At 34.4% G+C, this 144,179-nt stretch overlaps 3 protein-coding genes across 9 annotated transcripts; 2 read left to right on the top strand and 1 right to left on the bottom strand.

The window, feature by feature from the left end:
• Positions 1-5,580: 5,580 nt before the first annotated feature.
• On the bottom strand, positions 5,581-14,150 carry LOC123541248 (heat shock 70 kDa protein 12B-like). The gene is made up of 5 exons (XM_053544884.1): positions 14,027-14,150; positions 10,910-11,231; positions 10,166-10,384; positions 8,867-9,002; positions 5,581-7,000 (listed from the first exon to the last, which is right to left on the bottom strand). The coding sequence occupies exons 1-5, from the start codon at positions 14,074-14,076 to the stop codon at positions 5,925-5,927; spliced, it is 1,803 nt and encodes a 600-aa protein (XP_053400859.1). The 5' UTR covers positions 14,077-14,150; the 3' UTR covers positions 5,581-5,924.
• Positions 14,151-53,975: 39,825 nt separating this feature from the next.
• Positions 53,976-98,367, top strand: LOC123541017 (N-acetylated-alpha-linked acidic dipeptidase 2-like). Of its 7 annotated transcripts, none has more exons than XM_053544854.1 (19): positions 70,931-71,083; positions 71,409-71,490; positions 73,322-73,615; positions 74,721-75,009; positions 75,404-75,529; positions 75,843-76,026; positions 77,953-78,037; positions 78,752-78,841; positions 83,491-83,576; positions 86,440-86,559; positions 87,272-87,357; positions 88,194-88,257; positions 88,610-88,775; positions 89,365-89,452; positions 91,270-91,359; positions 93,013-93,178; positions 93,557-93,638; positions 93,771-93,863; positions 97,310-98,367. In XM_053544854.1, exons 3-19 carry the CDS (start codon positions 73,341-73,343, stop codon positions 97,515-97,517), a joined length of 2,298 nt encoding a protein of 765 aa, XP_053400829.1. In that variant the 5' UTR covers positions 70,931-71,083; positions 71,409-71,490; positions 73,322-73,340; the 3' UTR covers positions 97,518-98,367. The 7 variants fall into 7 exon arrangements, with proteins under 7 accessions (XP_053400848.1, XP_053400841.1, XP_053400843.1 ...); XM_053544879.1 differs by lacking the exon at positions 97,310-98,367 and adding an exon at positions 95,594-96,566 and having other exon boundaries at positions 70,933-71,083; XM_053544873.1 differs by lacking the exons at positions 70,931-71,083; positions 71,409-71,490; positions 73,322-73,615; ... (4 more) ...; positions 78,752-78,841; positions 83,491-83,576 and adding exons at positions 53,976-54,055; positions 54,530-54,820; positions 56,262-56,550; ... (3 more) ...; positions 59,556-59,645; positions 61,140-61,225.
• A 21,458-nt stretch (positions 98,368-119,825) lies between these two features.
• Positions 119,826-126,565, top strand: LOC123541420 (heat shock 70 kDa protein 12A-like). Its single transcript, XM_045326884.2, has 5 exons — positions 119,826-119,980; positions 122,714-123,022; positions 123,209-123,430; positions 124,581-124,737; positions 125,090-126,565. Exons 1-5 carry the CDS (start codon positions 119,978-119,980, stop codon positions 126,142-126,144), a joined length of 1,746 nt encoding a protein of 581 aa, XP_045182819.2. The 5' UTR covers positions 119,826-119,977; the 3' UTR covers positions 126,145-126,565.
• The last annotated feature ends 17,614 nt before the right edge of the window (positions 126,566-144,179 follow it).

The following is a 144,179-nucleotide window of genomic DNA, read 5'->3' as shown; positions in this document are numbered from 1 at the left end:
TGACGTACGGGCCTCAAACGTATCTGTAGTATAAAGACAGGTATTGCATCATCTTTTTATTGAGGTAAATGTCAGATTTTACGCATAAAATAACTCTCATATTTTTCTGTATTTGATAACTTAGATTTCCATGTAAATATAAATTCGGTTCAGTAATAAAAGGTTAATATTTTTAAAACTTCAGTAATTTAATGTTTTTATCCCCAAAACCACTACAACGGGCCTTAAATTGTCCATTTTACTTTCCCGCGAAGAGAGTCTGAGTTCACGGCTACACGGCTATGTCGTGACTCCCAATCCAATAGTTGGGGGGACATAACCATACAAATAGACCAGATATGCTTAAAGCGCACACAACATTATACCGTCAGATGACACTATGTCACTATTTTCTATACTTTGTAGAAATTAAATTTTGCTCGATCGAGATTATTTGTTATATTAGATATATTATATTTTGTATGAATTTTGAATTATGATTTTATTTAGTAAATTTTTGCTCATTCTACAGAATTTTGTAAAATGTTTACTTTTCGGCAAGATATTAACTAGTTTCGATCTGTCAGGCTAATTTATTAAACTTTTCTGACTTTTGTAAATTATTTATTTCGAAAAGAAATTTAAGGTGTTTCATTTGTATTAGTTGTAAAATTTATATTGAAAGCTGTGTAACGTGACAATTAGTAATTAATTTTTGTCATAAATCGTATTTGTCAATTTTTTCGTTGTAAATTATGGAACGCCGGTACTGCATTGTATTGTATGTTACATCATAAAGGTATGGTTTGACAAGTATAGTACCGTATATTTAATTCTTAATTGCAATTTAAAGATATTGTGTGCCTGTATATAGCTAGCATAACTATAAAAATGGCCGCTTTGTTACATGGAAGTTGATAATACAGAGTTATTGTTCATACCAGCTATTGTGTTATGTTTAATTGCATTGCATTTTTGTTAATTTGCGATTGTAAATAATAGCTGCAGTTAATCATCCTCTTATCTATAATTTTTCATTGTAATCTTTTCATATCTTTATCATATTTTAACTTTAGTCTAGTTATTAATTAACTTGAGAGTTGAATGAAGTAATAAGTGACGTATTGTATTCAAGTGACGTATGAACTTAGTAGCACGTATAATTTGTAGCACGTATTATTTATGGGAGCCTGCGGAGGCATGGTGTATCCAACGGAGCAGTTTTGTGCTTTAATTTGTATTTGCTATGATGCTTACCACATGTTATATACATTTGTATTTCAGCTTCTTCCACCAGACGACATTTTCCTGGTGATGTCACGACCCGGAAGTGAAATACCCGTGGTTTGCTTAACTCGCCTGGATGTGAATTCCAAGCGCTGAGATTCTACGTCCCATGGTTGTGCCTTAACAGCCAAGCTGCTGACTTTCGTAGTCGACTGAGATAGCTCAGGGATACAAACACCGGATATGGGGAGCCAGAATGGGGTCAGCTTCTTCGCGATTTGATGGGACAGTACTTTAAATAGTGTTCAATATCTATTGTGCTACTCTAAAGTTTAAAGTGAAATTGAAACATCTGTAAAAACGTTACTATGACATTCTATAAGTAATCCGAACATCTTTTCTTTAAACTACCATAGACTTTGAGCACAGCCTTTTCTTTCCTTCTTTTTAGTATTTTTTTCTATTCGTTGTAAATATTCATTTTCTGTAATTAAACTTGTAAATATTGTAATGTGTTAAATTGTTCGGATAGTTTCTGTCCCCGGTTCGACCATCCTGTCACAGAACCTACTTCCGGATGTAGAGATTAACACAGCTAGACCATTTACCAAGTAATAATAACCTCTGGAGGGTAACCGAACCTTCGGAAGCCAGATCTGTAGCTCTGCCTTTCTGAAGCTGTGTGTTGTATAATTTGCACTTGCCAGGCTAGACTTACGAATTGCTTGCGACAACACTGCTGACAATTGCTGTGCCATCACAATGACATAATAGAGGAGACTGAGTTTTAGGCCTTACTTTAATAAACTCTTTAACCATAGATACAGGACATGTGTTATCTCCCTGTCGAGGTATTTTTAAGGAAATAGGTTTTCTATTCTGATTGGTTTTGATATGCTTAGTCGGAGAACTATTCGTCACTGGCGAATGTCAGATCAGTCAGGCGTAATACGTTCTCCGATACATGCATATTGGCAGTAACTAACTCGCTGACCCGAAATAAACCGTAATAAACCGTAATAAGCAAAAGTAAATTGTGTTTTAAATAATTTTACTTCTAGTAGCTGTTATAGCAAACTTGCAACAGAAAATTGCAAACAGCTAACAATACGGGCTTAATAAGCGAGGCCCGATTATCACGTGTAACGCGGCTTCTGTGACAGCCTTCAAGTATCTTTTTAATTACAAATATACGACCTAAGTCATAGAATCCGTTAGGTTTGTGATAAAAAATAATACCAACAACATAGGTTGAAATTGATGTCTCCAAGCAATAAGATACAAATAAAACAATATGTTGTACCGGAATTGGAATTTTTTTAACAGCCCGTATGAGGAAAGAAAACTCTCGAATGTTGTAAGTTAGATGTATACGCTATTCCTGAACGAAGAAGTTGCCTAACTCTACGTTGAAGATGTTTCATAGAAAAATCGGAACCGGACATGGGTCCGGATCTGCCCCTGGAGCCAGCTCCCTGAACCTGTTCAGTTGAAAACGAGATAAGGTGTCACAGGTTTCATGTTGATGACCAGGTAGATGCGAAGCTTTTAATAGAATATTCAGCTGAAGACATCGTAGGGTTAATACCCTGACAAGGCACATAACTGCGTCTGACTTTGTGTTCTTGTTTGTTAGATAGTCGCCCCATATAAACAATGCAGCTAATATAGGAAATAACGCTAGTACTGTTACATCTGAAGTTATACCAGCAACATGCCCGGAATCGGGTCATTTTGCATGACACCAATTCCTTTGAAAGAAAATACCAAAACCCAGGTTATCTCCCCCTGCACTATCAGAAAATAGTTGAACGTTCGCTTTAGACACCCAGAACTGGTCATGGAAAACTGAAACTCCATTGAAATTTTCTAGAAACAATAGCCACATGCGTAAGTCTAGCCGAATTTCCTTCTTAACCCTGATATGATGAAAAAGTTTGGATAAGTCACAAGTAGCGTTTATCAAACGGCGAACAAACGGTCTACCCATAGGAATAGCTCTACAGCAAAAATTCAAACTGCCAACTAGGGACTGAATTTACTTTAATGTTGACTTGTAATGTTCCAAAATTTCTTTAATTTTTTGAATGACTTAAAACAATTTGTGTTTTAAGATTCGAACTACCATTTCCTTAGAATCCAACTCTAACCCTAGGAAAACTAAAATTTCTGCCGGACCTTCCGTTTTTTCTTCCGCCATCGGCACATCTAATTCGGACATAACATCTCTAAATGTTTGAAGCGCTTGTGCACATGACACGGCTGTTTTGTCTCCACCCAAAACATCGTCTAAATAAGGTTCAGGCTCCCGCACTTCAGTTTAGATTGAACACAACATTCTAAAAATCTTGAAAATCGTTCAAAGGTTATGCAACTGATAGACGCACCGAATGGTAGAGCTTTATCAGAATAAAAATAATTGTCAAAATAGAAGCCTAAAAGTTCAAAGTCGGGCGGTTTGATTGGTATTAGCCTATATCGAGGGCTCAGAGCGAAACTAGTCTATCTGTTTCTATTTCTATATATACTTAGACTAGTTTCGCTCTGAGCCCTCGATATGCACTTTTAATGTCGGCCTTGAACAATTTGCAATTTCGTCCTAATTGTTGAACCAGTCTAACGGCCTCGTCAAAGCTAGCTTGTGTATTGAACCGAGCAGACGACAGGACCAATGTAATCGTTCACTGAAGCACCGGCGGGATAAGTTATACGACTATACCCCCAGCAGAGCTATTGAAAAAGTGTCTTCTTACGGTTGTTGGTATGCGTTGGTATCTCAGTAGGAGCTGCTCATACTATTCTCAGACGTGATTTTAAAATGAGATGGATAGTGCCAGATGGATAGCCCATCTCCTTACAAAAGAGTAAAAACTTGCTAGGGTAAGAATCGCTAAACAATAATTATTGTTGAAACAGTTCCCTAAATACAACAATCGATCTTTCGCAAATATCATCACTGGCGATGAGACGTGGGTTCACTTTTATGAGCCCAAGCGAAAGATACAGAAAATATGGGCAAGCAAAGGAAGCCAAAGACCTTGCATAGCAAAACGCACCATGAACATCAAAACGGTAATGTATGTAACTTTCTTTACAGATCAAAGTCCTGCTATTCAAATTGCCGTACGAAAGGGTAAATCTGTAAATGCAAAGTTTTACAAAGGCAAGGTCCTTCATAAATTAAAGAAATATTTCGCAAACCGTCGACCAGCAACTGGTCTCCATGGTGTCAGGTTGTTGCATGACAATGCATCGCCACACAAAGCGACCATATACGCGACTATCTGAAACAGGAAAAAGTTGTCGAGCTTCCTCACCCTCCTTATTCGCCAGATCTTGCCCCTTGTAACTTTTTCCTATTTCCGAGGCTCAAAAACACCTTGCTGGAAGAAAATATCAAACGCGCAAAAATCTCGGTTCGGCTGTTTTCCAGTGTCTGAACAGTATACCGCGAAAAGATTATGAAAACGCCTTTAAAATTGGATTAAAAGACTGAAACTTTGTATATCACATGGTGGTGAGTATTTTGAAGGATTGATATAATTATTTTGGCATTGTTTGTTAAACACTTCTGAAAATAGGCCTAGTTGCATTCATATTTGAACACCCCTCGTATTATCAAGACGATGTTTCACGTTTAAGCCCAATTACACTAGAATAAATGTCAAGATAAAAATGAACTTTAAAAAATATATAGATTTTTCCCATTATTCCAGCCACACAAATTGCAGTAAATATTCAATATTTTTCATAGATTTATAACAAAGAATAAATGCTAATAACGATTATGATTGGAATACTCTAATAACTTTGAATTATGCCACTCTTTCTAATTGACAGCAAAGATTCTCGCTTTGTTCACCACATGAAAGCGCTTAAAAACTAATGCACTAGAACTGCATAGATCTGATTTCCGCCTTCATATGAAAGTTTTAAAACTTTTTTTACCAAAACGTGTCTAGCCTGTGGCCAGAAAATCTAGATAAAATATGATATTCTATCAAAAGTAAGCATTTAGCATAGTATGTAAACATATATTAGACTATCCTAAAATGGGAAATCAAATTTCATTATTTTTGATAAATGGATTCCAAAGTCTCCGAATAAAAATCAAAATGGGGTATGGTTTATGTGGGGACATGAATACTTCTAAGTGGGGAATGTGTTTAGACCAATATTTGGAAAGTTGAAAAACAACATTTATTATCGGTTTGACTAAAACCCAACTATTTTCCACATAAGTTACCTACCATTTTTCTGGCCAAAAGGCAATCGAAGTATTTCTGTACACTGGTTATAAACTAATATGCTAGTATCTTTCATACTTTTCATTGGTTTAGTCAAATACTGTGATACATATTATCTACACAAACCCACTTTTCAATGAGTTTACTTTTAACACGAACGTCTATTTGACAATCTTCAATCAATATAAAAAAGTATAAAATGCCTTAACCTGACAAAAACATAAAATATATGTACCATCATATTAAAACATACATCAAACGTCTATGAATTTAATGTAACTTTGTTGTTTTTTTTCATCATAACTATTGTAACGTCATAACTTATTAATGACGTAACGCGTTAAAATAGTTATCTTTAAGAATTACTAAACTTTCTTTCAAAAAAGAACATCAAAGTTTACATGTTCGTTCGTGGCTAAGCATATGGTTGTCACTCGATGTTTCGAACACAGATATCCTTAAAGTTTATATTCAGTCGTCTTTTCCCAATAGCTGAGTGGTGAAACAGTCTATCCATGTTTCATGTTCCTCGTTTGTCTTCAAAATTCGCACATGTATGTGTATTTCCGTTTCACCAAAGAAATATGAAATTGCGAATTTTTTGTCGGCTCTATCTGAAGATTTTGGCAAAGTAAATTCCAGCGATCCTAATGTTTGACATTCTGCTTCTGTGGTATACACGACATCACGTTTTGTTGAACTTACAAGTGTGAGAACACATTTTTCTTGACTCGGAAAAGCTGGTTTAGAAAAATTTCGTATGAATTTATACCTGGGGACTTCTTCGTCGATTTCAATAAGTTTACTGAACAAATCTTTACATCTTTCATGGCCGTCACGGACAATTTTCTTGCTAGGATCGTGGTGATCTTTGAATGTTTTCAATACTCTCCTTCCGATTGTAAATCGTGCGATTCTTGTCGATACTAGGTCTGGGAGATGACCAAAGCGTACTGCACCCTTTAAAACAGCTAAACCCGCTTCTGATGGGATCATCAATCGTTTGTTACTAAAGCTCTCTTCAAAAGCTGCTTTTAGTAGTGCACATTCTCCAAACCCACCGACAAGAAGAATTGCCTCAACGTCTTTGATATTTGGCTCTGCAAACAACTTAATGATATGTCTTATCAACATCTTCAAAGGAATATCGAACAATGTTTTTGCTGCTGCTTTGTCGATTCTCAGTTTGTCTCCAGCCCAGGTCATTGTTTTCTTATAAGGTGACATTTCTATTTTTTCTTGAATTTTCACTCCTCCGGATTCAGCCAGTTCACGAAGAACAGCCGGGATTTTGAATGTCATTTTTCCTTCCGTATCTGTAGTTATCGTTCTTTTCTTGGTCTCAAAATCCCTCAGAAGATCAAAATAATCGGTCATATTCTCATTCCTGAATTTTTCCATAGCTTCTGGACCAACTATGTCTGCAAACATTTTCGTATAAGCTTTATCAACCTCATTTCCACCCCAGGCACCTCCGCTCGCTTTTTGGAGTTCCTTTAGAGTTCCGTCATCCAACTTCTCGTGCACGGTGATGTCAGCTGTGCCACCTACAAATAGATACAGAAGGATTCTATACTTTCTAATGTTTGATTCACGAACTCCATAACAAGTATTTTGGTACGTTTCTAGAAGAAATGATAATAGATAATAGGACGCCATTATGCATTAAATTTTCGCAATACATATGCAACTTGTCGATTAATTTTGAATCTGTCAACTAACACCTAAAATGATGTATTTCAGCAATGCTGGGCCAAAACATTGTCACAGTGGTAATTATGTAAATTCTCTTGACACTTAAAACCTTTAGAATTCAGTAGCAATGCATTATTCAAAAACAATATTTGATAACATTGAAATTGTGAGAGGCCAAATATTTTCACAGGACTTTTTACTATATAATGTATCACTGTTTGTAAAGGAACACCATGCACATATGCAGTGCATAAACATTGAAATGTCAAATTTAAATTATGCTATTTTAATACTATTCATGTAGATTTGTATTGAAGAAATAATTTATAGCAAAACAGTGTTTTAACACTATTTATACACGATGGGCGGTTATACGTTGATCGTAATAATTTCACGAGGGCCTAGCCCAAGTAAATTATTTTGTACGACGTATAACCGCCGGAGTGTTAAAACACGGCTTTGCTATAAAATATTTCGATTCTAATACGTCTTTTATTGTTAAAAATTAGTTCAAATGTGATATGAACTGTTTCTTCGCGGATGTTTAGCGCCAAATGGTAGGCCGTCAAGCTCCTTTGTTTGTGCAGGCCTAGACCTGAAATGGCAAAACGTCTTGCACAGCGAATTACCAACTAGACATTTCGTTTTAAACGGGTTTTTAAGTAAATAGGTTAAACACCAATAAATCCGGCTGTTCTTTAATTCTTATAAAATCTACTTACTTTATAACGGTTTTTTGACATTTTCTAGCATATCAGATTTTCAGAGACTTATATTTCCATATATCGAACTATATCGTTACTTTAGAAAAACAAAAAGAAAAGGGGGTGTTAAATTTTATACAAGAAAACTACAGTTCGTTAAATACAACCCGCTTAATTTACTCCTTTTCGCTTCTTTCAATTGCTCTTTTCGAGATATTAAATTCTTACTCCGCCATTTTTACCTAGCATGCGATAGGAACATGCCGATTTTGATAGAATACTAAGTAACGGAAGAGTAAAAGAAAACACGATGCTATTGAGAAAGGGCACAAGGAAAGGGAGAAAGATTAGCACTTTTTATATTTGGACTACGTGTGACTAGACCAACGGAGGCTTACATTTGATTTGGTAGTGATCTGCCTAAAATATTTGATCAAATTTGAAAGCGCTATTTCTCGATGCGTACATTGCGCTAAATATCACGTCAACGTGACGTCAACATAATATCGTTAAGGGTTTTTTTAAAGTTCGGATGACAACCGTAAATTGTACTTTTATACCAATTTATACATCAGATTCTGGAATGTGATATGCTTTTGCATGCACTTTTAAAACTTTTAACATGGGCTCAGCTTTTCTTCATGCCGATTAGCAGCTTTAATGTGAAATAATTGCTTCCATAATGAAACAGTTTGTATAAATGTTTAAAGCTGAAGTCAATGAGTTAATCTCATCCGTCTCTTATATTTCTATTAAGAGAGTCACTTGTACTTTTATCTGTATTATGATAATTTTCAATATGGTGTGCATGTGATGAGACGTTAATAAAATATTTGACTTGACTTGACTCTTTCGTGTTTGCAAGTAAGTCTAAATTGTTCTAAAATCTTTAGAACTATTCATGTTTTGTTTAATTTCGTGTGTAAACAATGCATACCTTACATGATGTATACATATGCTAGTGATCGGTATATTTTTTAATGATTTTTTAAGTTTATTAAAGTGATATCTTACCTCCTAAATCTACCACCATATATTTAGCCAGTGGTTCTGAAATACCAGTAAGTGTATCATCTGTTACTACTTGACACCATATGGATGCTGCCTCTGGTTCAAGTGCAACTGTAAGTTGTCTGTTCGATATGTCTGCCTTTTGAAAAAAAAGTTACATATTCTTGTTACAACATAATGTCAGATATGGTTGTTTTGTTTTTTTTCTTAAAAAAGGCAATCGCATATTAAATATGTTACCTATTTTAGTCTAAATACAAGCACAAAACGCTATGTAGTTCGCCCATCCCAGCAGAAAGACCTTAACACTATCGAGGAATTTTTTCAATCAATCAATTAATTAATTAATTATTATTAATGAATATATGAATTTGCAGCAATTTCCATTTTGAACAAGGTTTCCATCAGTTAAAATGAAATTTGTAATGTTACTTGTGCGACAGAATAAACAAGGTTGCCATAGTCGTCGAGACCTTGTCAGAAGAAGGGTTTTTGTTACAGAACTGCACTTATGATTCAAATATCATGACAGTAGCATCAAAAATACGGAACCAAGGGCTATCGTTTAAACGATGGATGCTGCCCGAATAGCATATTTGTCAGTGAATGTATAGCTAAGAAGCTTTAATCTTAGTAGGTCTCTAGTCCAGGTGCCCACACAACAAGTCTTGAGATCGTAGGAAAAAGCGTAGGCGAGTTTTGAGGAAAAGTTGAAAAATCGTTTTTAAATAATTATGACCTTGACCTTCGCCCAAGTGACCCCAAACCCAAGCAACTGGTAGGTCTCTATGCCAGTTCTATACACATCAAATATTAAGATCTTAGGTCAACGAGTGAGTTTTCAAAGTTGTAATTCTTGTATCTGACCTTTGATCTCTAAGGGTGGCCTTGACCTTACGCCTAGGGAACTGATTCTTGCGCATGACACTCCGTCTCATAATAGTAAACAATTGTGCTAAGTTACATCAAAATCCCTCCATGCAAGAAGAGGAAAATGCTCCGGACAGTCATTCTTGTATCTGACCTTTGGCCTCGAAGTGTGACCTTGACCTTAGACCTTGGGACATGGTTCTTGCGCACGACACTCCGTCTTATAATGGTGAACAATTATGCCAAGTTACATCAAAATCCCTCCAAGAATGAAGAAGAAATGCTCCGGACAATGTTTGTGGACGACGCCCGCACGCTCGCCAAGGGCATTCCCATTGAACGTCCCGTATAAAAGGCACGAATGAAAACAATCAAATGAAGGGAAACGGTAAATAAAAGGTATTTGTGTATATGGCGTAAAAGGTGATATACCTTATTTGCAGCTCTCCTCATAAACTGTTTTGCCCTTTCATCCCAGATTGCTGGAACAGTTAAAACATAGAGTATGTCGGTCTCCAGAATTCCTGTTGTTCTCGTTTGTATAGTTTTCCAGAGGTGATTCTTCAGAAAACGAATAGAATGCGAGATTATGTCCAAAGCCGGCATCTTTTTGCCCATTATGTCTTCGACTGGTGTGTCCAATTGCAATTTCTTGAAACAAATTTAGAAATAGTAATTAGTAGCACTTACTCTGGCAAAGCTGCCTAATAAGTCCAATGGATTACTTGTTTACTTGTATTAAGGAGACGTTCTTCAAATGACAACTTTTCCTATGTATTACTTTTCAGTTTCGGAGGCTCTGAAGTACTAGCCTCTTTTACTGACCTATGCTGTTATGTCAATGGCACCAGATGCTTGCTAACTTTAATTGCCAGCTTCAACATTTTATACAAATTCATATAACAACTCTTCACGGGAACCAGTATCATCATAGAAAGTGGCGAATGTCTACTGGCCAGACATGAATGGAGTCAATAGTCATTGAAAATACTTTGTACGAAACGCATAACAACAAAGTTGACAAAGTAGTATAACGTAAATGCTATATAGTGTTTGTATTAACATATGTGACTGGCATATTTATACTTTTAGTTTGCTTTTGATAGAAGTTATTTCAGGAAACATACAAAAGAGTAATAGCAAACGTACTGAAGATAAGATTTGTCTTAACTGTACCTTTGTTTCATAAAGAGCCATTTTGAATTGTCTAAACAAGTACCACCCGTGATGTTCCTTATCCTCAGTCAACTCAGCATACTTGTTTTCAGCTTCATATCCGAAAGAATGAAACTCCTTGTTAGGTTTCAGCAGTACAGATGTTGGGCATTTCATTGACATAAGTTGTGCAGAACCTGCTACCCAGCTCGGATTAGTTTGTATATCGTTCGGTCTGTCGCGGAACGAGAATGCATACCCGCTGTAAGTAGTTCCAAAATCCATGGCCGCCACGAGAAGCTTTGTACATTTTGGACTGCCTTCAGCCATTGTTTTCTTTTTCCTTTTAAATACCAACAATATTAGGAGCAAAAGTGAGGACTTGTTTTTGTTCATGACTGGTCTCAAAAATTAAAGTGAAGTGCCGTACAAAAGGTCAGAAATTGCATTTTATGTAAAAGAGATTCTTTCAACACGATCATTAACGAAACACTCAGTTTAAAGACAGGAAATATGTTTATTTGTTACTTAAATGATAAGGATTTGAAATATGTTATAAGTTTTTTTTCTGAGATTTTTTCTATGAAGATAGATTTTTAGTATTCTAGCTTGGATTTGGATAACAAAACTGTCTACGGTTACTAGTAATTTGCTAAAAAAAAAGAAGTGCTATTATTTCATAATAACAGCAGCAGTGTTATGCACAAATGAGTCCGTCACTTGCGAGAATAAAGAAAAACTGGCATAAAAACCCTTATTAAAATCGGTTAACAATTCGTGTATTTTTCCACTTCTATTTACCTCCATAATTGCTCACCTGATAGTGCGCATTAAATGTGATGAAATCTTATCTTGATATTGTCATAAATGAGAAGAATACCTACCAGTCATTAAAAAACATGATATCGCAAAAAGGAGCTTGCTGATGTGGGACATTTTTTTAAGTTAGTGCATTAAAAATTGTCGTAAGTATGATTCTACAGCTGCGTTAAACTATTAATTTATCCCGTACTATTTCGAAATTAATTGCAAACTACGGAAATTTTGTAAGACCGATGACATAAGATCGACAAAATATAACTGCTTAATATGATATCTTCTTACAATAGCCATAAAGTACATATATATTTATCATTTTTTTATACAAATCTAACGTAAACTAACATGACATTAAGACCAACCAAAATGTCTATTTTTTGATGACCTCAGATAAAACGAATATTCAACTTCACACTTTTGGTTGGGTTAGCAAATTTGTAAATATATAACAAAGGATATCTATATCTATTCTTTATTATTTAACCAATTGAAACTTAACGGTATTTGATTCTATTTACAAATAATTATGACTGATTTTACAATCCGTGTACCTAATCATTTTTGCCCTTTAAAATGGCATTTAGTACTGTCAAATTCAATGCATTTTGCAACGGTACAACCCTATTATATTTGCCTAAGAGACGCATCATAGACAAAGTATAACGTTATGAGACATTGTTATGTTTAAATCAATCAGTTCAGCGTCCTGGGGATTCCATCTACAGACAGTCTCCAAGAAGCAAGTTCCATTATTTTTGCTATTTCGTACTAAAATTGCATCATGAAAGTGCCGATGGATTTCCAGTTTCAATCATTTAAATGTTTAGGACATACGAGCCATAATGTGAAACTGTGTTCAAAGAGAAATAATTTTATATCAATTCGCACTGCCTCGAATGCACGTAACTCTAAATTTTAAAATAAAATGATGAAGGTAGACTGAATGTGAAATCTGCGATAATCATAATTGTTTGATAATAAACAATATAATGAAACATCGTTAGTGTTTCAACAATTTAGATATTATTGAATATAGATATGCATCTTCTTTTGCCATACAATATATCTTTTAAACTATGTATATAATGTACCTTCATCTTTTTCTCTCTTTGATATATAAAAGTTTTTTATGATAATCCTAGAATGTTATTGCTAATCAGTTCCTTTATGATCTGATCATAGGGGGTAATTGATTTTTTTACACCATCTTTTGGACAGTGCGCATTTTTTCTATTCTCAGTGTCTTTTCTAAGCATTTTAATGCAGTATTTAAACCATAGATCAGCAATAACAATCTACTTTTTTTGGATATGTATGATAACAATTGTTAGTAGAGGTCAATAAATAGTTATCAAAAGTCTCTCTTGTAATTCATTTATGAATGGTAATGTACTTCAGTTATATGTAAATTCAATGTTTAACATGTTTTAACATAAGAACATGTTTTTAATCCATGTATATTGTACATAGATGAGACTAAAATAAAATATGAAACCTACAGTTATAACTTGACTCATCCTACCAAGGGCGTAAAGTTAATTGTCCAATCGTTTCTTTTAATATCAATTTCTCGTCTTTCGTAAGCGAAAGTCATTTAAGGTAATTAAAACAAAACATTTTTGACTGACCTCAGTGCCTTATCAAAATTCAGTATATTATGCTTAAATATGATTCTTTGTATCTTTTTTATAAAAACATAGAATTGTAACATTTAATATTATTCGTTGAGAAGCTCCAAGAAAATGACTGCTTATTTCGAAGTAGTACAAGGTTGTATTTACAAGATAACGCATTTGTACACATGTACATGTCTTCGCTAACGTTTTCGTGTCAGTCGTGTATAAAATCATAAATCTGGACTTGGATATTTTTAGGTGCGAAATGTACAAACACTTTCTATGAGTGTCCGATATATATCGTGTTTTGTCTAAAACATGCTTACAATGTGACGTAATCTTCAAGGGCAACCATTAAATGCCTGTTCAATATTTACATTATTGGAGTTATCCCGCTTCTTCGTAACAGGGATTGATGTAGGATAGGGTTTTTTTTGATTTCAGTATGATGTGAACTTATAAAGGTTTACCAATTTGATTTCTTTAAAGTATAGTTTATTGCATTTTATCTAAGTCTTAGCATGTGACGGTCACCTTTGTTTATGAAAACAACTTCCTCATTCGTGACCTAAAACCTACTATTTACACTATTATAAGGTCAATGATACAGTTTTGTTTAATATATCCAGATTTCTATTTGAAAACATAAAGTGATATATTAATAACTTATACTAATTTGATGTACTACTAAAATTTTACTTACCAATATGCAGAAAAATATCCGTAACGTAAGGAGTCGAAAATTTTCTTCATGGAAGTATTACTTTCTGTTCTATAAATATCTATCAATTTTGCGAAGTAGTTTCGATTTAATATCGGACTGAAATTCCATGATAAAGTTTAAACCTTGATGTCTATTTAAGTGTTTACTCTCTTTATATGAGGGGGGTTGGGAAAATCCGGACGTTTTGTCCTTTCTCAAAAACCGTTCAACATTTTTCAAAAATTCTTTTTATCCTTTTCAGTATTCCCAGCCTACGTCTATACACGTGAGTTTTTTTATTCTCTCTGCAAACCATGAAGTAGACCTACTGCTGAGGTGCCGATTTAAAGCTGAAATAAAAGTCGCCCATGTCTCATATTTTGTTTCCAGCGAGCCTATTTCCAGTTATGGAAAAAATAAAATAGACAAGAACTGCAGTGTATGGAGGGTGGAACAACACTTGCCACTTGGATGAGTTGATAAGTTCTACTGTTGTTTAGGCAGTGTGAGAGTGGGCATTGTCATGCAAAAGTAGGACATTTTCTGGGCAAGCCTTGGATGCAACTATTTAGTTTTTGTGTAGTATCTAGCAGTCACTGTTTGACCTTTTGGCATTACATAAGCCAAGAATATTCCAAGTGAATCCCAAAAAGTAACCAGCATAACCTTGCCAGCAGAGGGAGACAGCTTTAACTCCTTGGGAGGTGGGGAACCAGCTCGTTCCCACTGCTTTGGCCGAGCTTTTGTTTCAGGTTCAGCATAATGAACCCATATTTAATTCCCGTGTGCAATACAGTTCAAAAACTAGTTTTCATTACGGTTAAAATACCCCAATGTTCTTTTGCTATGGTCACCCTGGATGCACTTTTGTCTTCTGTCAGCAGTTTCGACACCCGCCCAGTACTTACCTTCATCCTACCTAAACCTTTGTGTGTAAAATCTGATTTGCCGACGCTTTTCCAATCCTAAACTGATTAGCTACCTCCTGCAATGCCTCTCTGCTATATTATTCGCCATCGTTGTAGGGGGCCTCCCTGGCGTAGTATAAAAGGTTGAACGGGATATGCAGTTTAGAAAAAAAAACTTTTCTGCAACCTTTGAAACATGTGGCAAGGTTTTTCATCCTCTAAAAGCATGACTTTTATCACAGATCTCTGTTCCTCCAGCTTAGAGTCCATGGTAGCCCTAACAACTTACCTTGTTCAAATACTCAAAACTTTAAGTATACAAACTTCCCATTGAAAATAAACTAACCGATGTATAGGCGATAACATGTAGTTTTTGCTCATGTATAATATATGTTTATATGACTGAATAATTGATGAAAAAGATGCTAAACTTGATCACACACACACGCACGCACGCACACTGGTCTTAAAAAACCCGCCTTTTTCCTTGATTGTGGACATTATAAAGACATAATCAATGGTAGAGACATACTCAAACTCAGATAGAATAAGCATGGACAGTTCTGTAAGTACTTTAGTTTAACAAATCCATACTAATACTTATGTTTGTACCTTCCATACAAAGTAAACACTAAATAGCTTTGAAGTTGTAGTAAACATATTGCCAGTGTAAAAGTTTGATTTGAAGGTCAACATCTGTACAAACTTAAACCAGACATAAGCTTGGTTACTGATTTTTCAGCTTATCAGCAATAACAGTTATTTTTAAATATTGTAGATAAGAAATTCTGATAAGATACATTTATAAAATATATATAATGTCTCTCTCATTAGTGGGTTCAACACAGGTAAGAGTATATACGGCAGTATAAAACACAAAGCAGAGCACTTCGCCAAGTCCAAACCAGATTAGCGATAAACAACTCGACGGCAAATAATCTTTGAACACTGTGTAAATAAAGGTGATCAAAATACGAGACATTTTTCAGTGACTGTATATTTATTAATCCCCCGCCGTGGCGGAGGGATTATAGGAATGGTCTGCGTCCTTCCGTCCGTCCGTCCGTCCTTCCGTCCGTAACAAAATCGTGTCCGGTCCATATCTCCTAAACCCCTAGAAGGATTTTCATGAAACTTGGGTCAAATGATCACCTCATCAAGACGATGTGCAGAACCCATGAGTCAGCCTTGTCGGTTCAAGGTCAAGGTCACAACTCAAGGTCAAAGGTTTGAGCCTGCTATTTTGTGTCCGCTCTATATCTCCTAAACCCCTTGAAGGAATGTTATAAAACTTGGGTCAGATGATCACCTCATCAAGACGATGTGCAGAACCCATAAGTCAGCCATGCCGGCTCAAGGTCAAGGTCACAACTCAAGGTCAAAGTTTGAGCCTTCCATTTTGTGTCCGCTCTATATCTCCTAAACCCCTTGAAGGAATTTTATAAAACTTGGGTCAAATGATCACCTCATCAAGACGATGTGCAGAACCCATGAGTCAGTCATGCCGGCTCAAGGTCAAGGTCACAACTTAGGGTCAAAGGTTTGAACCTTCCATTTTGTGTCCGCTCTATATCTCCTAAACCCCTTGAAGGATTTTCATCAAACTTGGATCAAACGATCACCTCATCAAGGCGATGTGCAGAAGTTATGAGTCAGCCATGTCGGCTCAAGGTCAAGGTTACAACTGAAGGTCAAAGGTTTGAGCCTTCCATTTCGTGTCCGCTCTATATCTCCTAAACCCCTTGAAGGAATTTTATAAAACTTGGGTCAAATGATTACCTCATCAGAACGATTTGCAGAAATTATGAGTCAACCATGCCAGCTCAAGGTCAAGGTCACAACTAAGGGTCGAAGGTTTGAGCCTTCCATTTGGTGTCCACTCTGTATCTCCTTAACCCCTTGAAGGATTTTCATCAAACTTGGGTTAAATGATCACCTCATCAAGAACTCATGAGTCAGCCATGTCAACTCAAGGTCAAGGTCACAACTGAAGGTCAAAGGTTTCAGCTCTGTATCTCCTAAACCCCTTGAAGGATTTTCATGAAACTTTGGTCAAATGATCACCTACTCAAGACGTTGTGCAGAATTCATGAGTCAGCCATGTCAGCTCAAGGTCAAGGTCACAGCTAAAATCAAAGGTTTTACCCTTTCACTATCCATAGCAGTGGCGGGGGATTTAGCTGTCTTTCAGACTGCCTTGTTTAAAGGAGTATGCCTGTCCATAAAATTCAAGTTTATTATTGAGTCGAAGCGGACATTTCGCGTTTTACAACTACGATCAATAATTTGTTTTGCTCAAACATAGTCATAAAATATCTAGGAATGAGCAGAAAGTAAGTTTCTTCGATTATCAACGTCGGTATTTACGAAGCTTTAGTCGTACAAATATTAAACGTACTTTCTCAGTGACATAGGTTCTGTCCTGTTATACTGCTCTATATTCCAACATTAGTTTAGTATTATACATGTATAGTGACATGTTACTCTTATAAAAAGCGTGAACTGTTATTTAAACTCACGTAAGCAACTACATTTGATTCTGAGACACCGTACGGCAACAATGTTTATTTGGTTCAGTAATTAAAAGATATCAGCTGTAAAATTAAAATGCCTCATTCGAAATGGAGTCAGTCAGTTTAACTTCGCCCTTAATTACTGATTGAACCAGCTGTTATCAACAATATCAGCAAAAAATCTTTAAACATATTTCGTTTAAACACATAAGTTCTAACGAATTGATACAGCTATAAGTCTATTATAATTTACTCAACATGTCTTCCACATCGTACCATATTTAGAACAATTTCAGACATTCGTTTCAACAACCAACGGTGTTTCACATACTCTTGTTCTTGGCCGTCTTATATATACATGTAAGTATTAATTATTTGGTGGAGAAATTATGTGGCTCATCCCCTAAAGCCTTCCGAAGAAATGACAAGAAAAATAAAGAACGCAGACAAATTGTTAGAAAGTGTGAAAACAGCGTTCTTTAGCCATAATGTAATAGGCGCACAACTAGATATATTTAACATGAGTACGCAGATTGATCTGATAGCAAGCACAGACATTTTGGTCAGTATGCACGGAGCTGCATTGTCTCATATCCTATTTGTACCCTAGCATGCAGGCGTTGTAGAATTTTTTCAAAGTTATTGGTCAGTTTCGAACACACATTTCGTAGCATTTGCAAAATAAAGAATATTCATCATTTATTATGGGAAAATATAGACCCAAAAAGAGACATTCAACAATAGTAGATGTTAAAACCCTTACCGATTTAACCATACAGACGAAGCAAACAATTTTCGATTGCTATTTAAAAACCTATGTTATCTCCAAAACGATATAGTCTTCAAAATCTTCAAATGATTAACATTTATATTTGTTTTGCGCTTATTGAAACATTCAATAATTTATTTACAGTGTGATATAAAACTGAATCAAGAGGCTGATTTTCAAGGAAATATGTCGTTAAAAAAGCATAAAAGATCTGATATTTAGGAAACATGTTCATGTTTTTTTGTAATTATCGTGTATATAGCAAAATATAGGTAATAGTAGATTTCCTGGAAGCAAAGAATACTGCAAACATAGCCAGAGCCATACATCTCCAAATAAGCCTGCAACTCACACAGACACACGCACACGCACACACACACACACACATGTCTTGCCTCTCCTCCCATTTCACTTTCCGGCGAAAAATGGCTCATTTCATATTTTGCAACAATTGTCAAGTTTAGCATGACACCTGTAATGTCTCTATATATTGGTATGACATAGGTATGAAGTGTCAGAACCAAGCGAAGGGAAAGCGAGTTTATTGTTGTAAATATTACTTTACAAAAAAATCACCATTAAAGAATATGATGCTTATAAAAATGATGTTAAGTAAAGGCCTGTTTCAATTTTGTGGGCAGCGAAGCGTGACCACAGATTTACCATACCTCAAATTTACGGTCAAAATGCTTATCCGAAACCGAAGAACAAGTAGTTCCATGTCCTCCATACATTTTACGTAATTCAAGTCTGTTTAACTTTCAGAAAGCTTCTGAGATTCAACTTTATCAAAAAATGCACTGCTTAAGTACAAATTTGTCGTAATCTATATTTTATAACAAAAACAACGCGTCTGAAAATGAGCATGCTTGCTTTGATCACATGACCAAAAAAAATCTTCATCACGTGACCAAAATAAACTATAAATAACCTACAAAAATGAAATAAAAAGTACTTCAGTACCATCCGCGTAAATCTACAATCGCTATTAAAACCAAGTTGCGTCTTTTGTAAACATTTTAAATTAAAACTCAGTTCCTGCTGGAAAAGTTAATCGAATTTTATTATAATAAAACACCAAAGAGCTTGTTTTGGTCACATGATCAGAAAATATCTAACTAGCACGGCGTGCGTTCTATTTTCGGATAAAATTGCACCCGTGTATCCGTTGAACTTTGTAACATAAAAATGGGTTTATGAAAAGATATATTGCATGAAATCAACAGAAGAGGTGTTATCCTATTTATTTTTCATAGAGAAAGATACGATCCTTTCATAATAGTTATGTAAATAATTTTTATTTGCACGACTTAGGAAAATAATTGCAGCCGTAACGGAGGGGGCGAAAAAATAGTACCTGTTTCCCGAAAATACGAACGTATGCACTTCAATTTGATTTAATATTACATTCCAGCTGGTGTTTGTGATTGACATATCATTAAAGGGTATAATTAATTCTAAAGAAACATTATTTTTAACAAATTCGCCTTTTAATCGCCGGTAGATTTGCGGTGTTTTCGTCCCCAAATATTCACATTCTGGCGTACGATTTCTTCTCGGATAATTATACAATAGCGGGATTCGGAAGCTTGCAATGAAATCATTTGAGATCATTCAAACTAAGTTAGAAAAATTTTAGTTTTCATTATTTGAATTTGAACAATAAAATTTGTAAAAAGATTGGAAGCATAGAACGCAGCCAAGAAGAATAATAGCAGACTCGGTTTGATTGAGTCTGTTCATGAGAGTTAATGAAATGTGCCCCTAGGGCCAACTTAAGCGGGACTCCATTAAACGTATGTTGAATGGACCCCAGGATCCCAAAGGACCAGAAAATGTAACAACAACAAAACATGCATATTGACTTGATTATGAGGCATATTATATTAATCTACAGCTGAAAATTGACTGAATGCAACCCGAAGATCATGATGTGTGCTGATATTGGAGATAGTAGTAGTTGTTTGGGTTGTTTTAAAATTGAATGAAACATTTAATTTCATTGTAAATATTCTTTTATGGTTGCTTTTAGTTTAAAAACTATTCTGAAGTGTCTTTTATCTATGTAATTTATGTATAATATATTCATATCCTGCTTTTACCAAGATGAGATCTCATTTGGAAAAAAAAATAAACAAAATCACCTGTCAATATCACAGGGGCCTGAACATGGAAACCCGTTTCTGATCAATAACTTGAGAACCACTTGACCCAGAATGTTGAAACTTCATAGGATGATTGGAAATGTAGAGTAGATGACCCCTATTGATTTTTGAATCACTTGATCAAAAGTTAAGGTCACAGGAAAACAGTTTCCAACCAATAACTTTAGAATCATTTGACCCAGAACCTTCAATCACGATGATAGGAATTACAACGTCGACGACCCTTAATGTTCTGGGGTCATTTGACTTAAGGGAAAGGTCACAGAGGCATGAAGATGGAAAAAAAAATTCTGGATCAATAACTTGAGAATCACTTGACCCAGAATGTTGAAACTTCATATGACGATTGGACATGCAGAGTAGATAACCCCTGTAGATTTTGGACTCACTCAATCAAAGATCAAGGCCACAGGGGCATGAACATGGAACATGGTTTACTTGAGAACCATCTGACCCAGAATTGTGTAACTTCATAGGGTGATTGGACATGCCAAGTAGATATTCTCAGTTGCAGCCAAACATTAGTGTATCTTTGTCTTTCGCTCCTATCCTCTATTGACTTCTTGCCTATTACGACTATGCATTGGGGGACTAGGGAGACATGAATTTGAAATTTAATTGTCCTCATTCGAAGGAGGAGGGGTATATTGTAAATATTAATGTTTGATGATGGATGTTGGTCGGTCAGTAGACAAATCAATTTCCGGATGATAACTGGAGAACGCTTTGGCCTAGGATCGTGAGATCGGGAGATTTTTTCATGACCAGCAAATGACCCCTATTGGTTTTGAGTTCAGGAGGTCAAAGGTCAATATCACATTGACAATAGAACTTTTTTGCCTGAAAACTAGATTATGCTTTGGTCTAAGATCACATTTGATACGGAGGTCATTTAAGACTGGTAAATGACCCATGACTATTGATTTAAGATCAAAACGTTAAATGTCCAGTAGGCACTGACCGACCAAATAATTTCTGTTCCTTGTCAGTTTATTCATGCAAGTGTTCTACAAGCTCTTGTTATAACTAGAATATCCGAATAACACATAATTATCAATTAGTCCATGACCTTTGCTCACATTTACTGTTATTCCCCTTGTTCTAGTAAAAGCAGGGTGTTTCCCATTGATTTGTTAAAAATGCTTATAAATTAAAAAAAAAAAATTCTGCAAAATTAACCAAACCTCACAAAATTTTCAATAAGCACACGAGTTTTGCTCATATATTATTTTATCCCCTTTGACAAAGTAAAAACAAAGTTTTACCCCTTGATTTTGGTAAAAGAAAGGTTGAAAATGCTTATTAATCAAAAGTAGTTTAACTAGAATCACCAAACTTAAGCTAACTGCTCATACCCATTACCAAAAGCTGTCAACCGCTGCCCAAATCAGTCCTCTCAGTGCTTTGATTTCATATGTATTTACCTTTATTATAATTTGTAAATTTCTTGACATATACAAAGCTAAAAATGAATATGCAGTACTTTAATGTCGTCTTATTGAAATAATGTATTAATTTACAAAACCTGAGACATGTTGAATTGTTTCTGAAACAGCAATGCCAGTTGTTATTTACCTACTGGACTAAATACAAGTAGTCGTGCTTATATCAAGGAACCACTGTCCGATACCACTCGCCCTTTTTGTTACGACTATGACGTGATAACAAAATTAGCCTCGTCCATGAATATTGACGAAATAGTAATAACATCAATTCCAATAAAAATCATTTTTTCAGTAATGACCTTTTCCAGTGCATTGTTGCGAATAGTAGGTCTATACTTCCAACCGAAATAAACTGACAATACCTCAATACGAAAAAGTACACCAAAGGTTCTTTTTATAGTACTCGTATCCGAGAATTTGTTTTCATGTTCAGTTTAAAGGTTTACTAGTCTACAATTTAATACAATTTCTATATATAGTCTTCTATGTCTAGTAAATTCAAAAACATTTAATGAGGATATCATACATTTGAAGTAAATATCTAAATATAAAATAGATGAATCCTTCCTTCCATCCCTCTTTACCAATATTACAACAGTTTGCTAAGGTGAAACTTGGCAATGTGAGTTGAGTTTGATATGGTAATAGTTAGGCAGTGGCTAATTAGGGACCGTACACCTCTGAGGTACAGTTAATATGTGTGAGCTACCAACTACAGTAAAAACAGGAACCATTTGTTTTGTGAAAATGTCATTTTATTTTGAATGACGAAAAACAAATATATCTTTTTTATATAACAAAAAATAAAAAGTAAAAGTTTAATACTGTTACAAATCCGAGTAACCAATAAGAGCTCCACACATTGGTGGGTAATAATAAATCGTAAGAATGAAGACTCAAATGTGTTAACTACATAATTTTAGAGGCAGGCTCAAAATTATTTTTCATTCCTAAATAAAAGTTCAATCCTTCCTTCCATCACACTTTACCATGCTAAGGTGAAACCTGGCTAATTAAGGAACCGTACACTTCTGAGGTGCAGTTAATGTGTGAGCTACCAACTTCAGTAAAACCATGAACCATTTGTTTTGAGAAAATGTCATTTGGTTTTAATGACGAAAAACAAATATATCTTCTTTATAATACGAAAAAATCAAAAGTCAGATAAGAGCTCCACAGATAAGCGGGTAACTAAATATAAGATATTTGAGTAAAATGGGCATTGTATATCTTTAATATAATAACTAACAGATTCACTAGGCTGTAGTGAAGCTGTTAAAACTTGGACAAACTTGAAAGGAATGCATTTATCTTTATATTATGCTTATCCCTGTGCTCTCATGGAAGTGTAAAAATGTTTTATAATATCATAAACCTTATCGTAAACATATTACATTAAATCATATTGTTTCTTCTTGAATCGCATTGACAAAGATACGAAAACATTTACAAAGATACGAGGACAAAGACACGAGCACATTTATAAAGATACGAGAACTTTTACAAAGATACGAGGAAAAGATACGAGAACATTAACAAAGATACGAGACAAAGATACGAGAATATTTACACAGACACGAGGACAAAGATACGAGAACATTTGCACAGAAACGAGAACATTGTATAAAGATACCAATACAAAGACACACGAACGATGTGTACAAAGATACATATTAAACGATTTACACAGATACGAGAACATTGCAATTTTTAGCAAATAGAAGTAGTAAAAAATAGTTGTATTTGTTCAGTTCAAGCAAAGTATTGATGTGCTGTTCCCCACCTACTTTATGCAATGCCCTTTCAATCAAAAATAATACTTCTCGGAAAATATGTAGTAACCATTATTGGTAATAACATTAAGAAATGTACCTTATTAAGTAATATCATTAATTACTATTTCAAACATTTATGTATTATCTTGTATTAATTATATAAAGTTGCTCCTGCAACAACGTTGTGAATGTCCGCCATTTTATTTCCCAGAATTCTAGAGGGCGACCCAGTTTTTACGGGAAAACCTGATTCTAGATGACATCACAATGTAAACAAAAACATTCATATAAATAGGCCGAATTTTAAATGGCCATCAGTTGGAGACTGAAGATTGATCTGAATGGTTAAGATAGAATAAGATAAAGATAAAAATAAAAATAAAGAAGATATATTGAGCATGAATACTCATAAGATACAGGTATTATTCAATGAATGGTTACAGTTAAATATTGTTGTTGTATAAATAATTATTGACATATTTTTACACCAGGTTGAGTGTAAAAATAAATATAGTAAACTTTTATTGCTTTTCTTATTTAGCGTTTGGCCCTCGGTCCATCCTAACATTTTTTCCTCCGTAGCCTTACGCTTTGCTAAAGGAATGCGATATGGGTACTTTTTAACAGGTTTTTCATTACCAGTATCAATTGTATGTGTAACAACTGTGGAATGACCAATATCACTGGAACCTTTACTAAACACATTTTGATGCTTAATCAAGAATGATTTTAGCTCTTCCTTTTGAGTAGAATCAAGATTTTAGAACTTTTTCCAAATAAATCTGTTAAATGTTCAGGCCCAAATTTTTCATTTTCTGTACATTTTCTGAATGAACATGACCAACAGACTGTGATTCAACTATTTCAAACCGGTTCTAATATACCTGTTGTGGTATCTTTGTAAATCTTGACTGGTTTGTTTGAAAAATTGGCCAATCTAATTGAAACTTGGCCCACTTTTGGGTCAACTAACACCTTTGCAACCAAAATACCTGTTTTCTCAACAAAATCACAAGAACCTTCAACTAAACAAGTTCTAGACTTGTCTACATAATCAATCAAGAATTATTGCTTGTACCATAACCTCAGAATTTGGTTCAATTACAATATTCTCAGAAACAGCAATTCTGCAGCAATTTGACCTAGATTCATTTCTGAGATAACAAGGAATTTTGTCACCTTTTACCATCATACAATTTTTGCTAATTATCAAATCACAACTGTGTGCCCGCATAAAATCTATTCCAAGGATAGCCTCTTGTATTATATCTGATATCAACATCTCATGTTGAAGTATATGAACACCCATACAAATTTCCATAATTGCTTTTCCTATAAAAGGTTTATTTTCTCAAGTTACTGTACATAGCATTGTTGTAACAGGCAAAATTTCTGGCTTTGTACCATTTTCCCATTCATCCAAGATTTTGCTACTTATTATAGAAACATTAGCTCCAGAATCACACAAACAAGAAACAAGATTTTTATTTATCATTGCATCACAAAAATATCCATTCTGTTTGCCTAAACTATCTACTTGAATGGTTTCGGACCTTACATTCTGTTTGGTCCGGGTGCGGCCCTCCAGCCCGACCTTTGTCCGTTTCCCGAAAATCTATTACCTTGGAAGTTCTTGTCATTATCATAATTGAAATTTCTGTTCTGGCCTCTGTTATTGTTAAATCTATTCTGTGTTTGATAAGACCTATTATTATTGAACCTTTTCCTATAATTTTGACCCCCTCCTGGCCTAAATTGTCCTAACTGATGATTTTGTACAGGTAAATCCCTATTATCTTGTCTAGTATTGTATGACCTATAAGATTGATCATTCTGTTGTTTTGTAACCCTTGTCTGTGAATCTAATTGCTCTACACTCTGTTAACCTATCTATTTTTCCTAGAATATTTTCTAACTCTGGTTTTTGTGTAGACTGGTTTTTCCCAGTGTAAGCATTTACCGGTTCATTATGTACCCTCTGTTTATCAGCCAACTTATGTGTCTCTAACCTGACTGCAATTGTTTCGGCTTCAGAAATAAATTTTGGACAGCATTCTCTAAGACGTAACCTTATATCAGAATCTTCAAGACTATCAATAAAAGCATCTAGCGCCAAAATTTCTGTTAGCTCAGAATTTGCATCTGGATATGCCTGTCGGGTCAGCTTTTTAACCCGCTGAGCTAGCTCTGGAATAGACTCAGATTTTCCCCTTGATAAAGATTTTAATTGTGACCTAAAAATTTCAGCCTTATTTCTAGTACCAAATCTTGCTCTCAGGACCTCAACTAGACTATCATAATCCCTTTTCTGTACTTCTGACATTTCACTCAAAAGTGACCTAGCATTTCCTGTCAGACTACATGCCAAATATAGAGATTTTGCTGAATAGTTCCAGTTATTTATCTCAGAAACTATGTTAAACTGTGTCAAATATTCTGAAATATCTGTGGACCCATCATACACCTGGGGTTTCATTTTAAGATTATTACATTATTCACAGAATAACTGGATTGTACATTTTGATTAGTGTTTACATTTCTGTATGTTGGTAGTGCAGGCATAGAATAATTTTGTCTTGGCCTTAAATCAGTATTCATACCATTTGAATTAATATCTCTGAAGTTAAAATTAACTTCTGGGTCTGGGTGTGTCCTTTCAGAAATCTTACCATGTACCCTGTGCAAATCTGACTCAATTGATTCCATTCTATCCTGCATTTGATCATGTAACTGTTCTAAAGTACTAGTAATTGAGCTCATTTCTTTTGTCATAGCACTTAATTTATTTTCAAGTAATGAGTTATTCTGAGAAACATCTCTGATAGGAGTACTTGTTCTGTCCCCACTTAGCATACTATCATTTCCCATGTTTGTTTCTGAATTTACAGTGTTTTCCATTTTTAAATCAATAATACACTGCAATATTACACAATCAAGTATTTGTAATCAATTCTGCTAATCTGTGTATTCTTTTTCTATTTTCAGGTTTCCACACAAGGCTGAGTGCAACTAGATCAATGTATTCATTGCAATAATTTGTTCAAATATTAAATAAAATATTGCAAAATCTTATTTTAATATCAATTTTCTATTATTCCTGTGAAAATTTTCTTTATTCTTGCTCAACAAGACTTTCCTGAAAATTTCACAACAATTTCCCTTTTTAATCAAATTTTCTTATAAATCTTTTCTTATTTAAAATAAAATAATTGATCCCACTTCTGACACCAAAATGTTAGGATGGACCGAGGGCCAAACGCTAAATAAGAAAAGCAATAAAAGTTTACTATATTTATTTTTACACTCAACCTGGTGTAAAAATATGTCAATAATTATTTATACAACAACTATATTTAACTCTAACCATTCATTGAATAATACCTGTATCTTATGAGTATTCATGCTCAATATATCATCTTTATCTTTATTTTTATCTTTATCTTTATCTTATTCTATCTTAACCATTCAGATCAATCTTCAGTCTCCAACTAATGGCCATTTAAAATTCGGCCTATTTATATGAATGTTTTTGTTTACATTGATGTCATCTAGAATCAGGTTTTCCCGTAAAATCTGGGTCGCCCTCTAGAATTCTGGGAAACAAAATGGCGGACATTCACAACGTTGTTGCAGGAGCAACTTTATATAATTAATACAAGACAATACATAAATGATTGAAACAGTAATTAATGATATTACTTAATAGGGTACATTTCTTAATGTTATTACCAATAATGATTACTACATATATTCCGAGAAGTATTATTTTTTATTGAAAGGGCATTGTATAAAGTAGGTGGGGAACAACAGCACATCAGTATATTCAATGTATATTCAAGGTATATACATGAATTATGATCAACGAAATTCACTGATAATATGTACAACATTTTGTTCTTTCGTTTCAATTAGTAACAGAGACGAATTATTTTAAATGAGCGTCTCTCGTTTTGTATTCTGTTTCTCACCAAAAGTTATTTCCCAGTGGAAAGTGGTGTAATTCAAGACTGATCCATTAGTTCTGTCATTACTGAAAAGTAGATTTTCTTTCACTGAGGTACCGTATTCTCCATCTATCTGTTCTCAAAAGCATTACTGCTTTCAAGCAGTACCGCAACAAAAGCGGCAATAAGTAAACAGCTTCTATCAAATATCGCCTCTGGAAGAAATGATTCTTATCTGAACATTTATCTAATATTAAAAGCTAAAGTTTACTCGACATCAAAGGCATCCTACAGGTCATATTTTCAATTATTCTTTTAATGTTACTGTTACAAACAGAAAGAAAATTAATAGGTGCGTAAAATGCACATGAAACTATTGTGGCATATTTCTGCCGACCACATATTCAGTTATTTATGTAGACATTTTCTCTAAAAATGTCACATATCCAGTTATTATCTGGCAAGTGGAAAAATTGCGTGTTATCCAGATTATTATGTTAACAGGACAAAACTGTCTGTTAGTGCCCACTTCTGCCATCCACATTTTCACATAAATAAGTGGTTATTATAAACGTTTTCTTGATAACCAGTTAATATTCGTACCCAAATTGGCGATTAACGGTTAGACTTTTCGTCCCCTATACAGAATGAATGAGTGTATATTCACCTCGTCCCCAACCAGCACCCGTAATGGTTTGTGCAACTTATAGATATGAAGAAGTGACATTTTTACGAAAACATTCGAGATAAATAAGTGGATATGTGGTTGGCAGAAATATGCCACCATATGAAATATTATCAGTTACGAACTTCAGTACAGACACAGATGAACATATAAGCCGTCAAGAAAATTAAGATATACGCCCAGAATTCCGTTAATATCATTGAATAGACACGAAATAAAAAAGTACATACTTGTGTTTCCCACGTAAGATCAAAATAATTGTACATTCTACTCGCGAGTATTGGATTACAAATTTCCAGTTTTGACTGTGTCCTTTTTATCACAACTTAGTTTATACCATACAGTTGAGAGAAGAAACATGGGAAACAAAACATAAATAAGTCAGGTAGCTTTTAAGACTATGTAGAAATCTCAGTGTCGTGATCTTGTCATCTGAATGTCTCAAGCACTTATTTATTACCCGCTAAAGCGGCTGTTGTAATAACTTAGTTGTTTGTCCGAGAGACGATGATGCATTAACCTAAAGCAGCGTCTAAACTTCTGTTTATTGATTTTGCATCTCTGTCCAAATTTTTCAATTTTTTGTTCATAGTAATTAGGATCATATGTACTGGTACTAAGGGTGAGCTTGAGACATTAATATTTTTAGCTCACCTTAGTCGAAAACACACTGGTGAACTTAAACGTATCTGGCGTTGATCCCTATAATTAACTTTTCATTTCAAATACTAATATCTACTCTGAAACTGATTCATCGATTGTCATCAGAATCCTAATACAATTAATATCCAGTAAAGTCAAATCATGAACTTATGATCCTTTCGGTTTAACCCATGGAACTTGATATCGTACACATTCCATAAGCTACAGTTCCTCTTTCGAGTATGTTCAAGTAAGGTTCTTGGCGCCGGATTTGGGACCCTTAAGATTTTTTTTATCAGGAACACTTTTACCATGTGACATTGGTTAGTGCTCCTTAGAACTGAATTTTGGATCATGGCATGGCCATAATTTCACATAGACTTATGTCCAAAAATATAAATAATTTTTTCTCTAACAGTTGAAGGTCTATATACAAGATAATTACGCAAGGACACTATTCAAAAATAATCTTCTCCAAAGAGTTGAAGCGTTTGCAATCTATACATTGAGCGCTGCCTAGTTGCCTCAGTCACAGGTTTTGCAACCTAACTCCCTGAAAGATTGGGGTGCAACACGGACTATACATGTCATCATATTAAGAAAACGTTCTTCTTGAAGTATTCTTCTTTAACAGATGTAGACTTACATATCCTTTTATTTTTTTGTTTCATACCATCTTTTCTACAACATTTTCTGTTCTATATATAACAGAACGTTTTCCGATAAAGTAGAAAACTTCTCTGCTTGAGAGAGGCATTAAACAAACTTTATCATCGGACTCAATGTCGTGAATGGCTAATATTTAAAGAAGGCAGCAAAAGGCAAAAAAATCACCATAATTTAATATAATTTGCCTTATTGTCGTTTACGAACTAAATTCTGTAATAGGGACAGTATTCGTTACAAAAAGCGCATTCAATTGCGCCACACTTAAATTAAATTGGATCGTTACATTGTCTGACAGATTTAATAAAAGATTTAATATTGAAGTTGCAAATGGTGGGTATTTCATACAGCTAATATAAATATATTTATTACAGACGAAACTTTACAGATAAACATATTGTTTTAATTAAAACACTGAAAATCGAGAATATTATTTCAGGACATTGAAATACAAATCTCTTTAATTCCATAAATGTCAAAATGAATTAGAAGAACGTGAACATTATTTTTATTATGGATCTTATTTAATTTTTCTTTCATTGTTAACGACACATGCCTCTTTATTAACATTACTGAGAAAAAAATTCTCTTGACCTCAAGATATCACTCGTACATTGCAACCATGTACTGAACAATTTCATTCAGAATTAATTAATTTTGTTTAATAGACCCTTATCTGAGGTGGCAAGGACTTTTACAAAATTTGCATTAAATCATTGAAACTAAAACGTTCACGCGTAAAAAGCTGACAATTGGTAACAATGATATGCGGTTCTGTAATACGTTCACACAGACTGATTGAATATTTGTGGTGTTTACTGGCCAATATTATTAAACTGGCTTGAAACCACCACCGTGCAATTTGCAATGGAAAAAAAACGTATGTTTGGTATCATAAAACTCATTCAGCTACCATCTTTGGATAGACGATTTTAATTCAAAATCCATTAAACTGTTGATGCTTGACGAATACAGCTAAATTCAGACATGTGATTGACATGCGGCAAATATTATTGTCGGAGAGAGATAATGAAAGTCTTTCTTTTGTCACTACAAGTCTTGTTAATGCAGTAGTTCAAGCCTATATTAAAATTTTATAAATCGAAAGGTAACAAAAACAAGGTAAAACGAATGTTCTCCGTGATGTTCTGACAGAAGACAACATGCTTTAAGTTTCATCCATTAATTATGATTCATGCTTAGAGGTGTTCAGTAATGGTAGCGAATCAAGGAGTCATTGTAAGGGTAAAACGGCCGGCGAGTTGCAGAACATTTCTAAACCAATATCTATCAAACAAAAGAATATAGCATTCTATTTGCGGTTCAAATAATTGAATGTTATATTTACGTGATCGCCCATTGCCCATCAAAATGCTTCGAAATATTAGCAAATTTTACACGCTTTTTCAAAATTATAATTGGTGTCATTGGGAAAATGTATGTGTTTAGACTTATGACTTTATTTGCGTTTAATGCGGAGATCTCTGTACTGTCACGACTCTATTTATGCCTTTTAATTAAGCCATTATTTCATTTGTTTACTTGGCGAGTATGGGATATATACCAACGAAAGTGGTTTCAGTCGGTTAATGCTTTCTTATAATTGACTCATTGAATTGAATGTGAGCTCGTAAATGATCCTGCCGAATCGTAAAACGACCATGATCAATAAAGATTTACTCGTAAGAATTTTATTACGATAAATAAACTATTCGTTAAACACCGTTGTTTTTCAATGAACTTTGATTCATTTGGTTGTGCTGTTTGCGAAGGTCTGTCAGGAACAACTAAAAGATAAAATTGTTGGAAAAATGTACCAGTGGTTCTTGTAACGAAAATTATCGTGTGTATTTTGTCATTTCTTTTGACCATACCACAGCCTTATAACGTATCTTGGTGAAGATTAATCCTAGATAGCTCTTCATAGCATTATAATCAAAATGATAAATGTGTCGCAATGATATAGTTTAAAGGCATATATACGTTTAACCTTAACAATGACAATATTAGATACGGTCGTTTCTATTGGAAATTAACAGACACAAAGTGTTTACTCTAGATACACAAACACACAGTCACGTTATCCGTGACAAAACGCATCAATGGCTCAGTCAAATGCTGTTCCGGCACGAAGGGAAGCACATGATCTACCAGAGACCAATCACAAAAAGGATAGGAAAACGTCACGGGGACTTAATTAAGAAGAATTATTGTTCAGAATTTACGATTGTTTGTTCTCGTGAACAGAAAAATATGCGGTGCTGAATACAATAACTATACATAAAATGTAACATCGACGATAAGTAATAAAATCTTCTACGGTCACATGTGTAACTTTGCTTTAGATTTAAAAAGACAAGTAGGTTAACCTATCTATGAAAACAATCATTGTACATATAAAAAGTTCCAATCTCCCAGACAATGTTGCACTATAGTAAAATATTATTTATATTACATTTGTGTAATTTATTTTATTTTTGGTATGCATGTCTTTGACACTTGTTTTTCTTTTTTTTCAGTTCTTGTAAAATAGCGCAATCGGGGTATATCGGGATGTATACCATGTCTGTTTATTGGACGTACTTAAAAACCTATTTTGCAATTTACAAAGTGAATCACCCCGAATGCATTTAAATAACACTTAGATGATACCGAGTCGATTTTTTTCCCAGAAAAAGTAGATACTCAATAACTCTGCAGTTGCAGATTTATATCAATTATTCAGCAGTTGTTTCTCTGAATTGCCTTAATGTAGATATTTCGCGAGGTACAATTTTCTACTTTTCAGATCGTTCGGCACGACTTTTATGTCTTGTTATTAGTACTGTTTAGTTTCTCAGATTGAAATTTTCGGCCTGGCTGGTTCCAATATACCGCTTTCTTGGCTTTGGGTATTGTATAATCACCCCTTGGATATGGTGCCTGCTTTTTAATTTTGTCTTTTGGCAGGCTCCATAACCTCAGATCCCGTTTCCAAAATACAGTTTGTTTAATTCTGCCCATTGTTTTCTCATTTAAGGCAAACCCATTATTTTAACTGGGGACCATGCGCCGCTTTTAATGGAATTGCACACAAGTGTATCATAACCACAGACACTCTCTCTAAATTCCAGTTTCTTTATTTTTTGTACTTGTAGCATGTGCAAATGTTGAGTCTTGCTCAACCCGGGGCTAGAGGGCGTGGGTGGTAGCATCCATTTCCACTACCGTCCATGAACAGGCCCACTCAAACCGAGCCTGCAACATTTTCGTTTTTGACGTGTTGAGCGACCTGTGGAGTTTCCACTTTTTCTGTTTTAAAAAGGCACTTATACGGCATTCATTAAATACAAACTAGTGGTGTTTAAAGCTTGATACCTGTTATTTGCTAGGCAAGTGAATAAAGATCAAGTGAAGAGAGATTTAGAAAAAAAATATTAAAAATGATTTGTAAACTTTATGTATCTTATAATAAGGATAGTTATGATGACTTAAACATTTTTTCATGATAATACTAATAATATCTGTCATGTGTTTACGTATCGGATAGAAACATCCGTCCCGAGGGCACCTGTGCATTGGGCGGTAACGAGACTTGCCGATGAATCGCTAGTTGTCATTACCAGCAAGAGAGTCCTCTGGCATGGGGACGGGGGTTGGTGGGCAGATGGATTCTGCCGGCATAGGTAAAATCACCGGAAACGCCAGTCAGTTGTGCAAGAATACACCGTCTGCTTTGTTCAAGGTGTATGACCATTCTGTTTATGCATTGACTAGGATTAATAAAAGGGAATGACATGATATATCTGATGCCGAACAAGCTTCGAAAATCATATACTGAAGTGCTCTACAATGAGTATTTTGAACAGAAACAAAGGACCATAACATAATTTCAAATTGTATCGTATTAAATATTTTCGACATGTTGACAGGTAACTTTCAGAAGATCTAATAACAATAGAAATAAAACGACAGTAAAAAATCAAAATCAGTGAATTTATCAGCGGAAAAACTTGCACCGACAAGGAAACACTGTTTAACAGAAAATAATCTGGAAACTTCTCTTAAATTTTAATTTTATGCTTTTATACTATTTTACTGCTCCACATGCAAGTTCAAACGACGAGTTACTGTAAAATCTGCTGCAAATTGTGCTATCAAAAATACCGTAATGGTTATATATACATTAACCTCATATCTAAGCCGCGCCACGAGAAAACCAACAAAGTGGCTCTGCAACCAGCATGGATCCAGACGAGCCTGCGCATCCGCACAGTCTGGTCTTGGATCCGTGCTGTTCGCTTTCAAAGCCGATTGCAATTAGAGAAACCGTTAGCGAATAGCATTGATCCTGACCAGACTGCGCGCAAAGCCACTATGTTGGTTTTCTCATGGCGCGGCTCATATGCCTCTATGCCTTTTAAATATCTACAAAAGGTGTTATCCTCATCGGCATATCCAGTTAGTCAAAACAGCAACTCGTATAGCCGCATCCAAAAACTGGCAGCGCAAATAAAATTGATACAGTATACAGTCCAAAAAGGTTGGTAAATGTCGTTCATATACATTATCTTCATATACAATATTACAATATCTCATTCTTATAAAATGACATTTGGATATATATGTCCAAATAAAAGAATCAAAAGTAACTCTTGTTCTATTAAAAGCCAATTTCAAGCTAGACCGATCACTCATTATCAATATCTGTTCCAGAGTCCCTGTTTTATGAACTGATTTATGTCATAACAAGAACATGATCAAAATTGTGCTCAAACAGTTTTTATCTCGCTCTGATAGAAAAATGGTAGATACGATTTTTATAATTTGTTTTTTTTAGCTAAAATTTAATTTCTGCGATAAATATTATTAGGTTTATGTATTGGGACGTTTCCAAATTAGGGTAATGTCGTAAATGAGTCACATTTTAACATTTTTATATTTTCTCTTTGTTTGATTGTTTGTTTTAGGTTTAGCGCCGTTTTTTCTTCAATATTTCAGTTATGCAACGGAAAACAGTTTTCCTGTATTCTGTACATGTACAAGCCTGTTCTCCGCAAGTAACTGCAAACTTCCCAACATGAATCAGCGGTGGAGGAGGAATGATTGCAGACACAATAATTATGCCTTTTATCAAATATCAACAAACGCCTCGTCCTTGGCTCGAAATCACGACCCCGCGATCAGTGGATCTGCGCTCTCTCTTTTGAGCTAAACGAAGGTATGGAATAGCAATTATTATAATATATTCGCAAAATAACGTATATCCAATTTCATCTTTATTTCCAGTAAGGTTCATACTATTAATTCTCTTAATGGACTTATCTTGCGGGGAAAGAAAAGGTACACTGCCCTGTAATCCTGGAGCATGTCTACTTTTAGTGCACGTAAACCGATTTCCTAGTGGGGTTTTTGCCACTTATCGTTCCTAGGCGGTGTCCAACATACCCTCTAACTGGTTGCGGTTTAAGACAGTATTCTTAAAAATGGCATTTTCCAAGTGGGATCTTTATAGATGTATTTACATTTGGTCCGTTTCTTAGAAAGGAAAGTAAATTTCGCGCATGCGCACTCTACGAGGGACGAAATGACATGTCGATGAATGTACAATTTTTCAATCAATTTAAGTCTGTATTATAATAAATTGCAAATGCAGGATAAAACTATTTGTAATCCTTTGCACATCCACAACTACCTTGCACAAAATGAGGAACTTTGACTATAACAATTAAGAGATTAGTTTAATCATATGTTATTAGTCTTTGATTGAAGTTATTACAATAATAATTTCAACATATGTAATCGAAGTGCAAAAGCGTCGGACAACAAGTTCTGTCAATATAAGAGACTGTCCTTCCCTTCAGCAGTAGATAGAAAAACGAACACAAAAATAAAAGTATATATTATCTAGCAGTGATTAACTACAAATGGATATATTAAGCGATCCATAAAAAACTTTTCTTCAGCCAGACTGACTTCCACTTGGACAAATTAACCCTTACCCAGCTTAATATCTATAATGAACTTGTCCATCTTACAATTTGGACAGAACCATTAACTGTTAAAAGGGGTGTTCGCTGAACATTTACTGACTGAATAGCGAGCAGTTCAGACCATGATCAGATTACACGGATGTGCAGGCTGATCTTGGTCTGCACTGGTCGCAAAGGCAGAATCACTTGCCGCCAGCAGGCTAAAGGTTAAGGTTAATGAACAAGAGCTGTCAGAGGACAGCAACGCTCGACTATTTAACAGCCTTGTCAATGAATAAATACAAAAGTCGAAAAAGGGGAATAATTTTGTATAAATAAGAAACAAAGTTATGGAACCTGCACAGTGCTTATCAACACATGGCAGTGGACAAGTGTGTGAAGTTTCAATTCATTCCCATTAGTGAGTACTGCGATACTAGCTTACATATAAAAATTTAACCAAAAAAAGGGGCATTTTTTTTGTATAATGCAAAGTAGAGTTATTGAACCTTTGCACTGCACGTCATATCATAACAGCGAACAAGTGTGTGAAGTTTCAGTCCATTCACATAAGTGGGTACTGAGATATCAGCTTACATACAAAAAATGTTAGGTGGAGAAAGGGGCATAATTTAAAAAAAAAATCAAAGTAGAGTTATAGAACCTGCACAGTGCATGTCAGATCATGACAGTGAACAAGTGTGTGAAGTTTCAATCCATTCCCTTAAGTGGGTACTGAGATACCAGCTTACATACAAAACATTAACCAAAAATTCTAAATCGAAAAAGGGGCATAATTTTGTAAAAGAGCAAAATAGATTTATGGAACCTGTGCAGTGTAAGTTAGTTTATCACAGTGACAAGTGTGCGAAGTTTGAATCCATTCCCACAAGTGGTTACTGAGATGCCAGCTTACATACAAAACCGTAACCAAATCGGGACGCCGACGCGGAGGCCGACGCACGGGCGAGTCCAATAGCTCTACCTATTCTTTGAATAGTCGAGCTAAAATGGATATATGATATTATCCATCAATTTAAATCTTATGTTTTATGGATATTTGTAACATGACCTGACAGACGTTACAACACGTAGCAATAAGCTGAACATGGAATTTAAAATTTAATTAAGAGTAGCTGAAGGAGACATTTCATTTCTGTTCATGGATTTTAGAAATTCAAAACATTTTCGACGACGTTGCAGATACATTTCATCTACTGCACCCCCCCCCCCCCCTACCCCACATACACACCAACAAAGTCCTCCATGCTAAAACTGACAAAGGCTGAGACAGTCTATGGCCCATTTGATTTTTCTTGCAGTTTTGCGATCAATACATTTCGTCTACAAATAGATATTTATGATCTTTTTATTTTTTTTTATTTTAAAGTTTTTATTTCATAAAATCAAAGTGGTAAATGTATGTGTGTTGCTGGGTGGGGATGTCCGCAATTGTCAAATTTAACAGGGAGAGATTTTCCAGTTAGGGATTCTTTATCTGTTGTTAGTCCATATTTGGTTTTAGAATTATTGTTTATTCTTTTAATTATGCTATTAATTTCTGAGCATTTTATATTTTCTCCAGTATTATATTAAGAATATAAAAATGATTCAGAATATATAGATGAGATGCAGATATATTAGGTTTATTTTCCTTAGTATTAATTTAAGCTCTTGATACGACGCAGAATTTAGACTTTAGATTTCTTTTTAAATATAAACATCATTTTAAAATGAAACTTGCATCAAACTTACAGAAGATTTTCTGTATCAATTGTATTTACAATTTTTCATATCGAGTGATATGTTTAGCATCGCCACGTGATCTATTTATCTGAGTTTGTTCTAATTAAGCCATTGATGACTGGAGGGCCTTATATGCTTCAGTAACTTTTATCATCGGCTCTAAATATGTGACATCCTCAAAATCACAAACAAGTCACCTAATCAGAGTCCGCTACCATTTTGCTTGGTTGCAGTTATCCTTGTAAATTTTATTCTCTTAAATATACACTATTTTAGTCTATGTGTTCGATACTGAATGACTCATCGTATGTTAACAATCTGATGTAAAATGCTAGAAAACTTAGAATTTAACATCGCCTGAATTCGTTTTGGGTTGACGATTCCCTTTAAATGTCCGATAATTGTGATATATATCCTTTTAGTTTGACAGTTTCAATTTCAATCGTTCTAAATGCAAATTGTAGGATAGGATATCATAAGAATAAATTTTTATAACAATATATGTTTATCCTTTCGAAAGCTTCATCAGCAAAACACGTAGTCTGCTACACCAGAAACTACGGGATTAAAGGCAGCTCTGTTTCCTTCGTGGAAATGTCAGTGTAGGATTAATGAGAGCACTGTGCAACACAAATATCAAATCCAACAGCCACATCGCGAATAGAACAACCAGGAATGTAGAAATACATTTTTCTAGATGCATCTGTTACATTTCATTCGCAACATATTCTAAGATTTGACGGCAGTCAAACCAACAGAATTGTCGCATATATTGGATTAAAATCGCATTTTTAATGTATCATTTACAAATATGTAATTTGAGGTTCAAGAAAGTGAAAAATTAAAAGATGCCACATGTTCACTGTTTTAAAGAAGTTAATCAACCTAACATGTTCATCTATCACGAGATTGGGACTTTATTACATAATTGACGTATTTATTGCATATAATAACGAATTAGAATTGCTCTGGTACAGATTAAAAACTATAATGTCAAAATTATTCCGGAATATATGTTTGAATAAAAATCTGACATATACTGATTAATGTTTTATCAGCATAGACCATATTTAATTGTAAACTCAGTGTGTCTTTAAAACACAAGATCGGTTTATCAAAGAGATTACAAAAAGTTAAAAGTTCTACTTTTATACTGCTACAATAATGTTTGTATTTTCTTTTTTATCGAATCATTTTCCGGATAAATGACGTTACGCCATCACTTCCGGTTTGTCAAACGTGCAGAACTACCTTAAAGTACTTGGAGCCCAGCCAGTCATCTTAAGTGTAATATTCATATTGCAAACTTGTCTGAGATCTATTTATGAAGTAGATGCATGGTCGGATGCTGATTCGGGTGTAACGGGTCATGCCCAATGGAGGTCCCTAGCGTACAAATCTTTATTGTTTTATGAAAAGCGTCTTTCCCACTACCAAGCTTGTAGAATAACCAAATATTAACTTAAATAATTGTTTAAGATTTTTTTTTGGTTTAATACTCAAGCCGAAAAAGAACGGATATGATTCTTCTTCAAATTTACTTCAAGCTTCGTGTAAAAGCATGCAATCCATTTAAGCCGTGGACACAATAATAAGTATAGTTAGAATAATTATTGTGTAAGTTCGCCTGTAATGAATTTAGTTTATAGAAATTAATTTTAATTCAGAAATTTACCCTTAGAATTGAACGAAAATAATGTTGTTTTAAGTTAAAGAAGTCGTAACTGTATTATAAAAGGTTATCAGATTTTCATGGCAGTACAACAGCCCAGAAACCACAAGAGCGTTCGCAAGACTGTCGACTTTGTTACATATTTCATATAAATTTTTTACAAACTTTCAATAAACTCTGTTAGATACAGATTATTTCCAGCGTACTTTACTGATTAAAACTTGGCATCAGTGACAATAATACTAAGGCAAACTAGTGTACAATTTAATATGAAAACTATCTTAGCCCTTTGGGACTTCTAAGTATGAAGTCCGAATGTTAACGAACAAAGTTTAACTTAATTTCTGTACAAAAGTCCTTAAAAAAACTAACGATGCTTATCCATAATGGGTATTGGTACGAATGTACTTGATATTTTACAGAAAATTAACACTTCTGTCAGACCCATTACATTTACTCCTTTGTTAAATAAGTAGACGCGGACATTCTTTTCAAAATTAAGGATAACTGTATAATAATAAGGAAAATTATATAATAGTAAAAACGCAGTCTCTTCTAACTACAACAGTGTTACTGTATGTAGGAATGTGTACAAAGTTAACATGTACACCAACATGTATGGACAAGGTACATCATAAAGACAACATGATTAACAAATCACCATGTACACATCATAGAGTTAATCTAGTTCTAATTTCAAATATACTATTGATAACAATGGCATTTTTTACTTTCACATGATTTCGGCCTATGATTACGCAGAAGAGTGAAAAATAATTTTAAAAGAAATAATAACGCTACAATTATTACTCATTGAATAAATATAAAATGTGTTCTTATTGAAACAAAAAAACATGAATACAGTTCTGTGGTTTTTATACAATATGATAAATTATTTTGAATTAAAAATAATTTGATTTATTTATTCAAGAAATACATGTTATGCTCGTTGCTATGGTCACACGGTTATCTCTCGGTCTTTTCTTATATATAACTGGTTCCCGTCTTTCTAACTGATACGAATTACACATAATTACTGAGCCGAGAACAATCTTAATAACGGCTTATAAAAGCAAAAAACACGTGCAGCCTTTCTCACTTACGTCGTAGTCTACCTGTAAACATCGAACTTACAACTTTTCTTCTGCTACGTACTAGTAAATCTACTCTGATTCTAATGCCGCTTGGGCGTGTTAGACAACGAGGCGGCAGGGCTAGGGCAGGAAGGCCGGCCAGGGCAAACAGAAATGCCGACGGCCAGCAGAATGAAGCAGGCGGCCAGCAGAATGAGGCAGAACGAGGCAATAACCAGCCAAACACCCGTGGGCAGAAACGAAGAGCCGATGACCTTGAGCACGCTGAAAGGACACCGCCACGTGGTCCGGCAGAGCCATCAGATATAGATGACGGAGGCAATATATTGTTACAGGAAAATGCCGGTGGGTCTAATTTTATTGATTTTGAACAGGTTTTTCGTAGTTCAGGTCTTATGTCTTGTAACGGTAATGAGACTAGTTCAAGGTCAAATAGTACTTCTAATATAGGATTTGACAATGGACACGACAAAACTGTACCTCTGCCACCCCGTCAGATCAATGAAACGTGTCAGAATGCCTCCTTTAATCATAACTTTCCATCCGTTCGTTTATCAAATGATGATTTGACTGCACATGTACCGTCATCTTTAAAACAACAAATCTGTCGTGGACAATACGTTAATTTGGCCTTACTCTTAAAAGGAGCTATCGAACTATCTGAATTTTGTAAGGGTAGTGTTTTCAAACTTTCGGCGGACGGCCACATTGAGTCATCTCAAAAAGAGTGCAAAGATAAAATTACATCTATAGAAAAATGGACGAATGCATTTATAATTTATGCTTCCATTTACTTTCAGACACATAGTGATAAAGTTCATGAGTTACTTCACTTTATGTTTAACATACGGGACTGTGCAATGCGCCAAGGGGGCAACGGGTGGAGAATTTATGACGAACAATTCCGCCTTCGCCAGGCTTTATGTCCGTCCCCATGGTCACAAACAAATAACGAACTTTGGTGGCGATGTATACAGGTCAAGGATAATCAGTCTGCGAATCAGTCAGTCATAAATCCTCTCAGGTACACGTGCCATGATTTTAACAGAGGTAGTTGTTTCTGGTCAAACTGTAAATATCCTCATGTATGCGCAAAATGTTTTGCACCACATCCTGAGGTCACCTGTTCCCAGTCGGGTTCTTCAGGTCAAGGTCAAACGACAAGCCCTCAGTTTAATTTTCGTGGCAGGGGCTTTCGCCGACCGTTCAGAGGACCTAAACGAGGTCAACCAAGAAAACAGTAAAACTGTAAGCTTTCACTCAACAAACAGCCTCTCAGCTCAACAGCTCCACAATTTTGATATTTCTAATTTGGCAAAATCACCAGTAAAAGTGGAAGCCTTGAAACAATATGCACTCTCGTACGAAACCAGTGAATCAAAGTTTTTACTAGACGGTTTTACGGAAGGATTTTCCATTCAGTACACAGGTCCTCGCTTACCACGAGATTCAAATAATTTGCGTTCTGTTGCACTCAGTCCGGAAATAATAAAATCTCAAATTAATAAAGAGTTAGAAGCAGGAAGAATAGCTGGTCCATTGTTCATCGTCCATTTCCTATTTTAATTGTTTCGCCGATAGGCTTAGTTCCTAAAAAAAACACCGGGAGAATTCCGAATGATTCATCATTTGTCGTATCCCCCTGGCGGCTCAATTAATGACTTTATTGACCCAGATTTATGCTCTGTCCAATACACTAGTTAAGTTAGTTCAAGATCTAGGACGAAATTGTAAACTTTTCAAGTCGGACATTAAAAGTGCATATCGTTTAATACCGATTCACCCCGCAGATTTTGAATTACTGGGATTTTGCTATGATGGTCATTTTTATTTTGACAAGGCGCTCCCTTTTGGGGCATCAATAAGTTGCATAACTTTTGAAAGGTTTTCTAGGTTTCTTGAATTCTGTGTTAAATTAAAACTACAGTCAGATAGCTTGATACACTATCTGGATGACTTTCTAGGGGGAGACAAATCTGTTGAATCATGCACTCGTGCTTTAGAAATTTTTAAAAGTACGATGTCTGAACTTGGTGTGCCTTTAGCGCTCGACAAACTGAAGGCCCTACAGAGGTTCTGATCTTTTTAGGCCTAGAATTAGATTCAAACCATATGACGGTAAAAATTCCTATAGCAAAAATTCAGGAGGTTATACAAAAAATCGAAGAAATTCTTTCACGAAATAAAACAACATTAAAGAAAATGCAGTCTCTCATTGGGTCATTAAATTTTTGTTGCAGAGCCATAGTAGTGGGTAGGCCTTCTGTACGCCGACTGATAAACTCAGTTTGTGGTCTCACGAAGCCTTTTCATCGCATTCGAATTAAAAAAGAGATACGGCTTGATTTGACAATGTGGTTAGTTTTTCTAAATAAATTTAACGGTATCTCTATTTTTCATGACCGTTATTGGATCACGAACACCGATACAGAGTTATACACTGATAGCGCGGGTGGCAAGGGATTAGGCTTTGGTATATACTTCAAAGGCCATTGGTGTTCTGCGAAGTGGCCGGACACGTGGCACACGTGCGGCATCACGTCAGATATAACAGTATTGGAATTATTCCCGATTTTGGTAGCTATATTCATTTGGGGAAAAGATCTGATGAATAAAAAAATAAGATTTAACAGCGATAATATGGCTGTGGTTCACATTCTTAACAAGTTATCCTCTAAATCAGAACGAGTTATGTGCATTGTCAGGATATTAACGTTGAGATGTTTTAACTTGAATATTTTAATCAAAGCCTCTCATGTCCCGGGTCGTACCAATGAAATCTGCGACGCTTTATCTCTCTTTCAGTTGAACAAGTTCAGAGAATTAGCTCCAGACGCAGACGTCAGCCCCCATTCGATACCAACTTTTCTATGGGACATCTTCGATCTAGAGCTAGACAGCTGCTTCGGTCAGGGATTTCAATGAATTCGAGGCGAACATATAATACTGCCTTTCGGGCATTTGAAAATTTTAGGCGGTTATACAATCTTTCAGACAGTTGGCCTATACCAGAACAACAAATCACTTTATTTATGGCTTATTGTTTCGAAAAAGGGTTGTCACCCAAGACAATCACGACGTATATAGCTGGGCGGCTAAATTATTTTCACAAACTTTCTGGATATTACGATATAACCCAGGTTTTCATTGTTAAAAAATTACTAGAGGGTTGCCATAGGAACCGTATCACACATGATAATAGAGACCCAGTAACTCTGCCTATTTTGACATCTATTTGCAGAGTTCTAAGAGAAATATGCTTCAATACCTATGAAACAAAACTGTTTACTTCAGTCTTTACGTTAGCATACTTTGGATTGTTCAGGGTTAGCGAATTAGTTGTCTCCTTTAGGGGACAATTTGATGTGCCCATTAAACGATCACATTTGTTCGTGATTGATAACCAATATCTTACAATTCAACTTCGGCATAGTAAAACAAACCAAAGGGGAAAACCGACTGTGTTAAAAATGCCCAGAGAATCCGGGCCTGTCTGTGCAGTGCAAGCATTACTAGATTTCTTGGCCGTAAGACCAAAAAATGAAGGAATATTATTTTGTCACCAAGAAGGCACCCCGGTTACCAGAACTCAATTTTCTGCCATTCTGTATAAATGTTTGAATAAAAATCAAATTACTGGTACATTTAAATCGCATAGCTTTAGAATCGGTCGAGCTACAGACTTGGCAACTAAGGGTTATTCAGCGAGTGTAATTATGAAACTTGGTAGATGGAAATCTAATTGCTATAAAGTATACATCCGAACGTAATTCTACAGTAAAGAGGTGTTTTCCCACTCTTAACTGTATCAGCGGACAACATTTTTCAAAGTACATTGAAATCAGTTCTTCCTGGTAGTTATTCCGTTTAAAGCGAATTTTCCACATTTAAGGTATTTTTTGTCAATTCCATCTAATAACTATTTGTAGACGTGTGGGTCCTGGGCGATTCGATTCCGTTCTGGGCTGGTAAACGAGCAGCAGACACCGGTAAACCCAACCTGTCGTTACCCGAGATAACTATAGCCTGGTGGGGAATAAGCGGACTTCGGTGGACATCATTTCGCCATTCAGTACAGACTCAAGTATTACTGTCATCGCCACCAAGGGCTATCATCTTACATTTAGGTGGTAACGATTTGACAAGTTTATCTTCTATCGAGCTAAGGGAGCTAATAGAGACAGAAGTGAAATATCTACGCGATGCCTTCCCCCAGACAATTATCATTTGGGTAGATAGTTTACCAAGGAGGGTCTGGAGTGAGGCCTGTAATGCCAATGCTATTGAAGTCAAACGCAAACGAATAAATAGATCGGGCCGGATTATTACAAGTCTGTCTGGCAGGAGTGATATAGTGAGCCCAGATATTGATACGGCTACTAATTTTTTCAGATCTGACGGGGTCCATTTAAATGAGGTGGGGTTGGAGTTTTATCTGTACTACTTGAAATCTGCAATAATAAAAAATCTCTGTGCGTCTCAATAATAATTTTGGGGGATAAATTAAAATTTATTGTGGCGGTAAAATTCTTATTGGCCGGAAGGTGACCAGGCGTTGCAGTTTCTATGAACTAAATTTAACAAGTTATCGTTATTTATAATTTCAAATTTCGCTTACTTCGGAATATGGGCGTGACTTCTCTCCTCGATGGCATTCTATTTTGCGTTCAAGAGGAGACATGGCCGTCCGTATTCGGATTTTTCTATCTTATTTCGCAGGTCACTACTTTATGTAAGCTGTTATTGTTACTCTGAGTGACCAGGTTATTTCAATGGTTGTCAACTGGACTGTTGCTTCCGGTTACTTGTTTACTTATTGTTGTCGACCCGAATGTTGCTTCGGGTCACTAAGTAGTGGTAAACTCGAATGTTGCTTCGGGTTTGTTTGTAGTCTGTCGTTGACCTGAATGTTGCTTCGGGTCACTAGGTCTGGCCCATGTAGTTTTGGTAAGGCCTAGTCGACGTGTTTGCTGCCAGTAACGCATTACATGTTCTACCGGCATACCTCGTATCGAGCTGGTAGTGTGATTATGGGTCCTTTGCTTTCAAGGTTGGTACCGATTCACGGTACGGTCAACTTGGGAGCTGGGGTCTATGATTGCACGATCAGTGGGACTCTTTTGGTAATGCGACGCGTAGCAATTGATGCCATTAGTAATATTTTCAAAGGTGACTCGGCGACCGGGATCCTTTTGGCAATATCACTTGTAATGTTTGGCACGCTTGGTCCCTTCCTGTCGATGAGCTAGCTACCAAATTTGAGCGGCCGACACAACCAAACTTATTAATTTGAAAGGATATGAATATACATGTAATTCGTAAGCAATATTTCAAGGTTTTATTATCACGTATCTATATCTATTCTAATATATTGACGGTACAGATTGGTGACATGTTTAATAAATTTAGAGAAGGCTGTTGTAAATGCTTGACCTTCTAATGCACACACGGAGAAGTGGTTTATTACATTTGTCTTCTAAGTTTGTTTGTTTGTTTTGAGTCTAACGCCGTTTTTGAATGTTGGTCACCATCATTAAACACTACAAGCGATTAATAATTTGTATAGATTTAAAATACATGTAATGCTTAAAGATTTATGATTTTCTGCATAACTGTTTGCAATTTAAAAAAAGTCAAAAATTAATGTTAACCCTTATCCTGCTAAATTTCTAAAATGGACTGGTCCATCTTTCATTTCAGGCAATACCATTTATCATTTGAAGGGGTTTTCACTGAAAATTTACTAATTAAATAGCGAACATTGCAGACCATGATCAGACTGCATGGATGTGCAGGCTGATCTTGGTTTGCACTGGTCGCAAAAGCAAAATGACTTGCTGCCAGCAGGCTCAGGGTTAAGGGAGAAAATGTGAAATTTCATTGCACATTGTCAGGTTGACATCTTGTCCCGTTTCATGTATTTTCATTTAGTTAAAGAAAAGATTTAATACTATCTGTCCAATTAAACGAGAAAAAAATACATCAATTGTAAATCTTAATTAAATCATAGTTAGTGCACAAAACAAAGAACAATAAAACGTGATCCAATTTCTGATTCAAGAACAAAGACTGCGCTCCTACAGGATAGGATAATTATAAACGGATTTTGGACAGTGTTAAAATCAATTGTCATTTCTTCGGCTTTCGTTTCGATGTTCTGCTAGAACGTTCTTTCTAAAATACACGGTCTCTTTAGAGAACATGCCATTTTATTTATTTTCCCTAGTGATACTCAAGCAAAGAATGTGGTATTTTTGTTGTTATTGAAGATGATTTTGTTTGGAAAATTAGATATATTCATTTTTGTCTGTAAAGTATATGCCCAGCGCATGAGACTACGCTTGTTTAGAAGGCATTGCTTTACAATAACTTAGGAATATTTAAAATTAATTTTGAACGTCTGTTATAGTTACATAGTTGGGTTCTTACACTAGTAATCAAGTGCCAAGTTGGATAAAATAAATTATAGGCATAAAATATCTAAGCACCGATGTACCCAATGACACATTTGTCTGAGCACCAAGGACAGGGACTAGGCAAGGTGTTACACAAAACCAACTCACATCAACTAGTAATTCATTACATATTCTTACATTTTAGTAGTTACTACAACATCTAATAGGTGAAACATATATTAAATGTTAATTAAAGTACAATGGGGAGAACGTAAAATGACTCCCATGCCTTGAATTCAGTGTAATATATTTCGTAATATATATTCTACGAAATGTCAAAATAGGACAGTAATAGCATTACTCATATGATATGGATAGTCATGGTTAATAGTATAATTATGTTAGTGTACCGTTAGCTAGAGCTATTGTGAAAATCATATATAATTATATCTGACCTTAGTCTGACTCTCTATTATATATAATATCCTGCTTCCTCTCACGTCTAGACATCAATTTTTCTGCTTGACTTGGATGTAAAATATTGATATTATTTCAGACAAATCATAGTATCAAAGAAATATAATTATGAAATGGCTGGGTGGCGTACGTTTCCCCTCCCATTTATTTTATTTAGTTAGCATTCGACTATGTAAAATAAAAATAACATAATTACGATAAAAGATGTTGTTTATCTCAGTAGTTGTTTCTTTTTAATTTGAGAGATAAATTCTAATCAAATCCATTATTTTTTTTTATTTTTTTTTTTTTGATTTAACGTCGCACCGACACATGATAGGTCATATGGCGACTTTCCAGCTTTAATGGTGGAGGAAGACCCCAGGTGACCCTCCGTGCATTATTTCATCACGAGCGGGCACCTGGGTAGAACCACCGACCTTCCGTAAGCCAGCTGGACAAATCCATTATCTAATATACCAACACACTGAGGTACTATTTTCTGAAAACTTGTATCAAGCAATTCTAATAAGGAATCCAATGTTATACTTGATACCGTAGAAGTAGAAGCTGTGTTGTGGAACATACAATGTAATGAAAAATTATAAATACTGAAAAGTGTCTTACTTACAATTTTAACGTTTGTGAAAAAGTATTTGAAATTCATGTTACTATCATAGAGTGCTTAAGTCGCACACTTCAAATTGTTATATAACTTTTCGAAAACTCAAATGCGGATATCCTTTGATATATGTCATCAATAGATTTAGTTTAAAATTTACATAGAGGGGGCAACATGGCCAAGTTGTTAAGGTTACTGGCCTCTCGCCGACGTGGGTTTGGGTTGGGGCGTTCAATTCTTCATATTAGGAAGCCATCCAGCTGGCTTACGGAAGGTCGGTGGCTCTGCCAGGTGTCCGTGATGAAATATGCCCGTAGAGGCACCTGAGGTCTTCTTCCACCATATAAGGCTAGGAAGTCGTCATATGACATAATTGTGTCGGTGTGACGTTAAACCCAACAACAAAAACTGAGAGCTATCATCATTTAAAAAGCTGAACAGTGCTTAAAACTGTTCCCTTACACGTGCCATTTTCTTGCATAGAAAACAATGAACAAGTCGAGGGGCTATCTAGATCAAAAGAGCTCTTCGATAAACTGCATCAAACCGTGTCTGCTGTTACTTTACTTGGTTGCATTATGTGCGTCTAAAGAATCTTCCTACTGATTCAGATGCTTTGCTCTCTCCCCTCGAAATGTAAAATTAAAGATTTGTGTGAACAAAGTCTACAAGACACTGTAGATGGTTCAATCCTTCTGTAAAAGCCATTGTGCTCTAAGCATCATATTATTTATTTAACAACCGTCTTTGTACAACGTGAAACCTAAAGTCTAAGCAGCCAGCTTACGGTTGTCAAGCACTGAAGTATCCGTTATAGCAGTTTAAATCTTCCATTGAATATTAATGTTTGCATAAATACAGCATAATGACAGTTCATTAGCTTTTCAAATGTTGATGCTAAAAATATATCAGATGTGAAAAGCAATCAGAGAAGGAAAACAAAAATTGAGTTTTCCAACCAAAATTCGTGTTATTTAAACTTAAGAGCTATTCGTTATATGACCTTGTTTATTTTCCTATCAAACTAAAAACGCTAAAAGTACTGTTGCTGAAAGTGATGTTACGTTATAAAAGCATTCGTTCGTCGCCGTAAATTGGCTCTACCATCTCTCATATCTTACTATCATTTTATCAAATATTAAAACAGTAACGATGAAAGCAAATTTCCAAGATCCGCAAAATGGCACCTGTGATGTTAGCCAATGTGACGACATTCCATTTAGCATAGAGTCGACAGTTTGTTTACTGTAAGTATCATATTAAATCGACACGACTACGAGTTTTGGCTACACATTAAAACATTTTAATTACAAGTCAAGAAATGCATTTTAATTGGAAGCCTTGTAATTTGCGGTAAAGTATAATACACATTGGTGGGAGCTCGTTAGCCGCATACTTGTTTAATAAGTACGATTGTTTTATACTCAAGGCATGCGAGAATTGGTGGATGTCGTCTATACAGCCTAAACAGTCATTTCAAAATCCATTACAATGTTCTATTTAGGTTAGCAACAAGTACGTATTTTGACGTATTCATTATCTCTAGTGCTATTTAAATTACTATTAAGTAGCCAATACTTGAACACATGCAAAACTAAACAAATTTCTAAAGTTTCGTGGCAAATTGTTATGTATTGTTTGTTTCTAGTATTAGGTCTAATAAGAAGAGTTACACGGCTGATATACAGGGCCGGTATTTTATATATTTTAGTCACATCTGCACATGTAAATAATTGTTTAACTTTCAAAATAGTATTTCTCCTTATCTTTGTTCATACATAGGACAGTAAATGCTACAGAACAAATGTTCACATAAAGTAGCATTTTATATAATAACCCTTATCCTGCTGAAATTCTATTATGAACTTGTCCATCTTTCACTTTTGACTGTATCATTTACTGTTAAAAGGGGTGCATACCAAAAATATACTGACTGAATGGCAAGCATTGCAGCTCATGATCTGACGGCACGGATGTGCAGGCTGATCATTATTTGCACAGGTCACAAAGGCAGAATCAGTCGTGTCCAGCATGAGAAGGGTTAAGTAATTACAAATATTCGGCACGAGCTAACCCATATCAAAAGCAGGAGAAAAGTGCCAATACTCCAACTGCCATACTTTCAAAGTCAATAAGCGATTAAGCAACTTTAAAATTACTCTATCTTGACTTTTTGGATATAGGCATATTTTAAGCAAAAGCGCTACAGGTATCGCGGTTAAAATCCCTTGGTATTTTTATTTTCATTTAAGTACAAATGTAACATGGTCAAAAATGAGCCGCGCCATGAGAAAACCAACTTAGTGGCTTTGGGACCAGCATGGATCCAGACCAGCCTGGGCATCCGCGCAGTCTGGTCAGGATCCATGCTGTTCGCTTTCAAAGCCTATTGGAATTAGAGAAACCATTAGCGAACAGTATGGATCCTGACCAGACTGCGCGGATGCGCAGGCTGGTCTGGATCCATGCTGGTCGCAAAGCCACTATGTTGGTTTTCTTATGGCGCGACTCAAATAATGAAGACTATGAATCGCCATCAGATCTAGTAAGAAATTGTAACGTGAGTAGGTACTTTGCCATAAATCAGACAGCTTTAAAATATGCCTTGGTCATACAGCCATGTTCTGTTGCTCCACACCACGGTAGAGTATTAAATGTATGAAATTAATGTTTAATGAGCATGAAAATGTATCTGTTTTTTTTATTTAATTTCGAAGATCTGAAACTGTCATGTATTACGGGCAAGGTTAGTGCCACCATTATATTATACATTTATGATGTGCATGCATGTGGAACTTTATTCAATATAAAATCTTTTAACATTGAGATCATTCCTTTAATTGTTATTACTGTCATTATCTTTGTAACATTGTACCATAATTTTACAGACTTTTAAAGGCACTCGCTACAGTTTTTCCGGACGGATCGATATTTACCCCAACACCGTGCCAATGTGGTTGTCTTTCTAATCGATGTAGTTCACTGCAGAGTTGGAGCGGTATTCTGCGCATTCCTGGAAGTGATTGTTCGCATGCATTTAATGTATAATATGTATAATATACTCACTAAAGGGGCCCGCCCGCTTAGCTCAGTAGGTAGAGCGTCGGTCTACGGATCGCGGGGTCGTGAGTTCGATCCTCGGTCTGGGCGTATGTTCTCCGTGACTATTTGATAGACGACATTGTGTCTGAAATCATTAGTCCTCCACCTCTAATTCATGTGGGGAAGTTGGCAGTTACTTGCGGAGAACAGGTTTGTACTGGTACAGAATCCAGGAACACTGGTTAGGTTAACTGCCCGCCGTTACATGACTGAAATACTGTTGAAAAACGGCGTTAAATCCAAAACAAACAAAAAAAACTGCCTAAAGGTTAGGGGTAGTATCACCATGGTTACAAAATGTATACATTTAAAGTACTTTTAGTTCAAATTGCTTCAATCCGACATACACTGGAGTCTGTAATTTATACCGGCGCTCCAACTCTGCATTGAGTCACAGCTGTTTCTAATCCCGTACCGTACCCATACCGTACATCCGTATTCGTAAACTATAGGTTTTGTTCGGAGAAAGGCGGACACTTTCATCGTTCTATGCCATCAAAATGCTTCAGAAACACCTTAAAATCCGCTTATTAAGAAATCAACCGTTTGATAATTTGATATATCTCTAAGTCACTTGCTCAAACACTGATAGGGAAGTTCGTACCAACCTGCGTTGTATAAAGGCCCGTCACACCCACTTCGTTGTAATTTGATTTAAGCGAAATCTAATAATGTGACCTATCAATTTTCTTTTTCTTTTAGATTAGGTAGACATAACCAAAGGTATGTGCAGAGTTTGATTAAATTCTATTATGTGAAACCCGATAAAATAGCAGAAGTACCAACTTAATTTGACAAAAATATGCAAAAATAGCCCTTGGGTCTGCTGAACAAGTATTCCTTTCTTTACAAAATCATTTTATTTTGATTTCTCTGAGCATGTTTCAAATAGATATATTGTTTTCCGTTATAAAAATGCTTAGATATCAAATTTATGCTGATTATTGTACTTTACTGAAATGTATTTTAGGATTATAGAAATTTTGAAAAATGTTAAAAATAGCACCATATCTAGGGGCAAATTAAATTGAAACAAAGCTGGTGACCTAGTATTTTTATTTCATTTTTCAATACATCATAACATGATCTTTTAATTCAAAACATTTTATCAAAATCTATTATTGAGAAAAAAATTACAAAACTGTAGCGAGCGTCCTTAAAATGATTCATAGTTAAAGACGATGCATGTCAAAGTGCAAAAAGTCGTGAATTGGCTTGGAAGTCACTATCTGACCTATAAATATGTCAGCGTGACGTTAAACTTAACAACAAAAGGAAATGAAATCGCGATTTGTGAGAAGCGGTATTTATAATATATTTTAATTTAATATTTTTTTTATAATTCACAAATTCACATTTTTTGTCTATTAATTCTAATACTTATTAACAGACTCGTGCGACCTCCATCATATTCCTATAATAGATTATTAGTTACATGTTTTGCAGTGAATTATCGAAATTTTAGAGTGAACTTTATCAGGTATATAATCAAATTATGTTTTTCAGAGAAAAACTATTAAATGGGTGCATTTAGTCTAAACAAGAAATAAAAAGAAAACTTGCTAGTTTTACATGTTATATCAAAATATTTCACACCATATCTATATTCTCGCCCGTGGCTATGCTACTCGTATAAATATTGCATCTGGCGTTCACTCGTGAAAGATATTTAAATCTTACACTGAAACAAACAACCTCCGTCGTCTCTTCAACAAAACATTGCAATTATTATATTACAAGACGCTAGTTTTGTATATTCAGAACTAATAACTACATGTGCATTGCCATGCTCAGAATTAGTAGATAATTCTGTACTACCCTTAAGGCGGGCAGTTGTAAAAAGAAATTGGTAAATGATTATCACAGGTATGTGTGTAATCTGTTGCAGTACAGGGCCTGGTCCGTATTGCACATCACATCATTCAATACCTTGAAATGAGTTCAAGCCATCTACTAAAGAGGCATACAAATTTCATATTCTCATCACACTTTCCTTTATTTGTAGTTTCGCAGGGAGGTTGTATTTCCACTCATACAATATAGATGACCAAGAATAGATACATCCATTAACGTAAAATTGACTTACGGTAATTGCTAAAATTATATGTAATCGTTTGTGGCCTTATAACTCTCTGACTACCATCTACTACAGTAAGAGCTTGATAAATTATCAGTTTCCATTGTATTCGTCTACTAGTTTTCGTTTATTTTATCTCATTCATTTTATAGACTATTCCGAAGCACGTTGTTGAGATTTAGCACATACATGTAGGGTTCTTTATACATAAAACACTATGCTACATGATAACATGTGATACTGAGCGGCAAGTACATTCCCAATCAACGTAATTTTTGTTTTTAAACTTTTTAAAATATTGGATTTCTTTTCTTACACATATCCTGACCAAGTGTTGGGCTAAACTGAATTAATACAATGCCTGTATCATTATTCGTTCTAACGATTGTTTTGAACATACGGTTATATTGTTTATAGGAAGATACAGGTAAAATGACAAGAGAAAATCACCAATCCTTCTGTACTAAATTCGACAGTGTTTTTGTCATAAAATACCATCGTTTTAGTTCACACAACATATTTATAGTGCAAGACACAAAGTGTAAAAATGTTAAATTATCACATTTTTGGCACCGTTTCGGCGTATTTGGAGAAACACAAACGAAATCAGTTGAACGTTGATTAAATTTTCTTGATTATTTTTAAAGATGGCAATTGTTGAACATGCATTTAACATTGTGCCAAGGAGAATAGTTTGACACGTTCAAATGTTTCCGCCGTATGCTAAGTAATATAGACAAAGAGAAATAACTCTTTTAAATTTGTTAATGTTCTAAGAACGCAGTTGTGTTCTTTGTTGATGCACTACAATTGTTGTCAGTTTACTGGGGGCTTACTGACAATTCTTTTGCAAACATGAATTTCAATTTCAAAATTGAATGTCAATATATTTAACCCAAACACTAGACAATATTTTTAAGCCTTTTAAAGCGTTCTTCGGGATCCAATATGATGTTATTTCGCATTTTTCATACATGCATTTTAAGTTAAACTATTTCATCTTTTAATACGCAGGATTTAAGCGGAATTGACAGTTTGACATTGACAGTTGGCTCCCTTAAGACATGCGAGTACAGCATTTTGGCATGTTTACAAATATAAGCCATTACCTAGTAAAATCATTACAAAGGCATTATTGTTTGAAATAGTTATAGAAAAGGTCGTATTTAGCAGTTTAATATACAATTTTTACACCAAGTAACTTTCTCTTTGTAATTTTTGCACCATACTTTTGTCCTGGATATATTAAAATATCCTGAGCGTCTATAATATCAAATTTCAAGCGCTGATGAATGTTGCGAGGTTATGTTTCATGAACCATAACCAAAATATTACATTATCCGGTAATAAACAACTTTTGAACGAGCAATTTGAGCTGTTAGTCCATCTATCCTTGGGACAGGTTGGTGACTTATGTCGAAATTAATGTAAATAAAATCTTTTTTATATTGAATATCTTCAAAAACAAGGGAATGATATGGAATATATAACGTGAATTTAAAATTTAAACGAGTTAAGTGAATTGATTAAGGGAATGATTAGGTAAACAACGTTTTCATCTAGTTAACTTATATTTATGATAGATTTATGTAAACATCTTTTGCATTTAAACCGAAGGTTTAACTCAATATTGTAGTAACTCGTATAACATAAAGAACGAGGAACAACAGTATTGCGTTCAACTCATTTAGATGCAGAACGTAAATAGGCGGATTATGCGACCGGATGTAAGAAAATGTAAATAGTTTAAAAAAAACAGGTTTGTTCGTTTGTCAATTTAATATATTTAGTTAAAATTTTGCTTAAAGACTGCGATTATTTTCTGATTTAAACATATTTTCAAGATCCGCGAAACATATTTGTTTCCGCTTTACAGGTATTGATGCTTATTTAAAATGCCGTCATCGAAAGTATTTATCTCGGAACCCGGCAAACAGACAAACACTCGCTGTTTGATAATTATTTTCATAATTGGAATTATTGTGGCATTTGTTATCGGCATTCTGATTGGTCGATTTGCAACATGTCCCGAAGATGAACCGGAAGAAGTTCCCAATGGTCTGTACCTGCCAGACGTCTCAAAGCTCTTAGTTCAAGATGGCGATCCTGGCATTGGTGATGAGATGATCAATAATATAAACACTGAAAATATCCGCCAAAATCTAAGGTAAAATTCAATGTTTAACATATTGTAATGATGAATGCACGCCATAAATGAATACATATATATAACAGACAAACTCTAAAAAGGATATAATAAATGGTTTCAAAACAATTGTTAACTGTTAATGGATATCCGCTCCTTCGAACCTATGGCCGGATTTTCTAGTGTAATCCTTTTCTGAATTTCGGACTGAAAAACGTGATTGCCCTTCAATTCTGTTATGACTTATTTTTTAATGACTTGATAAAGGATGCAAATGCAGACATGTACACACTTAACATCGATCATCGTGTTTAATCTGGCCTTCATTTTGAATTTTTGCCTACGGTCATTTTTATTTATTACACCCGTACGAGTATTGTACAAATTCATGTTTTTGCGTGTTAACGTCTTTGAAGACCGCGCGCGACCGAAGATCGAGGTCACCAATATATCCAAGGTCTTTTTCATGTGTTAATACACAAAACGAATGATTATTGTCGCTACAGGTGCTTAAAACATGACACGAGGACTAAAAGTATTGTTTTCATGGTTCATAACTTAATATTTCCGGTACAATTTTTAATTACCATTTTGATGTTCTAGGAAACGGCCATGGATGGTCTCGGCCGCAAACAATCCCTCGAGCTTCTGCAAACGTTAATTCACAAAACGTAAATCATCCCTAAATTCATTCCGACAAATTTTGTTTTGTTTATAAACGTTGTTAAGCATAATTGTTTTCCGCAAAGAATTTGTAATTAATGAACTACTTGATATCCTTGTTGATTTAACCGCGTCTTATGTTTAAATAATTGGTAATTATTAACATTAATTTAATGAGAGTACACGTATGAAATTAGAATAAATTCAATCACTTTTAAGATATCTTTTATAAACAAAGGAGGATTGTACCTTGTATTGTCTTCTCGATTAAAACACGTTTCGCAAAATAACTTACTTTTGGCTATTCCGGTTTACTCCTTCGTATCTAAAAAAGCATTTTATCAATGAAATCACGTGATGTAAATATTTAAGTGTTCTTTTCTGGTATAATTCGAACGTGTTACAGTTAGTTTTGCATGCTTTTTTTGCAAATAAAACACTTCTTTTCGTTCAGAAACGTATCTGAACTCAAAGCAGTGTTTCATTTGCCCACAAAAGATGCAAATCTAAAATCTGTTTCCCAATAATATTTCCTCTCTTCACAAAAAACAAAACAAAACAACGTTTTCGTCCAATCGAAATGTCCTGAGATGTACAACTTAACCTTTTCATGTGTTACCGACGTCTAAAGCTTCTCCATATGATTTAAAAAAATCGGGTTTGTTAATAAATGCCTGATGTCACACACTCACTTTATTTGTTATTCATTTTTTGTGGTACTTACATACTAATTAAACAAAAATAGATAAGGAGCTTGCTCCAGTTTAACAGTAGCGTCAAAAAAGCTTTTGTTTCTCAGAATGCTCACAGACAAACCGCACTTAGCTGGAACGGAAGGGAATCATGAGCTGGCAAGAAAACTCAAAGAACATTGGGAAAATGTTGGTCTAGACCAGACAACTTTGACGCCATACAATGTGATGTTATCTTACCCAAATATGAGTGATCTCAATTATGTCGAAATCATTGATGAAAATAATGACACAATATATAAGTCTAATTTGAGGGAACCGGCGCTGACTCCCGAAGAAAACAAAACTGGAATTGTTCCGCCGTTTAATGCATACTCAGCGCCTGGGGATATTTATGCAAGTTCTTTTTTCTTCTTCTGTTTACGGTTAATCAAGTGAAGATGTAAAAAGTAATCAAAGACAATATGATTTTAATGTAATCTCTATGGATAATGAATATTAAATTATATGTTTTAGAGAAAAGGTATATGTGATAGCACTAATCCGTAATTCTTATTGTAGCTGCGTGTTAATAAAATAACAAAGCAATTGCTTTGCAGCTTTTCGAGTCACTATTAGCTATATCTAAGTACAGCAAAAGAAAACACGGACACAGTATTTAAACACGGGAAAGATAATTACCAACTACTTCAAATTTTAGAACAACAATGTCTTGTTTCAATTAATATCCTTTTAAGAAGCAATTAATGGCAAATTATTTTGCGCAATGTTGAACCATTACAGGGTGACCTTGTGTATGTGAACTATGGAAGAGTTGAAGATTTCGAGTATTTAGAGAAAAATAAAAGCATCAATGTAACAGGAAAGATAGTGTTTGCCAGATATGGGAAAATTTTCAGAGGCAATAAGGTAAGAACTGCATGTCGCCTATGCATATATTGTACAAACCTACTTCTAAGTATGATTAGATATCATTTTGTTCAAGATTAAGCTTCATTTTGATTTTTTTATCTAATTGTTGAATGTGTTAATAACGTTTTTGGATAGTTTGGGGATACAGTCATTGCAATGTAACATGTAACGCAAATAATTCGAAAAGAGAAAGAATATATATAATGAGATGCTTATTGGACATCCAGTAAACGAAATACTACATATCAGCCGCGCTATGAGAAAACTAACATGGTGTCTTCGCGACCGGCATGGATCCTCCTTACTATTACAGGTAAAAGAAGCAGAAAAGAGAGGAGCAATTGGTGTAATATTATTCTCTGACCCGGATGACGTCACAGATGGTGACATTACGAATGTTTATCCCCATGACTGGTGGCTACCTGAGTCTGGAACCCAGCGTGGAGTCATTTATTTTGGAAGCGGTGACCATTTAACACCAGGTTATCCGGCTACTGGTGAGTCTGTCTTTTTGAAAAGTCTGTTTTATATGAACCTAATTTTACATTATTCAAGAGTTCTTTTTAATGTGTATGTAGTTCTGCACGCTCGGGTGAACATTTTTCTACAATGTAGTATTTGATTTTTGTCGAGCCAGCTTGCGGAAGCGAAGACATGCGTCAGTCCATCCGTCCGCACTTGATTGTCCGGACCATAACTTTGACATGCGTGGAGCAATCTTGTTTATATTTGGTATGAATGTTAACCTCAGTGAGACAGAGTGTCATGCGCGTTCCTATCTCGAAGGTCAAGGTCAAAGTTGGAGGTCAAAATTCATGTCAAATCTTGTCAGGTCCATAACTTTGACATGCATTGTGGAATCTTGTTTATATTTGGCATGAATGTTTAACTCAATGAGACGGAGTGTCATGTGTAAACCCCAGGTTCCTATCTCAAAGGTCAAGGTCACAGTTATGGGTCAAAGGGCGGGCTCGACAAGTTGCCCGTGGGCATCTAGTTTCCTGATGTTTTTAAAACTTCAGAATATACTTACCGGTAGACAGTTTGGCAAATAAAAAAGATAATGCCGCGTGCTTGATTATTTTGTTAGACTGATTTGAAAAATTTGGACCTCACAGAAGTTTTCAGAATGGGCGTCTATGTGTAAATCAATTTTTTATATCATTTTCGTAAATAAAAATTTCTTTACGATGTAGATCTTAATGAAACTTCTCACAGTCGTAAGTAAACATATGCTCTGTAATATGGTGAAATAACATGCATAGGTCAGACTGCCCTTTTTATGAGATATTTGCCAATGATTAAAGAGATCCGGTTATTACACGCTGATTCTAAGACATTATTTAGTATTACAATGTATCATATTTTATCCTTAGAGAGAGGGCAAAGATACCATTTTTAAAGAACTATTGAAAGGTTGCCATTTATTTATAAAACGATTTTCATTTCCATATACCGAGCAAGGCTTTACTTCACGTTATCCGGATAAATTTTTCCGGTATATCAAACGTGCAGAATTGCCTTAAACAAGAGCGTCAAGCTATAAGAAACAATTCTGAATGTAATGACGTTTTACACTGACAAGGGGATCTTTTGACTCCTAAATGCCATATGTCGATTATTACGACCATGTTCAGCTGTGTTTTGTAAGCGGAATTGATACCATATTTTACAGAAACTGCTTACCGCGAACTTCCAGACGACATGCCTACCATACCATGTCATCCTATTGGATATGGAATTGCTATTCATCTTATGAGGTAAATGGTCATTTTCAACTGCAGCTTTCGATACGAGGGCGAAGTAACAGTATCATTTTCTTAGATATAAGTTTGGTGATAGGCAAAGTCAGATTTATGCTTGCTTTAATGTATGGAAGATTTAATCTATATGTTTTTGCATGGTTTATTGTTCATTGATCAACCTTAATATTTTGTTTTATGTTTTTAATTAGTCAAAAATTAATTAAAGAAATGATCTATCACGAAAGTATGACGTTTATTTGAGAATGAAAAGTTCTAGTTGCATGCATTTAAAGTCGTCAAAAACTGCAACAGGTTTCTGATTAACATTTGGCCACATCAACCAATGTTACAGCGCTAATAAAATGGACTGTTTCATGAAACAATATGTAAAAAGTATATTCATCATAATAACGAGATCCGTGTCGGCAAAAGTCTAGTTTACCGGACTGGAATCAGTTGTGTTCTCAGCCATGATTTTGATACATATTTATCCGATTTATGGTGAAATCTTGACAGAAATGATCTTTTCGCTGTTGACAGTATAAATTATCTAATAATTATTAGTCTTATATATAAGTAGCAAACAAAAAGCTATAAAATGCATGCCGATCTCTATGAAAATTTAACAAGAGGTAAGTTGTTGGAAGTTTTCTTAATCAGATAAGCCTTTTGAAACGCATCTTTTGTTATATATGTATTGCTGAAAACAGCTCGTGTTTTCAGCCTTGCTTTTACATATTACAGGGAACTTGTAGGAGAAGAAGTACCGGAGGACTGGCGTGGTGGTATGAACGTCACTTACAGATTTGGCAATGGCTTCAAAGCACCGAAATGGTACGTCTACTGAATAATATAGATAACAGAAGACATATTTCTTATTGAATCTAACTACGACACATAAAACCATGCATATTGTAGCATCATAAACACATCCTGAGTGCATATCAGGTGAAGGCAGTATTGTGTACAGGTACTGTCCGAATCTTTAAGGGTGGAAACATTTGTTGGTCAGCAAATTTTTTCAAGGTTTTCGGTAATTGAGAAATTTATAAATTTGAGTATAATTACTTGAGCTCCTTTTTTAAATATAGGAGTACACGTTGCTTATTATAAAAAGTTTTACATGAGGTCAGATATTCAAAAGACGATGAAGAACATTTTAACACGATAGATGAATTATTAATAAATAATCCAACTGATTTAAAACCTGTATAATCTGGGTCACACAAGCTGGCGATATTGTATACAAATACCGATGTTCGCAATGTTACTATGGTTTTATAAGTACACCGGATAAATTTGCTTTTATAACATCGACCGTTTTACACTAGTGACTTTTTATTGCAGTTGCTTTGATGTGTTTTTTTATCTGGTAAATGATCATTCAGTTTTCACAAAAAATGTAGTTTTCTATTCAAAATCAAAAGAGCATCATTATAGGTCATGAAAATTTTGAAATTTAGATTTGCTATGTCACAACGTACAAACCTACGTGTATGTATTTAGTTTAATTATAACAAAATCGAGCAGCTTTAGAGTTGAACGGAACTCCTCGAAAAATAGTTTGGGATTTATTATCATGATTTTGGTTTTATTATATATTTTATTTTATACTATATTTAATAAACCTAATAAAGCAACACTTGACACTTTTTTACTTAAAAATTGCAAGCTATACACATGTACAACTGAAATTATTATAAACACTAAAACAGTGTTAAGTTCACATTTAACTGTTTTAAAGCCGTGTCAAAAGATTTAAATGACATCTTATTGTTTTGCAGTCCTAAAAAGTAGAGCTTTGTTTTAAAATGTGGCGTCCTTTTACGAACGCTCAAAACTATCCTTAATATAAATAATAAATATAATATAATAAAAAACTTAATATAGATATCTTCCATTTTACGACAGTTAACAATATATGAAACGTATATAACTGATTACACGCATAATAATCATAAAAAGCGTATTCGCTCGTTTAAAAGTACAAAGTATCTATGTGTATTATTGTGACCTTTAGCATATTAAATGCGGTTATAAAGCGCATATCAGTCTAATAGTATGCAAGATTTCGAAAACAAATCATTTCTAATTGTAAATATCGAGAATTTCCCAAAAGGATTTGTTAGTGTGTTATAAATCAAGGTCGCTACAATTCAGTCATCTAAATTTAGGTATCAAAACTATTGTTATGTATATAAGGAATTTATTTGATATGTTTATAATATGCTTATGATATGCTTATGTAGGTAGCATGACTGCGTTACTTACTACTACAACATAAAAAATGTTTCGGTGTCATTGTTAATCCGTTACTTTGCATTCTAGGCGAGCACACATCAAAGTGACCACCAGCAACAAAAATGTAACCACATATAATGCGATAGGCATTATCAGGGGCAGTATAGAACCAGGTACTAAATGCTTACAATTAGTTTTTTTCAAATATAAATGACAAATGTATTTTGTTTTGTTTGTTTTGGGTTTAGCGCCGTTTTTCAACAATTTTTCAGTTATGTAATATGTAAGCTTAACCAGTATTCCTGGATTCTGTACCAATACAAACCGCTCTTTGCAAGTTACTGCCAACATCCTACAAATCAGGGGATAGAAAAATAATTTTAGCATATTCTTGCGGAAACATACGCCTCCCCCGGGGATTAACTCACACCCCCCGCGATCCAAATCAGATATGCGCTTTCCTATTGACTAAGCGAACAGCTTCTTTCCGAGTCTCCATATTTGATATAACAGTCAAATTCAAAACGTTTTGACATTTTTTTTTTCTCTTATGTTTAATAAGACCGGGGTAAATTTTTGACCCGGCCCATAAAAACCAACAAAGTGTTTCGCCCAAAGCCATCCGCCAGTCGGGTCGGGACCCATGTGTTCTCTTTTAAACCCTACTGCAATTAAAAAAAAAACCTTATCGAAACAGGATCCTACCAACTGGGGAGCGCAGACTGGTTGACCCGGTCGCAAAGCCACTAGTTGGTTTTTCCCAGGGAAAGGGCTCATCAATTTTTTTGGTATGTCCAATAATTTTATGTTTATATCAAATATTTTTTTTCATATTTCAACCTTCTAGTTATACTTTTCCAAAATATTAAAGTGCAATTTTGTTAACCAATGGTAGGAACCGATATATTAAATTGCTGAACGACAATACAACGGAACTTTATTACCCACCAAAAAAAAAACCCGAGTCCAGCCTGTCGGGGATCCATGCTTTTCTTTTCAAAGCCATTGCAATTAGAAAAACCGTTACGAAAAGCATGGTCCTACAAACGCGATCGCGGGCTGGTCGGATCCAGCGGGGTCGTAAATGCACTATGTTGGTTTTCTCATGGTGCGGCTCATATTTAGTTTCGACGTATGCTACATCCTTAGAAAAAATATCAGATTAAAAGATCATTTTGTGTCTCATAATGTCAAAATCCAAAAGGGAGGGTTTGCAATTTCTTTTAAATTTCAAACCTTTGGTGTGTCTCAGAAAAATCTCTTAAAAAAATTTAAGAGTGTATCTCTTTATTTTTATTTAAAAATTAAAAAAAGCAAAGCATTAACGTTTTTACTGTTAAGTGTTATTCATATCATAAAGAATATTTTTTTACAAATGTTTATAACAACCATATGTAAAAATTTGGGAAACCATAGAGATGCGGGGGTTTGTTTCGGGGCCCTTGCCCATCTAGGGGCGGGATTATGGAAGACGAAGTTGGGGACCGTTGAAAACAGTGGTACACACAAATATCATAAAAGAAATTTTATTTTACAAACAATTTACTTAACTTCGAAAATATTTGTAAGGAAGACTAACAACACCCCTCTTAAAAATTGTAACAGTGATTTAAAAAGGGGTTATTACTGGACAGATTAGACGCAAAACGCCGAAGTGATCGGGTTTTTTCACATCACGAGAGCTAAAATCAACAACCAAATCCCTATAATTGTAAAGACCCAAATATGCATTAAAAAGCATGAACACCGCATGATACGCTTTAATTTTAAACACATAAAAATTAAAAATTACAATAAAACTAAGGGAAATTTTTAAAGAAATATTACCAAACTTTTCTTTTAAAAAAATAACTTTTAATTTAGTATATACCGTGACAAAAGTAGTAGTTACTAATTGGAAAAAAAAGCCTATCAAAAAATGGTTCATAACACATCCTTCTACCATGATTCTCCTCATAGAAACAACTTCACTACAACAAACATGAATGGGGCAAATTTCATCGTTTTGGTTATAGTTTTGACTTTTAAGGTAATTAATAAAAACAAAAAAAAAATTTCTAAAAATTAAAAAAAATAATTTTTAAATTTCTGTACACTCTCGCGTGATATTTTTAAATTCCACAATAAGACTTCGTTTTGGAATTTATGGAATTAAATCAACCAAATCGTTAACCTACACAATTTAATGGGAATTTGATTTTTTGGGGAAAAAAGAGGCGACCCTCGGCCTATCAATTTTTACTGGGGGCAAAAACGGCTGTTGGCCCAAACTAAGGGGTGAGTACCTTCCGTTTTTTCTTTTAGATTCCAAAAGCACATTTTTTAAATATTTAGCCAATAAAACTGTGTAAAAATGGTTAGTTTCTTTACATCTTTCTTAAATGGGACTTTTTTTATAGTATACTTGTGTTGTTTTACATTAATACAATAACCCTAACTTGGGTTTCAAAAAAAAGGGGCCTTCTTAAATGTCAATACTGCAAAATAGAGCATTAAAAATATCGGGTAAGATTTATGTCCGTTCTTTAAAAATAAATTGAGCGTTTAAAAGGTGATATTCAGGTTACACGTAACCAATATTCACATGTTCGATACCATACGGTGCCAGTGAAATGTTAAAAACCATGTTTTTTTAAAAGACCAATCCATTCAATATAATGTTAAAAATTTTTTTTACCCGGGGCCAGGACGGGGGCAGTTACACAGCTCATAACTTCTCAGAACAAACAATCAACCCGGCTGCTTTTGTTCGCTGGAAAAACTTCATTTTCCAAAGGTTTTTTATTATACATTTAATTTCAAGATTTTGCATTTTCCTTACTACCACCTTTACATACATCTGTTTTCGAACTCATGACAGGCAACACTTTTGAAAAGAATGAGGTTTTTTCGGTATAATTAAAACTGTTATATATTTTTCAGCACTATTAAAAAAAATCTTGGAGCAAGGGAAAATGGGATACATAATGTTATTTGCAGTTTGGGGGTTTTATTTTTGACTGATACCGTACTATATACAAACCATCTCCTTAAAAAGTTTAATTTATTGCAAATGAAAATCTAACGATGCAAAATTCTTAAAAACAAAATTACTTTACTGGCCATTCGATTTTTGCAAAACATGAAAAATTTACCTCATGAAATTCTTCATATTTTTGAGCGTCATAAAAAATTTTTAGCAAAATTTTCATTTCTCCCACGGGCTTAAAATGTTTGTAAAAGATCTAGATTATTCTTTTTTTCTGTTAAAGACTTTAGCTTGTTTTCAAGTAAATAACATACAGCGACTTTAAATATACTCGCTTTTCGGGAAAAACCATTCTTTAACGCGAAGGAACCCCCCCCTATAATTAAAATTATAAAACAACAAAGAAAGCCAGAACCCAACAGGCTAAAATTTGCTGCGCCGTACGACTGTTTATTACTTGGTATCATTTTTTTCCCCCCCCACCAAAATTTGAACGACCTAGGTGAATTGCAAATATATTATTAACGGTACTAGAAAAAGCTTGCTTAGTTACCTTATTTTTTTATTTGCCAATAAAACTACGAATCCTAATATATCTTTTCCTATTTGTTTTCAGTTTTGTTTGGGGTTAATTATTTTTATGGGGAAAGACAATCTTTTGAGCTGCAAAAATTGACGGTGGTTCATGCTTGCAGATTCATTTAAACATCCATATGGTATCGGCTTTAATTTGCATGTTTTATCACACACTATTTTGAATAAAGACACCGGTTATAAGGTCATATACGTCCCAAAACCTGTAAATAAATAAGGAAATAAAAGTTTAACATATATTTTTTTAAGAAAAGGGGGGACGACAAATTTTAAATTTCACTTTTGTCGACATGTTGTGTTAAAACAATTTGTCCTCATTGATAATGTGGCCGTGTCTTTTCTAACGTTTTGGACCCTTCTGTGGGTGCTACATTTCTATCTATTTTCTAATTTATTTGAAACCCACTTTTGTTCTACAGGGAAATTTTTCTGAATTTTTACAAAGTTCATTTGACAGCATTTTTTTCTTTCAATAACTCTCCAGTTCCGGAAGCGACTAGCCCATTTAGAGACGATTGGGCCCTCCCATTTTGACGTACGATTCACCCAAGTTAAATTTTTCATATTTAATAATGTAGATATTTTTGTTTGTTTTTTGGGGTTTAAGGGGGCGTTTTTCAACAGTATTTAATTACAAACGCGGAGTTAACCTAATCCGTTTCTGCTGATCAGTACAACCTGACTCTTCCGTTCTGCCCCTTCGTCCGCATGAGAAAACTGCCACTTCACCACATGAAGCAAGAGATCGGCCCGGGGATGAATTCAGACGCATCTTTTCTAAATCGGCTCCAGACTAGCACAGTCCCGGGCATTTGATATCTCGCGAAACCGAAACTGTTTGACGTCTCCCCTGTTAAGCCGGGAATTTTTACGTGTAATATAGTAACGAATCAATTTGCGACACAATCCGCCTTGCATCCACTCCTTCGCCTGCAATTGACTATGCAACCTGTATGACACAAGTTAAGAACCGGGCTAACGTAGGTTAACAACTCTGAGTAGAATCACTATTTATTCCAATTTTTAAGGTATCAAATTTAGTGGTTTTTTTTGTTATTTTAGTTATAATATTTTTACTTAATTTCTATTTAAATTTCAATCTTAAATAGTAGATCTACATTTTTATTAAGAACTTAAACTATCCGTCATAAACTTTTTACAAAAATGTTGATAAAAAGAAATAGATTATATTTGGGAGAAACCACACCTTTGTGTTTTTTTTTCAAATACCTAGGACGACCTTTCAGCTTTCGTATTTAACAATGGGTATTTGTTTCATGAACTTAAAATTACTAATTTGCTAAACGTAGATCTAAACCCTTTCATTAAAATTTTTGTGCTAGAGTCTTAAATGCTTATTTTAAATTTGCAGGCAAAACTAACCACTAACTAAATTGTTTAGCTTGTTAATTTTCACCCAAATTGAAAGTGTCATTTAACCATGTATCATACAGCTTATAGACGTTTTTTTTCTTTTGATAAAATTCATGGGTCGAGGCTTTAAAAAATTTGTAAAAATTGGAACTCTATTTTCAAATTAAATCCAAGAAAGACATGAAAGATCATGATCAAAATGCCAACATAAGGTTTTCGACAGAGTTTTTGCGTCTTGTGTTTCAGGCCTTGGCATTTGTGTCGAGTTTTTTCGGATTGCTTCACAAATACTTGTCCTAAACGTTGTGGGTTTGAAACATCTTGCGTGTTTGAATATTTTCATTGAGAAGCACCCAGTTTGGGTTTACGAAAGTCTACCAAGTTCTGCCCGTTCGGACTGCTTTCTACAAAACACTGTCCCTAAACGTTTGGTTTGAACCCTCTTTGGCGTTAAAAATCTTTCAGGAGGAAACCACCCAGTTGCTACGAAAAAACTACAATTTTCCTGCCCGTTCGGAAATTTCTTGCTACAAATCCTTGCCCTTAAACGTTGGGTTAAACATCGTTTGGCGTGTAAATCTTTTTTAATTGAGAAGCCATCCAGTTGGCTTCAAAAGTCTACTTAAGTGTCCGCCGTTCCTTGCAAAAATGCACCAATTCAGCTGAAAAAATAACGTTATATAAACCATCTACCGACCCCCTGTAAATAAATATTTTTGGCAAACATAATTATGATCACCTGATGTCAACCTACATAAAAATATTTCGTTTGAAAAAGTGAACGGGTTCAACAACATGGCCCGGAAAAAAAAAGTTTGAAAATTAAAAAAACTACAAAATATTTAAAATCATATCTCATAGGTCTGTAAGCCACTGATACAAATTTACATACTCTATACAAATCAACTGATAAATGGAGTGGCTATAAGCACCATTTTACTGTTTAATTATTAATTAAAAAAAAAAGCTGTAAAAATTGCCTACAATAAAACACTAATTATTGGTTTGCCGGTCAATAAGTTATAGTAAAAACCTCCATTTACTTACTTTATAAGTTTAAAACATTTTAACATTTGCCTAAGAGACAAGCTTTCCAGACAGCTTGCAAAACTATTCTTGTTTGTGACTTCTAAAGATTAACCAGTCTGCAGACATGACAATTACAGGATCTTTAAACATTTGTGCCTGTTAGTTATTTTTCTACTTAAGGTAACTAGTGTTTCTTTTCATCAATTTTTAACTTTTTAACTTTTCCCTTTGTTTAAGCAAAATGTTTTTGGACATCAAGACTAAAGCAGTAAAAACTGTTTTCAAATTGAATTTTTTTTCCCCTCTCAACAAAAGGGAAAACCACAGGGGACCATTAAAATTGTGCGCTTGAATTTAGAATTAACAACAATCTTTCGATTTTTTAAAGGGAAAAAAAAAACAATTAGGTTTTTCATACATTAAAATTAATCTCAGCATATTTTTTTGAAAATAACAAGTTTGGGGAAGGGGTTTGTCTGACAATTTTAAAAAACTTTTAATGTCCCCAGGCTAATGAAAGACTTTCAGACCGGTTTTCAAACTGAAAAAAAGATCAATGAAATTGAAATAGTAAGATTTCCAGTAAATAAAGAAAAAATTAAATGTGTAAATTAAGAAATTTAAATTAAACCAAGGGATTGTACTTAGGAAAGTTTTTCATCGTTTTTATTTTTGTTTTTAATACCCACCTATTGGGCAATCCTAGTGAACTGGGGGAGATTTTCCCACAGCCCTTTTATTGCCATTTAATTTTTCTGACTACCCCTGTTATAAAGATCTTGGGATACTCTGGTGCAAACATCAAACGATAATGAAATGGATTGGATACTTGAATTATATTTGTATCTAATCACAATTCTTTAGAGCCTCTTTAACAACACAAATTTAAACTTTTTTGTGCTTTTTTCAAAAAGTTTTTATGTATTTGATCACATATGTATTTTTTCAATTTTTAAAAATATTTTGCCCCAGCTGTGGGATTCGACATGAAATAACAAATAAAGTTTGCGAAAGGGTAATTTTAAAAATGAAATAAAGTTCAAAGCCTAATTTTCCTTTAAATTTTTATAATACGTGTTGCAAAAAAATTTCAAAATTAATAAATTTTATTTGAATGCCATTCATTCGTACTATCATAAAACGCAAAAAATGATACATCTTAAAAAAAAAATAAACTTTTAACTTTTTAGCCCCCTGAAAGACGCAATAAACAACTTTTAAAAAGCTGTTGATGATTTGAAATAGAATGAAGACTGTGAACTTGAAAAGGGAGTTCTATTTAACTGTAGATTTTATTAATGCATTTTACTTTTAAAAAAATTTCGGTTTTTAAAAAACCCTTTTAAAAATAATTTATTATGGGTAGAAAATTGGGAAAAACACCGTATTTTTATTTTTATCCTTGGGGACACGTGCATCAAAACCTTATGCGTTGGACAGGGGATTTTTTGACCCGGGAGCCTTCCGGGGGGCAATTTAAAAGGTAAAAATTCCCTAAAATTTTTACTAAAAAAATTGTAAAAAATATTTCCCACTGTGATGTCTCCCCCAAACGTCGTTTTTTCAGTAATGACAAGATTTTTCTGAAAAAATGGACAACCTTTAACCCTTAAAATAAGTTGTATTTAATTAACACCCCGTGAATTTCCACGACGTACAAAAATAAATGATTACGTCAAGCATTTTTTATCCTTAGAAAACAGGCTACAGTTTCAATCTGTCCTATTACTTTTTTTAACAAAAATTAAAAATTTTTTGGTTTAAATTGTATAAAATAAATTTTGTTAAAAACGGTCTAGATGTTTCGAAGATTCATCATATTAAGCAACTTCTTAAAAACTCTGAAATGCACCTTTCAAAATTTTTTATTAAATTTTTCCAAACAGCTGGTTTTTAAAAAAAATTTAAAAAAAAATTTTTCTCTTTTTAATTCCACTTAATCAAAATATAAATCTAACGTACGCAAAATGTCAAACTTTGTTTTTTCTTTAACAATTTTTGGCATAAAAGCATTTTTTCATTTATAATTTTCCCCAAAAAATAACATATTTTAAAAAAAAACGTTGTGTCATATGTTTCATTATTTTGTTTAAAAAACCTATTTTAATTATTTTTTTCGGAAAAGAAAAGCATTTTTTTTTTTTGCAGACAAATTTATTTCGGAAAGTTCTGCCGACGCGATTCTGGGAAATACTTTCCGGGGGATGTGGCGCTTTTTCGAAAAAAATCTTGGGGGAGATTAGCAAACAAAGGAAGATAGCACTCAACATTTTTCAGTGGTTCATCACAATACAGTCGGCCCCCTTCGACCTTTTGGGCGTTACAAATTTCATGTACTCTTACGAAAAACTTTTATCAAACAATGTCACTCAACAACATCTTAATAAACCGGGGTTTTTTTACGTAATGTAACCCCCAGAACAAAAAAAGATGATTCTTTTATTTGCAAAATCGCAGAGGGCTTTTACACCTGTCTAAGTGTACAAAAATAACATTTAAAAAAAACCTTTTAAAATTCAAATATTTCAACTATAAACAAATTTTCTTCATGCAACTTAATAAAAATTTCTAAAGATTCTTTTGTCAACAACATATAAAAAGTTTGAATTTATTCATGCAAAAAATAGTTTTTTATCATTTTTTTTGTCCATTCGAAATGTATTCAGGGGGAAACGAGGAACTTGCACATAACTAAATACCCAAATTTTTTTCACCAAAGTTTATGCCATGGTAACAGGATATTTTCACATAATATTTTTTTGCCTCTTTTTGTCCATCGAAACTTACGTCATGGAAGCAAAAAGGGGCACGTGCTGTCAATTTATTCATGGGGAACGATGACAATGGGACATGTTGTTAATTTACGAAATTGGAAGCGAGTGAAAGTTTTTTCTATCCATATCAAGTGTACGACATAGTAAGCGAGTGATAGAAATGTTTATCCTGTATCATACCTACTCTAGAGTTACCTTATTCAAGGTATTTTGAAGTGTATCTTGTATTTTCATGAAGTGTATCTTGTTTTTCGATGAAGTGTATCTTGTATTTCCATGAAGTGTATATTGTAATTTCTTGTATTTCCATGAATGTAGTAAAACATAATTATTATACTCATATGGAAATATTTTTATTTGTCCAAATTGTTATAGTTTAACAGTATTTTATTCACTACAAGTACACAGAGATATAGACGAATATTCCTTTTTTATTTAACAGGTGTATAACTCTTCCCAAAAATCTTTAATGGTATGTATCGTTTTTATTGTTTTAAGAAAGTATATTATTAGTTACACTGCTAGTTTGTGACTCGATACGGGGTATATCATGTCGAGGAAATCCATATCAGGCGAGGGCGAAGCGATTTTATCTTTACTTCCATGCTACATTTAAACATTTTGTAAATTAAAAAGTCTACTTATAGTGCACACGCCGTTTGATGCTATTACGTAATAAGTGTGACGTCAGAACAGTGAATTGTTGTTTAATAATTCACTGTTTCCAGCCTTCTTTGTTTAATAGGAAAATGAATCGGATCGTGTTAGAATTAAGAAACACTATATCTCATCCAGTGATTTGTCGTTGAATAAATCATTGTTTGGAGTTCAGATGCGAAGGAGTTATATCACGAGGGCGCAGCCCGAGTGATATAATAATACTCATCTGAACGACAAACAATGATTTATTCAAGAGCAAATCACTAAATGAGATATATTATTTCGATTCTAACACGTTACCAAGGAATTTTTAAGTACATCCTTGATGACATTCATGAAATATAAGCCCGTTTTTAATCGGTTTCTTTTCCAGTGCGCCGCTATGACGTTTGACGCCATGACGTAATAATTGTGACGTCAGAACAGTGATTTGTTGTATAATAATTCACAGTTTTCTGCCTTCTTTGTTTAATAGGAAAATGAATCGGATCGTGTTAGAATAAACCATAAAGCATCAGATCGGAGACAGGTTCATGATTTGTTTTCAGAAGAATGGATATACAAACACATTTAGTTTGTCGTAAATCGTCACGTTAGCTTCCGGTTGGACATGCGCACATACAAATATTAAGGTAACCTACCTCCTTAATAATTTTTTTATAATTCACAAATTCACATTTTTTGTCTATTAATTCTAATACTTCTATATTCAGAACTAATAACTACATGTGCATTGCCATGCTCAGAATTAGTAGATAATTCTGTACTACCCTTAAGGCGGGCAGTTGTAAAAAGAAATTGGTAAATGATTATCACAGATATGTGTGTAATCTGTTGCAGTACAGGGCCTGGTCCGTATTGCACATCACATCATTCAATACCTTGAAATGAGTTCAAGTCATCTACTAAAGAGGCATACTAATTTCATATTCTCATCACACTTTCCTTTATTTGCAGTTTCGCAGGGAGGTTGTAATTCCACTCATGCAATATAGATGACCAAGAATAGATACATCCATTAACGTAAAATTGACTTACGGTAATTGCTAAAATTATATATAATCGTTTGTGGCTTTATAACTCTCTGACTACCATCTACTACAGTAAGAGCTTGATAGATTATCAGTTTCCATCGTATTAGTCTACTAGTTTTCGTTTATTTTATCTCATATTATAGACTATTCCGAAGCACGTTGTTGAGATTTAGCACATACATGTAGGGTTCTTTATACATAAAACACTATGCTTCATGATAACATGTGATACTGAGTGGCAAGTACATTCCCAATCAACGTAATTTTGGTTTCTAAACTTTTTAAAATATTGGTTTTCTTTTCTTACACATATCCTGACCAAGTGTTGGGGTAAACTTAATTAATACAATGCCTGTATCATTATTCTTTCTAACGATTGTTTTGAACATACGGTTATATTGTTTATAGGAAGATACAGGTAAAATGACAAGAGAATATCACCAATCCTTCTGTACTAAATTCGACAGTGTTTTTGTCATAAAATACCATGATCGTTTTAGTTCACACAACATTTCTATAGTGCAAGACACAAAGTGTAAAAAGGCGTATTTGGAGAAACACAAACGAAATCAGTTGAACGTTGATTGAATTTTCTTGATTATTTTTAAAGATGACAATTGTTGAACATGCATTTAACATTGTGCCAAGGAGAATAGTTTGACACGTTCAAATGTTTCCGCCGTATGCTAAGTAATATAGGCAAAGAGAAATAACTCTTTTAAATTTGTTAATGTTATAAGAACGCAGTTGTGTTCTTTGTTGATGCACCACAGTTGTTGTCAGTTTACTGGGGGCTTACTGACAATTCTTTTGCGAACATGAATTTCAATTTCAAAATTGAATGTCAATACATTTAACCCAAACACTAGACAATATTTGTAAGCCTTTTAAAGCGTTCTTCGGGATCCAATATGATGTTATTTCGCATTTTTCATACATGCATTTTAAGTTAAACTATTTCATCTTTTAATACGCAGGATTGAAGCGGAATTGACAGTTTGACATTGACAGTTGGCTCCCTCAAGACATGCGAGTACAGCATTTCGGCATGTTTACAAATATAAGCCATTACCTAGTAAAATCCTTACAAAGGCATTATTGTTTGAAATAGTTATAGAAAAGGTCGCATTTAGCAGTTTAATATACAATTTTACACCATGCAACTTTCTCTTTGTAATTTTTGCACCATACTTTTGTCCTGGATATATTGAAATATCCTGAGCGTCTATAATATCAAATTTCAAGCGCTGATGAATGTTGCAAGGATATATTTCATGAACCATAACCAAAATATTACATTATCCGGTAATAAACAACTTTTGAACGAGCAATTTGAGCTGTTCATCTATCCTTGAGACAGGTTGGTGACTTATGTCAAAATTAATATAAATAAAATCTATCTTTTTTATATTGAATATCTTCAAAAACAAGGGAATGATATGGAATATATAACGTGCATTTAAAATTTAAACGAGTTAAGTGAATTGATTAAGGGAATGATTAGGTAAACAACGTTTTCATCTAGTTAACTTATATTTATGATAGATTTATGTAAACATCTTATGCATTTAAACCGAAGGTTTAATTCAATAGTGAAGTAACTCGTATAACATAAAGAAGGAGGAACAACAGTATTGCGTTCAACTCATTTAGGTGCAAAACGTAAATAGGCGGATTATGCGACCGAATGTAAGCAAATGTAAATAGTTTAAAAATACAGGTTTGTTCGTTGTCAATTTAAGATATTTAGTTTAAGTTTTGCTTAAAGACTACGATTATTTTCTGATTTAAACATATTTTCAAGATCCGCGAAACATATTTGTTTCCGCTTTACAGGTATTGATGCTTATTTAAAATGACGTCATCGAAAGTATTTATCTCGGAACCCAGCAAACAGACAAACACTCGCTGTTTGATAATAACTTTCATAATTGGAATTATCGTGGCATTTGTTATCGGTATTCTGATTGGTCGATTTGCAACATGTCCCGAAGATGAACCGGAAGAAGTTCCCGGCCATGGTCTGTACCTACCAGACGTCTCAAAGCTGTTAGTTCACGATGGCGATCCTGGCATTGGTGATGAGATGATCAACAATATAAACACTGAAAATATCCGCCAAAATCTAAGGTAATATTTTTAACATATTATAATAATTTATGCACGTCATAAATGAATATATATATATAACAGACAAACTCTAAAAAGGATATAATAAATGGTTTCAAAACAATTAACTGTTAATGGATATCCACTCATTCGAACCTATGGCCGGATTTTCTAGTGAAACCAAATCCTTTTCTGAACTTCGGACTGAAAAACGCGATTGCCCTTTAATTCTGTTTTGACTAATTTTTCAATGACTTGATAAAGGATGCAAATGCAGACATGTACACACTTAACATCGCTCTCAGTCTTTGCAGTCTGTAGAAATCAGTGTTTGGTCTGGCCTTCACTTTGAATTTTTGCCTACAGTCATTTGTTTACTACACCCGTATAAGTATTGTACAAATTCACGTTGATATGTATTTACATAGGGATAATACATGTTTTTGTGTGTTAACATCGAGGTCACCAACATATCCCCTGGTCTTCTGCAGGCGTTAACTCTTGCTTAAAACATGACACGAGCACTAAAAGTATTGTTTTCATGGTTCATAACTTTATATTTCGGGTACAATTTTTAATTGCCATTTTGATGTTCTAGGAAACGGCTATGGATGGTCTCGGCCGCAAACAATCCATCCAGCTTCTGCAAACGTTAATTGACAATAACGTCCATCATCCCTAAATTCAATCAAATCATTTTTGTTTGGTTTATAAACTTTGTTAAACATTGTTGTATTCCGCGAAGAATTTTTAATTAATGAACAACTTAATATCCTTGTTGATTTAACCGCGTCATATGTTTAAACAATTGGTGATTATTATCATTTAATGAGAGTAAAAAAATAAAATGAATTATATTTCCTCTTTTCATAAAAAATCATCTGTAATTGTTTCATCCAACTGACATGCCCCCAGATTTACAACATAACCTTTTCATGTGTAACTGACGTCTACAGCTTCTCCATATGATTAAAAATGGGGTTTTGTTAATGAAAACTGCCTTAATGTCACACAATCACTTTATTTGTTAATCACTTTTAGTGGTACTTACATACTAATTAAACAAAAATAGATAAGGAGCTTGCTCAAGTTAAATAGTAGCGTCAAAAAAGTTTTTGTTTCTCAGAATGCTCACAGACAAACCGCACTTAGCTGGAACGGAAGGGAATCATGAGCTGGCAAGAAAACTCAAAGAACATTGGGAAAATGTTGGTCTAGACCAGACAACCTTGACGCCATACAATGTGATGTTATCTTACCCAAATATGAGTGATCTCAATTATGTCGAAATCATTGATGAAAATAATGACACAATATATAAGTCTAATTTGAGGGAACCGGCGCTGACTCCCGAGGAAAACAAAACTGGAATTGTTCCGCCGTTTAATGCATACTCAGCTCCTGGTGATATTTATGCAAGTTCTTTTTTCTTCTTCTGTTTACGGTTAATCAAATGGAGATGTAAAAAGTAATTAAAGACAATATGTCTTTAATGTAATCTCTATGGATAATGAATATTAAATTATATGTTTTAGGGAAAAGGTATTATATATATGATAGCACTAATCCGTAATTCTTATTTTAGCTGCGTGTTAATAAAATAACAAAGCAATTGCTTTGCAGCTTTTCGAGTCACTATTAGCTATATCTGAAGTACAGCAAAAGTAAACACCAACACAGTATTTAAACATGGAAAAAAATAATTACCGACTGCTTCAAATTTTAGAACAACAATGTCTTGTTTCAATTAATATCCTTTTAAGAAGCAATTAATAGCAAATTATTTTGCGCAGTATTGTACCATTACAGGGTGACCTTGTGTATGTGAACTATGGAAGAGTTGAAGATTTCGAGTATTTAGAGAAAAATAAAAGCATCAATGTAACAGGAAAGATAGTGTTTGCCAGATATGGGAAAATTTTCAGAGGCAATAAGGTAAGAACTGCATGCCGCTTATGCACACATTGTACAAACCTACTTCTAAGTATGATTAGATATCATTTTGTTCAAGATTAAGCTTCATTTTGATTTTTTTATCTTATTGTTGAATGTGTATATAACGTTTTGGATAGTTTGTGGATACAGTCATTGCAATGTAACATGTAACGCAAATAATTCGAAAAGAGAAAGAATATTTAAAACGAGATGCTTATTGGACATCCAGTAAACGAAATACTACATATGAGCCGCGCCATAAGAAAACTAACAGTGCGTTTGCGACCGGCATGGATCCTCCTTACTATTACAGGTAAAAGAAGCAGAAAAGAGAGGAGCTATTGGTATAATATTATTCTCTGACCCGGATGACGTCACAGATGGTAACATTACGAATGTTTATCCCCATGACTGGTGGCTACCTGAGTCTGGAACCCAGCGTGGAGTCATTTATTTTGGAAGCGGTGACCATTTAACACCAGGTTATCCGGCTACTGGTGAGTCTGTCTTTTTGAAAAGTTTGTTTTATATGAACCTAATTTTACATTATTCAAGAGTTCTTTTTAATGTGTATGTTGTTCTGCACGAAGCCAGATTTATGCTTGCTTTAATGTATGGAAGATTTAATCTATATGTTTTTGCATGGTTTATTGTTCATTGCTCAACCTAAATATTTTGTTTATGTTTTTAATTAGTCAAAAATTAATTAAAGAAATGAATTTTCACGAAAGTATGACGTTTATTTGAGAAAGAAAAGTTCTAGTTGCATGCATTTAAAGTCGTCAAAAACTGCAACAGGTTTCTGATTAACATTTGGCCACATCAACCTATGTTACAGCGCCAATAAAATGAACTGTTTCATGAAACAATATGTAAAAAGTATATTCATCATATTAACGAGATCCGTGTCGGCAAAAGTCTAGTTTAGCGGACTGGAATCAGTTGTGTTCTCGGCCGTGATTTTGATACATATTGATCCGATTTATGGTGAAATCTTGACCGCTGTTGACAGTATAAATTATCTTATTACATACTCGTTTCTATTCCCCGTTAAGTTACTGGTACCGGAAACGTCAATATTTTTCCATACACTGACGCCTGAATTTCATATCGGGTGCGCGACGTAATTCAGTGTTTGTTCTTGCACTATTTTTTTCTATTTAGTTCAGTATTTTGTCAATCCTATTCAGGATATTGAACTAATCTATGATATTGACATTATATTATACATGTAGATGTGTATGTAATAAAAAGGTTATTATCTTTGCATCGGGAAATATGCACTCGTTCTTCAGCGGAAGAATATTGCGCTCCTAAAGTCGCGCAATATTTCCGCTGAGAACTCGTGCATATTTCCCGATACAAAGCTAATAACCTATAAATATTTGTCGAGCCAGCTTGCGGAAGCGAAGACATGCGTCAGTCCATCCGTCTGGATTTGATTGTCCGGACCATAACTTTGACATGCCTGGAGCAATTTTGTTTATACTTGGCATGAATGTTAACCTCAGTGAGACGGAGTGTCATGCGCGTTCATATCACGAAGGTCAAGGTCATAGTTGGAGGTCAAAAGTCATGTCAAATCTTGTCAGGCCCATAACTTTGACATGCATTGTGGAATCTTGTTTATATTTGGCATGAATGTTTAACTAAATGAGACGGAGTGTCATGTGCAAGGTTCCTGTCTCAAAGGCCAAGGTCACAGTTATGGGTCAAAGGGCGGGCTAGACAAGTTGCCCGTGGGCATCTAGTTTCCTGATGTTTTTAAAACTTCAGAATATACTTAGACAGTTTGGCAAATAAAAAAGATAATGCCGCGTGCTTGATTTTTTTTGTTAGACTGATTTGAAAAATTTGGACCTCACAGAAGTTTTCAGAATGGGCGTCTATGGGTTAATCAATTTTTTATATCATTTTCATAAATAAAAATTTCTTTACGATGTAGATCTTAATAAAACTTCTCACAGTCGTAAGCAAACATATGTTCTGTAATATAGTGAAATAACATGCATAGGTCAGATTGCTTGTTTTTGAGATATTTGCCAATGATTAAAGAGATCCGGTTATTACACGCTAATTCTAAGACATTATTTGGTATTACAATGTATCATATTTTATCCTAAGAGAAAGGGTAAAGATACCGTTTTTAAAGAACTACTAAAAGGTTGCCATTTATTCATAAAACGATTTTCATTTCCATATACTGAGCTAGGCTTTATTTCACGTTATCCGGATAAATGACGTTACGTTTATCAAACGTGCAGAATTACCTTAATCAAGAGCGTCTAGCTATTAAAAAAAATATGAATGTAATGACGTTTTACACTGACAAGGGGATCTTATGACTCCTAAATGCCATATGTCGATTATTACGACCATGTTCAGCTGTGTTTTGTAACCGGAATTGATACCATATTTTACAGAAACTGCTTACCGCGAACTTCCAGACGACATGCCTACCATACCATGTCATCCTATTGGATATGGAATTGCTATTCATCTTATGAGGTAAATGGTCATTTTCAACTGCAGCTTTCGATACGAGGGCGAAGTAACAGTATCATTTTCTTAGATATAAGTTTGGTGATAGACAAAGCCAGATTTATGCTTGCTTTAATGTATGGAAGATTTAATCTATATGTTTTTGCATGGTTTATTGTTCATTGCTCAACCTAAATATTTTGTTTATGTTTTTAATTAGTCAAAAATTAATTAAAGAAATGATCTATCACGAAAGTATGACGTTTATTTGAGAAAGAAAAGTTCTAGTTGCATGCATTTAAAGTCGTCAAAAACTGCAACAGGTTTCTGATTAACATTTGGCCACATCAACCTATGTTACAGCGCCAATAAAATGAACTGTTTAATGAAACAATATGTAAAAAGTATATTCATCATATTAACGAGATTTGTGTCGGCAAAAGTCTAGTTTAGCGGACTGGAATCAGTTGTGTTCTCGGCCGTGATTTTGATACATATTGGTCCGATTTATGGTGAAATCTTGACCGCTGTTGACAGTATAAATTATCTAATAATTATTAGTCTTATATATAAGTAGCAAACAAAAAGCTATAAAATGCATGCCGATCTCTATGAAAATTTAACAAGAGGTAAGTTGTTGGAAGTTTTCTTAATCTGATAAGCCTTTTGAAACGCATCTTTTGTTATATATGTATTGCTGAAAACAGCTCGTGTTTTCAGCCTTGCTTTTACATATTACAGGGAACTTGTAGGAGAAGAAGTACCGGAGGACTGGCGTGGGGGTATGAACGTCACTTACAGATTTGGCAATGGCTTCAAAGCACCGAAATGGTACGTCTACTGAATAATATAGATAACAGAAGACATATTTCTTATTGAATCTAACTACGACACATAAAACCATATTGTAGCATCATAAACAGATCCTGAATGCATATCAGGTGAAGGCTGTATTGTGTACAGGTACACAGGTGGAAACATTTGTTGGTCAGCAAATTTGTTCAAGGTTTTCGGTATTTGAGAAATTTCTAAATTTGAGTATAATTACTTGAGCTCCATTTTTAAATATAGGAGTACACGTTGCTTATTATGAAAAGTTTTACATGAGGTCAGATATTCAAAAGACGATGAAGAACATTTTAACACTACAGATGAGTTATTACTAAATAATCCAACTGATTTAAAACCTGTATTATCTGGGTCACACAAGCTGGCGATATTGTATAAAAATACCGATGTTCGCAATGTTACTATGGCTTCATAAGTAAACCGGATTAATTTGCATTTATACATTAGTAACTTCGTTTTACACTAGTGATTTTTATTGCAGTTACTATAATCATGATAATGTGTTTTTTATCTCGTAAATGATCATTCAGTTTTCACCAAAAAAAAATATAGTTTTCTATTCAAAGTCAAAAACAAATATTATAGGTCATGAAAATTTTGAAATTTAGAGTTGCTATGTCACAATGTACAAACCTACGTGTATGTATTTAGTTTAATTATAACAAAATCGAGCAGTTTTAGAGTTGAACGGAACTCCTCGAAAAATAGTTTGGGATTTATTATCATGATTCTGATTTTATTATATATTTTATTTTATACTATATTTAATAAACGTAATAAAGCAACACTTGACACTTTTTTACTTAAAAATTGCAAGCTATACACATGTACAACTGAAATTATTATAAACACTAAAACAGTGTTAAGTTAACATTTAACTGTTTTAAAGCCGTGTCAAAAGGTTTAAATGACATCTTATTGTTTTGCAGTCCTAAAAAGTAGAGCTTTGTTTTAAAATATAGCGTCCTTTTACGATCGCTCAAAACTATCCTTAATATAAATAATAAATATAATATAATAAAAAACTTAATATAGATATCTTCCATTTTACGACAGTTAACAATATATGAAACGTATCTAACTGATTACACGCATAATAATCATATAAAGCGTATTCGCTCGTTTAAAAGTGCAAAGTATCTATGTGTATTATTGTGACCTTTAGCATATTAAATGCGGCTATCAAGCGCATTCCAGTCTAATAGTATGCAAGATTTCGAAAACAAATCATTTCTAATTGTAAATATCGAGAATTTCCCAAAAGGATTTGTTAGTGTGTTATAAATCAAGGTCGCTACAATTCAGTCATCTAAATTTAGGTATCAAAACTATTGTTATGTATATAAGGAATTTATTTGATATGTTTATAATATGCTTATGATATGCTTATGTAGGTAGCATGACTGCGTTACTTACTACTACAACATAAAAAATGTTTCGGTGTCGACGAATTTTATAGAAGCTACAAGAAGGCCAAACGTGAATTCAGGGCATTGCATAGACGAGTCGTAAAAGAATATCTAATTAACCTTGACAACGAAATCAATCATACGGCGGAAGTAGATTTAAACCAATTCTGGAAATTAGTCAATACGCGGCGTAAAAGTAGAAATAGCGCGGGCGCAGGGATAAAGTTCAATGGTGAATTATTTAGAGACCAAGAAAAAATAGCAGAACAATGGGGACTCTATTTCGAATCACTGTATACACCTACGTTGTCACCAGATTATGATATTGGCTGGGAGAATCATGTTTCAGAAAGCGTAAGACAGAGCTGTAGCGAGTTAGTGCCCGATCCAAATGTAACGGTGCATCCGGATGACGTCATCGATGTAATTACGTCTTGTCCAAGCGGGAAAGCTGGTGGCTGTGATAATATACAGTATGAACATTTAAAGCCAGTATCAGACTATGTATCCCCTATTCTTGCCAATATCTTCACACATGTTGAGCTCTGGTTACGTTCCTGATAAAATAAAAAGAGCTGTAATCATACCTCTTCATTAATGTGGACGAAAACGTAAAGATGACCCGAATTGTTACAGAGCGATTACCTTAACATCGGTTATCTTGAAAAAAATTTAAATGATTGTGTTGAAAACATGCAAACATAGCATGTTACAGAATTTGAGTGATCAGCAAGGCGGATTCCAGGGGAAAATGGGCTGCCTCATGACGTCCTTCATAGTGCAAGAAAGTGTTTATTTTGCTAAGGAACATAAATCTAAACTTTACATATGTTTCTTGACGGTCGTCAGGCTTTTGACAGAGTGTGGCATTTGGGCCTTTTTTATAAACTCAAACAAACTACATTTATTGATGATACGTCACTACTTGCATTTCTTGAGATGTACAGAAATATGACAAGTTGCGTGAAGAACCGTGGTTTCGTTTCAAAATGGTTTCCTATAGGTCAAGGTACGCGACAAGGGGGGAAATCTTCTCCGCATTGCTATCTTGCTTATATAAACGGTCTCATACAGGAACTAGAACAAAGCGGTCTTGGCTTTTGTCTGTATAACTGTCAGTTGTGCTCTCCAACAGTTGCAGATGACATGATACTTGTTTCATTCTCAAAACACGCACTTGATGAAATGCTAAATATCTGTCATAAGTACTCGTGTAAGTGGCGTTTTGATTATAATACGTCGAAATTTGCGATAATAGTTCTCAATGAGACTGGAAACTCCCGAAATAATAGACAATGGAAACTTGGCAATAAGGAGATAAGCGAAGTAGAGACTTACACACATCTTGGTCTTGTATGTGATAGATTTCGGTCAACAGGAAAAATGTTACATGAAGCAGCGACCAAATTGAGAGGGACTCTACTGAGTGTGACTCAAAGTAGTTTACATCCAACCCAATTAAACCCACTGACATCTAGAACAATATATAATGCTGTGGTAATTCCTAAGGCTTTATACGGCTGCGAACTGTGGAGCAACTATTCTAAAACGGAGTTTGATCATTTGGAAGTAGCCCACATATTTTGTATGAAACACGTGCAATCATTAAACGTCAACACAAACACAGACTTCACATTGTGTGCGTTAAACATGGGATCCATTGAACATACCGTTGAGCTGAAGAATCTACAATTTCTGGGCCAGCTGTGTCGACTACCGTCGACCTGCTTAGCGAAAAAAGTTTTTGTCAGCCGGTTAATGTCCTTTATGAACCATGATGAGCAGTATACTGGGTTTATTCCGGATGTTTATAGAATCCTGCAAAAGTATAATCTGCTTCAGGTCCTGCATGACTATTTCACGAGCGGAGTATTTCATGGACAGTATGCTTTGAAAAAAACTCTAATTACTAGTGTTGTTTTTAAAAACAAAAGAGTGCGGGTTGAAACCCTAACAAGCAACTATACAAGTGTAGCAGATGTAATAGAGGTAAATAAACCATGTTTCCTATGGGAAATAGCAAGAACTCTGCCGGAGTTGTCTCCCTTATGTTGTACGGCGGTTCAGATACTGAGTGGTACGGTATCCAGGTCATACGTTCACAAATGTAAAACATGTAATTTATACATTGAAAGTGAAATTGATCATGCACTTTGGTTTTGTAAAGACAATGAAAATAGGAGGCGATGTCTTATATCTATGCTTTACGATATTATTGGTCTAGTAGAATTCATTCAATTTCAAATTTTGTCAGTTAATGAACAGTCATCTACTGTTGTGCTGCTAGCTATTGAGACAAATGATGAATCGGTATTCACTCATGTGCCCTTGCTAAGATGTATCTGCAACATGATTGGCTGATCTGTATTTACATATGGTTATATGTGTTTTGTTGCACACATCGTGTCAAGCTTATATATGTATATATGTGAACTGTTACACATGTTAACCTAGACTTAGTGACAACCGGTGTGTTGTGAATGTCTGGTTCTGACATTAATTATGAACATGTTTATAATTTATTTTTATTGTTGTTCCATATTTTTGATTTCAAAACTTACTTTTAAGATCTTACATGTGTCTATTCCTTGTGGAACATTTCATCTTATCGGAAGAATGCAAACGAACGTTGGTAGCCACTAACTCGGCTTTTATAATATTTTGTTAAAGAAAACCGTTCTTCATCTGTTATTCGTTCTGCTATTTTGATATATGTGGTTCTGGAAATAACTTGCGTGATTACTTTGGAACTTATATAAATACTCTTTGGAATAATCCGGCATATCTTCATTCCTGTAAATCTTGTTTTTCTTGTACATTCGCTCAAGATTTGCTGATATGTATGTAGATTAATAGAGTAATACATTCGTTGTTTTTGTTTTTAATATGTAATTGAGTAATTTCTGTTGATGCACTCAGGGTCACTCGTTACGGTAAATTAATTAAGGATTATTTTGTGGTTGCCCATGTTTCTTCGTCACCTCACTTGAAATCAGGCTATATGTCTCTCGAGTTAGGAATCAATATTTTCGTTTTCTTGCGAGCGGTATTATGACACTTTAATTTAAAATGAAATACTTTTGTTTAAATGTTCATAATATTGATATTGCTTTTTCTGCGTTGAATGTTTGTACTATGTAAATAATTGTATATGTGTTATGCTCTTCACAACTGGAGGAATAAAAGTATCTATCTATGTTAATCCGTTACATTGCATTCTAGGCGAGCACACATCAAAGTGACCACCAGCAACAAAAATGTAACCACATATAATGCGATAGGCATTATCAGGGGAAGTATAGAACCAGGTACCAAATGCTTACAATTAGTTTCTTTCAAATATCAATAACAAATGTATTCTTTGTTTTGTTTGTTTTGCGTTTAGCGCCGTTTTTCAACAATGTTCCAGTTATGTATGTAAGCTTAACCAGTGTTTCTGGATTCTGTACCAGTACAAACCTGCTCTTCGCAAGTTACTGCCAACATCTCTACACGAATCAGCGGTGGAGAACGAATAATTTTAGGCATAATATCTTGCGGAGAACATACGCCTTGCCCAGAGATCAAACTCACGACACGGCGATCCATAGATCTGCGGCTTTCCTATTGAGCTAAGCGAACGAGCTTCTTTCCGAGTCTCCATATTTGATATAAGCATGTCGAAAATTCTAAAACTGTTTTGACAGTTTTTTTCTCTTATGCTTAATAAGACTCGGGTAAATTATTTGAGCCGTGCCATGAGAAAACCAACATAATGGGTTTGCGACCAGCAAGGATCCAGACCAGCCTGCGCATCCGCGCAGTCTGGTCAGGATCCATGTTGTTCGCTTTTAAAGCCTACTGCAATGAGAAACCGTTAGCGAACAGCATTGATCCTGACCAGACTGCGCGGATGCGCTGGCTGGTCTGGATCCATGCTGGTCGCAAAGCCACAATTTTGGTTTTCCCATGGCACGGCTCATTTAAATTATACTGCTATGCAACCGTACAATATTTTATGATTATATACAAATACTTTTTTCATTTTACACCTGTCATATCAGGTTATCAGTTTTTCCAAATATTAAATGTGCAATTTTGTTACTACTGTTTGCAGATCAAATTGCCCCTTGAACGTTTTTCAAATCGATAGGGTTGCATGTTTACGTCACAAAAATTGTGAAGCTGAAGCTATTTTTGGAATACTCCTGACAGGTTAACCCCGCCTCATCCATAATAAATTATTCATTCACCTTCTCGTGAAACTTTTTTCTTTATCTTGACGTCACACAAAGCTCTGACTCTATCTTTGAAGTATCGCCGCACTTGCATACATTATAAAGTGCAATATGGTGATAATCATTGAAAATGTTTTAAAAGTAGAATAGAATACTTCAACTATGTTCAAATGAAAACAGCGTTTTTTCTTTGTTATGACAATTATTATCGACGAAATTTCCAACCAGGCAAGGTACACAAGGTTTTATAGAAAGGTATCATTGAACCTTCAAGCTACGTAACACTTGTAGATCTAATTGTCATATCCATAAAACTGATTTATTTGATATTCAAACTTTTGCAGTCTTCCGTAGCTTAACAATCGCAAATCTCACTCCATTACTCCTATAAATCTAGGTTTTTTTGTTTGTTTTTTTTTGGTGGGGTTTACATGTAGAAGCTAGGCCCTATCTGAATTTATCTACTAGATCTATTTATTTGAATTCGTTAAAACACTTTTTAAGTTATTTGCATACTGGCAGTTGATAAGCCTTGTCACCGTTCATGGAAAAAAAAGTTACAGACTCACATAAGTCGAAATAATTCGATATTTAGTTTGTTTTATATTTGTGACAGTCACTCTAAAAGGACCAAAATAATTTAGGATAAATAACAGTAAACCGTCATTTCAAGTTAGGTTGCATATTGTGTGTACATTAATCGTGTTAAGGGGAATTATGATAACTTTTACATAAATTAATGAGGAATTGAATCCCCCTTTTGATTAGTCTAAATAATGAGACCTCGGGAAGACCGATTTTACATTTTGATATTTTACGTTGTCTACGTTAAGGGGATATCGATTAGTAAAAAAATAAACGATATTAAACTATTGAGTACAATTATTTGGACTTCCTTTTGATACATGTAAGTTTTATTTGAATTTATCTCATATTCGCAACAAAATCAGCATTTAAACCCAAATCTAGCGATGACAATTTCTTTCAAGTGGAGAAAACTACTCGAAACTGTTTCCTAGGATCGCGTCAAATTAGTTAGACTAAGACTCACATATTTCGTAAGAAATGCCGACTTTCTTCAACAAAAGAGGCATGGTCGGTTCCGAGATTCGAACTTATGCCCTTCAATCAATGATGAGCCAGTCAGGTACGTTTTATAATTATACTGAAAACTTAATACGAGATGCATTATTTAAAAGAAAATTCTGCAGCAAAAGGTACTGAAATGTAGGCAGAAAAAGGCCTGTAATGTAAAAAGAGGTTGTCCTTTTTTCACATCCACGCTACCTAAATGTAGTGTGCATTGTGGCATGACTCATTTAAATTCTAAATGAAGATTAGATCTGATACATCTGTTACAATCCGGTTAAACACCCGTTCCAACAGTATTTATGAGTATTTAAATCATCATTTCTCAGTGATACAGCCGATGTAAACATGTTCATTCAATATTTTTACTCGGTATCGGAAAGGCGGAGTTACCTGTATAGACTAGATTCAAAAATAGCTTCAGCATCGCTGCTTTTGTGACGTAAAGGTACAAATCTGCCGATTTAAGAAAAGACGAAAGGGCAATTTGATCTGCAAACAGTAGTAACCAATGGCGAGGAACCGATATAGTCAAATTGCTGAACGACAAGTACAGACAAGGACTTTATATGTAATTTCAATGTATGCTACATCCTTGGGAAAAAAGTATCAGATTTAAAGATCATTTTGTGTCACATAGTGACAATAATCTAAAGGATCTTTGTACAGATTTTATTATAAATTTCAAACCTTCTCTTTCCCCTTTGTATTTGCATCATTTTATCTTAAATCTTTTAACAAAAGTAAGAGTGTGTGCTCTTTATTTTATTTTGAAAATTTAAAAAGCAGAATGCATTTAACGTGTTACGTGTTAATGTGTTATGTCATATCATAAAGAATACTTTTTTACAAATGTTTATAACAGACCGATATGTAATAATTGGAAACCATAGAGATGCGTGGGTGTTCGGGGCCCTTGATCCATCTAGTGGTACGGCGATTATGATGGAAGTATCGAGAGTTATGGGACAGCTTGTTAAATCAGGTAGTGTACACATGCATAATATCATAAAAGAAATTTACTTACACAATTTACTTGAGACTTCTGAAAATACTTGTAAGTGATAGGACATAACAAGCACCCGCTCTGTATAATTGTAACAGTGATTTAACAAGGTTATTATTACAGTAGTAGCTTGAGACGCACAAGCGCCGAGAGCTGAATGCAACATCCAGATCACGCTATAGAGTTGTAATGACCCAGAATATGCATTAAAGAAGCATGAACACACGCATGATACGGCGTTTAGATTTCAACACAGTACAAAATCTAAACATTATCAAATAAAACTATATGGAAATGTCTTAAGAAATATTACCAAACTTTTCATTTAAAATATATGCGTTCTTATTTATGTCATCACAATAAAAGCCTATTCAATAAATGGTACATAACTAGCATCCTTCTACGCAGTGATTCTCCTCATAGTAAACATACTTCTACTACAACAAACAGTGTAATAGGCAAATTTTCATCGTTTTTGGTTATAGTTTTGACATTTAGAGGTAATGTAAGTGATAACATTAAAAAAATTCTAAAATTGAAAAAAATAATATTGTAATTTCTGTACACTCTCGCGTGATATTTTTGAATTCCACAATAATGACATTCGATTTTGAAGTTTATGTGATACTATAATCAACCTTAATCGATTAACCTTACACAATTTAATGGAAATTTGATTGTTTTGGAACAGGAAGATGGCGACCTCGTCGGTCTATCATATTTTGTAGCTGGGGTGCAGAGGAATACGGACTGATTGGCTCAACTGAATGGGTGGAGGTACCTTCCGTTATTCATTTAGATTCCAAAAGCACAGTTATTAAATATTTAGCCAAGTAAAACTGATGTATAATGGTTGAGATTTCTTTACATCGTTTCTTATAAATAGGACTTTATTTATAGTAGTACTTGTGTGTGTTTTACATTAATACAATAATCAGCCTAAACTTAGGTTTCAAAACAATCGTGTCCATTCTTAACCCTTAGCCTGCTAAATTTCTAAAATGGACTGGTCCATCATTCAATTTGGGCAGTACCACTTATTATTCAAAGAGGTGTTTACGTATGTGCAGGCTGATCTTGGTCTGCGCTGGTCGCAAAGGCAGAATCACTTGCCGCCAGCAGGCTAAAGGTTAAATGTCTAATACTGCTTATATGATGAGCAGTTGTATGATCTGGTAAGATTTATGTCCGTTCTTTAAAAATAAATTGAGCGTTTAAAAAGTGATATTCAGGTTACACGTAACCAATATTCACATGTTCGATACCATACGGTGCCAGTGAAATGTTAAGACACTCAGTGTTGTTATGTAGATGACCGAATCCATTCAATATATATGTGTAACAGAATTTTTAGCCGGGCCTAGGTAGCGAGGGCAGTGCTACACAGCTCATAACTTCTCATGAACAGAATCAATCAGACCGGCTGATATTGTTCTGCTGGGTAACGTGTCATGTTTCCAAAGGGTTTTATTATACATTTAATTTCAAGATTTTGCTACTTCCTTACGTACCTATCTCTGTTACATACATCTGGTTTGCGAACTCATGACAGGCAAGCATTTTGCAAAGTAATGAGGTATTTCTGGTATAATTACTGTTATAGTATATTTCAGCACTATGTGAAGAATCTTGGAGCAAGGGCAATAGGATACATAAATGTTGATGTTGCAGTTTGGGGTTAGTCTTTGACTGATTCTCATATCATATATACTAAACAGTCTCCTTAAAAAGTTTAATTTATGTGCAGTATGAAAAGTCTAACGATGCTGAGAATGTACTTAAAAACGTATTACTTTACTGACCCTGATTCTGATTCTTGCTAAACATGAAATAACTTACCTCATTGAAATTCTGTCAGTATTTTTGATGCAATCTTCATACGTAGTAGCGAAATTCTCATATCACCACTGGCGTCAATTCGTGTTAGAAATTCTGATGATTATAACTTTTTTCTGTGAAAAAGCCATCAAATTGTTTTACAAGTAAATGAACAGTAGCAGCGTACATTAAATATATCTCGCTCTTTCAGGAAACCATTCTTTAACAGCTGAAGGAACCCCTCCTCTATATAGTTCATTGATAAAAGCAACAAAGAAAGTCCAGAACCCGAACAGTGCTGAAATTGCTGCTGGCCGTACGACTGTTTATGATACTTGGTATCATGTTTCTCCGTCACCAAAATTTGAACGACCTAGGTGAATATGCAAATATATTATATGATACGGTACTAGTAAAAGCTTGCTTAGTTGGACCTTATTTTATTATTTGCCAATAAAACTGACGAATCGCTAAGTATATCTTTTCCTATTTTGTATTCTAGTCTTGTCTTGAGGTTGAATTATTTTTAGTGAGGAAGACAATCGTTTGAGCTGCAAAACTGACGGTGGTTCTATGCTGTTGCAGATTCATATTTAAACATCCAGTATGGTATCTGGGCTTTAACTCCTGCAGTGTTTTATCACACACTACTTGAATCAAGACACCGGTTATAACGGTCATATATCGTGCAGACCTGTAAATAAATAAGGAAATAAGAAGTTTACATATATTGTTTTAAGTAAGAGGGATCGACAAACTTATAATTCCAGCTATTGTCGACATGTTGTATTATAACAATTTGTCCTCATTGATAATGTGGCCGTGTCGTTCTACGACGTTTTGACCCTTTGCTGTAGGTGCTACATTTCTATCTATTTTCTTAATCATTTGAAACCCATCTTTTGTTCTAGCACGGAATTTCTGAAGGTTTACAAAGTTCATTTGACAGTCAGATTTTCCTTTCAGGATAACTCTTCCAGGTTCCGGAAGCGACTATGCACCATTCAGAGATCGATTGGGTCTCCCAGTTGTTGACGTACGATTCACCCATAGTGTAAGACATTCATATTTGAATACAGTGTAGATATGTGTTTGTTTGTTTGTTTTGGGTTTAACGGCGATTTTCAACAGTATTTAAGTTATGTAACGGCGGAGAGTTAACCTAACCAGTGTTCCTGGATTCTGTACCAGTACAAACCTGTTCTCCGCATGTAACTGCCAACTTCACCACATGAAGCAGAGGTGGAGGACGAATGATTTCAGACGCAATGTCTTTTATCAAATCGTCACGGAGAACATACAGCCCGCCCGGGGATAGAACTCGCGAACCCGAGATCTGTAGATCTGCGCTCTCCCTGTAGAGCTAAGCGGGCAGGTTTTACAGTGTAGATATAGTACTAGAGATCAATCAGTGACACAAATACCAATCCTGCCTGGCATTTGACTATGCACTTGTATGACACAAGTTGAAAGGAACAATGAACTAACGGTATGGTTAACAACTCGGAGATAAGTCATTCCATTATAATGCCAATTTTTAAGGTAAATATTGAAGAGGGTTTTTTTTTTTTGTTTTTATATATGATGTGTGACACGGTATAAATAACATTATATTAACTAAATTGCACCTTAAATAGTAGATCTACATTTTTATTTATTAGACTTAAGAATGTAGGAACGAATTATTTCTAACGTTAAGAATTTTTTCATACTCTGTGAGCTTGAAGAACATTAGTTTCCAAGACAAACAAGAGAATAAAAAACACAGGTCACCGAACTCGTTTTAATTTTATAGGGCATTTTCTTCACCCACTGTTTATGCATTTCTGAAATTTTGTAAAATTGAAAAAATGGTGATACTTTATAAAACATATAATATCCCACTTAATATTATAGGGATTTCAGGTCTTACAGGTTAATATGAATATAAGATGATGTCAGTATTATATAAGCATAAATGTCACTAACAAATCTCTTTAATTTTTACATGTTGACATAATTACCACATCCACTTTATTTTCAATGGAAAAACGTATTTAGATCTACAAAAAAATCTGACGTTAGGATTTTCCAAATATGTTGCAGCTTTAATGACACACAAAAATGCTTCAAAATGGAAAGAAAATAAGTTGGGATCACCGTGCATCTAAGAGATTTATTAAGAAAAAACTGTTAAAAACTGGTGGATTTTGATACTTTTTGTTCTTTTTGTTTTAATATATATTTTCTAGATAATATAAAGTGCTATCTTGAATTTTTTTATTTCAATTATAGCTTATCATGATATGTATCAGCCAGGAAAATATCAAAACCAAACCTGATCTACTTTAATAGATATTTGAAATTACCTACCCCTACCCCATTGTAAATCTTACGTCAATTTTAGGCAAATGCCAGCCAAAAATAAGGGTAAAAAAAAAAATTTCGCAAAAAGTAGAATATATTTAGTTAAATGGTACATTATTAGCCATATTTTAAATATTTAGTATTAATTTTTGGCAAAACTTTTGTTCGGAAGCAATATTCGAAGAAACATTTTTCAGAATGGCGGATATCCTGAAAAAAAAAACGCTGGTACATCCTTAAAACATTTTCTGTCATACAATATCTTTACAAAAATTGTTGATACCGAACTAGTAGTTATATTGCAGAACACACTTTGTGTTTTGTTTTTCAAATACATAGGACGTACCTTTCAGCTTGCCAGTATTTTAACAATGGTGTATTGTTTCATGAACTTAAAATTACTTATTTGCTAAACGTAGATCTAAACCTGGCATTAAAATTTTGTGGCTAGGAGTCTTATGCTAGATTAAGTTTCAGGCAAAACCTAACCTCTACTAAAATTGTGTATGCTTGATTAATTTTCAGCCAAAGTTGAAAGTGTCAATTTACCCGATGTATCATACAGCTTATGAGACGTTTTATCTTGTTGATAAAATCATGGATCGAGGCTTTAAGGTTTGTACTTGTGACATCTATTTTCAAATTATAATCCGAAGTATGACATGAAAGATCAGTGTATCAACTGCCAACATAAGGGTTTGTCGACAGAGTTGTGCGTCTTGTGTTTCAGCCTTGGCATTTGTGGTCGAGTTTTTCGGATTGCTTGCCACAAATCACTTGTCCCTAAACGTTGTGGGTTTGAAACATCGTTTGGCGTGTAGAATCTTTTCATGTGAAGAAGCCACCCAGTTGGTTTACGAAAAGTCTACCAAAGTGTCTGCCCGTTCGGACTGCTTGCTACAAATCACTTGTCCCTAAACGTTGTGGGTTTGAAACATCGTTTGGCGTGTAGAATCTTTTCATGTGAGGAAACCACCCAGTTGGCTTACGAAAAGTCTACCAAAGTGTCTGCCCGTTCGGATTGCTTGCTACAAGTCACTTGTCCCTAAACGTTGTGGGTTTGAAACATCGTTTGGCGTGTAGAATCTTTTCATGTGAGGAAGCCACCCAGTTGGCTTACGAAAAGTCTACCAAAGTGTCCGCCTGTTCCTGCAAAATGCACCAAGTTCAGCTGAAAAAATAACGTTATATAAAACATCTAACCGGACGCCCATGTAAATAAATATTTTGGCAAACATAATTATGATCCACTGTCTGATGTCAGACCTACATATAAAATTTCGTTGAAAAAGTGGAACGGTGGTTCAACAACATGGCCCGGAAAAAAAAAGTTGAAAAATAAAGAAATACTACAAACTATTTGAGTCATATCTCATAGGGTCTGTATGCCACTGATACATACTATTTACATAACTCTATACAAATCAACGTGATATATGAGTGGTCTATATGCAACACATATTTACTGTGTTAATATGTTATTTAAAAAAAAAAGCTGTAAAAATTGCCTACAATAAAACACTAATTATTGGTTTGCCGGTCAATAAGTGTATAGTAGAAACCTCGCATACATGTACTTTATAAGTAAATCATTTGAACATTTGCCTAAGAAGGACAAGCTTTCCATGATCTAGCTTGCCAAAACTATGTCTTGTAGTGACTTTTAACGATTAACCAGTACTGCAGACATGACAATTACAGGGATCTTAACACCGTTTGTGCCTTGTTAGTTATTTTTCTACTTAAGGTAGCTAGTGTGATTCTTTTCAATCAATTGTAACTTTTGAACTTCTCATTTGTTTAAGCAAAATGTTATGGACATCAAGACTGAATGCAGTAAAAACTGTTTTCAAATTTATTAGTTTTCTCTCTCAACAAAGGAAAACCACAGGTGACCAGTTAGAAATTGTGCTCCTTGAATTTAGAATTAAGCAACATATCTCTTCGTATTTTAAATGGTAAAAACGAAACAATTAGGTACATACATACATTAAAATTAATCTCAGCATTTTTTCAGAAAGTAAGCAAGTTGGAGAGGGATTTGTCTGACAATTTTAAAATGCTATTTAATGTCACAGTGTCTAATGAAAGATCTTTGCAGTACGCTGGTGTCAAACTATGGTAAATGGATCAATGAAATTGAAATAGTAAGATTACCAGTAATATATATGAAAGAAATTAAATGTGTAGAGTTTAAGATATTTCAAATTAGACCAAGGTCATTGTACTTAGGAAGAGTTTTTCATCGTTTTTATTTTTGTATTTAAGTACCACACAGCTATTGGTCAGATCCTGAGTGAACTGGCGAGAGATTTGGCCGACAGCCTTATATTGCCATTTAATTTGTCCGACTACTCCGCTGTTATGAAAGATCTTGGCAGTACTCTGGTGACAAACTATGGCAAACAGATGAATGATAATGGATTGGATACTTGTAATTATATTTGTATCTGAATCACAATTCTTCAGAGTCTGCTTTAACATCACAATTTAAACTTTTGTGTGCCTTTTTTCAACAGTTTTTATGTATTTGATCACATATTGCTATTTGTTCTAATTTTAATAGAACATTTAGCCACTACGCATGTGGCATTCGACATGAAATAAACAAATAAGAGTTTGCTGAAGGATATTTTAACACTGAAATAAAGTTCATATGCCTAATTTCCTTAATTTCATATAATACTGTGTTGCAGAAATTACAAATTAAGTAAATGTTTATATTGAATGACCTATTCATTCGTAGCTATCATAGATACTGCAATAGAATGATACATTAGTTAAAAAATAAAATGAAACTTCTAACTTTTAGCCCTCCTGAATGACGCAATAGACAACTTTACAAAAGCTGTTGATGAGTTTGAAGATAGAATGAAGACTGTGAACTTGAAAGAGTGAGTTCTATTTAACTGTCAGATTTCATTAATGCATTTTGTACTTTAATAAAATTTCGGTTTTAAAACACTTTTATAATAATTTACTATAGATATGAGTAGTGGTAAATCTACCGTATTTTTATATTTTAGTCCGTTTGTTACACGTCGCATCAATGACCAGTTAATGCAGTTGGACAGGGCATTTTTAGACCCAGCAGGCCTTCCTGGGCGGCAATTTAAAAGGTAAACATATCCACTATAACTGTTACTAAATAATTGTAAAAAATATTTCTACATGTGCTGATCTCCTCAAACGTCGGTTTTACAGTAATGACATGACTGTTTGCTGAAAATATGGCACATGCCTTTATAGCCCTTGAAAATAATGTTGTATTTAATTTAACACTCGTGAATTCCAACGACGTATCAGAAAGATATAAGACGTTGCGTACGTTGTTTCATGAAATTCGTTTTAGGAATACGGTTGTTTATCTTCTTATATCACAAGAAAGACAAAACAATCTCCCTGTTAGTAAATATGATCGCATTTACGTTTAACAATTAGTAAAAATTTAATTCGACATAGAATCATAGAAAATAACACTAAAACGTTATGTAAGATGTAACAGAATTCACAAATGCGCATTATTTAACGGCTTGGTAAATTCATAAAATTATTTTTTTCCGTCAAATAAGAAGACTCGGTGACGTGACTTTAACTATATTTGACATCATTGCAGTCATTTGCTGTTCAATACTTCCTGTAACAAACAGGAAGCAAAAGACAGATCCAACTTAAAACGTAAGATTTAATGTCTTCCCTCGACAGGATCTGTTAAAATTTCTGTATTTTCTTTAACTATTGTATGCTTTCTATAATATTTATTTTGACAAAAAGTACATAAATTCTACTTTTGAATTAGTAAGTTTTTGTCGTATATTGACTTTGATAATGGCGTTTAATATATGTATACTTTAATCTAGCCGCGATGTCACACGTGTCAAAAAATGCAAAAAATAAAATTACGAAGTTGTTAGGTGCCGAAATATTTAAAGAAATATGTATTTGTTTTCAAAACAGCGACTACAGTCTGAAAGTACATACAATTGTCTGCAAATTGATATGCATAAGTGTTACGTTGAATATGAATTAAATTTAACACATGAAAATTGCAAAATCTAGCCGAGATGTCACAGCCGTGAAATTAATGTAACGTCGACGTTACGTTTGAAAACTAAATAATGTTTATGTATTACAATTGTATCTGAACACCGCAATATAATTCACTGTCTGATAAATAATTATATTGAATAAATATTATATAGTACATCTATATCAAATATTTCCTTAAATATCGAAACGACATGATTTATGAAAACTGTAGTCCAACCACCCCAAGTAATCCCTTTAACGTCTAAACGGCTAAAAACGACGATAACGTCAGTTACGCTAATGTACGCCAACAATGAGCGTAACGTCATAAGTGATTACGTCAAGCATTTTATATCCTTTAGAAAACAGGCTACAGTGTCAATCTGTCCTAGGTGTACTTTTATTTATCATATACAATATTTTGGGTTCAGAATTGTATATGAATATAATTTTGTTAAAATCGGTCTCGATGTTTCAAAAATTCATCATATTAAGCAATTTCTTAAAAACATCGAAATGCAACCTTTCACAACTTTGTATTAAATTTTCCAAACAGCTGGGTTTCAGAAAAATTTCAAACAAAGAGTTTTCTCTTTCAGAGTTCCACTTAATCAGAAATGATAAATCTAACATATCTGCAAAGTGTCAATTTGTTGTTTTTTCTTAAGACAATTTTTGGCATAAAAGCATTTTGTTCATTTATAAATTTCCTAAAAAGTAATATATTTTAACTAAACGTTGTGATCATATGTTCATTATTTTGTTTAAGAACCTAGGTGTAATTTGTATCGGAAATAAAACGCTATTTTTCTTTTTGCAGACAAATTTTATTTGCGGAAAGTTCTGCCGACGCATATTCTGGAAGTAGCTTTCCGGTATAGTGGACGCCTTATCAGAAATAAATCTTGGGCGAGATATAGACAAACAATGGAAGATTGCACGTCAACATTTTTCAGTGGTTCTATTCACAATACAGTCGGCCTCTTCGACACTTATGGACGTTACAAATTTCATGTACTCTTACTGATAAAATCTTATATCAAACAAGTGTCACTCAACGAATATCTTAATAAACCGCTTTTTATACGTAATGTAACCTCCCAGAACAACAAAAGATGATTCTTGGATTAGCAAGAAGTCACAGAGGGCTTTTACACCTATCTTAGCGTACAAAAATAACATTTAACCCTTTAATAAAATATTTCAACTATATGAACAATTATTCTTCATGGCAACTTTAAAAAACATTCGTTAAGATTCTTCTGTCAACAACATGATATAAAGCCAGAATTTATATCAGTGCAAAAAAAATAGTTATTTATCATTTTTCTTTCCATTCGAAATGTATGTCATGGGAAGCGAGTGATACTTGCACATGACAGTAAAATATCATATCTTTATTCACCTAAAGTTTATGCCATGGTAAGCATGTGATATTTTCACATAATAGTTAATTGCTCTCTTTCTGTCCATCTGAAACTTACGTCATGGGAAGCGAGAAACAGTGGCACGTGCTGTCAATTTATGTCATGGGAAGCGAGTGACAATGGCACATGTTGTTAATTTACGTCATTGGAAGCGAGTGAAAGTTTTTCTATCCTATCAAGTGTACGACATAGTAAGCGAGTGATAGTAATGTTTATCCTGTATCATACCTACTCTAGAGTTACCTTATTCAAGGTATTTTGAAGTGTAGCCTGTATTTTCATGAAGTGTGTCTTGTATTTCCATGAAGTGTATATTGTAATTTCTTGTATTTCCATGAGTGTAGTAAAACATAATTATTAAACTCATTTGGAAATGTTGTTTTTCTTTGTCCAAATTGTTATAGTTTAAAAGTATTTTATTCACTACAAGTACACACAGATATAGACGAATATTCCTTTTTTATTTAACAGGTGTATAAAACTCTTTAATGGTATGTATCGTTTTTATTGTTTTAAGAAAGTATATTATTAGTTACACTGCTAGTTTGTGACTCGATACGGGATACATCCTGTCAAGGAAATCCATATCAGGCGAGGGCAATGAGCGTAACGTCATAAGTGATTACGTCAAGCATTTTATATCCTTTAGAAAACAGGCTACAGTGTCAATCTGTCCTAGGTGTACTTTTATTTATCATATACAATATTTTGGGTTCAGAATTGTATATGAATATAATTTTGTTAAAATCGGTCTCGATGTTTCAAAAATTCATCATATTAAGCAATTTCTTAAAAACATCGAAATGCAACCTTTCACAACTTTGTATTAAATTTTCCAAACAGCTGGGTTTCAGAAAAATTTCAAACAAAGAGTTTTCTCTTTCAGAGTTCCACTTAATCAGAAATGATAAATCTAACATATCTGCAAAGTGTCAATTTGTTGTTTTTTCTTAAGACAATTTTTGGCATAAAAGCATTTTGTTCATTTATAAATTTCCTAAAAAGTAATATATTTTAACTAAACGTTGTGTCATATGTTCATTATTTTGTTTAAGAACTAGGTGTAATTATTTTGTATCGGAAATGAAACGCTATTTTTCTTTTTGCAGACAAATTTTATTTGCGGAAAGTTCTGCCGACGCGTATTCTGGAAGTAGCTTTCCGGGTATAGTGGACGCCTTATCAGAAATAAATCTTGGGCGAGATATAGACAAACAATGGAAGATTGCACGTCAACATTTTTCAGTGGTTCTATTCACAATACAGTCGGCCTCTTCGACACTTATGGACGTTACAAATTTCATGTACTCTTACTGATAAAATCTTATATCAAACAAGTGTCACTCAACGAATATCTTAATAAACCGCTTTTTATACGTAATGTAACCTCCCAGAACAACAAAAGTTGATTCTTGGATTAGCAAGAAGTCACAGAGGGCTTTTACACCTGTCTAAGAGTACAAAAATAACATTTAACCCTTTAATAAAATATTTCAACTATATGAACAATTATTCTTCATGGCAACTTAAAAAACATTCGTTAAGATTCTTCTGTCAACAACATGATATAAAGCCAGAATTTATATCAGTGCAAAAAAAATAGTTATTTATCATTTTTCTTTCCATTCGAAATGTATGTCATGGGAAGCGAGTGATACTTGCACATGACAGTAAAATATCATATCTTTATTCACCTAAAGTTTATGCCATGGTAAGCATGTGATATTTTCACATAATAGTTATTAAATTGCTCTCTTTCTGTCCATCTGAAACTTACGTCATGGGAAACGAGAAACAGTGGCACGTGCTGTCAATTTACGTCATGGGAAGCGAGTGACAATGGCACATGTTGTTAATTTACGTCATTGGAAGCGAGTGAAAGTTTTTCTATCCATATCAAGTGTACGACATAGTAAGCGAGTGATAGTAATGTTTATCCTGTATCATACCTACTCTAGAGTTACCTTATTCAAGGTATTTTGAAGTGTAGCCTGTATTTTCATGAAGTGTGTCTTGTATTTCCATGAAGTGTATATTGTAATTTCTTGTATTTCCATGAGTGTAGTAAAACATAATTATTATACTCATTTGGAAATGTTGTTTTTCTTTGTCCAAATTGTTATAGTTTAAAAGTATTTTATTCACTACAAGTACACAGAGATATAGACGAATATTCCTTTTTTATTTAACAGGTGTATAAAACTCTTTAATGGTATGTATCGTTTTTATTGTTTTAAGAAAGTATATTATTAGTTACACTGCTAGTTTGTGACTCGATACGGGATACATCCTGTCAAGGAAATCCATATCAGGCGAGGGCGAAGCGATTTTATCTTTACTTCCATGCTACATTGAAACATTTTGTAAATTAAAAAGTCTACTTATAGTGCACACTGGAATGCTGCAATCATTTGTTTGGTCATCATGTTCTGTTTATAATTAAACACCAAACATAAAATGTGCAATGAACTGTATTTTGACTGAATCACAAAACACAAAAGCTCATTTTCACAGGTTATGAACTGGTTTTGATCAGAAACACACACAAAAACTTTCTGTTCCATCCTTTCGAAAATCTTCAGGTATATAATTTCGGTGTTTCCTGTTAAATCCTTTATCTTGCATGCAGATTAAATGATCCTACAATAATTCGGCTACCTATTCGTGTGAGCGATACCGTCCTCGTGTAATTTATATACATGTAGGTGTACTGGATATTCACACCTAAAACATGTATTTATTCCCTATTTTACTGAAGATTTGAAAAGTTTTAGTACTGAATGCGTAAGATCATACCTTAACTATATCCATGTCAAATTTCTATATTATATTCTCGCATAATTTCTTCAAATTTGCTATCAAGATCCATCCACATTGACACATTCTTGTGTGTACTTACCAATTGAATTGCGACGTGTTGTCTTGTCTTCACCCACCAAGAAGATATGAATTCGGCTGTTCCATTAGTATGTTATTGCAGCGGTGTCTAAAGATAGAAGTATTGCCTATAGACATTGTGACGCTCCCTTACTGGAGATGTAAATTTGCCTTCCCTTTTGTTAATGTCTCCTACCCGAATTTTGTCCAGGATTTGAGGGGCACGTGCCCCCTTGACCAACCCCCCTCCTTTCCTACGCTCTTACGAACCGAAGAGACCCAGGACCGTAAGCCCTGCAGAAATTGAAATTGAGACTGACCGTAACCACAATGTTTGATTGTTATCCCCTCTAGTAGGTTTTAGGTTTGTCGGACGAATTCAAGCATCAAGATATTTGCTAATTATCAAAATGTTGAAAATCGGACCTAAAATGGTGGGAAATTATAAAAGTGAAGACGACGAGAAATTTTGGTGAAACTATATAGTTTGGCGGTACCCATTGATAAAAATCCTGGATCCACCCTATGCTTGTTCCAGGTAACTATTTATCAAAGTCATATCAGCTCGTCTGATACTTAAACTTTATTAAAATATCATCTTACCTGTTCATGTTGTGAATTCATGCATTGCAAATGGTGATTATGAATCTGAAGCCGGGGAGTAATTTGAAGTATGAAGAAACCAATCTGTGTATATTGTATGCACTTGTAAATGAGTCGCGTAATGAGCACTACCTTAATGGATGTTGCGCCTATGAAAAGAGGCGAATATTACCCGATACGATATAAGGCAAATTGATGAAGCCGAAGCCATACATGCGCAGATCAGGAGCGGAGGTCCGAATTCCCTTTAGGGAAAAAAAGGAGGAACTTCAAGAAGACGAGAGGATAGAATGTGTATGAGAAGAGGGTGGGTGTTAGGGAAGGCTTAATATTGGTGAACTACTGTCGACATGGTCCACTCTCACTTCTTTACATCTAATCATATAGATCTACTGAAAGGTCGGGTTTCACATATACTCCATCATCTAGTTCTTATACATTATCACGCTCCTCACAGCGGGACCTGCCGTTGCGTTCATTTAGTGTACCGTAAGGGAAAGTTGCTGCGGGGAGTTTTGTAAATGTTCATTAACATAACGAGTACGGTATCTATGTGCAAACGGGTAAGTATCTTTGTTTATTTTTATCCATCGTCAGAGGTATCATCAGATACAGCGACGGGATGCGTATTATTGAAATTTTATCAACAAAAATAAACTGCATGTATAGGATCCATACGTTTTGTAGTTGAGTATGTATAGTTCTAGCAAGGAGAGTGGCAAATTCAGTTATCTGAACTTTGAACAAAGAAAAATACGTCTCAAAACATCAAAATACACGAATTTCGATACATTTCTTCAAATTTTATAGTCATATCAATATTATTGATGACTGATATTTTTTCCAGTACGAATTAATGCATTGCCTCAAACGAATCTGTCTATAAAATATTCAACATCCTTAAATATGTGTCATAAGTTGGCATTGTTTTTATTTACCCTATACAACCTACATGTATATAAATCACACGATGACGGTATCGCTCACACGAGTAGGTAGCCGAATACCCAGTGTGAAACTGCTGAGTAACAAATTATGTTAATTCCTTTGTTTTACAATGATTTAACTTTTTAAAAAACAAGATTTCAACGGTCGTGTCGTCTCCCATACATAGTCATTGTTCTTTACGGCTAACTTTTGTCCAACTTCACGAGCCTAAACTAAGTGGGAGAATAAAAACGGCAAGAAAACAATCAATTTACTCTTGGAGCTGGAGCTAATTTATAATCTGACTTGATTCAATTACGCCAGCGATGCTGCAGTCATTTTGTTTCAATCAAAATTCATATCTGAAATGTACTTGCAGGATATGGAATATATCCTGACTCCACGTGACGTCTATTGACCAATAGAAATGCAAGAAACTTGTAGGAGGCGAGATTAAAACCTCATACATTTTTAGAAATCTGTTAACAGATAACATTAAACTGGCCCGCATACAGTTCATGAACACAAAAAGATGTAGGACACTAAAGAGAATATAAAAGCTTACCAATCAGCATTTTTTATCAAAGCGTTTAATGAAAGGAGTGATCTCATTCACCGAAACGTTTTACTGCATTTTATATAATTATTATACCCTGGACCAATGATGTAAATTTCTATCTTCTTCCCTGCATGAGAGTACTGTATCTTAAAATGTTGATATCTGTCTTCAAACTATATTTGCCCTATATAAGTGCAGTGACATTGGGTAATACTCTCTCAACAATATAAAAAGAGTCATAAATTTATTTTGAAGACATATTGAATACATAGTTAAAATAGATAGAGATTATATACTGCACATCACGTGGTTATGTTCTGGCGGGAATCTTATACATCAATACATTGCTTGATGCTGATGTAAGTTGTGTATTTGTCATCTATGAGTATGACTGAGTATAAATTTGACCCAGCTTGTGATGTAACTATGGGCTGGAATACCTTATCATTGATAGATCTTATATAATCTAAATGGTCAGTGTGAGTGGATACAGGTTGAATAAGAACTGCTTGTTCATTGATAATTCATCCGCACTGTTCATGAATGGGACTATTTTGTGTAGCACATGAACATCCTTTGGATGTGATTCGGAATAAAATAAAGGTGCTATGATTGTCAGAAATACACTTTAACTTTGGTAGCGGGATAAACCCGCAACCAAAAATTATAGAACCCACAAAGTGTTGACTATAATTAAAATGTGAAAGTTATAACGACCCTGCAAATTCTTTTGTCAGTCGCCATTCGCAGTTTTTAGAAGAACTAGTAATTTTCCATGTTTATTCAATATGATATAACTATTTAACCGTGGAAAACACTATAAATGATAATAGTTAAAGGTAATCCCGTATGACATTACATGTAATTAAATGTAAACAGTGCACATAAAACTGTCAATGGCAGTCAACAGTCACAATCTCAAGTATACATATATATGCTTTTCCCATGATTTTATTGATCTAAAGTCTAATTCACCGGACTAAGTATACAGCGAAAATTAATAAATCCCACACCCAAACAAACACCTGATTTATTAGTACAGAGTCTTTATGTCGTTATATATTTGTTACCCAGACGTTTTCAGTCTGTAATATTTATTATTCTATGTATTACTATTGTGTGTCACGGCCTTGACGAAATAGAGAAATTTGCATTGTAAAAAAAAAAACATTTAAATCACACCATGAAATTTGATGTGTTGCATTTCATCAATAAAATAGTAAATTGATATTTACACATCGATTTTTATGTGTATCTTATTATACTGTGTTATATACCTGTAATAAATGAAATAATCGTTAAATTGGGAAAAAGCTATTTCAACGCGTTCGTGATTCGGCATACATAACGCGGTGTACTTAACCTGAGTAAAATATCTAAGGTGAAGCGTTGATCGTATAGTTGATTACAGTTAAAGCCGACGATGAGTTTTGTATACATGTAATGATGTATAATTTTCATATAATTTATCCGTGTAGCTGTGGATACTTATACAAATATGTAAGTAAATTCTGTGTTTTATTCTCTGTAACTCTTCATTTAAAGTTTTTATTTATAAAATCTGCTTTAAACAAACGCGGTCAGTGACCTGTTCATGTCCGATCGTAGTCTGTGTTCAGACCGTATGTTTTGTTCATAGGAGATAACTCCTGAGGCTATTCAAATTTTGTATAATTATGTCCCTTCTCTTCTCAGCCAAGACTGATGAAGTCAGAATATATAAAAGAATTATTTTTTTCTAAAAAAAAGATTATCTAGTCGGTAGCCAGACAAGTCCGATCGGCGTACATGTAAAGTAAAAATAGATGAAGTGTTTTTAACACTACTGTATTGAAACTGACCTTTCGTCATTGAGGTCATTGCTTACCTTTAATGGTAGCCAAGTATTATAAATCTACTATATTTATTATAAAAAAAATACAACATGTTTGCATGATATCAGAAAGACAATAATTTTCAATACATTTACTGCGTAACAGTTGTTGTTGGTACAGTGGTGTATCTTTACTAAAATACAACCGCAGCGAAAAAGGTTATTAGATGTTATTACAAGATTTCCTTATATAAATCACATCTCCAAACTGTTTAAACTTAAAATTAGTCTGTGTTCAGACCCTGTGTTTTGTTCGTAGGTGATCACTCCTGAGGCTATTCAATTTTTTTTTTGGCGACGCCGTCTAAATTCGTTTTCGTTACCTATGCCACGTGACTTCAGTTTGCAAATCAAAGTACTTGATAACGCATTATAGATAATTTATCAAAATGGAAGATTTATGCAACACTCTGCCTGATTGGACGAGAGTGGCAATTTCTTTCACTCTGTTGATTGTGCTACGCTGAGTGAAATGTAGACAAAGCGTTTATCCTAAACAAACAAAATTAATTTCATATAAATTTAAAAGTATTTTGACGAAAGAAATGTTTATAAATCACAAAAATTATGTTACTAATTAAAGATCGAGAATTATCTTTAACCGAGATCAAACTGTGAACAACATAATTGACACGAGGTGACACGTTGATTGCCGGTAATTACTGGCTTTATGATCGTGACAAAAAGACTATCACACCTTTTGTTATCAGTTTAAATTGAGAAGCTCATGTCATTTTGAAAGATACCATTCCGAAATATTGAATCAGCTGCTATTTATTTATTCAAAATAGTGAATTAAAAAAGGTAAAACAACAAATATAACAATAATTTACTGGTTTTATTTTCGAGAAAACAAAAATCGATAGTACCGTGCGACCGATGCTGCTCTCCGCCGTGGAGATAAAATTTATTACCGGTGTCGATGTAAACTCTACTTTCGTTTTCCATCCACCTCAAAATTGACCAAAAATTTTTTTTTTTTTCCCCCAGGATTTTGGACTAAGATCGGGGGTGCGCATTATACACGGGTGCGCATTATACACGGGTATCTACGGTAGTTCTGCAAGAACAAAAAGCATTTAACTATAGGCCATGGTTAGAATTTTTGTCAGTAATATTGTGTCCTTGTATTTATTTTGATTATCTTTATATATCCTGACTTGACTTGCCATGAAGAGAATTGTATGTGTATGTTTTTTTGTATACCTTCATTCTCACTAAATGTCCCTCACCTCAGGGCCATCATTTAGATGGTTTGTGGTTCTACCCTGATGCCAGTCAGTGCCATTTATCATAATGACCAGGGAGGCACTTTGGATCTTCCTGACCACCATTAAAAGAATGTCAGTGGAATTTAACACCAGAAACAAGCATGTTTGTCTCTTCTTATGGAGGATAATAATGAGTCTGTCTGTGTATATAATAAAAAAAAAAAACAAGAAGTACCTTGTAGACACAGTCAGGTGAAGTAATGGTTAATTGATTGATAAAAAACAACAGAGGAGAAACATCATTGATTGATAGTAACAGCATAGTTTGGAAATGAGTTTCATACAAATAGGTCTTATTAGTGCACCTCAAAATTTAATGTTTTATTTTGTTATTTATAATCAAAGAAAGTAAGTCTATTTTGTTTAAGCAAGTTTTTAATTAAATAGCTGGTTAATAATAGTATTCAAAAGCTTACATTTCATTATATACATTATAATATTTAATGGAATGATATAACATTAAAAAGAACCCCAGCCAGTCACCAATATTTTACAATGTTTTGTAGTGAATGCCTTTGAAAAGAGTTTTCTGTCAATAAATTTTTAATTCGTTTCGGGTTATGTGTAAATAAATTTTCAGTGTCTTCTGACAAAACGATTTACTGTGTCTGGTTTCAGTCCTGAGCAGTGGGTTAGTCAGCTTAGCTCATTTTTATGCCCCCACTTTTGGGGGGGGCATATAGATTTGCCCTTGTCCGTCCATCCGTCCTTCCTTCCTTCCGTCCTCCATCCGTCCGTCCTTCCGAGAATGTTGTGTCGTGCCTAGCTCCAAAAGTATTTGACCTAGAGTGACAAAACTTTACAGGAATGTTGGTCAGCATGTGTAGTTGTGCACCTGGGGTTTCGTGTCCGGATTCATTCAGTCGTTTAGGAGTTATTGCCACTGACTTTGTAAAAATTGGTCATTTTAGTGTTGTGTCGCGCCTAGCTCCAAAAGTATTTGACGTAGAGTCACAAAACTTTACAGGAATGTTGGTCAGCATGTGTAGTTGTGCACCTGGTGTTTCGCTTCCGGATTCATTCAGTCATGTAGGAATTATGGCCCCTGACTCGGTAAAAAATTGATCATTTTAATGTTGTGTCGCACGTAGCTCCAAAAGTATTTGACCTAGAGTCACCAAAGTTTACAGGAATGTTGGTCAGCAAGTGCAGTTGTGCACCTGAGGTTTCCCATCCGGATTCATTCAGTCTTGTAGGAGTTATGGCCCCTGACTTAGTTAAAAATTGGTCATTTTGATGTTGTGTAGCGCGTAGCTATTTGTATTTGACCTAGAGTCTACAAAGTTTATAGGAATGTTGGTCAGCATGTGCAGATGTGCACCTGGGGTTCCACATCCAGATTCATTCAGTATTGTAGGAGTTATGGCCCCTGACCTAGGAAAAAATTTGTTTCCTTTGTCATGTAGTGGGGGCATCTGTGTCCCATGGACACATTTCTAGTTACCATCAAATTCAGGAGCATGAAATGAACTTCCACATAATGTACAGCATTCTCAGTCTCTCTGCTGAAATAATGTAAAATGTCTAAGTGTCCTAATTATTTCTATAATGGTGAAAGAAAGTGACACTTTACATTTCAAACCCTATCCCCTGTCTTGCTCTTTTCCCATATGCATTCACCTCTTCTATCCATCATTCCATAAAGCCCTGTCCACCCTAGCTGCCAGCTCTCCCAATCATCTTAAATATTAAAAATACCCTTTATTTCATACTTGTTCATCTGTCGATTTCTTGTGTCTATAGTTATTATTATGACTTCTGTCTATTGTAGGGGAATCTAAATGCCTCTTCTAAGAAAATTCCTTTTCCCCTTAAAAATTGACTTTACGTAAGGAACTTTACGGTATTCCCCTTGCCTGATATAATTTTATTTCCATTTGCATAATCATAAGAATCAAGCCATTTTTTCCTGACAACAGACACAGCCTAGCTAATAAACATTACTAAAGAGGAATTATTTTTAAAAGAGCATGCAAATCATATGTCTCTGTTTATAGGAAACTTGCAATTTCTGATATAGAGTAATAACAGAGTATGTCCATAAGTTAGCAGGCCCCATGATCTATGTATAAAGGAATTGCAATCACTGTCGTAATTACCTAATACAAGTACTACCGTAACACACAATACGCACATGCCTATAATTTTACCACCCTAAAAAGCAGCCCGACTGCACCAAATGAAGTCAATATTTCAAAACATTTTCCGGGGCAGGTCACCCGTAACCACATTACTGCCGGAGGGCCCTACCACACCCACACCCTTTCCGTGCATATAATTCAAATTGCCCTGGGTTGAATTAAACATACAGTCTATAATATTGTGAAAAAAATACAGGTCTCTAGATATTTGCCTATGATTAAAAAGATCCACACATTACATGCTGATTTTAAGACATTATTTGGAAAGATCTATTATGTAAAACATTTTAATATTATATTTTATCTTTGGAAAGGTATGCCATTACTTGCATTTCTCATATGTGCAGAACCACCTTAATGCCTGCTTCATTAATAGACACTGCCAGTCAAATGAGATACTTCTGCAAAAGACTCGGCAATTAAAAGACCCTGCCAGTCAAATGACATACTTAAGCAAAACACTCCACCATTAAAAGACCCTGCCAGTAAAATTGGATTTTTGTGCAAAACATTATTATTGCAGCTTTATATTACTAAGATATTTCCAAGAACTGCTATTTCAAAGTAATTAATAATAATAATATGCTAATATAATCAATGGAAGAATAGAACACAAGCATGTAAAATAATGTATACTCCACAATCCAGAAGGATCTTAAAGTCATTAATAATTCTTAAGGGCTGAATTTTAAAGGTTGCAATAGACCAGAAAATGTAATTTGCTTAAGAAATTATAGAATTCCTGTTTAAATTATTTCATCTTTACAATTTAACATCCACACTTGATGTCTGTTTACTAAATCTGCCAGCCACAACAATGCGAATTCAGCGACAGTTCTTCCTATATCTGATTATTTCAATAAAATTGCTGGAGCCAAGTTGGCTAAACCAACACTTTTGGCTGAGATAATTAGTCAACAAATTATTGGCCTAGAAAATTTTGTATTGGCCAAGAATAAGTAAAACAAGGCTGTCTTCATCCTAATATGACTTCTGCAATTAGAATAGTATTGTGATAAATAATACCTCCCTGTTGAGAAATTCATGAACAGTTCATGAATAATCCTTGAACTATTCCAGAACTTTGTTCATGAACAGTTCACGAATAGTTCATGAAAGTTCGTGAACTACAAATGGGACTTTTTACGGCATCAAAAATTCATGAACTGGGCGTGGTTCATCAAGTTCATGAACTGGACTGGTTCATCAAATTCATGAACTGGATGTGTTCATCAAAGTTCATGAATTGATAGGTTCATCAAAGTTCATGAATTGATAGGTTCATGAATTTGATGAACCAGAAATTTGCGAACTTGATGAACAGTTCATGAATAATTCTTGAACTATTCGTGAACTATTCATGAACAGTTCATCAACTACAAATGGGACTTTTTGCGGCATCAACTATTCATCAAGTTGATGAACCATAGTTCATGAACCAGGGGTTCATGAACTGAAAGTAACAAGATAAATGGAAAGTTGATGAACCCAGCTGAATTAGAAACAGTGATTTTAACAATAGTGATGTTACTATAGCAACTGCCTGATAAAGCCTGTCTGAGAAAAGCAGGCTTTCTCAGGTCAGTGACTTGAGAACACTTTGCAGTGTTTAAACCTGTGATTAAATCCCAAGGACATCCGATTGTGTCCATTTTGCATTTAAAAATTATTACGCCCTCATACGACACTGAAAAAGGTCTTTAAATTCCAAAATATAAAAAAGCGGAAAAAACAACAAAATCCCAAGTGAAATTTTATCCAAAATTCAGTTGCTAGACGGTCTAATTTACTTTAATCTCAAGATTGACATTCAGATTAGATACTAGCTTTGTTTCAGGGTCGTGAAAACATGTGACATTTTAAAAGGATTTTATATTTTTAAAATGAACAATTTATGACAACACCATAATTACTTATTTGATATTCAGTATACTCATGTTCCTTTTAAACCATTTCTTACTGTAGTATGATAAATATTTCCTTCTTATTTGCTGCACAAACTTCTAAAAAATTGCTGAATCACATGTGCAAAAAATTTCCCAGCATGCAACAAAATAATGGAAACTGATCATGTGACATAAATTTAATGTTCATGAACAGTTCATGAACAGTTCATGAACTTATTCATTTATTGTAAAAGGAAAACCTAAGTTTTATGCTTAATGAGTTATTGGGTTCAAGAACTGGTACTGAACTAGAAAAAGGTTTTGAATTTTTAGTACTTTTATTGAATCTTAGTTGACTTTTTCTTAAGAACATATCAAGAATGTTTTAAGAATTTAATATTCTTAAACTGCTCATAAAATGTTCATCATTTTTTTCAAGAATTTTTCTTGAATTCTATAGGTATATTGATATTCATGAAAAAATCTTGATTCATTCTTAAACAAGTTCATGAATATTACAAGGATTTCTGGTATGAAATGAAAGACATCAATAAATTCACCAACCAAGTATCAGTGTACACCATTATTCTTTTCCAGTGACATTTTCTAAATTGCCAAATAATGATGAAACTTCTGTTAGCCATCCCCAATGTTTAATCAAAATTTTGTACAAATTGCAGACAACATAAAATACAAAATACATGTAGTAACATTCCTAGTCATATGTATGTTATCAGTAACTCTGGTATTAGCCTTCAGCTGTAAATACTAGAAGCTTTTACAAGTAAACGGATCCTGTTTTATGAATTTTATGAATTTCAGACTTGATTGATCAATTCATTAATTTGAAGTTCATGAATAGTGTATGAACTTCAGGTTCATGAACCATCAGCATAATTGAAATAAAATCAAATACTGCATTAGAGTTCTGAATGAAGTCACTTGTTTGATTACTGAACTTATAATTCGTGAACTTAAAATCATGCACCAAAGCTGAAATTTTTGAAGAACTAGTTCATGAATAATTCTTGAACTTTAGGTTCACAGACAGTTGGTGAACTTTTTCAGGAATAGTTTCATGAACAATTCATGAACTTTTGGTTCGTGAACAGTTCACAAACTTTTTGAGGAACATTCATCGCATTGTTCACGAATGGTTCAGGAATGTTCATGAACAGTTCATGAATGCTCATCAGTTCATGAACTACAGCTCAACAGGGCTAGTAGAATAATAAATGCTGATGAAATAAGAATAAAAGATCCAAGCAGATACAATTCTCAAGTTATCTGCCCATATCTGGGCAGACCTTATTAAATATTTCCACAGCTAAAAGACCCTAGCAATAAAAACCCTGGCTTTATTGCTTAAAGACCCTGTCCAAACTTTTAAAATATCGCCATCCCTTAAAGACCCTGAAAGACCTTGTATAACATCTCCATTGCTTACAACAAAATTATCTACATTGCTTAAAAAAAACTGTAGGAGACCATACAAAATGTCTTCACTGATTCCCATTCCTTAAAGACCCCTGACAGACCTTGTTGAATATCTCCCTGGCAGACCTTGTAAATATCTTCATGACTTAATGACAAAGGTAGACCTTACGAAATATCTCTGTCACTTTAAGACCGTGGAAGACCTTGTAAATATTACCATCGTTTAAAATCCATGGCAAATCTTACAAAATATGTCATTAATTTCAAGACTTTGATAGACTCTTCAAAGGGTGAAGACCCTGTCAAAGGTGAAAATATCTCCACTCATTAAAGACCCAACAAAATATCAATATTGCTTAACGATCCTGGCAGATCTTGTAAAATATTTCCATTTCTTAAAAAACTTGGCTGACCTTATAAAATATCTCCATCACTTTCAGACCCTTGAACACTGAGCAAAAAATCTTCATTGATTAAATACTACAGATGACCTAGCCTGGGACGCCATTGATAATATTTGTGCATTGTCAGAAGAAATCATACCTAATATTTATACATTAAAGATGCCACTTAATTTGCGCTAATTAGTGTTAATTGGCATTCATCGAGTTTCTGATATTATCAACGCCTGGGGAAATCTGAAGGAGTTTCCATGTCACTACTGATTATCGATTTTCAATAATTAGCCTAATTAACATGTGATCATATTTGCGCTTGTTTGAAACGAAAACGAGGCAACGATGCCGAAAATTCGGCAATTTTTGTAGATTACTAGGTCTGCATTAATGTAACATCTTGACAGCTATGATGCAAATTTAAGTTTAAACTTACATATTTTAAAGTTGTTACAACTGGAAAAGCTATGGGAAGTACAAACCGGAATTTTTCTCTAGCCCGGAAACCTTCGGAAGTACACGATTCCGATCTGTCTTTTCCGTGAGAATTCCGTTTCTATTTTTAGCCATGGATTATTGCTTTCAGAAGTTATCGTTCTTTATTAAACACCCGCATATTTCGGTTGTAATGTAGGTGGCGCTGCGATCGGAAAACAGGTTTCCCCAGGCTGTCAATTTGCAGGTAAATAAAAGGTTAGAAATTGTCAGACTGGATTTCCAGGCTACAGATGACCAAACAAAATATCTCCATTGCTTGAAGACCCAGGCATCTGTTAAGCAATTTCCCCTCACTTTAAACCCCTAGCAGATCTAGTAAAATATCCTCAGCCCTTAAAGACTCTGAAAGACCTTGTACAATATCTCCGTTGTTTAAAAAACCATAGGATACCTTACAAAATATCTTCCATGCTTAAAGACCCAGAAGAGTTTACAAAATTTCTGTATCAGTACAAGACACTGGCAGATTTATTATGTCTCCCCCAGGAGACATATTGTTTTTGACCTGTCCGTCCGTCCGTACGTCACACTTCATTTCCGAGCAATAACTGGAGAACCATTTGACTTAGAACCTTCAAACTTCATAGGGTTGTAGGGCTGCTGGAGTAGACGACCCCTCTTGTTTTTGGGGTCACTCCGTCAAAGGTCAAGGTCACAGGGGCCTGAACATTGAAAACCATTTCCGATCAATAACTAGAGAACCACTTGACCCAGAATGTTGAAACTTCATAGGATGATTGGTCATGAAGAGTAGATGACCCCTATTGATTTTGGGGTCACTCCATCAAAGGTCAAGGTCACAGGGGCCTGAACACTGAAAACCATTTCCGATCAATAACTAGAGAACCACTTGACCCAGAATGTTGAAACTTCATAGGATGATTGGTCATAAAGAGTAGATGACCCCTATTGATTTTGGGATCACTCTGTCAAAGGTCAAGGTCACAGGGGCCTGATCATTGAAAACCATTTCCGATCAATAACTAGAGAACCACATGACCCAGAGTGTTGAAACTTCATAGGATGATTGGTCATGAAGAGTAGATGACCCCTATTGATTTTGGGGTCACTCCATCAAAGGTCAAGGTCACAGGGGCCTGAACATTGAAAACCATTTTCAATCAATAACTTGAGAACCACCTGACCCAGAATGTTGAAACTTGATAGGATGATTGGTCATAAAGAGTAGATGACCCTTACTGATTATGGGATCACTCTGTCAAAGGTCAAGGTCACAGGGGCCTGAACGTTGAAAACCATTTCTGATCAATAACTAAAGAACCACTTGACCCAGAATGTTGAAACTTCATAGGATGATTGTACATGCAAAGTAGATGACCCCTATCGATTTTAGGGTCACTCCATTAAAGGTCAAGGTCACAGGGACCTGAACATTGAAAACCCTTTCCGGTCAGTAACTGCAGAACCACTTGACCCAGAATGTTGAAACTTCATAGGATGATTGATCATAAAGAGTAGATGACCCCTAATGATTTTGGGGTCACTCTGTTAAAGGTCAAGGCCACAGGGGCCTGAACGTGGAAAACCATTTCCAATCAATAACTTGAGAACCTCTCGACCCAGAATGTTGAAACTTCATAGGATGATTGTTCATGCAGAGTAAATGACCCTTATTGTTTTTGGGGTCACTCCCTTAAAGGTCAAGGTCTCAGGGGCCTGAACATTGATAACCAGTTCCGATCAATAACTTGAGAACCACTTGACCCAGGATGTTGAAACTTCATAGGATGATTGAACATGCATAGTAGATGACCCCTATTGATTTTGGGGTCAGTCTATTAAAGGTCAAGGTCACAGTGGCCTGTTCATGTAAAATCATTTTTTGGAAATAACTTGAGAACCACTTGACCTACAATGTTGAAACTTAATAGGATGATTGGACATGCAGAGTAGATGACCCCTGTTTTTTTTAGGTCACTTGATCAAAGGTCAAGGTCACAGGAGCCTGAACAGTGACTTGAGAACTACTAGACCACGAGTGTTGAAACTTAGCGGGATGACTGGACATGCCAAGTAGATGATCCCTATTGCAGCGAACCATCAGTGTCTCTTTGACTTTCGCTCCTGACCCCTATTGACGTCTTGCCTATAGGACTTTGCATTTGGGGAGACATGCGCTTTTTTACAAAAGCATTTTCTAGTTAGATACCCTGTCACAATTGCAGAAAGTTTAAATTATTAAATACCCTGGAATATTAGTTATAGGCTAAATTATTAAAATACCCTGGAATATTAGTTATAGGGTCTTTCTAAATATCTTCATCATTACAAACCCTGGCAAACCTAGGAAATTAATCTTCTCAATTGCTGGAAGATCCTTGCAGACCTTATAAAAGATTACCATTCCTTAAAGACCCTGGCAAACCTTTTAAAGTATCTCCCTGGCAGCCTTGTAAATATCACCATAGCTTAAAAGACCATTGCAAACCTTGTAAATTATAATCCTGGCACTGATCTTGTAAATATCATCATAGCTCAAAGACCAGGGCAGAATTTCTTTATTACTTTAAAGACCCTAAAAGTGTGAAATATCCCCATCCCTTTAATGACCTGGCAGCCGTTTATTGCATTAAGACCCTGCCAAAATGTGTAAATTATACCCCATCCCTTAAAGACCCTGCTGGGAGACCTAACAAAATATCTCCACTGATTAAAGACCCAGGAGAGTTTACGAAATTTCCATATCAATGCAAGACACTGGCAGATTGATAAGATACCCAGTCACAATTGCAGAATGATTGAATTGATAAAATACCCTGGCATATTAGTTGTTTATAACCGCCTCGGTAGCTTAGTGGTAGAGCATCCGCTTGGATGTGCAGGAGGTCGTGGGTTCGATCCCCGGCCACGTCATACGAAAGACGTAAAAAATGGTACTAGTAGCTTCTTTGCTTGGGGCTCAGCATTAAAAGGATAGTGCTAGGACTGGTCAGTCCGGTGTCAGTATAATATGACTAGGTGGGGTATCATGCCACATGTCTATGGCGTGATATTCCAGTGAGGCAGCACTATAAAGTTGGGCATTGTGCAGTCCTGTTTGGCACCATATAACCTATACTGTGTTGGTGCGCCGTAAAACCCAAATAAATAAATGAATAAATAAATAATATCTCCTTCACTTACAAACCTTTGAAATTAGTTATCTCAATAGCTGAAAGGTCCCTTATGAAATATTCCCATTCCTTAAAAACCCTTGCAGACCATGAAAAATATCTCCCCGGTAGACATTACCATAGCTTAAAGACCAAGGCAGACCTTGTGAAATATCTCCATCACTTAAAGACCCTTGCAGACCTTTTAGATATTACCATTGTTTAAAGACCTTGGCAAACCTTACAAAATATTCATTTGAAGACCCTTATGGACCTTACAAAATATCACCATAGTGCCAAGACCCTGTCCTAGATGAAAATACCTCCACTTTTAAAGACCACTGCATACTTGACAAAATATCCGTATCATTTAAAGACCCTGGTAGATGTTGTGAAATATTTCCATAGCTTAAAAAACTTGGCTGACCTTATAAAATATCTCCATCACTTAAAGACCCTGGGAGGCTATGCAAAACATCTTCATTGCTTAAGGACACTCGGTGACCAGACTAAATATCACCATTGCTTAAATACCCTGGCCGACCTGACAGAATATCTCTATTGCTTAAAAGCCAAAGCAGACCATGCAATATATCTCCATTGCTGAAAGACCCAAACAAAAGTAATGCAAGTTTAAATCAGCTCATTTAAAACTCCTGGCAGACCTTGTAAAAATATATTAATTGCTTAAAAACTCCTAAGTAGATTTTGTAAAATACCTCTTTCTATCATCAAAGATCCTGGCAGACCTTCTAAAGATCCCTAGTGCATAAAGACCCTGGCAGACTTTTTAAATATCTCCCATCGCTTCATGACCTTGGCCCTTGTTAAATATCTCCATCACTTAAAAACACCTTGACCCTTGTAATGTATCTCCATCACTTAAAGACCCTGGAAGACCTTGAAAATACCACCATTGTATCAAAACTGTACAAAATATCACCATAACATGAAGACCCAGCTAAAGGTGACAATATCATCATTTCTTAAAGACCAGAGAAAATATCCATATTGCTTAAAGACGCTTGCAGACCTTGTAAAATATCACAATAGCTTAAAGACCATGCAAGACCTTAGACTATATCCCAATCAATTAAAATTCCTGGCTGGCCATGTAAAATAACTCCATCACTTAATGACTATTGAAGACGTTGTAAAATATTGTCATTGCTTAAAGACCTTTTGCAGATCTAACAAAATATCTCTGTTTCTTAAAGACCTTTGTAGACCTTGTATAATGTTGCTATTGCTTAAAGACCATGGCCAACCTTGTAAATTATCTCCATTGCTTAAAGTCCCTGGTAGACCTTGTAAAATATCTCTATTGCTTAAAGTCCCTGGTAGACCTTGTAAAATATCTCTATTGCTTAAAGTCCCTGGTAGTCCTTGTAAAATATCTCTATTGCTTAAAGTCCCTGGTAGACTTTCTAAAATATCTCTATTGCTTAAAGTCCCTGGTAGACACTGTAAAATATCTCCATTGCTTAAAAAAGACCCTGGCAGACCTTATACAATATCTCATTGCTGAAAGGCCCTGGCAGACTTTGCAAAATATTTCAATTGCTTAAAGACCCTGGCCGACCTGGTAAAATATGCCTATTACTGTGAAATCATTATTATTCATGGGGGATTAATTTTCATGGATTTTGTGGTAGAGTCAATCCACGAAATTTAATCCCAATGAACAAGTAAAATTTCCATTCATTTCATGTTCAAAAGTTGAAATCCACAAATTCATATCCCCACGAAATTGCCGTTTGACAAAAACCACGAAATTTCATGCCCACAAAATTAAATGATTTTACAGTATTTAAAGACTCTGGCAGTCCTGATAAAATATATTCATGTCTTAAAGACCTTTGCAGACCTGACTAAATATCAGCATCTCTTAAAGACCCTGGTAGACCTTTTAAAATACGTCTATTGGTTAATGACCCTGGCAGACCTGATAGAATATCTCCATCGCTAAAAGACCCTGCAAGACCTTCTGAAATATCACCATTCCTTTGTGACACTGGCAGACCTTGTAAATTACCTCAATTTTTAAATACCCAGGCAGAGCTGATAAAATATCTCCATAACTTAAAGTCTCTAACAGACTTTGCAAAATATCTTCATTGCCTAAAGACCCTGGCAGACATTATGAAATATGCTATCACATAAAGACCTTGGCAGACCTTGTAAGAACACCTCCATTGCTTTATAACCCTTTCAGACTGTGTACAGTGTTTGTGGCTGAAAGATCCTTGCAGACCTTGTAAAACATTTCAATTTATTATGAACCCGGGCAGACCTGACAGAATATCTCTATGGCTTATAATTCCCTGGTAGACCTTGTAAAATATTTAATTTTTTATGCTTACCAGTTGTAAATGTATGCTCAATATCTTGCAGAAAGCCCGGTCCTACTAATAAATATTGAATACAAAATTGTAATATTTTATGCAGGGAACAAAGCAGAATAATTACTGTAGATTCAGAAAATATAAAAATACATGTTTAAAAAAGGAATCCACTTACAAAAGGGACCCATTGCTCATAGAAAACCCCTTCAAAGAGGCTGATAAGACTGATTTGATTAGGGAAAATTGTGAGATCTAGAGGATGAAACAGAAAAAGTGGAAAACCACTGGTCGCCCAAAACAGCATAGATGAAAATGATGCAGGCTCGGTTTGATTGAGCCTGTTCATGGACGGTAGTGGAAATGCAAGCTACCGCAATCGCACTCTAGCCCCGGGTTGAACAGAACGCAACATTTGCACATGCTACCGGTACCAAAATACAATTTAGAGACACCCACAGATGTATTCTTACGGCGGTGTACATGGAACCTTCAATGACATACAGAGTGTAATTCCATGGAAAGACGAGATTTTAAAAGAGTACACACTGTTATACAGTCTTTGAAAGAATGTGACAAAGTAGATGAATACATAAACTTTAGTCAAGTTGTTTGCCAAGGAAATATTGCTTTAAATGGTATAGATTTTTCATTTTATTTCTTGACGTTGCAAGATGTTTTCCAATGGCATCTAGGCTAATATGAGGTATAGTGAAGAATGTAAGTTGTTTGGAAGAACCGATTTAAAACACTTCCAATGATTAAACATACAGAGGATATTTGTTTGTTTCAGTGTAAGATCGAAATATATTTCACCGAGTGATCACTATAATTAAATATTTTCACGAGTGGCGCAGCCACGAGTGAAAATATAAATTATGGTGTTCACGAGTGAAATATATTTCGATCCTACATTGAAACAAACAAATTTTCTTTTTCTTTTTATTTTATGTATTTTTTCAATGGTTTTAAACAAATTATATCCATTTTACCCGCGCAGCGTCACGTGCATCGCACTATCACGTCATAATTTCATGACGTCACGATATATATGATACTGTTAATAGTTCTATGACGTTTCCAGACTTCTTTTAGATTATAGGGATGAGACCACCAATTATTTTCCCATAGACTTACATTATAGCATTCTGATGTCTACCCACTTCCCAAAATCGAAACATGTATATGTAGCCACATTTTCTGAAAGAACTATCTTAGATCCACCAGAAAAACGGCAAAAAAACATATGAATAGTGATACTTTATTTGAGTAATGTTCGCGTGAACGGTATGACCCCCTGTTTACATCGGTTGCATGATGGGAGAAAAGCGTTATGAACAACTTTTTTTTCAATACTCATCAAAGGTAGCAAATATTGTCAAAATCTGTAATTAAATACTGAAAGAACATTACAAAATGTCGAATTTTTAAAAAAATGTTCACCTTTTGTGTTTGTTTACATAACTGACCAATCAGGACGCAATAACACTTACCTCATTCCCAAACATACGTTACCTTATTCCCAGTAAGTTCCCTGTACTTTTTTGAATTGGTGGTCTCTGACCTCTATAATGATGGAACGTATATCTTTATGATCCTGTAAATATTTATGTACATCTATATATTTACTGAAGTATATTTTGCATGGAATTTTCTATTATTCATAGTTCATATTCTTTCGCATTCAAGTGTAGTTCCGTACCAGTGAAAAATAAAAATGATATTTTCACTGTTTGAAACAGTGAAAATATAAGTTTTATTTCACTGATAAATATCAGTATTTCATTGAAAAACATAAAATAAATTATACAATTACTTGCGTACCATAAAGCACATTTCTGACGCTAAATCAACAGGAAAGAGAAAAACCCGACAGACGAAGACTTATTGACATGAAAAGAAGCAGCTAGTTATTGCATAAATGTATTGATCGAGCGTAAATAACTCCCACATGAAAAGACCGGGCATTGATACTGAAGTATTGAAATAGGTTCTGTTGTGACGGATTTATCTTACTAAACATTATTTGACAAGCCATATTTTAAAAAGCCATATTTTACTTTGATAAAGAACAAATAAATATGTTCATTAAAATATTTATGAAACAAACATCATTAACATTTTACATTCAACAGTATGAGCACATACATAAATTCGGAATGACCTTCAAGCCAGATCGTTTATATAATTGTTATACTGTTATTGTTCAAAGCTGATAACATTCTTACCTTGACAAGAAACATACTATTTTAACCAACAAGGAAGCTGATCAACAAACTATTTGTATAGAAATTTCATATCTTCTAAATAAATTGTGCAAAATATATTTTGAGCATAACACATGGGCAGTGTGTCCTCCTACTTTTAAAACATATTGTTCAGTACGTAAGACACCTATTTTGTTTCGTATGAAGAAGTGTTGAGCTGATTACCTTTCAGACACTGTAAAAGTAAAAAAAATCTTTTAAAGCAATAATAAAACTTTGACTATATCATTTGTTAATAAGTATACCTGTCAGTTTTCTCATATGTTACATTAGATATTGTCTTAAGGTTTTTAGAAATTTTAAAAATGAAACTAGAAGGTCAATGAAGTTCGAAGGTTCTAGGTCAAATGAGTCTAAGGTTACTGAGAAGAAACCACTTTAAAAGTTCAAAGCCCATGCGACCTTGACATTGGAACTACTGCAACCAAAATCAATAGGGACAATCTATTGACCAAGACTTAACTCACTGTGAAGTCTAATGCCATCTGCAAACAGAAAAAGACGTTCCATTTTTAAATAACGATTATTTGTGTACATGCCATTACATTCCATGTCTATTTAACGACCGTCCATACTGAAAATATGCACGATAATCAATATCAATACCCAGTACACCACACTGCAATACACAGTTCAAATATTATTTTGAAAACTCAATATACAGTAAACCATCGGCGCTCATTTATGGCCGATTTCTCCGTCATTTGATCATTTTCAAAGCTGGAATTTTGCACTCTTTTTCTTTGTATTTAACTAAATAAATTGTACGATTCAGAATTTCCCCATTATGCAAATAGGTTACGGTATCGGGAGAAATGTGTTAACGACATGCATTTATCAAATGATAAAGTTGTCATTTTATCGCATATTTTAGTTTCTGTAGTGCATTTTATTTGACCTGGCAGGGCGGAGTTAATCTCTGACTTATGTAAATAATGGTAATCTCAAAAAACGAGCAAAATAGGTAGAGCAAACCGATGACTAAAATTCAACGCTACTAATAAGCTTTGATAATGTGGCAGTTGAGTCCAATAGGTCCAGGGGTGCAAAGATAATCCCCCATAGACCCATTGTAGAGCAAATATTGGATTTACCTGTATTGGAAAATAAACAGTGTCGATTGTATTGAGGTCAACCGCCACATTATCAAAGTTTATTTGTACATTAGTTACAATGTAAGGTAGATGACCACTGAGTAAGAAATCAGGTTGCCGAATATACTACACATCCTGCACAACAATGCAGTGGACCGTCGCGAAGCCCCGCCCCGCCAGGTCGATTAAAATGCACTATACTTATGATTGACTCATTTTAAGCTTATCAGAGAGTATACATAGTAGTGGTTATTAACAATAATACTCTTTTTCTTCTATAGTAGTAAAATCAACAGTAAACAGGTCTTTACTTAGTACCTTGTTGGCGAAAATTAATCACGTTTTCGGAAAATACTTTATCACAAAACGGCAATATCCGGTGTACGCATCCCCACCGTGGTTGTGTACTTCCGACTTTATAACCTCGCATAAATTTCGTGGAATACCAAGTCTAAACAACTTCCTTTTTCACCCGTGTTAAATGGACGTTTAAAATGGTAGGTTGCTTAGATTTTGTTTTCGTGCATAAAATATTTAAGTTGTATATAATAAGAATTTAAACACATAAAACAGTTAAAATTTCATTGTCCTGTAATTTGACATGTGCATGATAAAAGAAAATTTTTGATTAAACGAAAGTAGCTTTTCAAATACGTTCCATTTTTCGTTTATCATTTATATCGATATAGTTTACATTTAAAATATGTATTCGGGTACCAAGATATATAGTCTGACGTCCCTATATAATCAACAGAGGGTTCCAAAACATAGATATTGAATATAAGAGAGGCGACTAAATAAGAGATACCTTTTAAAGCTTATTTTTTTCCAACGATTGTGTATATAACTTACTCTAAACCAACGTGACAAAATTGAATGTACTTGAGGCACAAACCTACATTTAAACAAGAGCTTAAGTGTATAATTCAGTTGTCTTTATTCCAAAATGAAATACCTTGACTTGATCATAAATTATAATTTAGAAATATAGGTAATTCTCGCTGAATATGATTTTCAGAAGCACTGAGAGAATGGTTGAGTAAATGAGTCAAGTTTTTAAATATTGGTCAAGCCTATTATCTGCACTTTATAGTATATTGTTAAAACTGAACTTAATTATATTAACTATTTTACGAAACATGGTTATGTGACAATTTCAAAACATTTTAGATTTTATACATTTCTTGTAACAAAAATTACAATCACAAATTGTTTATGATAGGATCGATAAACTCTCAAACATTTCGTGTAAACCCTGAGAACATGGTTCGCGATACATCAAGTTTTTTTCTTGAGCTTATCTTGATTATGTATGTGCCTTTTATGCGTTTAGTACTACCTCCAATAAAATGTTGTATATAATTTATTTTGTTTACAAACGATCATATCTGAGGGGGTAAAGTACTTCTTTTAGCTTGTTTCATTGTATTAGCATTTAGGCTTTTATTTTTAGATTTGGATTTTCCAGACTGTTCTATTTATCAAATAAGGGGTTGAAAGATATTTGAGTTATTTAAAATTATAAATATATTTCAAATAATATACAGATTGAAATTGCTTCGGTAGCTCAGGTGGTAGAATTCAGTAATCTTGCTAGTGATCTAACGTTTGCGATTAGGAGGCTGAGGGTTCGAATCCCACATAGGGCGATTTGTTTTATGGTTGAATTTGTTTTATTTATATTTTTCATGTTTATTTTTATTTCATTTTCTATTTCATCATTTTAGTTTCATTTTTAATTTCATTCATACAATTTCAATACATTCAATACATTTCAAACACACGCGTCCAATGGAGCATCCTCACAATCAAGAAGATATTTGAAAAAAACCTATGTTATATACGAAAATAGCAAAATGATACAAGTAATGCAATTCAAATACATATTTAAGATTATCAGCATTTTTTTTAAATGTATGTTAGCAAAATATAAAATAAAAAAAAAAATTATCTCCGTTGGAATTCGAACTCACAAAAGTTAGATTCTAGAGCCATCACGCTTACCACTGCACCATGGCGTCTAATTGTCGAAGTAGTCAGTCATTTAAATATTTATTATAAGAATAAGTTATAAAAAGGTTGGGCACCACTTTACTGAAGTGGTTTATTCCAGTAACCTTTCAAATATATTAATAAAAGCGACAGGTCACTCCTAAATGCTAGTACTAATAAACTTTGATAATGTGGCAGTTGACCTCAATACAATCGACACTGTTTATTTTCCAGTACAGGTAAATCCAGTATTTGCTTTATAATGAATCTATGACGGATTATCTTTGAAAACCCCTGGACTTACTGGACTCAACTGCCACATTATCAAAGCTTATTAGTAGTTACTTTGATAAAAACAAAAACATGACGTTCAGAAGAGACAAGTATAAACTTTTCCGAACGATAAATATGTACACGTAATTCGATAGTCATATAAAAGGGTACGTCTGTATTTCTTCTCATTCTTAATTAAACTGTCTTATATTTTGGTTGTCAAGCGTGCATAGACGAATGGAATATATGCATGGTCAATATCTCGGCGGATTTCTACCAAACTTTACAAACGTGATCAGTGCCAAGCCTTATTGTGCGTATTGTCGGCATGTTCCGGTTCAGTGATATTCAGTGGAGTTATGACCCTTAGTTTGTCATAGTTTACACTGTTCGTGTAACTGTTCGGACACTGTGATGAGAAATTACACTAAACTTCTTTAGAATGATCACTGCCGAACTTAGTAGTGCATGTCATGGGCAATTTTCAGCGGAGTTATGGTCTTTTCTTGGTCAAATTTTTGGCAACTTTTGTTACACCATTAAGTAGATTTCCACCCAACCTTACAGGAGTGATCAGTGCTAAGCCTAGATATCCATATCATTGGCATGATCCGGTTCAGTAATTTCTAACGGAGTTATGAGCCTTGTTTTATCGTATTTTACAGTGTTTACATTACTTGCTGTATACCATCGGGTATCTCTCATTAGCATATCGTGTTCCTCTTAGCAAACCTAGTATCTGCTGTTTAAAGACACCTAGCAAATATAGTAGATGAAAGGATTACAGAAGAAGCAATAAGTACCACAGCTGCGATACTAAAAGTCAATCTTGCTGCATCCACCCCTCGCAGATTCTAATGATAAATACGAATATAGAAAAAAATAATCTTCAGCAGATGATTACGAAAATACATATCGTGTGATCTAGGCTTTAAATTCTGTGTAAATTCCATTTTCCTTTTCAGGCGTCAAAGAATCTATTGATAGGGGCGATTGACTTTGGAACTACGTACTCGGGATGGGCGTTCTCATTTTTACACGAGTATGAGTCTGATCCTACTAAAGCTTCTGTAAAGCAATGGAATTCCGGTTCCGGTACACTTACAACAGAAAAAACGCCGACTGTTGCCCTCATTGACCCGGATGGGAAAACATTGACAGCATTCGGATACGATGCCGAAAACAAGTACAAAGACTTGACAGACACAGGCGGATATGAAAATTATTTCTTCTTCCGCAGATTCAAAATGGCGCTCCATAAAAAGTTGGGAGAGGTTTATTTTCAATTTTTCATATTTTTTGTTATATGCCTTACATAATGCCACTAGTTTGAATATTAGTAATCAGCAATGCGCAATATTGTCAAAGTAAAATGACTTTTGTGGTGAAAATTGTAGAACCGTGTGGACAACTAATTTATTGCATCATTCTAACACATTAACGAATTCTTGCCATTTTAGAAACTTGATCGTCATTTGACCTTAGAAGACGAGATGGGTCGTTCCTTGCTTGCAGTTGATGTGTTTTCTTTATCAATACAATACCTAATGAAAGATATGATGAAGGTCGTAAATTCCCGGCTCTCGGGTAATTTCACGCAGTCGGACATTCGTTGGGTGCTTACCGTCCCTGCTATCTGGACAGATGGGGCTAAACAATTTATGAGAGAAGCAGCTGTACAGGTAAGCTACTACTGTTTTGTTTGTTTGCATTCAGTTAATATGTATTGCAGTACTTTAAATAAATTCTAAGTAGGGATATACCGCCAAACATAGCATCAAACAAGATATCCCCATAAGTCAGAGGCAGTATGGCCAAATTCCTCTATAGATGAAGCCTCTCCTTGCGTTGTGATTCCTGCATGAACATAATTTGTTATAACAATGATCCAGTTTGGATCCTCACCCGATGTTGAAGGGGAAAATGGCCATTTAAAGACGAAGGGTCAGAGAAGCTGTCCACGGTTACACAATATCTGAAATACTTAAATAAAATCTGTATGGCATACAGATTAGTTCAAAATATTGCAGTATTTATTACATTTCATTATCAAAATTTAATTTATCAATACTATATTGTTCTGAATGAAATTTACTTAACATTGCAAAGAAATCTAAACGTCTGTAAAAGAGGGACTGTAATGGGTAAGCATTTAATTTCAAGTGAAAGCAAAAGTTCAACATATAGAAATTCAGGGCTGACGGACCGATGGCCGATGAATTTTGATTACTGTCCTGCGAGACATTCAATAAGTGTTTTATTACATGATTTTTTTTCTTTACGTTTTGACTTAAGTCAAGCAACAATTAGTGCTGAGTTAGCTCAAACAATGGCTCGGTGATCTATATAAAGTTTATATGAGACATGTAATAATGTACACTTAGATAATTGCTTGCTGGTTAATAGACAAACAGTTTTGACTATTGATCTACAAGCGATTCAACAAGTGTTTTATTAAATGATGTCCGGAATCAATTTTCATATTTATTTTTCTTCAAGATTTGACTTTTTCGAAAATTTAGAACAATGCATCGCTTAATAGCACAAACTATGGACCGGCGAATTCTTTATGGTGTCCTGTAATAATATGTATTATAATCGTAAGTGTGCGGATAAGATGCCGTTTAAAGAGGTGGATCGTGGCTTCAACCGTATCCGAAAACATACTATCTAGGTTGATAGGCTAATACAGTTACAACTAGAGCGATGCTTTCCGAAAATGTTATTGTTCACATAATAGATTCATCTCCATTTCTATACGAATTTGCGCATTGAAGGAACAAGATGAACCCATATTTTCCATCCTTATTACCGCTCAGTATATAATTGTAGGCTGGAATTGACAACGATATGTTATCTATCGCACTGGAGCCAGAGGCTGCTTCACTGTTCTGTCGACATTTGTCTGTAGAATCTACCGTTGATCAGAAGGGTGTGTCGGTATCTCAGTTTACAGCTGGCACAAGATACCTCGTGTTAGACGCTGGCGGTCAGTACTTTTACTTTTCATATCATAATTTATTTATCTATTTATCTAAGTCACAAATATCACATGTTTGTATATACTGGGACTCTAACCGATAAGGTTATAAAAGGGACAATAAACGGCCAATAAATAACGGCGTTTTGACTAATTATCTTAAACATCTGGATTTGCTTAACATCATTCCGCTCTGAAATGATATAAGCTATGTTCTAAACAACACATCTGACAAAATTCATCTAAAACTACTACTTGTATTTAAAGGAAAAAAAACATGTTATAATACACTCGTTCAACAAAGTTGGATAATGATCTGAAACTGTAAAAATGTTTATAAAAGAAACCATTTAATTAACAGGGGGAACAATCGACACAACAGTACATGAAGTTGGAGTAGACGGGACGATAAAAGAGATACGTGCGGCCGACGGGGGAGGATGGGGTGGGATTATGGTCGACAGGGAATTCAAAAACCTGTTGGTTGATATATTTGGTACGGAAACATATAATGCCTTTAAGAAGTCTGAAACAGAAGACTGGTTAGATCTGTGGCGTGATTTCGAAGTCAAAAAGAGATCAGTTGATCCAAATAAGGATTCGAGGATAAACATGAAGCTACCTTTGTCACTTATTAACATGTATGAAGAGAAGCGTAAGAGCAAACTTGCTATAGCAATAGATGCATCAAAGTATGGAAAGTCCATCAGTTTTGCCGGTGATAAAATGAAATGTTTGCCCACTGTTTTTCAAGTGTTATTTAACAATTCCATTGACAGTACAATTAGTCTTGTTAAATCTCTGGTAATGGGAGCCAACATTAAAGCCATCCTGATGGTCGGTGGTTATTCGGAATCTCCAATGCTGCAGGAAGCTGTAAAGTCTTCCTTTCCAGAACTAGATATTATAATACCGATTGGAGCCTCGTCTACCATACTTAGGGGAGCACTTGTCTATGGACATAATCCAAAAGCTATCTCGGAACGTAAGCTTAGGTACACATATGGTGTGAAAACATCCCACGAGTTCAAAAAGGGTGAACATCCAGAGAGCAAGCGTAAAACGTACGACACTGGAGACCGTTGTAAAGATATCTTTTCCAAGCATGTGGAAAAGAATGAAGTCGTTAAAGTCGGAGAACCGCAAACAAGACAGTCATATCATCCAGTTAAACGCAATCAGACAAGCGTAACATTTCCAATATATGCGACCGAGCAAAGGAATCCAACATACACAGACGAAGTCGGCTGCAAGCATCTTGGCAATGTTAAAATTGAGATACCGAGTTCAAGCGCAGATCCAACCACTCGCAATGTATGGGTTTCACTTACATTTAGCGGAACGGAGACAATTGTTGATGCGGAGGATGAAATGTCAGGCAAAAAGGTCAAAGCATCTGTAAACTTTTTAGGCTGATGCTTGTAACAAGTTATAAAACTACTACTTCTGACAGAAACTTACATTTTGTTTCGTATGATGATAATCTTACTGAACGAAAAAATGTTTGTGAATCATATATTGTTTTCTACATGTAAAAATATGTAAATACATGTGTGTTTCAATAATTTAGTTTATCTGCATTTACTATTTATTGCAAGACATAAACACTTAAAAATTTATCATCTATTGTTTACTTAACTGAAAAAGTTTGAGAATCACATTCGACAGATCCACTTACTTTTGATGCACCGTTAACATATTTATGTGTAGAATCTTCATGAATCATCTGATAACATTTAATACTTACTAGCTTTCTTACTTAGTCTATTTAAAAGATACGGTAGTCATAAATATTCCACAAAGTGTTTAGCTGTGATTAAACTGAACTTGGAAAAGATGCATGCTTGTTTTCTATAACACCGATAAATGTGTATTTTTTGTCATATGCAATGCTATGAGAATTATAAATCGGACTCCTACGTGTAGCAAACCTCTGAACTGTGGATCCCTTTCATTCCTTTTATTCAAAATGGGTTGGCTCCGAACAACGATACTTCAGCGAAAAGTAATTAAATGGAGTCTCTAAATTTATTATAAAATATAGCAAAATGGTAATATGAGTAAATCTAATTGTCCGCTGTTTTCATAGCATTTACCTGAATACGTCTTGGGGGAAGTAAAAGATGATTTATTGAAAATTAAAATATGTTATTCGAGGGATGAACATAATCGTAATATATACCCAAACTGTATTGAAGGTAAACAATATGGATAATAAAACGTGAAAAAATGAAGGATGCTTTTTTCAGCATTTACATATTGTTATAGTGACAATTACAACTTTAGAAGTACCAATCGGGTTTAAACGTTTAGTCTGTAAGTAGAGAAATTATGAGGTCGTACTTGTACTGGTAGGCGTGTGTGTGTGTGTGTGAATTCACTTTATTTCATTAAGCAGTTTTACTGTAAAAATTCAGAAAATGTATAGTTTTAAAGGATCACCAAACAATATCAAAACCGCAACCTATCAAATAAATACATGTCTGGATAAATCGGGTCGTAGTCCATGCTTAATTGTTTATTCCCGAAAAACAATTTGACTCCCTTACAATTTAGACATTAAACAAAAAAAAATAAGAATAACCAAGTCCATTTTAAAAAGGGATTGTCCCATCAATCCCACTTAAAGTGGCCATTTTCGGGAATTTACACTGATAAAACGAAGGCTATCTTTCAAACTGGTCAGAACAAATAAAACAAAACACAAAATGCTCATTCAAATACATGTACTTTATTTACTTTTTGTTTTGCTCGGCAGAACTTTTATGTTCATTATGCATTACACACAAGGAAAAAATATTTTAAAGGCACTCGCTACAGTTTTTCCGGACGGGTCGATATTTACCCCAACACCGTGCCAATTTGGTTGTGTTTCTAATCGATATAGCTCACTACAGAGTTGGAGCGGTTTTCTGCGCATGCCCGGAAGTGATTATCTAATGTCGCGTACGGCAAAAATTCGCAAATTATTGTATGTTCGCATGCATTTAATGTAAAATATGTATAATATACTGACTAAATGTTAGGGTAAGTATCACCATGGTTACAAAATATATACATTTGAAGTACATTTAGTTCAAATTGCTTCAGTCCGACATATACTGGAGTCTGTAATTTATACCAGCGCTCCAACTCTGCATTGAGTCACAGCTGTTTCTAATCCCGTACCGTACCCATACCGTACATCCGTATTCGTAAACTATAGGTTTTGTTCGGGGAAAGGCGGACACTTTCATCGTTCTGTGACATCAAAATGCTTCAGAAACACCTTAAAATCCGCTTATTAAGAAATCTCCGTTTGATAATTTGATATATCTCTAAGTTGTTTGCTCAAACACTGATAGCGTATTTCGTACCAACCTGCATTGCATAATTGCCCGCAACACCCCACCTCGTTGTAATTTGATTTAAGCGAAATCTAATAAGGTGACCTATCAATATTCTTTTTGTTTTAGATTAAGTAGACATTACCAAAGGTATGTGCAGAGTTTGATTAAATTCTATTATGTGAAACTCGATAAAATAGCAGAAGTACCAACTTAAAATTGACAAAAATATGCAAAAGTAGCCCTTGGGTCTACTGAACAAGTATTCCTTTCTTTGCAAAATCATTTTCTTTTGATTTCTCTGAGCATGTTTCAAATAGATATATTGTTTTCCGTTATAAAAATGCTAAGATATCAAATTTGTGCTGATTATTGTACTTTACTGAAATATATTCTAGGATTATAGAAATTTTGAAAAATGTTAAAAATAGCACCATATCTATGGGCAAATTAAATTGAAACAAAGCTGGTGACCTAGTATTTTTATTTCATTTTTCAATACATCATGACATGATCTTTTAATACGCACAAAATATTGTGATGAACTCCTTTAATATAAGATTAAGGATAAAATGGATGTATCAATCAGTTTTAAAAAGTTCTTTTTTAGGTTCTTTATGCACTGGTCTATTATCAAAATCATAAAAAGCCTAAAACTGAAATAAGAATAAGGTTTAAAAAGTTCTGCCCGGCAGAACTTTATCCGACTCAACTCAATTGTTTTAAAATAAGATTAATGATATAATAGATATATCAATTAGTTGTAAAAAGTTCTGCCCGGCAGAACGTTTTCCGGTCTATTATCAAAATTATAACAAGAGCTCCGCCAAGCGGGGCAATATACGCCCGAAGGGTCACATCATAGGATGGAAGCAAAATTTAAAGAACTTGACTGTTGTAGCCCAAAGGAATGGAACAACAAAAGGAAAACTTCAAAAAAACAAATCTAAGTCCACAAAAAAAAAATATTCAAAGTCCACAAAAAAAAATCCTTATCAGGTACAGGTATGTAAAAATACACCTAAAAATTGGAGATACCATCCATATTGTACCACAGAAAAGTGGTCTCGGTTTTTTTCCTACGGCCAACAATAAAAAAGTTTCAAAATAAGCTATTTATAGTAATATAAAAGGGAAGTAATTAAAAAAAATTATTGTAAGTGAACAAAAAAGAGATCTGCCAAATAAAAACAAGAGCACTGCAATGCAGAGCAATATACACAAAGCACTGTCATATATGACCTTTGACCCTTAAGTGTGACCTTGACCTTGAAGCAAGTCATCCGGAACATGCGCTCTGCACGTCGTCTCAGTGTGGTGAACATTTCTGCCAAGTTTCTTTGAAATCCTTCCAGCAGCTCAAGAGTTACAGAGCGAACACGAAACAAACTGATATGACATTTGACTTCTAAGTGTGACATTGACTCTGAAGCGAGACATCCAAAACATGCGCTCTGCACGTCGTCTCGGTGTGGTGAACATTTGTGTCAAGTTTCCTTGAAATCCTTCAAGGGGTTCAAGAGTTACAGAGCGGACACAAAATTGCTAAAGACGGACGGACGGACAGACGGACACCAGTGTCATAACATAATACGTCCCTTCGGGCGTATAAAAAGCCTATAACTGAAATGTGAATAAATGCCTGGCAGAACTTTATCTGACTCAACTTGATTCTTTTAAAATAAGACTAAGGATATAATGGATATATCAATGATATTTAAAAGGTTCTGTCTGGCAGAACTTTTTCAGATTCATTATGCACTACAGGCTAAAAGATTTTCATTTTACAATACATTTTGCAAGGTACCAGACCATTATTTGTACAAAAAGTTCTGCCTGGCAGAACCCGATTCAAATCCACTAGTCAGTTATCAAAATGATATAAAGCCTATTAATGTTAAAAAGAGTTCTGCCTGGCAGAACCTTATTTGACTCCACTAGAGTCATTATAAGTTATATGAAGAATACCAATCTGTCTAAAACGTTCTACCCGACAGAACTTTTTAAAATACATTATGCACTACATGCCAATAGTTTGTGATAATGTAAAGATATTATAATATTCCATTTGAAAACGTTTTCTACTGAATGTTGAAACAAGATACAAACTACTGATCATGCTTCGTTTAGAGTTGCACACACCTCTAAAACTATTCCGGATTTCAGGTATTATTCATTCTTACTCATATCAAAGTTCATTCAATTATTATGCTAAATTCCAGTATAATATTATACTGAATGGTCAAAAAAACAGAGAATTAAAATACGTTCTGCAAAAAGACCGAGTAAGTAGAAATCCTTTATACACAGATCCCCGATGTGAGCTGGTAATTCAAAGTAGGTATATCAGATCATAAAAACCCTCTAATTACAGCGAAAAGCTATGTACAGAATATAAGATTCTTTCACTGGTTGTAGGTGCAGATGGGAATATCCGGCCTCGAGGATAACTGTTTAAGGTGGTAACGAGGCTCAGCTGAGTTACCGCGTAAACAGTTACCCGCCTATCTGCATCTACAGCCAGTGGTGGAATCTTTTTTTTTTTTTTTTTTTTCTTTTTTTTTTTTTTTTTGCAGACCATATTCAAGAAATAAATGTAAAAATGAATTCAAACGAATGACTTTTTTTTTGGAAGAATTTACTTACAGTAGCGTATTTAAACAAAGCGCAGGAAATCAACGTCCGTAAACAGGAAAGACGTCATGACGTTTCAAAGACAAATAACAATGTTTAGTTCTGGTTTTGTTTAATTACTTGCAGCGCTACGTAATGTTTTTGTTGTTGTTGTTGTTGTTGTTGTTGTTGTTGTTTTTAAATAAACTTGCGTTATTTTGAATCGAAAAATATACTACAAGGAACAAGGTATTGGATTTTTATTCCATTTTATTAAATAAACTTTAAGTTACTACATACATGTATATGTAGTTTGCAATACGTCATTTACAGCACGAGAGTCATCTTACACCCCTTTTCCAGCACCGGTGAAAATACTGGAAATCCCCGTCTGGTATGCAAGAAACAATTTTCCATATAAATTAAATAACACTTTCAACCATAATAACTTTGAGATTGGTAAATAGAATATATTTACATAAAAGCCAGTTTGTAACAGTACCGCAAGAAGTTAATACGAACGTATATAACAGTTCGGTTATGTTACTGTTTTTGAAGAAAACAGAATATGTACTTGTAATGTAAAAAGACAAGGTGCAAAATAACTTGAAACTAAAATATATCAAATGAGGATCTAAATAGTATCCATGCATGGATTTCATTTGAATTCTAGAGTTTTCTTTAGACTTCAAAATATGTGAGCACATTCTCATTCGAACGTAGTTTAAATGTTTATATTACATTTATATAATGTTAACTATTCATTTAGAGAACTCCATGACCGAGTGGTTGTCCCTCGTCGATGTGTTTTGAGTCTCTCTCGGGGCTTTGAATTCTTCATTTGAGGAACTGCCTCTACCATGAAAGCTTGAAAGCCGTCATACGATCTGTAATTGTGTCACTAAATCCAACAAAAAAACTTTTTTATAGGAATAATACACGTTTTTTTGTGTATTAACGTCTGCAGAAGCCCGCGGGATTGTTTGTGACCGAGACCGAAGGTCGAGGTCACAAACATATCACAAGGGCTTCTGCAGACGTTAATATATAAAACAAACGTGTATTGTCGCTATTCTTGCATAAAAACATTACACGACGACTTAATGCATTGTTTTCATATGTGATGACTTTACAATTCCGGTACATTTTAAGTTACCATTCGGTTGTTCTTGGAAACGGTAAACATGTTTTAAATATCCACAACCAGGGCACACATATCAACAACACTACCAAAAGCGTGACTTGAAGGTTTTTGAGCATCTTATTTTTATTTCTAGTTATTAAAAACGTTATATTACCCATAATTTTGCATATATTTTGAAAATTTTATTAACAGGAACACAATTTTAAGAATAATAAATTTACATTCGAATTATTTTGAGTACGAACACATTTAGAGTACGGATGAGTACGAGGGTAGTGACTAGCTTTCAAGGTTTATTATAGGCTGATCACTACCAAATAGAATGTAAGCCTCCGCAGGTCACAAGTAGTCCAAATATAAATAGTACTAATCTTTTTTCCTTTCCTAGTGCATTTTCTCGGCAGCAACGTGCTTACTTTTACCCTACCGCGTTTCAGTATGTATCACTTTGCATTCTAATGAAATCGGCATGTTCCTATCGCATGCTAGATAAAAATGGCGGCGTAAGAATTTAATGTCACGAAAAGAGAAATTGAAAGAAGCGAAAAGTAGTAAATTCAGCGGGTTGTATTTAACGAACTGTAGTTTTCTTATATAAAAGTTAACACCCCCTTCTAAAGTAGGATCTAGTTCTTTATGGGAATATAAGTCTCTGAAAATCTGATATGCTAGAAAATGTCGAAAAACCGTTATGAAGTGAGTGGATTTTATATGAAATAAAGAACAGCTGGATTTAGTGGTGTTCAGCCTTATATGAATTCTGCAAAAAAAAAATCAGGTAAAAACATACCGACTGATACTAACAAAATCATAAATATAATAACTAAAAACGAGCAATAGCACAAGTTACACGCGATATTTATTAATTCACAGTTAGTTACAATAACTGAACAGACGCTTTGTAAAGAGAGTGAACTCTAAGAGCAGCTAGTGCGTACATTGATGGGGGCAGTACGTTTGGGGTTGGAAACTGATACAGCTTAACATACCATGGATTACATTGTATCTATAATGCTACAAGAAGAGGTTGTTATGGAAGAAACAAGACGCAGATGCCAAATATCAGTGTGCGCAAAAATACATACATATGTCCCTGGCAAAGCATTTCAAAAATAAAAATCATGTATTAACAGCACGTGAATTGCCTTGTTTGCACACGATTTTTCTCCCGTTTATACATGCGCTGATCCAGTGAAAAAAGTAGTTTTTATGCAAGAATATTCATTTACGCTTATTCAAATGCGTTGACGAAAGCAAAGTTGTTCCAAGAATCATGATTTGTTTTCAATATAATTTCTAGTTTTACATTTGCATTTCATAGATAATGGAACTTGCAACAATCTGAACAGAAAGGCAAGTTTGAAAACTATAAATGAATTCATTTATTTTCCATCTATCTTATTTTGCTCAGTCAAGATAGGCTAAGGGGTGTAGGCCTAATAATAATTTTGCAAACTTGCACGGCAATGATTTTTGGCTGAATTTAAATGTTTTACAACCATAAAATACAGCAGTTCTTATAATTCCCTAAATCAAATTAATGCTTAATATGCTAAATTAATTTCCATCTTGATTGGGCAACAGGATAGGAAAATCAAATACCTCCTGAGAAAACCTAACTGTATTTAAGAAATAATTTATAGCAAAAGAGTGCTGCGCCCTCGTGAAATTATTACGCCCGACGTATTACCACCCATCGTGCATAAATAGTGTTAAAACACGCTTGTGCTATAAATTATTTCGATTCTAATATGCCCTTAATCTAAAACAGTAGATAAAATATAGAAGCGCTCTTTCTTGGTCGCAACAAAAAACTTTGACGTCACCGCACGTTAATGTGACGTCATTCTAACGTAGGGGTGTTTTAACAGAGGCAAGCATATTAGAACAAGCATTCACAGCCCATAAATAGTTGTAAATAAGCATACGTTAAAGGTTTGAACAAATCCATTACTTGGCCAAAATCTAATTAATTAACTTAAGTGTCACAGTTTCAGGATTAAATGTACAAATAATCGCTACGAAATTTGGAATTTATAAAACACTTCTTTATTTCTTCATAATGCATTAAGTGGAGCCAAATATACCATTAATTTAGTTTTATGACAACCCATCATGTGTGAATGAACTTTCATAAACAGTTCATGATCATTCACGAATGATTCATGATCAGTTCATAAAGTGTTTTCCTGAAAACTACATGGAAGTTAATGAACTATACATCTTAAGCAAACATGAATGAATAATTCAATAATTTCCATAAACATTTAGATATTCAATAATTATTCATAAACGTTCAGTTCATAAAGATTAGTTTCCATTAATTTGCTTTTGCATTCTGTTATGCACTTAAGGTCGGGTATTGCTATCGATTTTTATAGGCTTCCAAGAAATGGCCATATCACATACCCCAAAACTAAGAAATGACCAGTGAAATATGATTCTTTCAATACGATAGAACATGCTATACACCTAACAATTGTAATTTTATACAGGTTTAACCTTTTTAAGTCTTTTTTTAAAAACAAACCTACTATTCTAAGGTGACATTTACAAAAAGTCATGCATGCAAACAATATTCAACTTGTCACAGAAAATATTCTATTTCTTGGCTTTACCCAAATTTTATGAGTGTAAACACAACTTGTTTATCTCATTGATTCTAACGTGTTTCTCTACTCTGTTTAATTTCTTTTTCGATATGAACCATATGAACATATCCTTCAATTTTCATGTACATGTGATTCGAATGAAATTTGGTATGCATAATCAACATAAGGTGGGCATGTTTGTTAAAATTTCGGGAGGTTCATGTTCGATTTTGCCTTTAGTTATGTCCGTTTTTTTTACTTTAGAGTAATATTATTCTATCAAGTGATTTAGGAACCATGTGTCATACAATGTTGACATCACACATATAATGTTTCATTTCTAGAATATGTAAACAAATGGCTATGCTAAAAATAATTTATTAAGAAGTAAGTAAGTGTTGCTTTTTCAAAGAATTCCCCTTATCAAAATGGTATTATGAGCAGTCGGAATCATATAACATATTTATCAAATTTTGTTGAAGATAACAAGTCTGTCAATAATTTTAAACCTTTTTTACTATATACCATATTGAATCAAACACAATAACAATAAGACAGTGTAGTAAACCATGAAAAAATAGTAAACAAACTACCAACGTTATAATTCGACTTTCTTTGGTAATACTGTATCTATTCAATCATTATACAATTCCGCTCAACCTAGGAGGCTTGGGGGTTTACACATTTCATTACCTCTCATAAAAAGACTGTATCAAACCGAGGTCAATGGATTTTCTTATAGATTTTATTCAATAACACGTAACAGCATTTATTTTGATAAGACAATATAACATCTGAAAAAGATAACACAACATCTCTTTAGCATAATATCATTTAAGTACACTTATAAACATTGTCTCCATCTAAAATGGATAGGAATTAATTTCGATCATTTCAATCATTTCAAAAAATATGTACTAATAAGATATATTTTATAAAAGAAATGTTGTTAAAACGTATACAGTTATTTTTATTGGGGTCACATAGATATCATGGACTATCCATGCCCTCGAATGGCTGTCTAATTGTGTCGACCTTCAACGGTATGAAATCACTATTCTTTTTAAAGTCGTAGATCATACCTTTGTACACAAATGTTGATTTTATCACACGAAGATAATTCATTTGTCTTATGTCCGATTCATTTAATGTTGAAACCGATTCATAATTTGAAATATTATATGTTTCACCTTCTGTGAAAATTTTACACCCCAGGTTTGCCATTCTTAAGTCCAAAAATGAATGCTGTGAACCTATTACGGTAATATCATTTTTGCTCAAAAACAAAAATGCAGAAATAAGGTCCTCTCTCAATCCTGTTAAAGCGAGTTGCACCACTTGCTGAGCTACATCGAAGAATGCTCTAAGTTTCATGTACGTCATGTTAAGATTCACACATGAGCATTTGGCCATGCAGGTAGTCCACTCTCTTTGTAAAGATTTGTCTGCGATATTCAATAAATAGAAAGCTTTACTGCGGAGACCTGTTACATAGAGTGGGTTACCAATGTCGTTTACCTTGCCTAATTCTATCTTAATCGTTTTGACACTTTCTATAAGTTCAATACAAGGCAAGAAAAATGCATTTCCTTTCAGAAGATAATTTGATATTTTCATTGCTTGAAAAATATTTTTTAAAGATGCCCATATAGGGACAAATTGTCGCTGAAGTTCCAAATAAACATGTTGGAAGATATTATTCCTTTTCATATAATTTGTAATAAGTTTTTCGATAAACTCAATTTCCCTCCACATTTGAGTTGTACAAAATATTTCGCTTACATACGCACACTTTGGCCAGTGAAAAGTTGTTTGAGGAAATCTTGTTTTTATACCCAGAATGAGAATCTCCTCTGACCTTCGTTTTATGTTTTCATAATTCATCCTCACGCTTACATTCGTAGGTAAGAATTCACCATCATGAAATAAATACGCAAAATACACCGGAGTAAACCCATCTGCATTTTCACAATCTAACACGTTTTCGCCAAAGATATCAACAGCTTCCATCAAAGTGTTTTGCAAACCACTAATAGCTAGAATATGAATCAATGATAAAGATGACTTTCCGGTTTCACAAACAGTTTCTAATGTGAATTTGTCTTTGAATTCATGAAGCAGTTTTCTCAGAAACTCATCAGATAACATTAACTGACGAACAGATAATATCCTTTTATATTTTTCATACTCTTTTTCGGTTATATCATAACCAGATTTTACTCTAGCAAAAAGTGTCATATAGAATATATCTATCAGTCTAACTTTTCTGTTTGTAATTCGAACTCCCATTCTCATTAGAAAATTTGCAGCAGGTATATTTCCATTAATCAAAGCATAATGAAATATGTTATAACCGGCTTTGTCTGGACAACTTATGAATTTCATATCTATTGGATCGCCAAATACGCGTTTGATAAAAAAAATTGAATTGTTTACATCTTCGAAAAGAAAATAACTAGCATTATCATCAAGTAAATAATTACTCCTTCCAGCGTCATTTAGCATAATAAAGTGCATTGGAGAACGTGATAATGGCTTGTTACATTGGTGTAGAATGTTAGGTTTATGTACAGCAAAGGAGATCAATGTGTATGGTGAATGTATGGAATTATTTCTATAACTTAACAATATATGTTCAAGAAACGTATTGTCTGGAATATGACAATAGTAAACGAACAGGGCTGTTGAAAGGTGTACACTTTTTATCATAATAGCAGGAATAGATGGTTCTATGTAACATGCTAACTTGGAATTCAAGCAATATAGCATAAGCCAAAGAATAGCCCTTTCCCAATCAGATAGAACTAAAGTAAAATCTTGCGAACATTGAAAAATATCAAAATAACTACATCCAGTAGGGGAGATTATATTTTCAATTTTTGGAACATTATCAACGGAAAATTGCAATGGGGATAAACCATCATTATCCTTACACTGAAGCATGATTTCTAAAGATCGAGTGTGGTTCGTTCGTATATAACTTAATATCTCCCAATGACCAAAAAATAACACATAATGAAGTACATTTCGCCCGAATGAATCAGTCTGAAGTAGATCATAGTTAAATTTCTCAATAAGAACCATGAACATATAGCTTGCAATACATGTTTCAACTGGACTGCCCATAACTACATAATGTAAAACGCTTCTGTTGTTGTTGTCACTCATATCAGGCGGAAGCTTCGTTAGTTTGTCAGTTAAAACAGATAAAGATGGAAGTGATTTCGAAATACAGCCTATGTGATATGCTGTCGAACCATTTTTGGAGCATAATGCAGACAAATCTAGATTCAGATATTTCATAAGTGATATGAAATGTAAGTTAGAATTAGCAACCGCGTAGTGGATCGGACAGTTACCGTCTCCATCGCGAGCTTTCCAGTCAATAGTTAGCTTCCGCCTTAGTATGAATAAGATAAATTCTTCCCGATTATAAATGGCTAAAAGATGTGCTACCCCTGCGTCGTTAGGACAATTCTGAAGTCCTGCAATATCAAATAGGTTAAGTGCACTAATATGGATGAAATTGTGTTCGTCAATATGTTGTGAACACCTATCTTTTAACAGCCTGTCAGCGATAAAGGGTAGTAAAGACGTTCTGTTGTATACGACAGCTAAAAGAGATGCAGTATATCCAAATATATCTTTACATTTGAGGAGTTCAGGAAATTTCTCAATGAGATAAACTCCTGCTGAATCTGATCCACTTTTTATTGCAGCAAAAAGTGGATTTTCTCCGAAAACTTTCCACCACACATCTAGGGGAGCAATAGGTATAGATGTGATGCATTCCATATCTCCTGGAAAGTTTAATAACAGACTGCCATTATCAATTTGGTCTAACATTATAGAGATATCTGTAGCAGCTGTTACAGACTGATGGTATTCTATGCATGTCAGCTTAATACCACGTTCCGTTAATAATTTCATGATCTCGATCTGATTACTTTTAGCAGCATAATACATACAAGTATAATCCAAGAAGGATTTATTGTATGCAGCTAGTATTTGTAAGGTTGTAATGTGACCATTTTCACAAGCAATATCACTTAGACGCATTCCAACAGAATTGTGCAATTTTATTAAAGTCCTATTGACACCCATGAGATATTCTATTATATCTGTTTGACCATGCTTAGCAGCTATATGCACAAAATTGAACCCTGAATAGTACTTTTCTTTAATCATTTCTATTTTTGATAGGACGTTGACCGCCTTGATAGTAAAATGTGCCTGTACAGTAAAACTCATATCTGCTCCTTTTGTATGTAATAATCTTAATTGTTCTACATGTCCTTTTGCTGCAGCAACAAAAGCAGGGGTGACACCGCCTTCATTTATTTTGTCGACTTCATGTTGCAGACAAAGAAGCAACTTAAGTGCTTTGACTGATGAGCTTTTCCAGATTAGACCATGTAACATCGTATTGTTTGTGGGTTCTATTTCGTACTTTGATAAACGTAAAGATTTGAACATGTTTGTCAATGTGGCATCATTTGAATTACTGACGTGAATTGAAAGATTGATAATATCTTCAACATGAATGTTGCTAGATGTTATTCCAAATAAGTGTTTTGCAATCAGTGAATGTCCTGCTTTTAAAGAAATACGATAATTGGCGTTATGCTCGCTCAACAACCATTGGTACATGGCTTGGTGGATAATAGTTACTTTGTCACCGGACCGGAGAAAAAATGCCAGTCTACCAAAATGCTCTTCAAATCTTTTTTCATCGGTGACATTATTAGAAACAAGTATAGCCAATATATCTTTTTTGTACAACGGGTTAAGTGTTGCACATATTACTTCTAAAATAGCTTTTGATATCTCAAAAGGTACGCCTCCGGTATATTTCCTGTCAAAATTAATGTCATAAATGTTTGCCAAAGTACGCGGTGTACTGTCATAATTACCTGTATTTTTTAAGAATTGTAACAAATGTATAACATACAAAAAGTTGCCTTCGCTTTGAAGTGTTAAGTTTTCGTAAGACTTTTCGTCCACATTCCATTTCTCGCCCCCATAATGCTTTTTAATGTATGAATTAATGTCATTCATATTATTTGAATCTACTGATGAGTAACTTTGGCCTCTGCTACTAGAGATGTCATTCACCAGTTACCCTCATAAATTGCTTGGGACTGGAGTGTGTATCATTTTGTATCATTTTATCTGGGTATGTTGTCATCATGTACCATCGTAAACATGTCTGGTTTGTTAGAGTTAGAGGTGGTTCCATATTTGGGATGGTACCATCAGTCAACGGTTATCCTCATAAATATTAGGGGTAATCTTTGTTGGTTCCATATTTGGGATGGTACCATCAGTCAACGGTTATCCTCATAAATATTAGGGGTAATCTTTGTCTTTCATCACTATGATACACTCCAAATATGGGAGGGTACCTGCTTTTGTATATAAACCTAGGTCAGAACTAGGGACGGGATTCTTTACTTTTGGCTCGGACTTTGAAAATGACAGATCATAGAAACAAGAAATGAAATACTTTACAGTTATAATAATAAGTGACTTTAGACCAGAGGAATGAGAGAATTATAATTTTGACGACTTTATTTCCATCTTAAGACAAAATCTCATAATAAACTAACATTGAAAACTGGATTTGAAGTGTATGTTATCAATGGAGTATAAACCCCCTCACCCGAATCTACGTTTTTCAACATACGCCTATTACATTATGGCTAAAGAACGTTGGTTTCACACTTTGTAACAATTTGTCTGCGTTCTTTATTTTTCTTGTTATTTCTTCGAAAGGCTTTAGTGGATGAGCCACATAATTTCTCCACCAAATAATTAATACTTACATGTATATATAAGACGGCCAAGAACAAGAGTTTGTGAAACACCGTTGGTTGTTGAAACGAATGTCTGAAATTGTTCTAAATATGGTACGCTGTGGAAGACATGTCGAGTAAATTATAACAGACTTATAGCTGTATCAATTCGTTAGAACTTATGTGTTTAAACGAAATATGTTTAAAGAGTTTTTGCTGATATTGTTGATAACAACTGGTTCAATCAGTAATTAAGGGCGAAGTTAAACTGACTCCATTTCAATTTGGCATTTTAATTTTACAGCTGATATCTTTTTATTACTGAACCAAATAAACATTGTTGCCGTACGGTGTCTCAGAATCAAATGTAGTTCCTTACGTGAGTTTAAATAACGGTTCACGCTTTTTATAAGAGTAACATGTCACTATACATGTATAATTATTCCTTCTCTTGAGAAGGAATATTTCAGTTTAATAATTCACACTTGACTGAGCTACTGATACCGAAAGCTTTTGTCATTACAAGCCGGCCAATAAAACTCGGTGACCTTTAGAAATAACCTGTGAACGTTAAACTATTCTTTCTCAATTGGGGGGAATCCATGGGTTACACAATACTAAACCCGAGGATGATTAATTGATTCTTTTATTTCCTCCTGAACATAACATATGTACATTCACCAGATAGACATATATTAGCAAATTTAAATGTAAACAACCAAATATTATCGTTACCTTCAAATGCATGGTTAATATATGAAAACAAACTCCATTGCGACCCTCTATAATTATGTGTAACAAATTCACACATGAATACCAGGTCAATGTCTCAGTACCGTATTTTCTCTATTGAAAGAGGTAACAGATTTAATTTGTTGTTGGATTTAACAATTTATGTTAAATAACTAGCGTAAATACTCACCTGATATTTTTTGCAGTATAAAACAGACATTGCAACCAAAATTTTACAAGATGGTCATTTTATATTTATATAGATGTGCCCTAGAAGGAACTTTTGGTATGCTTTAACTTGTACTAAACTAATGTTGGAATATAGAGCAGTATAACAGGACAGAACCTATGTCACTGAGAAAGTACGTTTAACATTTGTACGACTAAAGCTTCGTAAATACCGACGTTGATAATCTAAGAAACTTATTTTCTGCTCATTCCTACATATTTTATGTATGTTTGAGCAAAACAAATTATTGATCGTGGTTGTAAAACGCGAAATGTCCGCTTCGGCTCAATAATAAACTTGAATTTTATGGACAGGCATACTCCTTTAAATAAATATACCGTCACTGAAAAATGTCTCGTATTTTGATCATCTTTATTTACACAGTGTTCAAAGATAATTTGTCGTCGAGTTGTTACTCGCTAATCTGGTTTGGACTTGACGAAGTGCACTGCTTTGTGTTTTATGCTGCCGTATATACGCTTACCTGTGTTGAACCCTCTATGGGAGAGACATTATATATATTTTATAAATGTATCTTATCAGAATTTCTTACCTACAATATTTAAAAATAACTGTTATTGCTGATAAGTTGAAAAATCAGTAACCAAGCTTATGTCTGGTTTAAGTTTGTACAGATGTTGACCTTCAAATCACACTTTTACACTGGCAATATGTTTACTACAACTTCAAAGCTATTTAGTGTTTACTTTGTATGGAAGGTACAAACGTAAGTATTAGTATGGATTTGTTAAACTAAAGTACTTACAGAACTGTCCATGCTTATTCTATCTGAGTTTGAGTATGTCTCTACCATTGATTATGTCTTTATAATGTCCACAATCAAGGAAAAAGGCGGGTTTTTAAGACCAGTGTGCGTGCGTGCGTGTGTGTGTGATCAAGTTTAGCATCTTTTTCATCAATTTTTCAGTCATATAAACATATATTATACATGAGCAAAAACTACATTTTATCGCCTATACATCGGTTAGCTTATTTTCAATGGGAAGTTTGTATACTTAAAGTTTTGAGTATTTGAACAAGGTAAATTGTTAGGGCTACCATGGACTCTAAGCTGGAGGAACAGAGATCTGTGATAAAAGTCATGCTTTTAGAGGATGAAAAACCTTGCCACATGTTTCAAAGGTTGCAGAAAAGTTTTTTTTTCTAAACTGCATATCCCGTTCAACCTTTTATACTACGCCAGGGAGGCCCCCTACAACGATGGCGAATAATATAGCAGAGAGGCATTGCAGGAGGTAGCTAATCAGTTTAGGATTGGAAAAGCGTCGGCAAATCAGATTTTACATACAAAGGTTTAGGTAGGATGAAGGTAAGTACTGGGCGGGTGTCGAAACTGCTGACATAAGACAAAAGTGCATCCAGGGTGACCATAGCTAAAGAACATTGGGGTATTTTAACCGTAATGAAAACTAGTTTCTGAACTGTATTGCACACGGGAATTAAATATGGGTTCATTATGCTGAACCTGAAACAAAAGCTCGACCAAAGCAGTGGGAACGAGCTGGTTCTCCACCTCCCAAGGAGTTAAAGCTGTCTCCCTCTGCTGGCAAGGTTATGCTGGTTACTTTTTGGGATTCACTTGGAATATTCTTGGCTTATTTAATGCCAAAAGGTCAAACAGTGACTGCTAGATACTACACAAAAACTAAATAGTTGTATCCAAGGCTTGCCCAGAAAATGTCCTACTTTTGCATGACAATGCCCACTCTCACACTGCCTAAACAACAGTAGAACTTATCAACTCCTTCAAATGGCAAGTGTTGTTCCACCCTCCGAACACTGCAGTTCTTGTCTATTTTATTTTTTCCATTACTGGAAATAGGCTCGATGGAAACGGGCGACTTTTATTTCAGCTTTAAATCGGCACCTCAGCAGTAGGTCTTCTTCATGGTTTGCAGAGAGAATAAAAAAGCTCACGTGTATAGACGTAGGCTGGGAATACTGAAAAGGATAAAAAGAATTTTTGAAAAATGTTGAACGGTTTTTGAGAAAGGACAAAACGTCCGGATTTTCCCAACCCCCCTCATATAAAGAGAGTAAACACTTAAATAGACATCAAGGTTTAAACTTTATCATGGAATTTCAGTCCGATATTAAATCGAAACTACTTCGCAAAATTGATAGAAATTTATAGAACAGGAAGTAATACTTCCATGAAGAAAATTTTCGACTCCTTACGTTACGGATATTTTTCTGCATATTGGTAAGTAAAATTTTAGTAGTACATCAAATTAGTATAAGTTATTAACATATCACTTTATGTTTTCAAATAGAAATCTGTATATATTAAACAAAACTGTATCATTGCCCTTATAATAGTGTAAATAGTAGGTTTTAGGTCACGAATGAGGAAGTTGTTTTCATAAACAAAGGGGACCGTCACATGCTAACACTTAGATAAAATGCAATAAACAATACTTTAAAGAAGTCAAATTGATAAACCTTTATAAGTTCACATCATACTGAAATCTTTGAAAAAAAAACCCATCCTACATTAATCCCTATTACGAAAAAGCGGGATAACTCCGATAATGTAAATATTGAACAGGCATTTAATGGTTGCCCTTGAAGATTACGTCACATTGTAAGCATGTTTTAGGCAAAACACGATATATATCGGACACTCATAGAAAGTGTTTGTACATTTCGCACCTAAAAATATCCAAAATCTAAATTTATGATTTTATACATGACTGACACGATAACGTTAGCGAAGACATGTACATGTGTACAAATGCGTTATCTTGTAAATACAACCTTTTACTACTTCGAAATAAGCAGTCATTTTCTTGGAGCGATAACTTCTCAACGAATAATATTAAATGTTACAATTCTATGTTTTTATAAAAAAGATACAAAGAATCATATTTAAGCATAATATACTGAATTTTGATAAGGCACTGATGTCAGTCAAAAATGTTTTGTTTTAATTACCTTAAATGACTTTCGCTTACGAAAGACGAGAAATTGATATTAAAAGAAACGGTTGGACAATTAACT

Source organism: Mercenaria mercenaria, chromosome 1 (assembly GCF_021730395.1).
Source record: "Mercenaria mercenaria strain notata chromosome 1, MADL_Memer_1, whole genome shotgun sequence".
NCBI classification, from domain to species: Eukaryota; Metazoa; Mollusca; class Bivalvia; order Venerida; family Veneridae; genus Mercenaria; species Mercenaria mercenaria.
The sequence above is the reverse complement of the archived record's forward strand: the minus strand, read 5'-3'. Positions and strand labels throughout refer to the sequence as shown.

What these genes read in the sequence shown, in the direction of transcription:
- LOC123541248 (XM_053544884.1), bottom strand. Translation starts at nt 14,076, where the DNA reads ATGAAGAAAATTTTCGACTCCTTACGTTACGGATATTTTTCTGCATAT. An exon ending in GGATATTTTTCTGCATATTG is followed by an intron (nt 11,232 to 14,026) that starts GTAAGTAAAATT and finishes GGTATTTAAAAG; the next exon opens with GAAAAAGAAAACAATGGCTG. An exon ending in TGGCTCTTTATGAAACAAAG is followed by an intron (nt 10,385 to 10,909) that starts GTACAGTTAAGA and finishes ATTTGTTTCAAG; the next exon opens with AAATTGCAATTGGACACACC.
- LOC123541017 (XM_053544854.1), top strand. Translation starts at nt 73,341, where the DNA reads ATGACGTCATCGAAAGTATTTATCTCGGAACCCAGCAAACAGACAAAC. An exon ending in GGCTTCAAAGCACCGAAATG is followed by an intron (nt 78,842 to 83,490) that starts GTACGTCTACTG and finishes ATTGCATTCTAG; the next exon opens with GCGAGCACACATCAAAGTGA. An exon ending in ACGTACGATTCACCCATAGT is followed by an intron (nt 89,453 to 91,269) that starts GTAAGACATTCA and finishes ATTAATTTTCAG; the next exon opens with CCAAAGTTGAAAGTGTCAAT.
- LOC123541420 (XM_045326884.2), top strand. An exon ending in TGAGAGAAGCAGCTGTACAG is followed by an intron (nt 123,431 to 124,580) that starts GTAAGCTACTAC and finishes ATATAATTGTAG; the next exon opens with GCTGGAATTGACAACGATAT. An exon ending in CCTCGTGTTAGACGCTGGCG is followed by an intron (nt 124,738 to 125,089) that starts GTCAGTACTTTT and finishes TTTAATTAACAG; the next exon opens with GGGGAACAATCGACACAACA.